General features: G+C 40.8%; 1 protein-coding gene and 1 pseudogene across 2 annotated transcripts; both read left to right on the top strand.

The window, feature by feature from the left end:
- Positions 1-33,223: 33,223 nt before the first annotated feature.
- LOC114277956 (G-type lectin S-receptor-like serine/threonine-protein kinase At1g11330) lies at positions 33,224-68,262 on the top strand (annotated as a pseudogene).
- Positions 68,263-84,986: 16,724 nt separating this feature from the next.
- LOC114302647 (cysteine-rich receptor-like protein kinase 8) lies at positions 84,987-88,682 on the top strand. Of its 2 annotated transcripts, XM_082888126.1 has the most exons (8): positions 84,988-85,471; positions 85,700-85,862; positions 86,249-86,368; positions 86,575-86,765; positions 87,269-87,479; positions 87,588-87,825; positions 87,909-88,059; positions 88,166-88,682. In XM_082888126.1, the coding sequence occupies exons 1-8, from the start codon at positions 85,088-85,090 to the stop codon at positions 88,463-88,465; spliced, it is 1,758 nt and encodes a 585-aa protein (XP_082744252.1). In that variant the 5' UTR covers positions 84,988-85,087; the 3' UTR covers positions 88,466-88,682. The 2 variants fall into 2 exon arrangements, with proteins under 2 accessions (XP_082744251.1, XP_082744252.1); XM_082888125.1 differs by having other exon boundaries at positions 84,987-85,862.
- The last annotated feature ends 55,497 nt before the right edge of the window (positions 88,683-144,179 follow it).

The raw sequence follows: 144,179 nt of genomic DNA, 5'->3' as shown, positions 1-144,179 counted from the left end.
AGTATTCCCATGACTAATAGTCCTAGGACTGCGAATCCGTTGGATTATGTATCCTATCTTAACTAATAGTCAAGTTTAAAATAATTAGTCCGTACTTCAATTGTTTAACCAAACATCGGATTAATAATTTTATTGGACTATTAGTCCAATCCCAAGCTCATGTCCACCTAAACAAACATGACTTCGGGTAACCAATTTGAAGACAATCTCAAATGCCCCCTCATCCGATCTCTTTACAATAATGGCGGTGACTCCATCTTCTCCAATGTTACCCAAGGGGATGATCCTGACAAAGTTTATGGCCTATTCCTCTGCTGAGGTGATGTTCAACCCAGTATCTGCGACAAACAATTGCATCGACACGGCTGGCGTTGTGATTTTAAGAAATTGTTCACCCTGCAAAGAGGCAATTATATGGTATGATGAGTGTTCGATTCGCTACTCGAACAGGTCTTTCTTTCTACCATGGAGACAGACCCACCATTGTTAGGCAATCTTCACTGTATTTAAAAAGATTAAATTCTGTTGTGTACAAAACAACAACAAGAATAAAAGAAATAGAGAAATGGAGAGAATATGTTTGATTACAAAAATCAAACTCGAAATAAAAATAAATAAATAAAACCATAGATTTTATTTTGTTACAAAAACAAAATTAAAATCTGATTAAATAAACAAATAAAAACAGAATAAAATTAAACAACTTACTTGGTTAATTTCTTTGAATAACTTTTCTGATCAAGTCCAGTGTTTGACACTGTGTCCTTAAGACAGATTCGTCCTCTCCACGGTGCTTTCAGAATTTGGACGTCTATCTCCCAGGATGAAATGATCTACCACAAACAATAGCAGCACTACTAATTGTTTGCCTTACGAACACACTAAGTGTTTACACTCTTTCTTTCGGAAATAAAATGCAGCAAGATGAAGAATATAAATAGCAGAAGTGAAATACGAAATTTCTGAATATCGAAAACATCAAATGAAGGTGGTCCTATTTATAGATGTGAAGGTGGCTCTTGGTTTTGAATTGAACAGGTATGTGGCTCTTGGTTTTGAATTGAACAGGTATGATACCTGTTGGATTTTGAATTTCAAACAGATGAAGGGCCTTGTTTGGATGTATAGAAAATCCAAATCAGTTTAATTTGAATTCTGGATTTTATTTATTCAAATGTTTTTGGCCCAAAAAGATTAGAAGCCTAACCCAACCACACACCAGCGCCCAAGCCCAGGCCCAGCCCGCTCGACCGGACGGCGGCGGCGCGCGTGTGTGGTGATTTTTGGGTCCAATGGGTCTAGCCCATTTTGCCCATAACCTCTCCCTCTAAAACACTTGGGTACCCCTTGGGGCACACCCCAAGTATCTCACCCTAAGCCTTATAAACCCTTTCAAAACTTCCCACTAAATCAATGTGGGACAAGCCAATTTACAACCTTAAAGAATTTCCACCAAAACTCCATTTCCATGGAGCACACTTTGGCTTCAATTTCCCATTCACTCGGTAATGGTTTTGAGCAACCAAATATACCACGTGAATCACAACGCGGCATAGAACGCGTTACCACTTTGACCCGAGTAAATCGACACTCGGGGCCCACCTAAAAAATAGACCGAACTTAGAAAAAAATTCTGGTTTTATCCAGAATTTTATAACCATTTCCAACAATTTCATATGTGCGGTGTACGCCTGATTTGTCACCAACGGATTGCCGTACTTCGCTAAATTTTGTTGTCTCTGGACTGCGTAGCCTCTTGGACGGAAAGGGAGGGAGAGGTTTGGCACCAGGCTGTAACATAAGGTATGAATTGTACACCTTCTTGCTGGACCCGCCAGTTACAGCACAACCTCCTGCACCCAACAGGCCTAATAGTGATGGAGGCGGCGGTGGCAACCATGGTGAGTTTTGAATAAAGATAGTAAGTATTTTTTGGAAAATTATTAAAACATCTCTAAATAAGTTTTGGTAGTTAGAGAGTTCTAATAAATGAGCAAGGATCCTCTAAAGTGATTTTTTCCTAAAGTTTCCTAGAGTGCTACATTGTGTGGTTGAGATTTACTGGCAAGTCACATCAATTTTTCTGATGTGACTTGCCAATAAATCTCAACCACACAATGCAGCACTCTAGGAAACTTTAGGGAAATTTCACTCTAGAGGATCCTTGGTGCTAATAAATAGCGGATGAAAGGTCACCCAATCTATTCTAACCGGCGAGCATCCCTAGGTATAAATATCAGCCTGTTTGTACACTAACACTCGTCTATTCTTTCAAAATCACACTGCTAGTCTCTTTATTTTTTGAAATCATACTGCCATCTATATTATTAGTTAACAACATTACTTTAATTGTGCAATTGCTATAATATCGTTATCACTATAATAACCTTCCCTCCATCTGACCTGCCATCATCATCTTTATATATAGACTCATCTTCACTTTTATTATTAGGGAAAAAAAAAATTAAATAAATAAAGACCCATCGTTCTTTACATTTTTATTTAATTACTAGCATTTACTTATCTACTTATCTTTTTCATGAAAAAATATTGGACATGTTTGGTTTGATTCTCTATTTTTTTGAATTTTTTTTCAAAAAAATTAGAAACTAAGTTGACAAAAATAAGCATCAAAAATATTTTTTTGAATTTTTAAAAATTATTTTTGTACTCCAAAAAGATTAAACTACATAAAAAAAATCAGTTTTAAAATTTTTGAATATCTTTTCACCAAATTAATTTTTAGATTTAAAAAAAAAATTTGAAATAACCATCACTGCCATATGAAACCCACTATCCACCAGACAAAATTTAATGATCCCAGCTGAAGGAAAAGTCTACAATGTGCACCTTTTGTTATGGTATGCACTTTATACAAAAAGTACAAATTTTCTTACAAAATGTATAATTTTTGTTACAAAAAATTATAATTTATTTCTTCACAAAAAATATAATTTTTTTTGTTCTCACAAAATGTATAACTTCTATTACAAAAAGTATAACTTTAATTATACATAACTTTTAGGATACACATCATAATTTGAAAATTCATAATTTTCATCACAAAAATCAAAACTTTCATCTTACAAAATGTATAACTTCTTCTTGCAAAAAGTGTTATTTTTTCTACAATGTACAAGTGTACATTGTAACGATTGGATGAATTTAGAGTTCCAACAACAATGAATCCTCTGTGGGGTGGATATTACATTAGTATTGATTAAATCAGTTTGGAGAAGGTGTATTTGTGAGTGATGTGAGGAAAAATCTCCATGGTTTGGTTATGGTGATTTTTTTGGGTGATGATTCTGTTGCTAGATTTGTTAAAAGATGAGGAGAAAAAAAAAAGGGGGGAGGGGGGAGAAAATAGTAGATGTATAGAAGGGCAAAGTTGACATTTAAAGAATTATTTGTGTTGATGTCATGTTTTTCAAATGAATAGACAATTGGCTGATGGTTGGACTAAATTGTTACATATTTTTGTAAAGTAATATGTACAGAGAATAAAAGGAGTAACAGTGATATTTTGAAAACTTATCGGGGGTATCAGTGTAATTTCCGTTGTATCATTGGTGGTGGTGAGCTTTTGATCTTTAATGATGAGATTTTTATTTTTAATCTTAATTCAAGACTAATTTGGTTAGGTTATTAGAGTTCTGGCAGAAACTGAATTGTGTTGGTAGTTGCTTAAACTGTCCAAGAAAATAATTTGAAATCAATGGTGATGATTCACTTGAAATATGGGCTCGCAAAAACAACTTTCATGTGAACCATTGATAAAAAATTCTGGTTTATTTTATGATTATTTTTCTGGGATTGTAGACTTTTTGATAAATTAAATGTTGAAAGCTAGTTTGGCAACAAATTTTTTAGCTAATAAAGTTAAAAAGTCATAAAATAAATAAATTAATTAAAATGTCACATCATATACATTAATTAATTTTTTTTTCTTACAATTATTTATTTAACTAAAAACACCACTTTAAATACGTTAGTTTTTTTTTTTGAAAAAATTATTTATAAGTCATATTAGGGAAACTTATGCTACATATAGTCCTATTAAAAAACTTATGTTCCCATAAGTCTTGTAAAAAGTTTGTTGACACATTTACCCTCAATATTAATTGTTAATATCATAAATAATAGTAAAACCATACATAGCAAATTGAATGTTACCATAGATCATATCTATATAAACGTAACGTAACGTGACACCTATATGTAACGCGACACCTACATAAACGTAACATGACATCTATGATCTATGGTAACATGCAATTTCCTATAGGAAATTGCATGTTACCATAGATCATATCTACATAAATGTAACGTAACGTAACACATACATAAACATAACGTGACACTTATGATCTATAACAACATTCAATTTCCTACCATAGATCATATCTACATAAACGTAACGTAACATGACACCTACATAAACGTAACGTGACACCTATGATCTATAGCAACATTCAATTTCCTATACAGAAAATTATATATTAACATAGATCATATTTGTATGAAACGTAACGTGACACTAACATAAACCAGCAACATTTTCACATTCAATTTAAAAAAATAAAACTCATTAAGTTTGCGAAACGTAACGTGACACGTTACGTTACGTTTATGTAGGTGTCACGTTACATTTATGTAGGTGTCACGTTATGTTGCGTTTATATAGGTGTCACGTTACGTGACGTTTATTTAAGTATCACGTCACGTTACGTTTTTGTAGGATCTTGTGGAATACATTCCTATTTAAATAGGATTTGAGACTCTATAAGAAATTACACAGGATTTAGCCTAGCATAAGTGTCTGAAAAAAAAAAAAAAAAAAAAAAAAAAACTTATAAATAAGTCTCCCCTTTTTTTTTCACTTCATAAAAAAAGTCAAAAAGGTAAAAAGGCACTAAAAAGGCTATGTTCCCAAACTGGAGTTGAGTTTTTTTTCCTTTTTTTTCTTTTTTTCTTTTCAACTAGGCTTATTAATTTTATTTTATTTTTATAGTCGGGACATATTAGTTTTTTGGGGCAAAATTCATTTATCCCTTTTGATTTGAGGCCGGAACACTTTAGCCCCATATAGTTCAAATATAGTCAGAAAATCCTAATGTGATTTTGGAGTAAAACACATCCATTAACACCATTAACTATAGATGTGCATGATGGTGACTCTCAAATTACTAAAAACTAGTTTATTTTCCAACACCTCTTTAAACTTGATTTTTCTATTGATGTCCTGATTTTTGTTTTGCAAATACATCCCTTTTGAGGGCTTAGATTCAATATTTCCATCTCTCTCAGTTGCAACAATTTTCTAGGCAATAGATATGCAAACTTTGATTTTTGATCTTTTTAAAAACACCTTCATATTTTTTTCCCCCCATGTACATGTCATTCAAATAAACACTTATAAATTTTCCTTTCACATTGGCTATAATTTGCCATCCATTCTTGATTTTTTTGTCTCTTGGATTTTGGAATTATTGATTTATTTATTTATTTTTAGAGGATAAAAAAACTCTTCCTTGTTTATTGAACCTCTCACTTAAGCAATTCACTACACTCAAACTTTGCATCCCACTTTAGCACTTTAGGTACCAAGTGAAGCTTAATGCTCAATATCTTAAGAAATATGCATTGCTCTATTGAATTTGCTACAAATACAATGCCAATTTAGTGACCCGTATGAGATTCGAGTTGAGGTTTCATGAAAGCCTCAAAGATGTAATATTTGTAAGACTTTTGATCATACCATTAATTTGTGCTCTCAAAAGCCAAAGATTTTGAACCCTCCCTCTTTCAAACAAGAGTGGAGAGTCAATGAAACTAAAATACAAATTCCGACTAAATGGGAAGTGATGAAGAAAAAGGGAAGAGATGGTGGGAAAGGTTCAACGGTTGTGATAAACACACACACACACACACACACACACACACACACACACTCATACACACATACACAGACGTAGTCTTCCACTCCCTCTACATCTCTGCCTTTGATGTCCTTGAATCGTGTGATATGAGAGAATAAGGGAATGGAGAATTAAGTCAAGAGTTGTTGTGCCAAATGAAGATCCTGAAAAATAGAAGGAATCCATCTCCAAGTGACCCCAGTAATAGGGAGACTACAAAGGTAGATAGCAGAAGAAAACTCAAAGTGAAACTTCATAACTTGACGAATGCTAGAGGGAAATTTTGAATCCTTTTTGTTGTGAATGTTGTGTTTGTGTTCTATAGGCTTTGTTTGTTTCTTTTAAGGGAGTAGTTTGTTTTTGTTTATTTTTGTTCTCCCTACAAAAGATGTGTATTGAACTTCATTACATATCTTTCATTTTTGGTTATAATATATGACTTACTTATCCAAAAATAAATAAATAAATAAAATTGGGATGTTAGTTATTATTAACTGAGTCATATTAAGAAAAATTCAATAATTTTATGACCAAGTTCAGAAAATCTACAGGTTAAAGACCAAAGTTAGAATTTGATAATAATTTAGTGGTGAGTAGTGTAATTTACTCCTTAATTCTTATTATCATCGAGCACTATACACCAAATGGCCATGATATAAATAGTTGTTAAATGAAGATCATTTGCTGTCTGAAGGAATGAAGGGAAAAATAATTACAATCACAAGTCTATCACTATTCCTAGTGGTAACACTGCTTGGTTCTTGTATCTATTACCAAAGGAGAAGTAAAATAACACATCTATAGAAAGGTAATTACAATCTTTTATTGATTTCCACAATTCTATTACAATTGCAACCCATTATTAGTTAATTTTTTGTTCTTTTGTGTAGAAGATGATGGAAATAGCTCAAAAGTTGAATTGCTTGACTTGGCTGGAAGAAGATTTGGCAATGACTACAACAGTGAAAATTTGCAAGTAGAAAAGCACGCGAATTTGCAAGACTTTCCTTCATTTCAATTAGATATTATACTTGCAGCAATAGAACATTTTTCTTAAAAAAATAAGCTCGGAGAAGGTGGATTTGGTCCAATTTACAAGAACTTTACAAAGTTCAAGATGAATCTTTGAATAGTATAAATCATATATAGCTTATTAATTGTATACATTGTGGATCAAGTGATTGACAATGCAATGTTAGGTTCAAAATATCATTATTCAAGCGACTACATGACCTGAAATTTGTTTGCAGGTTACATTACCTGATGGCAGAGAAATTGCAGTTAAAAGGCTCTCAAGAACTTCTTGCCAAGGACTAAGAGAGTTCAAGAATGAAGTCATTTTAATTTCAAGGCTACAACATAGGAATCTTGTCAGACTCTTGGGTTGTTGCTTGAAGCAAAACGAGTCCTTGCTCATCTGCGGGTGCATGCCCAACAAAAGCTTAGATGTCTTCCTCTTTAGTTTGGACTCTTTCTAGTCTAGTCACTTACTATTTGGTAATCAATCCGATTTTAATGAAACCAATACAAAACCAAAGATCAATATAAAGATATATATAGTAATTTTATTTGTTCAATTGTTAGATTTAACTATAGGTGACGCTTTCTCATAATTAATGGAATTGCTTGAGGCATATTATATCTGGATGAGGATTCTCGACTTAGAATTATTCATAGGGACCTTAAATCTAGCAACGTTTTGTTGGATCAAAAATGAATCCCAAGAAATTGGATTTTGGAATGGCAAGGATTTTTGGTGGAAAACAAAGTAAAGCCTACACAAATAGAATTGTTGGATCATAGAAAGCCTTTTACTGTTTCCATACGTTTACATAAATCTATAACTTTTAGCTTAATCATGGTCTATGGTAGTGTAGTATAGGAAAAAAGCATTTAGAATTTGAGAATGAAACTAGGACTTTATCACATATTATCATGGAGTTTCTAAAATGCATGTTGACCTAGCCTGATATTATTTGTTCGATGTTCTATAATATCTACAATAGTGGATATTGTTAGGATTAGGCACATCAAGAAATCGATCACACACATAAAAAGAGACACAAGATATTTACGTGGTTCGGCAATTGCCTACGTCCACGGAGAGAGATTTCACTATAGAATTTCCCAGAGAGAGATTACATAACTCACTCACTTCCTTTCTATAGAACTCTCTCACTCATAGATTATATATACACTTTGTGTTGCCACACTCTTTCTATCTCAATTTATACAAAAAATAGAGGGAAACAAAGTCAAGGGAAAAGTTATTTAGTTTGGTCTATCAGCTGTCGTCTTCTCTCTTCCCTCATACTTCTTGACTCAGAGCCATCCTTCATTAACTCCTCCATGTGGACTAGAGCTAACAATTCTCCCCCTCCACACCCATATGGATAATTGATTTTTGCAAACTTCCAGTTTGTCTCTGGTGACAACCTTGGTCATCATGTCTGAAGGATTCTTATCTGTGTGAATCTTCACCAGCTTTATCCACTGCTTTTCTATCACTTCTCGTATCCAATGATACCGGACATCAATGTGCTTTGCACGTGAATGTACATGGAATTCTTGCTCAGATCAATTGCACTCGGACTATCTCAATGTTCCTTGTATTCTTCCTACTGTAGACCCAATTCTTGGAGAAACCGCTTCAACCACAACATTTCCTTTCCAGCATCTACGGCAACAATGTACTCTTTCTTTTTTGTAGATAAAGCAACACACATTTGTAGTTTGGACTGCCATGAAACAACTTCCTCTACAAAGGTGAACAAAAATCCTGATGTAGATTTTCTACCATCAAGATCACCTGCCATATCGATGTCTGTAAATCCCTTCAAAATCGGTTCAGCTCCTGCAAAACATAGACATATCTTTGAAGTTCCCTTCAAGTATTGAAAAATCCATTTGACCACCTCCCAATGCTCCTTTCCTGTATTAGTGAGGAATCTGCTCACAATGCCAACTGCTTGAGCTATATCTGGCTGGGTACACACCAATGTATACATCAAACTTCCTACTACAGAAGAATAAGGGATTGCTTCCATTTCTTTCCTTTCAGAGCTGGTTGTGAGACATGAACACCTTAAAATGGTTAGCCAGTAGTGTGCTGACTGGCTTGGCATCTTTCATGTTAAACCTTTCAATCACCCATTCCACATATTTCTCATGTGATAGCCATATCTTCTTGGCTTTCCTATCACGAACAATCTTCATGCCCAAAATCTGGTGTGCTGGGCCTAAATTCTTCATGTGAAAATGCTACGACAAGTCCTTTTTCAATTTGTTGATCATAGCACCATCATGTCCGACGATCAGCATATCATCGACATACAATAGTAGGATGATGAAGTTTCTATCTGAAAACCTTCAGAAATATACACACTGATCTACTACTATTCTTGTGCATTCCCTTCTTTTGTCCAAAACCTTTGACACCACCAAGCAAGCTTTATGCTGCAGTAGTTTACCGTTGCCATCTTTCTTCAACTTATACATCCATTTGCTCTTCAAGGCTCTCCTGCCTCTTGGAAGTGAAACAAGCTCATAAGTGTGGTTCTTTTGCAAAGAACTCATCTTCTCCTTCATGGCTTGCATCCAATAGTCTTTCTTTGTATAACTCTTTGCTTCCGAAATTTTTTTGGCTCCCCCTCATCAGTAATCAGAATATACTGAGAAACGGGATATTTGGTTGATGGCATGGCAGCTCTTCTAGATCTCTGTAACTGAGGCCCATTTGCTTCTAGTTGAGGGGATTGCTCCCCCTGCTCAACACCCTCTTCGTCCGAGTCTTCATATCTTTCCTCATGATCCTCAATTTTTGGCATAAGATCCTGCAACTTTGGCACTTCTTGTTGCACATCATCACATCTAGCATTTTGTGATGGCTTGGAAGATAGTAACAAGTTTGGAGTGATGACATCTTTAGACTTTGCAAACTTCTCAAAATCTTCTATTGTCTGGTCTTCCTGGAACACAACATCTCTGTTCCTGAACATCTTCATGTTCATTAGGTCCCACAACTTGTACCTAAATGCTACATCTGAATAGCCCACAAATATGCATGAAGTGGACTTGTCATCAAGCTTTTGTCTGTTTTCCTTGGAGATATGTGCGAACGCCTTACATCCAAAAACTCTCAAGTGAGAATATGATACCTTTCTTCTGGACCAGACTTCCTCAGGTATAGCTAAATTCGACGGGACGAAAGGTGACCTGTTGATGAGATAACAGGCTGTACGGGCAGCTTCAGCCTAGAATGACTTTGGCAACTTTGCCATTCTGAGCATGCATCTGACTCTTTCAACAATAGTGCAGTTCATCCTCTCTACCACTGCATTATGTTGTGGGGTACCGGGAACTATTGTCTCGTGTTGGATACCTCTGTTGGCACAATATGCTTCAAAAGCATTGGAAGTGTACTTGCCACCATTGCCTGTGCGAAGACACTTTAACTTCTACCTGGTCTCTCTTTCCACCATTGCATGGAACTCCTGAAAGTGCTGGAATACCTCATCCTTTGTCTTCAGGAAATACACCCACAACTTCATTGATGCATCAATGAAAGTCAGAAAATACTTATGGTCGCCAAGTGACTCCAATTCGATTGGGCCACAAACATCCGAGTATATCATACTGAGCACTTATGTTTTCCTCTTGCTTGTTGAACTGAATGATACTCAATGTTGCTTGCCATAAAAGCAATGCTCACACGGCTTCAGGGCATTCACTTTGGATAAGGGTATCCTGGATTGCTTTGCCAACAGATGCAATACCTTCTCACTCATGTGAGCCAACCTTCTGCGCCATAAATCCGGTGACTCGTTGTCTTCTGCTGCATTAAGACTTCCCAAACAGATCTTTATTTGAGTCTTGTATAGTGTTAAAGACATCTCTCCTCTGGCGATTGTCAAAGCTCCTCTTGTCAGCTTCCAACGACCATTTCCAAATGTACTTGTATAGCCGTGTCGGTCTAGGGCGCTTCTGAAGATAAGACTGAGGCGTGAATCTGGAACATACCTTATATCTTTGAGAACCAGCTTGTGTCCAACATTAGTCTGAATACTAATGTCTCCAATACCCACAATCTTTAAATACCTAGAATTTTCCATTCGAACAGTGCCAAAATCTCCAACATTATATAAGCTAAAGAGTTCTCTGTGGGAGGTGGCATGGTAGGATGTAGCTGTGTCTACCACCCATTCTATACAACTATGGTCAGCCACATAAAGGCAATCCTCCTCTTCACCAACTGCAAGAAGTATTTCATCAGTCGCTGTTGTGTTCTCATATCCTTTTGACTTATTGCTTTGACCTTTATCTTTTCAGCTTAGGCAGTTCCTCTTTATGTGACCCTCCTAGCCACAATGAAAACAAGCAAAACTAGAGTTTCCTCAACCTTTGTTGTCTCTAGATTTACTCCTGTTGTTCCATCTGCCTCTGCTCTTACTTCTTCCTCTGCTCTTTCCGCTACCTTTCTCTCTGTCTCTACCTCTACCTTCTGTGACAAGAGCATGGGTCTGATTACCTCCCATGTCTTTCCTCCTTGTCTCTTCATTGTACACGGCATCGTGACCATGCTCATGGTCAACTTTCCTTCTGGTATAGAGTTGCTGAAAGAAACCACCAACGTTTCCTAATTGTCCGATAAAGAACTGAGCAGGAGTACGGCTTGCATTTCATCGTCCAAGGGCATCTTAACGGTTGCAAGCTGATTCACCAGATTCTTGAATTCACTAGTGTGCTTGGCAACAGACACATCATTCTTCAACTTCAAATTTACAAGTCTTCTCATCACCAAGGCTTTGTTTCGGGTGGTCTTTGACTGGTACATTCTTTCTAACATTGTCTAGAGGGCATATGCATCTGTCTCTTGGGCGACATGGTGGAACACGCTATGGTCTATCCATTATCTGATCTGCTCGACAGTTTTCCGATTCATCTTTATACAGTCTTTATCTTTCTCTACTTCCGGTTTAACCCCTTTTAGAGCAATAGGGCCAAACAGGTCTCTACAGTAGAGGACATCTTCCATCCGAGGCTTCCAGATTCCATAATGGGAAGCATTTAATTTGATCATCGATCTTGAAGTTGAAGTAGATTCTTCCATCATCTTCTTACTTTTTATAGAAACTCTAATTCAAAAATTTGACCTTGCGGATCTCTCCGGAATATTCCAAATAGTTGGAAACCACTATTGGATCGTCAAAATCGGATTTCAAATGGCTCAGATCTTGCCAAAATATGTTGAATAGTTCAGATCTGCGGATATACCGTAGCCGTGTAGCACCAGATAACTCCCCCGCCTCTGGGTCAGTTTGAATGGTAAACCAGTGTGATGATGTGGCAGCCACTTAGCACTAGCGACATGTGTCGATGACGTGTCTGACAAGTGGCGTCTGTCGTGGCGCTGACTTGGCAGACACGTGGCATTGAAGATTTTGACGTGGTGTTGACAGGTGTGCTTACGTCGAAACTGCGTGGCGATGACGTGGCTGCATGTGGCGTCTGCCGTGGTGATGACTGGCTGATGATCTAGCAGTGAGTGGCGCTGACGTCAACTATACCCAAAAAAGAAATAAATTTCTCTGAATGCTACATGTGGGACTTAAACTCTAGACCAAGGGGTTTAGGGCCTTAAGCTTTAACCACTGAGCCAAGTGGAACCTTGTGATGTTATCTCCCCATACAAATATTTAAAGTATCTGGATTGGGTACAAACTAGTTCTCTTCAACCTCTAGTCGTGCATGGGTTTCTGGCTCAAAGTTGACCTTATGCGCAAAACTTTGACCGATACGTGCGGGCCACCCCGACCTCCATTTTGCCTATTTTTTCTAGGTTTGGACTTCTCTCGTCGATATTTTCCTCTAGTATGCTCAAAAGTGTATTTCGAGCAACTTGATTTCTAGGCAATTCTAAAAAACAGGACCACCATGTTTTTTTGAAAAAATTAACTGACGAGGCTCTAATACCACTTGTTAGGATTAGACACACATAGAAAAGAGACACAAGATATTTACATGGTTCGGCAATTGCCTACGTCCACAGAGAGAGATTTCACTATAGAATTTCCCGGAGGGAGATTACAGAACTCACTCACTTCCTCTCTATAGAACTCTCTCACTCATAGATTACATACACACTCTGTGTTGTCTCACTCTGTCTGTGTTGTTGTTATTCCCTTTCTCCTTACCATAATTTATACAGAAAAGTGAGGGAAACAAAGTCAATAGAAAAGTTATTGAGTTTGGTCTATTACATGCCCTCTTCCCTCTTCCCTTTTTCCTCATACTTCTTGACTTGGAGCCATCCTTCATTAACTCCTTCATGTGGGCTGAAGCTAACAGATATATGACTCCAGAGTATGTTATAGAATCATTATTTTTTGTTAAATCAGATGTTTTTAGTTTTGGGGTTATTTTGCTCAAGATACGAAGTGGAAAGAAGAATAGCGGGTTTCATCTTTCTAAGCACGGTCACAGTCTCCTGACTTTGTATGTTTTATCTCTCTACCTGTTGTTAAATGAAGAATCATAATGAAAAAATATATATTTATTTTTACTTGAATACTATCATAGACATGGAAGTTATGGTCCGAAGGTCATGGATTGGGGTAGATTGACCTAATACTATTGTAGTTATGCGTGGTAAGTGAAGTGTTGAAGTGCATCCATATTGGATTGTTGTGCATCCAAGAAGATGCAGCGGATAGACCCTCTATGTCTTTTGTAGTTGTTATGTTGGGAAGTGACACAGTGACACTTCCTTAACCAAAAGAACCTGCATTCTCTGTTGGGTGACAACTTTTAGAATTAGCTCAATGGTCACAAAATCCTAGCGTATTCTCTATTAATGAAATAACTATTTCAGATGCATCACCTCGGTAACTTATAGTATTAAATTATATTCTTCTTTTTCAGGTTCTGTTAAATGATTCATGGACATCTATGGAGCATGGGTACTTCGAAAAACATGTAGTATCCGTACCGGGTATTTACCGACATATGGTACCTCGTATGGTGCTTCTGCATACGTACCGGGTATACGAAACACGTACTCAAACTTTTTCCTCTCAATTTTTTGGCGTACCCAGACGTAACTAGTATATAGTCAAGTTGTACCATACCTCAGTTCAAACAATATTTTCTTTTACTATAGAGATAAAACTCCTTTCACTAGATTTCTTTTTTATTTTTAGTTTTATGCTTAGCATGACTATAAAATTAAATTACGGTTTGTAAGTTGTTTAATATATTGACATTTAATTTTAATTTATACTTTTACTTTTGGCATTAAATGTTAATTATAAGTTGGATCCCAACAAATTAAACCATTTAATTAATTTTTGCACTACTCTAAATTAAAAATAACTATTATTTTACAAGCTTACCAAACCGTACCTGTACCCTACTTTTTTTAGATTTTACTGTATCGGCGTACCCCGTATCGTACAAATACCAATACTCGTATCCGTACCCGTGCTTCATAGATGGACATTCACATGTTGTATTGTTCAAATATTTTTGAGAGATGTACAGTATGCCGAATAATTCACTTCTATAATAGTGTGCCAGTCAAGAATATTTACATATTAGAAGGTGTCGGGTATACCTCCTTATTTGAGTATGGGACCCAATTGGCTTCTTAAATTTAATTTGGTTTGGTATTGGTTATAATATATTTTTAATATATTATATCTAACTTTTGGAGGTCCAACTAGAACATTGATAAAAGTTCAAGAATTACACTATATATATATATATATTTCTGAGCGTACAGCGGCTATAGAAGACTTGCAAATTCAATTCGATGGAATCAAGAATTTGGGTGAGTGACAGTGCTGCCGTTTGGTTTTGTGTGGCAGTGCTTGATGGAATTTAACTCGGTGGATTTGTTTCGACAGTCACTGTGTGTTTGATTTGGGTCTATTATTTTGGGTCTTCTACAACTCTGTTTTGAAGACTTTTGTTCATCTATTTGGTGAGGTCTTTCTTCTTATTTATTTGTGATTATTTAGAATTCACCAAAGGGTGGTTTGTGAGACCATTCATGTCCTGTTTGTAATCATTTGGAAACTCTTTGGTTGACAGTGAAATCGGATTTCAATCCCGTGGACGTACCTTACATTGAGGGAACCACGTAAAAATTTTTGTGTCGCTGTTAATTTAATTTTTCTATATTAGTTTTTATTTCCATTAATTGATTTACTTGTGGGAAATCATATACTTTCCCAAACAACAAGTATCAAAGCTTATGGTTAATTTGGATTTATTTTTTTGTGTAAATCAATGGAGGGGAATGTGGGTCGTATGTCTAGCTTCAATGGAAGCAATTAGGTAATTTGGAAAAATAAAATGGAGGACCTATTATTTTGTAAAGATTTGAATAGACCTATTGAGGGCGATAATGGAAAACCTGAGGATATGAAAGATGATGAATGGAAGAGGCTTAATCGACAAGCCGTTGGTGTTATTTGTCAATGGATTGATGACACTGTGTTTTATCATGTTGCTACTGAAACTTTAGCACATGATTTATGGAAAAAAAATTAGGTCTTTATGACAGAAAATTAGCCACAAATAAAGTTTTTTTTTTCCGAAAGTTTGTTAATTTAAAATATAAAGATGGCAGCCGTATTTCGGAACATTTGAGCGAAATAAAGAATATTGTTAACCAACTTGCTTCTATGAAAATTGTTTTTGATTATGAATTGCAGGCTTTGATGCTACTTAGTTCTTTGCCCGAAAGTTGAGAGACTTTGGTTGTGACAGATAGTAATTCGGCACTCGATGGAGTTGTCACAATGAGCCAAGTCACTAGTAGCTTGTTGAATGAAGACACTAAAAGAAAATCAGTGGGTTCTTCTCATTTAGAAGCACTTGTTGTGAGAGGCCGAAGCAAAACAAGGGAGGGAGTAAGACTCCTCATGGTTGTGATCAAAGCCATGACAAATCAAGAGATGGTTCTTTTTCAAAGAAAGACATTGAGTGTCATTATTGCCATGAGAAAGGGCATATGAAGCGGGAATGCCGAATGCTCAAGAGCAAAGAGAAAATGCGTGACAAAAGTGTGGATAAGAAGCAAGAAGACAAAACAACAGTTACTATCGATGATCTCATGGTCGTTTGTGAAGATGATTGTATCAATTTTGTGGGCCAAAAGAATAATTGGGTGATTGATTCTGATGTTTCTTTTCATGTGACTTCTCGAGTTGATTTCTTCACTACCTACACCAAAGGAGATTATGGCTGTGTTCGAATGGGTAATGAAGGCTTGTCCAAGATTATTGGCATGAGTGATGTTTGCTTGGAAACAAATTTGGGTTACAAGTTATTGCTTAAAAATGTGAGACATGTTCCCAACATTCGCCTTAATTTGATCTCTACCGGGAAGCTAGATGATGAAGGCTACACTAACAAATTTGATGATGGAATATGGAAGCTTACAAAGGGTTCATTGGTGGTGGCTAAGTGCAAGAAGACTCATATACTTTATTCAATGCTAGGAAAAATTTGTAAACATGTTGTCAATGTACTTGAAGATGATACTTCTACCGAATTGTGGCACAAGGGGCTTGGGCACATGAGTGAAAATGGGCTACAAGTTTTGTTCAAGAAAGAGCTTCTACCCTGTTTGAAAGGTACACATCTTAAAACTTGTGTTCATCGTTTGGCAAGTAAACAACATAGAGTTTCTTTTCATAAAAATGCTACTTCTAGAAAAGAAAATAGTTTGGAGTTGATTCATCTAGATGTTTGTGGTCCATTAAAAATTAGAACACATAGTGGTGCACTTTATTTTATTACTTTCATTGATGATTATTCAAGGAAAGTTTGGGCTTTTATACTAAAAACTAAAGATCAAGTTCTAAATATATTTAAGCATTTTCAGGCCATGGTTGAAAGAGAAATAGGGCATAAATTGAAGTGCATCCGAACAGACAATGGTGGTGAATACATTGGGCCATTTGATGAGTATTGTCGCAGCCAAGATATTCGGCATCAAAAGACAATTAAGAAGACTCTTCAACAAAAATGGCATTGCTGAGAGGATGAACTGCACCATTGTAGAAAAAACAAGGTGTCTGCTTTCACATGCTAAATTGCCAAGATCCTTTTGGGGTGAGGTAATGAGGACAACGGTTGACGTGATCCATTTGTCTCCTTTCTATCCTTTAAATGGTGATGTCCTGAAAGAGTTTGGACTGAAAAAGATGTGTCTTATGAGCACTTGAGAGTGTTTGGTTGCCGAGCTTTTGTTTACATTCCAAAAGATGAAAGGTCCAAGCTTGATAGTTAGTCAAGACAATGTATTTTTCTTGGCCATGGGCGAGATGAATTTGGTTATAGGTTATGCGATCCAGTCGACAAGAAAGTTATTCAAAGCAGTGATGTTGTGTTTCGTGAAGACCAAACAATTGATGACTTTGGAAAAGGTGATCAACCGGAGCCAAAAACTAGTGATCTCATTGACATGGATAGATCTCCTTCATCTTCAGTTGATGATGAAAATAGGGGAAATGTGCAGCCACCTATTAAAGATGTGGATGATTATGCTACTCCAAATGAAGTTGAGCCAGAAATTGAGGAAGAGCATCCAACTCAAGAACCACCACCACAACTTGAGTTGAGGAAATCTACAAGGGATCGGCAACGTTCGAGAAAGTATCCTCCCAATGAATTTGTGTTGATTCCAATCAAGGGGAGCCCGAGAGCTACCAGGATGCAATTGAGCATTCAAACAAACATGATTGGAAAAAGGCCATGGAAGAGGAATTGAATTCCTTGCTTGAAATTCACACTTATGATTTAGTGAAGTTGCCTAAGGGGAGGAAAATTCTGAAAAATAAGTGGATTTTTAAATTGAAGAATGATGGCAAGAATCTGAAGTACAAAGCACGTCTTGTTGTGAAAGGCTTTTGGAAAAAGAAATGTATTGACTTTGATGAGATTTTCTCGCCAGTTGTAAAGATGTCTTTGTAGCTCCACTTCTTCGCCGCCCCCTTTTGGAGAGCTCGAATTGGTTCTATAGTTCGAACTCCCGTCACGGTTTTGAATCTAATCTCACAAAGTGCAATGCGAGACTGATAAACACCAAAGAGTCCAATCCGGCAAATCATTTTGGAAAATCGATTTTGAAATAAAATAATGCCAAAACTGGACTACTTTGCCAGATTACAGAGTTGCCACCTAAATATTTTATTTTTGAAAAATTTAGGAAACCCTGACTCGTGCCAAAGGCCACGTCCCTACTCACCCGATCAAAGATCGGCCTCTACTATCATCATATGATGTTTTATAAATACGTGTTCTTATTCCGGTTATTAGCTAACTTTACTATGTGACGCATACAAGCAAGTATAGACTAAATTGTAAGAATTGGAACAAATCAACTCATGCTTGTTTTCGAAAATGGTTTGAAATTGCCACCCTCAAATGGGCTAAAGCGCGGATTTTCCACCCTTAAGTGGGCTTAAAATATGATGATTTGCCACTTCGCAAAGTGGGCTTAAAACGCACATTCATCGAATTGTTCCAATTCAAGTGACAAAGCCTTCATCCAAAGGCATTCATGCAGTTAATTACTTAAGCAAATAGCCTCATGGCAAGCATGCTAAACATGGCGTTACTCACACTCATGCAAGTATGCTAAAGCATAAAAATTTATAGTGTGCTCCAAGCCAAAGAAAAAGCCAGTTAGAAATATGCATGATCCTAACTATACAAGATGCCTAATGCAACACATGCAATAATGCAACTAAAATAGGCTCGGCTATCTAAGATGGCATATGAAGCAACTTGACAACATGCTTTGAAACACTTATTCAAGTAAGTATTGAAATACGATGCATTGAATGATGCGCCAAGCCTCGGTGCATGCAAGACAAATCATAAGATATGTTAATCAAACCATGATCCCTAAACTAACCATCAAAAGCGGTTAAGTAAAAGGGAGAAATACGTGGGGTTGGAAGACATGAACACACACATGCACGCACACTTATTACAACAATATGCCTTCTCGAAGGAGGGTCCGATGATTAAGCTAAGCTAACTATTACAAAACGAATTAATTAACTATACTAGTTAACTAATTATTACAACACAATTAAATAACTAGCTATGCTAAGCTAATTAAAATATTACAAAATAGATTAAACTAATTAATTACAACACATGTATTAATTAGCTACAACTAGCAAATAAAGCAATTAAGTGGCCTCGCTGGCGAGGGAGACATGCATGCTCGGTTGCTTCCTCTTGAAAATCCATTGCCTTGCCATCAGTTGCCTCTATTTGCACTTGCTGTGATCTCTGAACATTGTGCCAACTTCCAGATTGCCTCTGCTCTAACACAGGAACACATTTGCACAAAAATTGACTGGTGGCCGGTCGGCTACAAAAAGTGGCTGTCGGCCACCTTAACTGGCCGGTCGGCTACTTCAGGTGGCTGGTCGGCCACCCCTTTTTCCAGACTTCTGTTTTTGCTGCAACAGAGAGCAATAGCGGAAAAGTAATGTATTTTTCAAGGAATGTGTGTACTGCCACCCTTCTTATCATTTCTCAAGCTCAAAGGAGTATGGCACTTGGCTCTCATGCCATCAACCAAGCATTTTTAATGTATGATGGCTAAAAAACCAAGCTCATACAAAGTCAATAAATGCACAAACAGGACTCAAATGACCATCACCCTATCATGCATGATCAAGGGTGACGGTGACCAAGAAACGTGACACGTTTCATCACTTTGAGTATGAAACGTCCCGCATTTCTTGTGTTTGAATTAACGTTCGATCCAAATTGTAGACTGCCCAAACTCCGCTCCACGTGTGAGGGCGTGAATCGTAGTTCATAGCTACTATAGTTCGGACTCAATGTCATGGTTTTGAATCTAATCTCGCAAAGTGCAATGCAAGACCGATAAATCACCAAAGAGTCCAAATCCGGCAAATCGTTTTGGAAAACTAATTTTTATAAAGAAGTGCCAAAAATGGACTGCTTTTCCAGATACAAAGTCGCCACCTAAATGTTTTATTTTGGGAAATTTAGGAAACCCTGACTCGTGCCTAAGGCCACGTGTCCATCATCACCAAAGTTGCCTCGGCTCAGGAACTTGGGTACGAGAGGGGAAGGTCATGCAATGAGCAGCCCCGCTCGCCCGATCAAAGATCGGCCTTTACTATCATGATATGTTGTTTTTGAAAACACATGTGTTCTTATTCTGGTTATTAACCTAGAATTACTATGTGATGCACACAGAGAACAAATATAGACTAAATCACTCAATTTGGAACAAAACATCTCATGTTTATTTTTGAAAGTGATTTGAAGGTGCTACTTGCAAGTAGGCTAAGACGTGGATTTGCCACCCACAGGTGTGCTTAGAAAACAACATGATTTTGCCACCTCAAGTGGGCTTAAAACTTGCATTTCGATGAATTATTCCAATTCAAGCAATCCAACCTTCACCCACAGGTATTCATGGAATTAAACACTTAAGCAGTTAGCCTCATGGCAAGCATGCTTTCATGGCAACACTCACACTCATGCAAGATGCTAAAACGTAAACACTTACAGTGTACTCCGAGCCAAAACAGGGAACTAGTTAGAAATCATGCGTGATCCTAGTTCATGTTAAGATGGCTAATGCAACACATGCAAAATTCAACTAGAAATAGGCTCGGCTATTCTAAGATGGCATATGAGATACAACTTGATAACATGCTATTGAACACGTATTCAAGTAAATGTATTGAAATACAATGCGGTTTGTGTGATGCGCCGAGCCCAGTGCATGCAAGACAGATGAATGATGCATGTATGCGAAGCATAAGGATGCATGTATGAGAAAGAAATGGGGGTTGGAAGACATGCATCACACACATGCACGCTTATTACAAAATTTGCCCTCTTTACGGAGGGTCCGAATGAATATGCTACACTAAGCTATGCTACTTAGTTACAAATCGAAACTAATTAACTAATCAAGCTAATTAATTATTACAAAACTTTAACTAATTAATCAAATTGATTAATTTACAAAACCAGCTAAGTAAGCAATTGAAATGGGCTGCCATAGCTCTGCCTCGGAATAATGAATGATGCATGCTCGGTTGCGTCCTCCCGGAAATCCACTACCATGCCTCATATTGCCTCTGTTTGCACTGTTTTTTAGACTTCTGAAAATTGTGCCAATCCCCAAAACACTTCTGATTCACCTCATGGACATTGCTTAAAGGTCATCGGCCATGAGGGGTGGCCATCGGCCAAAGGATAATGGTCATTGACCAACTTCAAGGCTATCGGCCAATTGTTGATAGGTGATCGGCAGACCAAGTGGTCGATCGGCCACTGCTTCCTGCAGACTCTCCTTTTTGCTGCAACAGAGCACAAACAGAGGCACGACAATGTATTTGCAAGAAAATGTGTGTGCAACTACACCCCTTATCATGTCTAAGGCTCAAAGGTATGTAGTGCTCGGCTCTCGAGCCATCAATCACTCATTCCAATGCATGATGGCCAAAGAGGCCGAGTTGCACAAATCAATGTCACATGAATGCACAAAAACACATAAATTCCTTAACCTCTATCATGCTTGATCCAAAGGGTCGGCGGCCGAGATTTGAGGCGCGTTTCATCACTTCAAGTATGAAACGCCCCTTGTTTCTCGTGTTTGGCTTAACACCCAAACCAAACACAATACAATGCATGCACAACTTAACAAAGCTAATGGCATGCAAACAATGTAATGCAACATGAACATGCAAGCACCATGCAATGAAATGCAAGCATGCAACAACAATACAATGGAACAAGCATGTAACAACATGCTATATATCAAGCATGCAACAACATGCAACAACATGCAAATTATAATGTCATGCAATGCGACTAGCATGCAACAACATGCAAAATGGACTTAAACTAAAATGGGCAGACCTCAATCACGCCCAAATCAGTGGCCAAAATGTTGAAGTGAAGACATGAAATGTAAGGCAAGCATGCATGCCAAATGGCTCAAGAATTAAGGCATAAGAGGACAACCCTCAAGAGCACTTAAAGAGTGACAAGCATGGATGTGTGATAGCACTATAAGCTCTGAAATCATGTATTGAATGGTGCCCAACCACTCGAACAACACAAGTATTACATCCAAGAGGGCTCAAAGCTTGAAGCTAGCAAGGGGACTTGCACCATGGCTATACAAAGCAAGCCCCAAGGGGCCAAGGACAACCAAAACAGTCCTAGATCATGCCAAAATGAGACTAAAACATGCATGGACCAAAGCTAAAACATGCTAGCATGGCAAGCACAAGACATGACGCATATAGGCCAACAAAGAGGATTACAATACACCCCCTAAAACCAAGCATGAGATGCTTATACCAACACAAATCAGAGCTAGAGCATGGTAAAACAACACCAAAAATGCACTGATATGGCAGCCTAAAAGCCTAGGCAACATGGCATGCATATAGACCAACACTTAAGGCATAAAGCATGACTCACCGAAAGCATTGAAATAGTGAAGCATGAGAGAGTATGGCCACACTATACGCACTGAAATCATATACCAAGTGATGCCAAATCATGCAAATAGTCCAAGTAATGCATGCTAATGGACTCAATACACAAGGCTAGCAAGCTAGAGTGAACCATGGCTATACAAGATAGTGCATGCATGACTAAAACAACACAAATCAGAGCTAGAGCATGGTAAAACATGAACAAAAGCTTCTTGAAGTTAAGCCAAAAGCATGCTAGAATGATGTCTAAAGGCATGATGCATGTTAGGCTAATGAATGGAATTGCACTAGAAGTGAGATGAGCATGCAAGATGTTATCAAACCAACCTTAGACAGAGGCATAACATGGCAAAACAACACCAAAAACATGCTGAGATATGGCCAACATATGCTAGATAAACATGCTACTTTGATGAGCCATCTATACAAGTATGCAAGACACAAGGAGAGGGGATGACCCTCTCCTATTTGGGACCTTAAAACACCATTTCCACCACTGAAATTCCTCTGAGTTTCAGTGGTGTGAAGGCCAAAACAAGGTGATCCCAATGGCTTAAAAAGAAGGCACAAGAACAAGGCCAAACAAGGCCTAAGAGGGGGTAGACTACCCCCAACACAAAAGTGACATTAAACAAACATCTTAAGGACTGACAAACCGAACTTTTTTCAGTTTAAAGTCAAGCCAAAAACAGCATGCAAATAGGTCTAAAAGCTTAATCAAAACAAAGGGTTAAAGGGTTAGTTGACTCACCCTTGTAGAACCTCTTTAAGGCTACCACTCCAGCAGCTTTGTTGGATCAAAACTAGTCCAAAAGCACCAAAACCAACCTCAAAGTACCTTAGCAACAAAAGGATGGTGTTTCACTAGGTGTTTATGTGCAATAGTGTGAAGAAATTACATTTTTGAGCACAAACAAGGGCAATTATAGAGAGAGAGAGAGAGAGAGAGAGAGAGAGAGAGGAAATATAGAAAGAAAGTGATATATAACTTGTATATCCAGATTTTAGAACCTCTGGAAAGGGAGAGGGGTCTCCCTTCTTATAGAAAATCAAATCTCAAGCTTGTTGAACAAGTTTGAGTCTTGATTCCATCCCTCCATACACGTGTATGGAGGATGAAAACTGTGCTTACCAGCTGGCATAATTGGCACAAAAATATCTGAAAAAGTAGATAGAAAGGCCTTGGCCAAAAAATATGGCCTATCGACCAAAAAAAGTGCCGATCGGCCAAAAAAGAGTGCCGATCGGCCACCACTTATGGCCGATGGCAAGAAAACAAGGCCGATGGCACAATACCTTCGCCGATGGGTTGTAGGGATGGCCAACAAGCCACCTCCTTCCCTCAGAAGCAAAACCACATGTCCTTGGTCCACAACCAAGAACAAAACAGACAAGTTGAGAGATCCTAAGGCAAGGCGCGCAGCCGAGAACTTCGGGAACTGAAAACGAACACGAGCATGGATAATCATCGCGTGTTCAAACGATGACGTTCGAGTCTTGAGGACGGTCAAAAATGGGGTGTCTACACAAACACATGTAATGCAACACAACATGCTTAACTTGCTCAAGTTTTACTTGTCATGTTTTATTTACACATTTTACATTACCAATTAGTCCTTTAACCGATTAAGTCTAAAGTCAAAGTTCTTTAATTGGAAAGAGGTCCTAAGCCACAAGTGCCTTGAGCATGAAAGAGGCCTCATGCTGTTGGTTAGTAGAAACCCTCAAGGGAGGATTAAAACCATTAGGCATGAGAGCCTCAATTCCACACTCAAGCCAACAAGGGGTTCATGGCCACTTTCGAAACAAAGTAAAAGTTGAAGAATAGAGGAAGGTTGCAGACATTTTAGTGCTAATATGGCATGTAAAATGACATTAAATCATGCAAGCAACACATGCAAGACATGCTAAAAGCCAAAAACTCTAAAGCTGGTGAAGAGCACTACACTAGAGGCATGTAATATCAAACTCAAATGACCAAACCAGCTCAAAATAGAGTTGAAATATGCCAAAACAGTGGCTAAAACATGCTGAGATTAAAGCATAAAAAGCTAGAAAAATATGCTCGCATGTTGGTTTACAAAGAAGGCTCAAAGCACAACTCTTAAAAGCAATGGAAGAGTGAAGTACATGCGCACATGACAGAGGTTATGATATTGAAATTACATGCAAAATGAGGCTACAACATGCAAACAACTCAAATACTTCATGCTCAAAGCCTTAAAACAATGGACTAGTGAAGACCATTACACTATAGCCATGCAAACCAAGCCTCGAAGGACTTAACCGACCCAAAATAGATTTAAAGCATGTCAAAACAGTAGCTAAAATGTGCTGGAGTCAAGCTAACACAAACTAGAATGATGGGCTAACTCATTAGGCATGCTAGACTAGTAAGCCCAATTGCACTACAAGTGTAAGAAGCAAGCAACAAGTGCTCCAACCAACCAAAAACAGAGTTGAGACATTTCAAAATAGAGCGGAAAACATGCTTGAAATAAGCTAACACAAGCCACAAAAACATGCTACGTACTTTGTAATGCTTACTAGGCATGGAAGAGAGAGACAAGGAGGGGAGGCCACCCCCCTTCATTTTTGGACTTCAAAACACACTTTTTACCACTAAAATAACTCTGAATTTCAGTGGTTTAAAAGCCCAAAAGTTTGACTTTTACATGCTAAGAGATGATGCAAAGTCACATACAAATAGGCAACAAGAAGGGGGATACAACCCCTTAGCACAAAAGGGCTTTAAACCTACATGTTTAGGCCCAAAAATTAGAACTTTTTGTAGTTGAAAACTAGGCTCAAAACAGCACAAAAAGATGGCAAAAGAAGTCTTCATCTGGACTCCTTTTCAGGTCATTCTTGAGCCTAAACTGAAGCCCCAGAAGTCTTCATTCCAATTATGGAAGCCTCACATTCCAAGTGTGCTAAGACATATCCCTCTTTTAGTAAAGACTGCTCAGTTTTGGTCCAACCGGGTTGATGCCAAACTTCAATCAGCCATATCTCCCTTATTCAGACACGACTTTAAGAGATTCTTGAGTGAAAAATGAAGCCCCAGAAGTCCACTTTCCAACGGTGGTGGCCTCATAGCTGAAATCCAAGTGTACAAATGGATAGGCCTAATTTAGTGAAGGGCTGCTCGACTCTTTCTTAATGGTTCATGCCCAACTTCTCTCTCAACTAATTTTCTTCTCTCTCCTCCAATTTTTTTCAACTCCAAACCTCTAACCAAGGTGTTTTGGAAGATTTTTCGAAGAGTTCACCTCGCTTTCATTTATTCCCACTTTGTCCTTGCTCGGTTTACCGAAAAGCGCAACATTTAACGAAATGCGAGCCTCGAAACATCGTAGGAACTTTGTTTCAAATATATTTTGAAAGAGAGGGTTTTAAGGTCTAAAATCTTTAGTAAAAATAGTTTTAGTCCGAAAATGGGGTGTAAGGTTGGGATTGACTCTCTCTCTCCTTACCGAAGAAATCAAACCTTTACATAGCATAGCCTGCACCATCGAATGATCCAATCAATGGCGCCCAAGTCTTAAGGATGGTCTAAAATGAGGTGTCTACAGTCTTCTGTTTGGGTTGTACTTGGCATGGCCACAAGTATGAACCTTGAAGTTGAGCAACTTGATGTGAAGACCGCATTTCTTCATGGTGACCTTGAAGAAGAAATTTACATCAAGCAACCGAAGGGTTTTGTGGAGAAAGGGAAAAAGAAATTTGTTTGCAAATTCAAGAAAAGTTTGTATAGCCTCAAGCAAGCCCCGCAACAATTGTACAAAAAAGTTGACTCTTTCATGATGAATAATGGTTTTTCTAAAACCACTTTGGACTATTGTGTGCTTATGAAAAATTTTTCGGATGGTAAATTTATTTTTCTTTTGCTTTATGTTGATAACATGTTAATTGTGGGTCAAGGTTATGCCATGATTAACAAGTTGAAGTTAGAGTTGCGTAAGTCTTTTGCTAAGAAAGATTTGGAGCCAGCAAAGCAAATACTTGGTATGAAAATTGTTCGTGATCGCAAAAAGGAACTAATTTGGTTGTCTCAAGAAAGTTACATTGAAAAAGTTCTTGAGCGGTTCAACATGGATAAAGCAAAGTCGGTTGGTTGTCCTCTTATGGGTCACTTCAAGCTTAGTTCAAATTAATGTCCTACAAGTGAGAAAGACAAGGAAGAGATGCAAAAAATTCTTTATGCTTCAGCGTTTGTTCTTTGATGTACGCCATGGTTTGTACAAGGCCGGATATTGCTTACTCTGTTGGTGTGGTGAGTCGTTTTCTCACTAATCCGGGTAAAGAACATTGGGTAGTGGTAAAATGGATTCTAAGGTATCTTTGAGGGACTTCGAAGGTGTGTTTGTGTTTTGGGAATGGTAAGCCGATGCTTGATGGGTTCACAAATTCTGACATGGCTGGTGATGTTGATTCTTGGAAATCTACTTCGGGGTATGTACTGACTTTTGTAGGGAGAGCTGTGGCATGGCAATCTAAATTACAAAAGTGTGTTGCTCTCTCAACTACCGAAGCTAAGTTTATTGCAATTACGGACGCTTGCAAAGAAGAGTTATGGTTGAAGAAATTTTTACAAGAGTTGGGTTTTAAGCAAGAGAGGTATATGCTTTATTGTGATAGTTCAAGTGCTATTCATTTGAGTAAAAATTCTACTTTTCATTTGAGATCAAAACACATTGATGTGAGAATACCATTGGACCCGTGATGTGTTAGATTTGAAATTGTTACAACTTGGAAAGGTTCACACAGAGGATAATATTTCAGATATGTTAACGAAGACTTTGTCGAGGGACAAACATTTGAAGTGTCGAATTTTGGTGAGTATGGTTGATGTCTCCACCTAAGTCTGTAGGGAGAGAATCGCTGGGTATACCTCCTTATTGGGGTATGAGACCCAATTGGTTTCTTAAAATATTTAATTTGGTTTGATGTTGGTTATAATATATTTTTAATATATTATATCTAATTTTTTGAGGCCCAATGGATTTTTAATATTCAATTTAGTAGCAGTTAGGGTTTTGATAAAAGTTCAAAAATCACACTATATTTATATATATATATATATATTTCCGAACGTGTAGCGGCCGTAGAAGACTTGCAAATTCAATTCGGTGGAATCAAGAATTTGGGTGAGTGATAGTGCTGCTGTTTGGTTTTGTGTGGCAGTGCTTGGTGGAATTTAACTCGGAGGATTTGTTTCGGCATTTATTGTGTGTTTGATTTGGATCTATTATTTTGGGTCTCTACAACTCTGTTTCGAAGACTTTTGTTCATCTATTTGCTGAGGTCTTTCCTCTTATTTATTTGTGATTATTTCGAATTCACCTAAGGGTGGTTTATGAGACCATTGGTGTCTCGTTTGTAATCGTTTGGAAACCCTTTGGTTGGTAGTGAAATCAGATTTCGATCCCGTGAACGTACCTCATATTGAGGGAACTATGTAAAAATTCTTGTGTCGCTGTTGATTTAATTTTTCCTCGTTAGTTTTTATTCCCATTGATTGATTTACTTGTGGAAAATTATATATTTTCCCAAACAGAAAGAACAGAATAAACATATTCTGCTTATGCAGAGTGGTGAAGCCACTGCTTGTACAATTTGATTTTCGACTCTATATATATATATATAAGTACGTAAATGTTACTCTTCTTTTTCGAAGTGGAAAGTTCAAGCCTGAAAATGGAAATCCAGAGAAGCAAAATGATTCTTGGATTGCATGAAATAAATAAAAACAAACAGTTGTATTTCTGGATTCAATGTTTTTTTTTTTTTTTTTTTTTTTTGATAGGGAATGTAAGAATTGTTAGAAAATTAAATTGAAATAGTATATACGCACCTTACATAAACGTCTCTATCAAATTTAGTTCATATGATAATGATTAGACTTTTGGTGTGTTTCTGTTAAATAAAGTATGTATTTATGTTGATGCCGATGTGATTTTGTCTACTATTTATGAGATTCAAGAGCTCTCTGTTCTAGTGATTTTCTGAGTCTTAAGCAATTGCTACTTAGAGGGTAATTTATGAAGAATTTGGGCCGAGCTAGGACGAGTGTTCTTTGGAAATTAGACTGCACAATGGGCCAAGGAGGCATTTTGTATTTCGACTTTGGACCGAGGTAGGTATCAGGACGGTTGGATGTGTTGCTGGAATTGAGACCTATCTCCCTCCTGACCGAGATGATAGCAAGGTAATAGGCCGAGCTAGGTATAGCTCGACATGATGCCGACCAGTGGCAGGGTTATCATGGCTCGCCCATGTTGAGCACGAAGTCGAAGTAACCTGGTTGACCGCAGTGTCAGCCGAGGTAAAGGGTTCAGCCATCTCGCTTGGTTTGCAGTGATGAGGGTGTCATCTTGGGGAGCATGATTCCTAGGAGGACTCTTACAAGGAGAATTAGAGTCCTGCTAGGATTGTGCCGGGTGAAATCTATAAAAGCTTATTACAAGACCTATGTACAAGTATCATAATTTTCTACTCACAAATACACAAAGCTTTTGTCTATTATCTGTTTGCTGACTTAGGCATTGGAGAGGTATCCGGCACACACCCGCCGGCTAGCTTACGTTTGTATTTTCAGGTAGTAAAGTGACGACGTTTGGAGGAGTGCAAACTTGATCAACAGGATTATACGAGAAGATTATTTCGTGCTTGTACAATTGGCGCCGTGTAGCACGTCTGCGAGGGACCTCGCTACTACAGTTCGGACTCGATTTGTGTCACGGTTCTTAATCTGAACCAAAGAGTCCAAATCCGGCAAATCGTTTTGAGAAAACAGATTTTTGAAAAGAAGTGCCAAGCATGGACTGCTTTGCCAGATACAGAGTCGCTACCTAAATATTTTAAAATGGGAATTTAGGAAACCCTGACTCGGTGCCGAAAGCCACATGTCCGTCATCACCAGAGTTGCCTTGGCTTGGGAGCTAGGGTACGATTGGGGAAGGTCAGCTATGAGCACCCCCTCTCGCCCGATCCGAAGATTGGCCTCTACTAACCGTGATATCCGTTTTTTGAAAACGTTATGTGTTCTTATTCCATTTATTAACCTAGAATTACTATGTTATGCGCACAGCAAACAAGTATAGACTAGATTGCCTAATTTGGAAATAAGCATTACATATCCGTTTATCTTGGAAAAATGTTTTGGAATTTGCTACTCGCAAGTAGGCTAAAACACGGATTTCAACGAGCTATTCCAACTCAAGCAATCCAACCTTGACCCACAGGCATTCAAACAGTTTAACACATAAGCATCTAGCCACATGGTAAGCATGCTATCATGTTAACATTCACACACATGCAAGATGCTAAAGCATAAATACTTACAATGTACTCCAAGCCAAAACAATAAACTAGTTAGCAAACATGCGTGATCCTAGTTCATGTCAAATTGACTAATGCAACACATGCAAGGTGTAATTAGAGTAGGCTCGGCTAACCTAAACATGGCATGTGAAATGCAACCAATTGATGTACGTATTCAATTTGGATTTGAAATACAAGTGCAGTTAGCGTGATGTACCGAGCCCGGTGCATGCAAGACAAATGTATGGATGCACGCATGCATAGCATAAGGTATGCTAATTTAAACATGCCCTAATCTACCATCATAAGCAGGTAAATAAGAGGGAAGAAAGAAGTGGGGTTGGAAGACATGCACACACACTCACCCACACTTATTACAGATTTGCCCTCACTCGGAGGGACCAAATAAATAATACAATTTGAATAACGAATTAACTAACCTAGCTAATTAATTATTACAAATTACCTAATTAGCTAACAAACTAACTAAGCTAGAAAAAAAAAAGTAAACCGCCTCGGGAAGGGAGCTCAATGCACGCGTACTCGGGTCTTGCTCGGAAGTGCACCGCCATGCATAGGCTGCCTCTGTTTTCCTTTCTTTACTCCTCTGGAGGCTGCCAAAACCTCAGGATTGCTTCTCTGGATACTGGGGAATGCCATCGGCTGGGTAGAATGCCATCGGCTGGGTAGAATGCCCACCGGCAGTGGCATGTGATCACCGGCCATTGGTGAAGCTATCGGCAGAGGGAGGATTGTCGGTCGGCACTTAGCACTGCCGGTCGGCAGAAAGCTCCTGCAGAATCTGCAATTGACAGCAACAGAGGGCAAGGCAGAGCATGGCAATACAATTCAAGGCATGTATGCACCAATCATGTCCCTTATCATGTTAGTGACTCAAAGGGACATGCTCCTTGGTTCTCGGACCATCAATTGCGTATTTCCATGCGTGATGGCCCAAAGGACCAAGTGTGCACATTTTGATGTCAAATGCAATGCAAATCAACAAACCAAAGTCCAATTTCTATCACTAGATCAAGGAACAAGACATGCATGCTAGATGCAATGCAACATGGAAGTGCAAGATGTACATGCAAGCATGCAAACAACATGCAAGCAAACAAATAATGGACTTAAACATGATTTGGGCAGCTCTAATAAGGCCCAAAACAGTGGCCAAAGTGACCAAAATAAAAGACTAAATACACATACACACATGCACAAGTTAAAGGGCCAACACTTAGGCACAAATGGGTCAACTCTCAAGCACATTTGAAAGAGGCATAACGTGGACTAATGGCATGCAAGATAAGCATTGGAAATCATGTTAAGATGGTGTCAAACCAAGCAAACAAAATAGACTAAGCATGCAATAAATGGCCCAAGTATTTGAAGCAAGTCAAAGGGGCTTGAACCATGACCAAGTCAACCAAGCCTCACAAGGCTAAGAGGACTTAAAATAGGTTCAAGGTAGACCTAGACCATGCAAAGGGGGCCCCCTAGATGGCATCTAAGTGGCTCAAATTCAAAGACATGTACAATGGTCAAAACATAGAGCATATAACACATGCTCATAAGGCATCAAAGAGACATCCAAGGCAAGCACACAAGCATGCTAAGGGGACTGAAATGATGCTATAAATGATGCCAAACCATTAAAACAAGACAAGTAATGCATGCTACATACTCACACACTTAAGGCCAACAAGCCAAAAAATGCAAAGGGGCTATACAATGCATGCCATGGCCGACCCAAACAACTATGGACAGACCTTATACATGGCAAAATATGCACAAAAGCTTCACAAAGCCAAACCTAAAACATGCTAGAACAAGGGTTTACAACCTAAGACATGTTAAGGCCTAAACATGGCATTACAAGGTAGGTATGCTAAGCATGCATGGTGTACCAAAACCAACAAAAAACAGAGGCATATTATGACATAATAGGCACAAAAAACAGCCAAGGCATGGTCAACATGAAGCTTAGCTAGGTGCTCCCTTAAGAGGCCAAAAATGGTCCATTTCAAGGACAACAAGAAGAGGGGGTGGCCCTCTCCTTCTTGGGACCTCAAGGCACCATCCTCACCTCTGAAATCCCTCAAGATTTCAGTGGTGAGGAGGCCCAAACACCAAGGTCTCGGAGCTCACTCAAAATAGCACAAAATGGAGCCTTACAAGGCTTAGGAAGGGTCAAACAACCTCAAACAACAAAACACCCTAAATAAACTATTTAGAGGGCCTAAAAACAGAACTTTTTTGTATTATATGCAAAGCCAAAAAACAATTTCAAGATAGGTAAAAATACAATGTAAAAATGGGGTAAAATGAGACTAGTTTCTTACCCTTGTTGACTTTCTTCAAAGATGAAGCTCCAACAGCTTCTTTGAGCTCAAAACAGCTCAAGAACCTCAAGAACAACCTCTGGTCCTTCAAGAAATCAAGCAAAGGTGTAACACTATGTGTTTGTGTGCAATAGTAAGACACAAACACACTTAAACACACACAAAGGCTAAATGAGAGAGAGGTATAGAGATAGAATATATATCAAACCCTAAACCTAAAACCAGAGCTCTCACACCAATTTTCTCTCCAAAATTTCTAACCTAGAGCCAAGAGGGAAGGGCTCCTCTTATAGAGGAGCCAATCTTGTAAAGCTTACAAGGTAAGCTAACAAGGGGTCCATCCCTCCATACACGTGTATGGAGGGGAACAAAATGACATACAGCTGTCTTAAAATATCTGCAAAAGCAGATGAACAGTAATCGGCTGCTCAAAATTGCCATTTTGTAAAAAAGGAGTGCCGACCGGCAACAAACAGTGCCGACCGACAATATATATTGCCGATGGGAACAAAACACCAGCCGGTGGCCTCTGGCCATGGCCGGTGATGTGTGGGGATGTCTCACAAGGCATTCCCTGCCCCTCCAAGGCAAAACACAAGTGTTTGGTGCAAAACCAGACACTAAACAGTCGAGTTCGAAGATCCTGAGGCAAGGCGCGTAGCCGAGACCCTCGGGAACTCCAAACGAACACAAACATGGATGATCACCAGGTGTTCAAACGGTGATGTCCAAGTCTTGAGGACGGTCAAAAATGGGGTGTCTACACGCCGTCTGTGGGAAGACACAAAGAACAAAATCTTTTGATCGAGTTTTCCTCTTTAGTTAAAACCAATTGCATACAATGAAGATTTGCCGCAATCTGCTATTCATGGGCAAACCCCGGAGGGGGGGCGGGAGACACGAAGGATTACCTTTTATCCCACCCATGGCAGAGTTAAACCCCCAGTAACAAAACTCCCGGAGGGACACACGGGAGAGATGGGGCTCCAGTCTTCGTTGCTCCCAAAGTTCTGAAAGACAGAGGAGAAGGTTGGATCCTCAGGTTCTAGAGGATCGTGTGAGGGAGCAAGATGAATTAATAAGGAGGATAGTGGTGGACATAGAGACTATGAAGTACCAGATAAAGCGCAAAGGAGTGGCAATGGAAAAGGGGCGCAAAGGCAACACACTCTCTCACCACTTAGAAGATCGTGACAGACAAGTCACACCATCACAAGCTAAAAGTAGGAGCCTCAGGACAGGTGATACACGATCAAGGACTTCCAGGACTCGTTACTCCAGGTCTGAGAGAACGAGCATTGAGAGGTCCTACACAGAAGGAAGCAGTTACAGGCCCTCGCACTCACACCAAACGACGTTTAGGCACACAGAGTTGCCATGGTTGGCAGACCTACAGATAGTACTTGAGGAAAGGGCTCGAAAGAGAGAAGACACTTGGGCACGCGACCCCCGCAGAGTCTCTATGCTACAACAATTGTCACCTAGGACGCATAGGAGTATCGAGGTAGGGATGCCAATGTCGCGCCTTGCTTACGAACCAGCAAATAAAGTGTTAGCAAGGTTATAGAGCTCGCCGTTCGTTTCAAAAATTGAGAACGCACCGCTACCCTCAGGTTTCCACTAGCCCAAATTCACTACTTATGAGGGAAAGTCGGACCCCTACATGCACTTAAGCCACTTTCACCAGGTTATGGCTGTGTATCGACGAAACGAGGCCCTAATGTGTATCTTGTTTCTTCCAGCCTTGGTGACCTGGGTTTAACATGGTTTGAAAGGTTGCCAGAAGGTAGCATAGCCTCATAGGCGCAGTTGGCGGAGGCATTTGTGACCAGATTCAGAACAAAATCCAAGACACCAGTAGAGATTGACCAACTACTCTCCATTGACATAGGCGAGAAGGAAACGTTGAGGTCTTACAACAGTCGATATTGGGAGACTTTCAATCAGATTAGGGATTGCCCTATAAACCTCGCCATCGCACAATACAAACGGAGTTTACTGGCTGGTAACAAGTTGAGGGATTCAATGGCGATAATGCCACCCCTCACAATGGAGGCCCTACTGGAGAGAGTGCATCAGCACATCCGGGTAAAAGAAGATAGTGCCCGCGCCAAAACAAAATCTAGCACAACAGCGATGCCAAATAGAAAGACCAGGAAAAAGTCAACATGGTAGAACAACCAAGCAAGAATTGGCGAGGCAGACGTGCCAACAGAGAGGACCCCCAAACAAGGAAGTTGAGAGTCCGCACTTCCATTACACAATTTTCAAGAAATCTATATACTAGATTCTTAGCGAGATATGCGATGAACCCTTCGCTCGGTGGCCGACTAAGTTGGGAGAAGCACAAAGAGGTTACGATAAGAGGTACCATTGTACCTTCCATGATGAAAAGGGGCACCAAATTGAAAATTGTACACTATTGAGGCAACACCTAGAGGAGTTAGTGGCCGCGGGTCACCTAGACCAGTATATAGAAGGGGAAACACAGCCAGCCCCCCAGGACCACAGCAGGCCAATCAGGATTCCGATCGACGATCCACCCCAAGGCATAATCAATGTGATATATAGGATCGTCGAACCTGAGCGGGTATGTGAGCTCAGAGGGATGATCAAAAAGGCTGAGCAATTGAAGGAGGTACTAAGTGCACAACTTACCATCAAAAGGGGAAAAATTGAGGCAATGAACATCATCTCCTTCTCTGATAGGGATCTAACAAGGCTACATTGCCCTTACAATGACGTGTTGGTGGTCACTTTGCGCGTTAAGCATTTTGACATCAAGCAGATTCTGATTGACCAAGGAAGCTCGTGCAACATAATGTACTACAAGACCTTCAAGCAACTAAAATTGGTGGACAAAGACTTGGCACCTACAACATCTCCCCTTGTCGGTTTCAACTCAATGCCAGAATGGCCAGTTGGCAAGATAATTCTGCCAGTCAAGGCAGGAACAATGACGAAACATGTGGAATTTTGGGTATCGAAGGTCTCTTCCACCTACAACATAATCTTGGGAAAAGCATGGTTGTATGCCATGCATTAGGTGGCATCAACCTACCATTAGGCATTACGGTTCCCCAACGAAATCGAAGTGATTGAAGAAGTCTTAGGAGACCAAATCATGTCGAAACAATGCTTCGTTACGATAAATGGCAGTCGGGCTGCAAAAGGGTTTGTGCAGATGGTGGAGGAGCCAAAAAACAATGAACTCTTTGCAGACGTCGGCAAGATAGCCGAACAGAAGGCGGTAAAAGAATTTGTAGAGGTAAGACTGGATGAAAAGAACCCATAAAAGTTCTTTTTACTCAGCTCGTCTCTGTCCAGCACCGAGAGAATAGAGATCATGGAATTTTTGACCTTTAACATCGAGGTGTTCGCTTGGACACCGTATGACATGCCTGGCATTGACCTTAACTTCATCTGCCATCAACTTAATATCTACCCAACTACCAGACTAGTGATACAGGGAAGTCACCGATCGGCACTCCACCACGCAGAGATAGTGGCGGAGGAAGTGGAAACCTACTGGAGGTAGGAGCAATCAGAGAAGTATACTATCGCCAGTAGATTTCCAACACTGTAGTGGTACCGAAAAAGAATGGAAAATGGCGCATTTGCATAGACTACAAAACAATCAACAAAGCATGCCCAAAGGGCAGCTTCCCCCTACCACGAATAGACTAACTAGTGGACCTAACAGCAGGGCACAACCGACTTAGCTTTCTCGATGCATATCGCGGTTACCATCAGATCGCTCTATATGAATTGGATCAGGAGGTCAGGTCACATCATTTACAACACCCAGAGGACTATACTGTTACAAGGTCATGCCCTTTGGCCCAAAGAATGCATGGGCTACATTCTAACGGATGGTCACCAAAATGTTTGAACCATTGTTAGGTAGAACAATAACAATGGAGGCCTACATAGATGACATTGTGGTCAAAAGCAGAGATAAGAAGGACCATCTCAGGGACCTAGATGAAATGTTTCAAATTTTGAAGTCCCACAAGTTGCATTTGAACGCATCTAAGTGCGCATTCGGTGTGGGGTTAGGAAAATTCTTGGGCTTTCTAGTTACCAACCGGGGTATAGAGGCTGATCCCTCTCAAATCAAAGACATCCAAGATCTAGAGAGGCCCAACACAATCAAAGAAGAACAACACCTCACTGGCCTAGCAGTCGCGCTCAACTGTTCATAAGTCGGTCGTCAGACAGATGTCGACCATTCTTCCAGGCACTGAAGGCCAAATTTGAGTGGGACCGCGCCCTGGAAATCTTGAAAAACTACATGACCTCTCCTCCATTTTTAGTAACCCCAGTATCAGAAGAAGAGCTCTTTGCGCACGTAGCAGTTTCACAGCATGCATTTAGCGTAGTGTTGGTCAGAGCGGAGGGAATACAACACCAGCCTATCTTTTATGTTAGCAAGACATTGTTAGGCACTGAAACAAGGTACCTGCCGTTGGAAAAGCTAGCCTTAGCTTTGGTGATAGCTTTAAGAAAGTTGTCACACTATTTCCATGCCCACACCGTGATTGTCTTAACGGCTTTCCCCTTAAAAGCCTTGTTTGAGAGGGCGGATTTTTTTGGACAAATCTTGAAATGGGCAGTGGAGTTGGGGCAGTTCGATATTAAGTTTTAATCAAGAACCGTAATAAAAGCCCAAGCTTTGGCAAACTTTATGGCCGAGTTCACACCAGGAAGTCATCATGTTTGCCTGATTGACTTGACTGGGGCAACCGAAAGAAATGGGGAAAGTGCCGCAGGAATTGTACGGCCCCCAAAGCTGGACGCCCGACTACATGGCAAGCCATTCAGGCTTGAGAAAAGGGAAGAATGAACAAACCACAACACTGCCACCCATAAAGATTTGAGACAATCAGACAATGAAGATCAAAATCCAATCGCAGACATCAACCTAGAAGAAGACATCAGCAACACCACTGATACCAAGACATTATCCGATCCCTCAACTTGCTGGAAGCTATTTGTCAGAGAGATGTGGAAACTCTTCGTGGACGGAGCATCCAACAGGCACGATGCAGGACTTGGCATAGTCCTTATCTCACCGGATGGCCTAACAATTGAACAGGCAGACAACCTTGGCATCCCTGCATCCAACAACGAGGCGGAGTATGAAGCATTGCTAGCAGGATTAAAATCAGCACTTCACGTGAAGGCCACCGAGCTGATGGTATACAGTGACTCCCAGCAGGTAGTCAACCAGATTTCAGACGACTACGAGGCAAAGAATGATAGGATGGCTAACTATCAAGATTTGGTCAGAAAGGAGATCATGAAGTTTGAAGTAGTTCGGATAGAGCAAATCAGCCGAGAGGAAAACAGTAGAGCGGATGAGCTGGCCAGTTTTGCATTAATGGCTGATACATCTATCCTACACCCGTTGCTGATTGACTTCCTACCCAGACCATGTATTGAAGAACCTGAAGCAATCGAAGCATGTTGTGCAGAGCTAGGCCCTTCCTGGATGGACCCCATCATAATATTCTTAAAAGATGGCATCTTACCTGAAGAAAAGAAAGAAGCCAACAAAATTCGAGCAAAGTCACAGTGATTTTGGCTCTCCCTATCACTATCATTGTATAAAAGGTCCTTCACAGGGCCTTACTTGAAGTGTGTCCATCCCAGCAAGGTTGAGGCATTTTTGTTTGAGATACACGAAGGCATTTGTGGAAGCCACCAAGGGGGAAGGTCACTGGCTTACCGAGCAATTTCTCAAGGGTATTGGTGGCCATACATGCAAGCAGATTCAAAGAAATATGTCAAGAAGTGCGAGAAATGTCAGAAGTTCGCACACCAAATACACTAACCAGCCAGAGAACTCCTACCTTTGACCAGCCCATGGCCCTTTGCGATGTGGGGCCTTGATATAGTGGGACCACTCCTAACGGTGCCTGGCAAGAGAAAGTTCTCTCTCGCTGTGACGGACTATTTCACAAAGTGGGTAGAGGCAGAAGCACTCACATCCATAAAAGAAAAAGATGTCAAGAAGTTCATCTGGAAAAACATCATAACTCAGTTTGGAATACCCAAGGCATTAATATCCAACAACCGCACTCAGTTCGATGGAAAGATCTTCAGGGGTTTTTGTGAAGACTACAAGATTGAATTCTACAACTCTACGCCAGCATACCCCCAAGCCAATGGCCAGGCCAAAGCTTCCAACAAAGTAGTCTTAGATGGCCTAAAAAAGAGGCTGGAAAGAGCAAAAGGCAAGTGGGCTGCAGAGCTTCCCCATGTCTTATGGGCTTACCGTACTACACCTCGACAGTCAACAGGCGAAACACCTTTCTCTTTGGCCTATGGCATAGAGGCAGTAATCCCCCTGGAAGTAGGCCTCCTTACTATAAGGAGTGAAAATTTTGATCCAGACTTGAATGGGGAGGCCATAACCCTAGAGCTCGACCTTGCAAAAGAAAGAAGAGAAAGGGCATTGGTACACATTGCCTCATACCAACAAGAGTTGTCTAGAAAATATAACAAAACAGTGCACCCAAAGCAATTTAAGATTGGAGATTGGGTATTGCGCAAGGTAATGGGCAACACTTTGGTACCTAGAGATGGCAAGTTAGGACCTAACTGGGAGGGACCATTCAAAGTCATTGGTTTAGCGGAAAAGAGGCATATCATTTAGAAGATATGGACAGCAAAGCTTTTACCAGGCCATGGAACACGGCCAATCTCAAATTATTTTATTTTTAGCTTTTTCTTAAAAAAAAAACACTTGTAATTTTTTCTTTTTTAATAAAACAAGTAGGCTTTTTTTTATCTGGCAAAATTCTTTCTTCTGTTTGTAAGAATCGTTCTTATTTATTGCCGATTGGGGGCAATCAAGAAAGTTGGCAGGTTTGACCAAACTTTGTTCTTCAGCCAAGATAAGGATCTAGGCTCAAGATTTTTTTCTTCAGCCGAGATAAGGATCTAGGCTGAAGAAGGTTGGCAAGTTTGACCAACACATTTTGTTCTTCAGCTGAGATAAGGATCTAGGCTAAAGAAGGTTGGCAGGTCTAACCAACACACTTTGTTCTTCAGTCGAGATAAGGATCTAAGCTCAAGAAGGTTGGCAGGTTTAACGAACACTTTGTTCTTCAGCCGAGATAAGGATTTAGGCTGAAGAAGGTTCATAGGTTTGACATACACCTTTTGTTCTGTAGCCGAGATAAGAATCTAGGCTGAAAAAGGTTGGCAGGTTTGACCAACACCGTTTGTTCTTCAGCCGAGATAAGGATCTAGGCTCAAGAAAGTTGGCAGTTTGACCAACACATTTTGTTTTTCAACCGAGATAAGGACCTAGGCTGAAGAAGGTTGGCAAGTTTGACCAACAGATTTTGTTCTTCAGCCGATATAAGGATCTAAACTAAAGAAGGTTGACAGGTCTGGCCAACACACTTTGTTCTTCGGCCTAGATAAGGATCTAGGCTCAAGAAGGTTGGCAGGTTTATCTAACACTTTGTTCTTCAGCCAAGATAAGGATCTAGGCTAAAGAAGGTTGGTAGGTTTGACCAACACCTTTTGTTCTTCAGCCGAGATGAGAATCTAGGCTAAAGAAGGTTGGCAGGTTTGACCAACACCTTTCATTCTTCAGCCGAGATAAGGATCTAAGCTTAAGAAGGGTTTATTCTTACCAAGACAAAAGGTAATAGTTATCTCTGTTACAAAGTTTCATTTTTACCAAGTTGTTCTTCCATCGAGATAAGTATTTCAGCAGCAAGAAGGGGAAGGGTAAGGTTAGGCTAGTTAAGCCGGCTATTCTAGTAGTAAGTTATTCTGAAGCAAAGTGGTGACCAAACAAAATGATGCAAAAGAATTCAAAACCAAAGATACTTCTATCTATTAGAAATTCAGCACAGGATGAGGGGCTTGTAGCTCGGTTACATTTTCATTAAAGCAAATGAAATCAGATAACTCGGCATCAAAATCGACCCGGACTTCACCCATTTCGCCCTCACGTGTTTGATCGGTCTCGATCGCTTCGTCAAGATTCAGCACGGCCTGGTTAGGAACTTTAGACCAGCCAGGCAACAAAGATTGGCGACTGGCGTCAGAGTTGGCAGGTAAAGCATGGGTTGGGTCTGGGACCTTTTTCTCCTCCTCAGCTTCCACTTGAAGGAATTTTTGCTAGATGGCATGTGCGTAGTCCATCATGTAGACCAGAATGAAATGTGTAGGAGGATTGAGAAACACTTCAGAGTCGTGTGACTGACCGAGCTTTGCGACCGTAGCCTTCCAACCGCACTTGAAAAAAATGTCTTTTGCAGCCTCACACTGCTGGACATAGGTTTCTTCGCTGTAGCCACGGTCCTCTGCACCCTCCATCTCTTTCTGTCGCGCCTTTATTGGCGTCCTTCTTCTTCTCAAGCTAAGCGAGTTCATGCAAGTACCTATCCTTTTTCTCAGCTAAGGCCTTTTGTCTATCAGCCTCAACCGTGTTGAGTTTCTTGGTGAGTTTTTCGTTCACAGCGCTTAGCTCGGCCAGAGAAGCCTTCAGGGTTTTTAGCTCGGCCTCTTTTGTCTTGACCTCAGCGACAACCGCCTTGGCCGTTTTTTACAGTTCGATCACACGCTGGTGGGCAGTGTGATTTTTCTAGATGGCCTGCAAAGTGTTGTAGACACCCCATTTTTTACCGTCCTCAAGACTTGGACGTCACCGTTTGAACACTCGGTGATCACCCTTGTTTGTGTTCATTTGGAGTTTCCGGAGGTCTCGGCTACGCGCCCTCCCTCAGGATCTCCGAACTTGACCGTTTTGTGTCTAGTTTTGCACCAAACACTTGTGTTTTGCCTTGGAGGGGCAGGGAATGCCTTGTGAGGCATCCCCACACACCACCGGCAGTGGCTAGAGGTCACCGGCTGGTTTTTTATGCCATCGGCAGTCTATTTTGCCGGTCGGCACATTTTGTTGCCGGTCGGCACTCCCTTTTGCCAAAATGGCATCTTTGGCCGGCCGACTACTGTGCATCTACTTTTGCAGATATTTTATCACAGTTGTCTTGCTTTTGGCTCCCCTTACAAGACAAAAGGCTCTATAAGAGAGAGTCTTCTCTCTTGGCTTTAGGGTTAGACACTAGAGACACCTTAGATATTTTTAGACAGCCATTTTTAGGGTTTTGAGTTCTAGGGTTAGAATCCATACACTTTCTATCTCTATATCTCCCTCTTGTGTGTGTTTAAGTGTGTTTGTGTCTTACTATTGCACACAAACACATAGTGTTTCACCTTTACTTAGCTACTGAGGTTCTAAGAGGTTGGTTTTGAAGTTTTGGAGCTGTTTTCAACCTAAAAGGAGCTGTTGGAGCATCATTGTTGAAGGGGTCTTCAAGGGTAACAATCTTGCCTTTATATTCCCCATTTTTGCATTGTATTTTTACCTATCTTAAAATCATTTTTGAGCTTGGTGTATAATACAAAAAAGTTCTGTTTTTTAACCCTCTTGATTGTTTATTAAGAGTGTTTTGTGGTTTGGAGGTGTTTGACCCCTCTTAGGCCTTGAAAGGCCCCATTTTGAGCCATTTTGAGTGAGTTTCGAGACTTTGTTGTTTGGGCCTCTTCACCACTGAAATCTTGAGGGATTTCAGTGGTGGAGATGGTGCCTTGAAGTCTCCAAAAGGGGAGGGCCACCTCCTCTCCTTGTTGTCCTTGAAAGGGACCCTTTTTGGCCTCTTGAGAGAGCATCATGTTAGAGTGTGTATTGATCATGTCTTGGCTGTTTTCCATGCTTATTATGCCATGATATAACCTTGTTGTGTGCTGGTTTTGGTACACCATGCATGCTTAGCATACCTACCATGTAATGCCATGTTATTGCCTTAATATGCCTTAGGTTGTTAGCCTTTGTTCTAGCATGTTTTAGGCTTAGCCTTGTGAAGGTTTTGTGCTCATTTTGCCATGTTTAAGGTCTGTCTTAGGTTGTTTGGGTTGGATTTCGCACGCTTGGTATAGCTCCTTTGCATTCCGGCTTGTTGGCCCTAAGTGTATGAATGTATAGCATGACATTCTTGCATTGAATTAGTGGTTTGGAATTATCCACCATGTCATTTCAGTCCCCTTTGCATGCCTATATGTTTGCCTTGGATGTCTCCTTGATGCCTTATGAGCTTGTGTAGCATGTTCCATGTTTTGGCCATTGTATATGCTTTTGAATTTAAGGCACTTAGATGCCATCTAAGAGTCCCCTTTGCATGGTCTAGGTCTATCTTGAACCTATTTTAAGTCCTCTTAGCCTTGTGAGGCTTGGTTGACTTGGTCATGGTTCAAGCCCCTTTGACTTGCTTCAAGTACTTAGGCCATTTATTGCATGCTTAGTCTACTTTGTTTGCTTGGTTTGGCACCATCCTTACATGATTTTCAATGCTTACCTTGCATGCCATATATCCACATTATGCCTCTTTTGAGTGTGCTTGAGAGTCCCCCTTTTGTGCCTAAGTGTTGGCTCCTTTAACATGTACATGTGTGTATGTGTTTAGTCCTTTATTTTGGTCACTTTGGCCCCTGTTTTAGGCCTATTATGAGTTGCCTAAATCATGTATAAGTCCACCTTTTCATCGGTTTGCATTGCCTCATGTTTGCTTGTATGCTTGCATAAGTGTCTTGCCATGCCATGTTGAATCCTTAGCTTGCATGCCTAGGTTGCATTGCATCTTGTATGCATGTCTTGTTCCTTGACTTGGTGATAGGAATTGGGCCTTGGTTCATTTGTTTGGTTTGCATTTCATTTGACATGAAAGTTGCACACTTGATTCTTTAGGCCATCATGCATGGAAATGCGTGATTGGTGGTCCGAGAATCGAGACACATGCCCTTTTGAGTCGCAAACATGATAGGGGACATGATTGGTGCATACATTGCTTGAATTGTATTGCCATGCAAGTTCTATCCTCTGCTGCTGTGAGTTGTAGGTTCTGCAGGCATTCTTTGCCGACCGACAGTATACATTACCGACCGGCAGTAAATCACCAGCCGATGGATTCATTTTGTGCCGGTGATCACATGACACTGCCGGTGGGCATTCTACCCAGCCGATGGTGATTCCTAGTATCCAGAGAGGCATCCTTGAGACTTTGGCAGTCTTCAGAGAGGCAGAGCAGGGAAAACAGAGGCAGACTATGCATGGCCGTGCACTCCCGAGCAGGACCCGAGCATGCGCCGCATCTGGCTCTCCTCCCGAGGCGATTTACTGCTTCTCTAGCTTAGTTAGTTTGTTAGCTAATTAGGCAATTTGTAATATTTAATTAGCTTGCATAGTTAATTAATTTGTGTTATTTATTTGGTCCCTCCGGGCGAGGGCAAATCTGTAATAAGTGTGGGTGAGTGTGTGATTGTCTTCCAACCCCCACTTCTTTCTTCCCTTTTATTTACCTGCTTATGATGGTAGATTAGGGCACGTTTAGATTAGCATACCTTATGCTATGCATGCGTGCATCCATACATTTGTTTTGCATGCACCGGGCTCGGTACATCATTCTAACCGCATTTGTATTTCAATCCCAAATTGAATACGTGCATTAATTGGTTGCATTTCACATGCCATGTTTAGGTTAGCCGAGCCTACTCTAATTGCATCTTGCATGTGCTGCATTAGTCAACTTGACATGAACTAGGATCACGCATGTTTGCTAAACTAGTTTATTGTTTTGGCACGGAGTACGATGTAAGTATTTATGCTTTAGCATCTCGCATGCGTGTGAATGTTAACATGATAGCATGCTTACCATGTGGCTAAGTGCTTATGTAAGAGAAACTGTTTGAATGCCTGTGGGTGAAGGTTGGATTGTTTGAGTCGGAAAAACTCGTTGAAATCCGTGTTTTAGCCTACTTGAGAGTAGCAAATCCCAAAGCGCTTTTCAAAACAAACGGATATGCAATGCTTGTTTCCAAATTAGGCAATCTAGTCTATACTTGTTTGCTGTGCGCATAACATAGTAATTCTAGGCTAACAACAATTGGTTTAAGAACACATAACGTTTTCAAAATCGGATATCATGGTTAGTAGAGGCCGGTCTTCGGACCGGGCGAAGGGGGTGCTCATAGCTGACCTTCCCCGATCGTACCCAAGCTCCCTAGCCGAGACAACTCCAGTGATGACGGACATGTGGCCTTCGGCACCGAGTCAGGGTTTCCTAAATTCCCCCATAAAAAATATTTAGGTGGCGACTCTGTATCTGGCAAAGCAGTCCATGTTTGGCACTTCTTTCCTAAAATCTGTTTTCTCAAAACGATTTGCCAGATTTGGACTATTTGGTTCAAGATTAAGAACCGCGACACAAATCGAGTCCGAACTGTAGTAGCGGGGTCCCTCGCGGACGCGTCTACGAGTGTACAAAAGGATAAGTTTTAAACCGCACAAAGAAATGACTAAAAATAGCAGTTTTACTGAGTAAACCAGAATTTACCAAGACCATCGACTTTGTGGCAGACCGAATCGCCTTCAGCTCGGTTAGGCTTTCGTGCCTTTCCATATCAGCTGGAAGGCACAGACTTTTGGATAAACTGAAGGCGAGTAGGTGATCTTTCTCGGCGGTAACATAGTCGGTCGCAGTAACTGTGCAGCCTTTGAAAGTTATGGCCAGTGCCTACGCCAAAAACGAGAGAGCACGGCCGATGGTGTCAGCCCCTTGCTTCAGTTGGGTTATAGGTGGCTTGGTTTCTGGTGGTTCGGTGTCCTCTTCATCTATTGGCCGTTGCGGTTAAGAGGCTGTGGTGCGCGGCCTCTTGCCAGGCCGAGATGAGGTAGCTCGGGAGGAGGGCAATGCAACGATCATTTCTAGTGTTTGACCGGTTGTAGTCTACGCAGTCTGGACCTCGGTGTTGGATTAGGATGCCTGTTCTGTGATCAAAGCCCGTATGGCTCTCTTCTTGTCCATCTCTTGCTCTTCAGTTAAAGGGATAAGGTTGATCTAGGGCAAGGTAGGATCCGGTTCGGGTGATGATTAAAGAAAGAAATCAGTGACCCTCGTTTTTCTCTTTCCACTATACCGGTACGTCGGCTCGAAGTTTAGGAGCTCGGCCCAATCTCGATGGCGGTGTCGAAGGGCGGCACGAAAGGCATGTTGATTGGCGTAGGCGTAATGTGTTTTAAGTTGGTTTAAATTTGCAGAAAAGAAAGGCAAGGAACGTAATGGGTTAGCACGATGATTAATTAAAACAACAAAGAAAAATTGAACCGAAGTGTTCTTACCAATGGTCACTTTATCCCAGTTTATGTTATAGCCCGATATCTGGGCTTCCGGGTCTTCAAAATTGCCAAAAACCCAGAAGAAATCGTCATCGTTCAAGTCTTTGTCCGGTGTGTTTTTTATTATTTTTTCTCGGCCTCTTCTTACTCTGAGATAGTACACCCAACTGTCATCATTTTGGCCGACTGAATATTGATAAAATAGCTCCGTCAATCCGAGGTTGAGGCTCAGCCGACAGTTTAGCTCGGCAATGCCATTTATTATCCTATAAGTGTTTGTGGAGAGTTGGGTTGGGCACAATCTTGTTTGCCTAAGGAATTCGCAGATGAGAGGTTGAACGGGAAACCGAAGACCGGCTTCAACGATCGATATCACTGTAAAAGGAACGAAGCCCGGTTTGACCTAGGGTGTTGTTTCTAGCTCGGCTAAGGAGAGGTGGACGTCATCAGGAATTTGGTAGTCCCTTCGAAATTCAGCCATGGCCCCGGGAGAGTCCACTAGAAACTGATATTTTCCCATTTTAACTTAAAAATTGTTAATGTGACCACGGTGGCCTTAGATCGGCACAATTGAGTCTTTGGTTGGCTTGGTTGAGTGATGCCGCCAGGGGCAGAGTGCAAAGGTGTGCCTGGCCAACCTAGTCAAGCCTGCAAAGTGGAAATAAAGAGTGTTATGCCCAGATAACTGGACCGGGCTAACTAAATAAGCAAAGTAAAATAAGCCTAGCTCGGCTACATCTCAGCTATGATCAGTTTTTAGTTTGGCCATAAAACGGGACCGACTCAAGGTTTATAGCTCGGTCAGGAACAAGCTTAAAAAGTCGCTAACAAGTACCTAGTTCGGCTACAGCACGACTTTGGATCAAATATCATATTTTTCAAATCCAGTTGGTGAGCCTTTAAGCTTGAGTATGAGGTTTTTGGTTTATTGTATTTGTTCAACACTCTAATGCATATAAACACACATATATGGAGATTAAACGCTAAAGGTATAGAAATAAATACAAAGGAACATCAGAAAGAGGTATTAAACAACTTACGGGTTTAAGTGTGAAAGCAAAATCCAACCAGCAAGAGAGCAAGTGAAGCAAAAGTGAATGGAGCACAGGAGGCACAGAAGCAGGTCTCAGAAGTAAAAAAAGGAAGAAGATGAACAGTGAGGGTTGGATTCAAAAAATGGGTTTTGAATAGGCACGAAAACGGCAGAACTTTTCAAACGTTTTTTGATAAATGTGGGACGGCTGTCACAGTATGAAAAAGCAATAGACACGTGCCACATGTCACAGACAGGACATGATGTCAGGTACGTGAAACGACGGGTTGTGATAGGCACAGTACTGAAGACCGAGCTAACCTAGCTTGTTGGGGTTGAATATTTTAATCTCGGTGGTGTTGCTTATTTTAGTTCAGTTGGTTTGAATATTTTAGCACGGCTTGAAGATAATAATCCCAATCATGCTACGCAGATGGAATTAAGGGTCAATTGAGAGGGTAATTTATAAACAAATTGGGCCGAGCTAGGACGAGTGTTCTTTGGAAGTTGGACCATATAATGGGCCAAAAAGGTATTTTGTATTTCGACTTTAGGCCGAGGTACGTACCAGGACAGTTGGATGTGTTGCTAGAATTGGGACCTATTTACCTTCTGACCGAGATGATAGCAGGGCGTTAGGCCAAGCTGGGTATAGCTCGGCATGATGCCGACCAATGGCAGGGTATCATGGCTCGCCCATGTTGTGTACGGAGCCAAAGTAACTTGGTTGACCATAGTGTCAGCCGAGGTAAAGGGTTTAGCCATCTCACTTGATTTGCAGTGATGTGGGTGTTATCTTTGGGAGTGTGATTCCTAGGAGGACTCTTATAAGAAGAATTGGAGTCCTACTAGGATTGTGCCAAGTGAAATCTATAAAAGCTCATGACAGAACCTATGTACAGGTATCACAATTTTCTACTCACAAATACACAGAGCTTTTGTCTATTGTCTGTTTGTTGACTTAGGCATCGGAGAGGTATCCAGCACATACCCGCCCGGCTAGCTCACGTTTGTCTTTTCAGGTAGTAAAGCGACGACGTTTGGAGGAGTGCAAACTTGATCAATAGGATTATACGAGAAGATTATTTCATGCTCATACATCTACTAACCCATCATAAATGATTTTAGAATAGGTATTGATATTAGCACGATTATATGTCCATGAATATTGATACCGGAAGTCTAAAATCTCCATATATATCAGCTGATATTTAAAAATTAAAAAAATAAATAAAAATTAGAGATATACCATTTTGTATCGTATACCTCAGTTCTTCCCCACTACTTCTTCACACCAGCCTCCTCCATCACTCTCTGCCCTCCAAAACCCAACTAAAAATTATCATTTCATACACTTGTTCCCTACTTTCTCATTCTTGATTCAGCCCCAACGCAAATGCCAACAAAACTGAGACCTTCCAAAACTATGGATCAATAACCATCTATCAATACCCATGTGTCCCAAAACAATGACTTTGGCAATACCCAACCCATCAAAACCCACTTCAAATCTAATATTCTCTGTCCAAATCACTATAACAAGGAACCCAGCAGTTCCTATTTTTTTGGTGTATCTAAGAAATTGGGGCAAATTATCGGTGATCCTTACATTTTACTTATTATATTATTTTGGTTCCAACAATTTTAATTGGTTGGATTTTGATCCTTAATTTTTAAAATTTTGTACCGATTTAGTCCAATTGATAACGTTATTAGTATTTTTTTTACAGAAAATTATCACTAAATTGATTGAGGTTTTTTTTTTTGGCAAAAACTTCAATTACAAAGGAATTGAAATCAAGGCACCCAACAAGAGCCAAAAGAGGCTGGGAAACCCAATCCAATGGTAACATATCGTCTAGTCAAGCACGAGCGGTTCAATGGGTAGCCCCATTAGCTACTCTAGGGCACCACTTAAAGGACAAATTCCCCATCTAGGACACAACTTAATTGATTGAGTTTAACTTGTCATTAAAAATATGACACATAACACTTATATGCATATTTTCTATAAAAAAAAAATGCCAAGAGTTGTAATCTATTAGACCAAATTGAGACGAAATCATAAATATATGGTCAAAATCGAGTCAATTGGAATTATAGGGACCGAAAATGATACAAAGACCAAAGTAGGGACTATCATTGTAATTTTTCATTATTATTGTTATTTATTTTTGTTTTTTGGGTGAACACTACATAGGATCTGAACTCAAAAATTCGAGATGGAAATTAATTTATTATCCATTCTTCTTCATCTGTACTACAAGAAAATACACTTTCAGCTACTAAAAAATTAGTCACTAAAGTCTCTTTTTTTGTAGCCGAAAGTCAATGGCAACTAAAATTTTTAGTTGCCCAGTTAGTTGCCAAAGGCTTGTTGGCAATAGTAGTTGGTGATTAAATTTATGTTGGTCACTAATTCTCTTCACTTTGGCTACTAAAACTAACTTACTCCCTAATTGACACCTTTTGGCAACTAAAATCATAGTCGCCAAAAGTTATCAAATAAAAATAAATTTCGTTTTCAATGACTAATATGTTTTTGTTGCAAATACTCCTACATTTAGCGATTAGATATTTTAGTCACCGTTTTATGTCACATTTAGCCACCAGATAGTTTAGTCATTGTTGTTGTCTACGCCTAAACATTTTAGTCGCCACAAAATAAATATTTTCTTCCCATTGTATTTTACAACAAAACATTTTAGTCACCGGAGGATGCCATGTTTTTTTCGTGACTAAAATATTTAGTCGCCAAAAGTAAAATTCCTTATCTTGATTTGTTTTGGCTACTAACTATTTGGTCGGCAAAAATCTTTTTTCTTTTTTTGCTACTAAATATTTAGTCACCAAAAACCTTTGCTTGCTTTTTTGATTGCCAAATATTTAGTCGCCAAAAATTTCACTTCTTTTTTCGCTACTAAACGTTTTGTCGCCAAAAACTTTATTTAGTAGTTTTTAATTAATTTCTCAACTAACTAGATTTATTCCATTATTAGTGCAACATGTATCTTATATATAAACAAAACAATACATATACCGATTATATTATCAACCATTGCACAACTTACACACATTTTACTTCAACCATCTAAAAAATTCATATTTAACTAAGTATAATCCAACCCGAAAAATGTAATTCCATACAAAATAGAGGATTATACAAAAGTCATGTACTCTATACACAAAAAAGTAATATCTACAATAGCATGCCAAAAGGTAATCCATATCACGCCAAAAAAGTAATCTGTACCACACCAAAAAAAGTAATATGTACCACGCCAAGAAGGTAATTTGTACCAGGCAAATAGTTATCTATACAAACAATAGTAAACCATAAACAAAAAACAATGCCCCCTATGTACAAAAAAAAAAAAAAAAAAAAAGCAGTGTCCACAATTTCACGCCAAAAACCATCTGTAAAAATAAAATTAATCATTAGTATTGACTGAATATTAACATATTTAAAATTATAAAAAAAAAATCATATAAAAATTGAATGTAATTAATCTTTTCAAATTAATCATTAGTTTTGCATACTCAAATCTGTATAAAAGAAAATTATGTAAAACTCGAACACATATATAAAGCCACCAATAATCTTTTGAAAGTAATCATTGTAGATAATTAATCATTAGTTTCGCATCTTTTAAAAGTAATCATTGTAGATAATTATTCATAATTAATCATGTAAAGTAATTGAAGATAGGGTAAATTACACTTTACCTCTTTTATGTTTGGCTACTTTCTCACTTTGGGCATTAAGATTTATTTTTCTCACTTTGGCCTTTCATATTTCAAGTTTCTCCCTATTTACTCTTTCTGTTAAAAATTAGACAGAAAAGACACATTAATGGCCACGCGGCATAAAAATATTATATTATATAACTCATACCTTTGACACAAACTCAAATCACAATATTACAACATATTTTTTATCCTATAGGACAGTTATTGTGGCATTTTCTATCTAATTTTGAACATAAATTAGCTTTAAGAGTAAATTAGGAATATTTTAAACATGAAACGTCAAAGTGAAAAAAAAAAAAAAAAAAAAAAAAAAAAAAAAACAAACAAACTTTAAAGGTCAAGGTGAAAAAATGATCCAACAAAAAGGAAGCATATCTATACTATATATTAAGCAAAAGGGGTTTTTAACTCCCAAGGCTCGTGGGAGCTTCAATATCCCAATATGAATTTTCTAAATTTTTTATTTAAACAAAAAAGAAACTCAGCGTTTATTGATTTGGTCAAAATCTCCCGATCAGCATTTATTAACTTTTTTCAATTCACATGTCTTTCCACATGTCTGCATTTATTGATTTGGTCAAAATCACATGATCAGCATTAAAATCCCCTCAAACAAATAATTATAGATACAATCCATATATAGTTACTGCAATACCCTTTTCAACTTCTCCTATACACTATGGTTAGTGATAAAATTGTTAAATTATTTTAATAAAAAAATCTTAAAAAACATAATTTATATATTAAAAAAAATCTAAAACAAATATAAATATCTATAATTATTCCGTGCATAGCACGGGTGATAGGCTAGTATAGTGTATACAAAACCATGCATAGATTTATATTTTAAAAAATAATTTATAATTTGAATTCAACTTTGATATATTAGAGCATGTACCTTTTAATTTCTGTGCATGAAGTCTTGTCTATTGCATTATTGCTTGGCCTGAGCCCATTTCGACGAAAAAAATCTTGTAATTGAAAATCCATGACAGCTTTATTTGTTTTCTCCTCAAGCCTAAGCATTAGACTTTGATTGTCTTCAAAGTTCATGTCACAGTGCATTCACGAAGAGGAGTCAGTCATGTTTCCATTTCCATAAAGTGAAAATACTTTTGCTTTATTCATTCTTTTCTGCTCTTCATCATTTTGTTCATTCCATTGCCCCTTCCTACAAACTTTGTTCAAACACAACCATTTCTACAACTAATAGTATAATTCATAATAATCCCGAAAAGCTTCTTGATTCTCTGTCCTCAAATGCCTCTATCTCCAAGTTCTACACCACCAAGATCCGAAATGACCAAGACAGACTTTTCGGTCTGTTTCTCTGCTATGACTTTATCGCAACACATCACTGTGAGAACTGCATATCAAGTGCAATACAAGACATCAAAAACCGTTGCGAAAACAGAAACGAAGCGGTTATGGGAGGAAATTTCCAGTTGCACTACACCTATGAATCGTTCTCTGGCACCGTGGATGTGACGGGAAACATTTGGCAATACAACGCAAAAAATGTTTCAGGTGATGAACTACGCTGATTCATTTCTTTTATGAACGACACAAGGTTTTAAAAAGCGGTCGCAACCATTACATAACGCCGTTACGTAACGGTTTTGGCGGTTACCGCCACCCGTTATGGCCGCTTTTGCAGTGTGACTGAGATTCACAGGTGTCTCGGCTGTAGCGGCTACCGTAGCAGTCGTAACGGTGCCCTAACAGCCATAACGGCCTGTTACGTACCGTTATGTAACGGTTCCAAACTGTTTCTTTCAAAAAAACACAAAAAAAAAAGTTAAAAATAGGGGAAGAGGGATAGAGAGAAGAGGAAAGATAAAAGAGAGAAAATGGATGAGTAACAGATAGAGAGAGAGAAGAGAGAAGATGAAGAACATATTATTGATTTGTTGAAACGGTAAGACCTATACTATTCTATCCAGCTGCTATCACTAAATCATTTTGTTTGTGTGTGTCTATCTATATATTGTTTGAAAATAATAATAATAATAAGTGTGGTCATTATCTATTTGGCTTGGTTAAAATATGTATATATATATATTTAGGCTTTTATTTATTCTCTTACTTTTGTCATTGTTTATCTTATATATAATAGTTAGTGATTGATTTTTTGCATAATATAAAGTCATTAATTATTAAAATAAAATGTAAAAAACTCAGTTTATAGTGATTTAGAAATATGAAATATATTGGATTATACTTAAAAATTTACAAAAATTGATCAATATTTATTTTTAACCCAATAAATATGATCATGGAAAAAAAATATGCGTATCGGTAAGTTTTTTTCAAATTGTTCGAAAAATAAAAAAAATCACGGTTTCGATTACCGCAACCGTTACACTACGGCCTTTACACCCCGCAACCGCAACCGCTTTTCAAAACCTTGGAACGACATGCTGCATAAGCTTAGCAGGCTAGCAGCATTCAATCCTTCATGTGGTATGTATGCCACTGGAGTGGTAAACTTCAGACTCTAAAACAAATACGCTCTCATGCAGTGCACTATAGACTTGTCTTCTGATGACTGTAACACGTGCCTTGAAACGGCAATAGCAAACATTTCAACTTGCTGCTCTAAGTCTCGTGGTGTTAGACTTTTTAGTCATAGTTGCTTCTTAAGGTATGAGTTCTATGGGTTTTATGAGGATGCGAGTTAAAATTCAACAGAAAATCAGTGGAAATTTGCAAGCGTGAACAAATTGTCTATCAATATTCGAATGTATTGGATGATTGTTGGCCTTGCAATTGAATCAACAATTCTAGTTGTAGCACTTGTGGGATTTTGTGTCTACTGTCTTGCTATAAGGAATCAAACTAAGACAAGTAATGATGCTATCTAGTAGAAGATTCTTTTTTTCCTTTCACTAACAATTATATCCTTTTCTTTCATAACTCTAAAATTAAACCTGCTCTTTTTTCTTTTTCTTCTTTTTTTTTTCTTCTCCCAATTTTGGAGGGAAAGCAAGTTTATGGCCAAGAAGTTTAATTACATGAAATTGGGGACCCCAATAAGAGAGATGTACATCATCAGAATTTGCAGGCAAGGGACAACTGCAATTCTCAGACTTTCCTGTTCATTGATTTGGGGACACTAAGTGCAGCTACAGATAACTTCTCGGCTTCAAATAAGCTTGGTCCTGTTTACAAGGTGATGACATTTTTTTTTTCTTTTGTGCTTTTTTCTTTTTTCTTGGTTCCTAGTTTTAATTGCCTGATACATTTTTTTTTCCCACGGTCGATTACCTGATGGGAGGGAAGTTGTAGTGAAGAGGCTCTCAAGTTGTTCAGAGCAAGGTTTAGACGAATTCACCAATGAAGTTTTATTAATATTGACACTTCAACACAAAAATCTTTTAAGGCTTTTGGGGTTTTGCATAGATGGAGAAGAAAAGCTGCTCATCTATGAATACATGCCCAATGGCAGCCTTGATGTCTTCCTATTTGGTTCGTATCCTTCTTTCTTTTGTTTGTTTGTTTGTTTTTTGTTTTCCCTCAATATCTCAGTTTTTTAATACAAATTTAGTATATAAAAATGGGTAGGTTTCATTGTAGTTAATCAGAAGTTCATTTTCCTAATCTATAATTTTTTTTTCCCTATTCTTTTATGGTTAGATCCTAGGAAGCGTGCACAAATGAATTGGAGTAGGCGTCTAAATATGATCAATGGAATTGAAAGGGAAATGTTATATCTTCATGAGGATTCTTGGCTCGAAATCATTCATAGGGACCTAAAACCAAGCAATGTGTTACTAGACAGTCAATTGAACCCAAAGATCTCAGATTTCGGAATGGCAAAAATCTGCGAAGGAAGTAATGGTGTAACTAACACTGCTAAGATTGTTTGAACATAGTGAGTTCACTGTTTGTTTTTCTATCAAACTTCTTTTTCTTTTCTTTATTTATTTTTTTTCAAAACTAATCTATGTCTAAAACAATTAAGTAGGTAGCTTCATCAATCCTATGAGTTCGCTTATTAAATTTTTTTCCAATTCCTTCTCTTGTCGGATAGTGGTTAGATGGCTCCAGAGTTTTCAATGAAAGGACTATATTCAGTCAAGTCTGATGTTTTTCAGTTTTGGTGTCCTTTTGATTGAGATTATAACTGGGAGGAGAAATGCTAATTGCCATCTCACTAAGCGCGCCCCTAGTCTTATAGCATATGTAAGTTTATTCGGCTTGAGTAAGACTATACTTATCAAAATTGATCGTCTTGTTGCAAGTTTTGCTCAAATAAGTATATCTGGCTCGGTGATGCTACAGGTGTGGCAATTATGAAATGAAGGGAAATGGTTGGAAATGATTTATCCATTATTGAGAGTCTTGTATCCTTGATGAGTTCTTAAGGTACATGCATACTGGTTTATTGTGTGTTCAAGAAGATGCATATGACAAGCCTGTGAGAATATATTGTATATATTTTCTATTTTCCAAAATTGTGGTTGTACATATTAGAGTCCTATTAGAGGCATGATTGTGTTAGAGTCCTATTAGAGGCATAATTGTATTTTCCTTTTTGGTTTAAGGTTTAGGGCTATATAATTTAAGGTCTGATTGTAATCATCTATACAATTGAATATACAGAAAAGCTTTCAGGAATCTTACATGGTATCAAAGCTGACTAATAAATAATAAACTGACATATAACTGAGGAACATATAAGGTAGATGGAATAGAGACTGCAGACATAGCAGACGATAGGACACACCCAACAGATATTGTGATATCCATATTCCATAATATGTTAATTGGTCTTTAATATGAGTATGATTATGTGTTTAATATAATTTTGTGTGCCATTATGTGAAAATATGTGGTTTTGAATTTCTATCTGTTCACCGTAGGAATATCTGTTTGATTATCTACCACGGAATTCAAATTGAAGGTATCGGCCACAGAAACTGAAATTGATTATGCCATTGTGATTGGCATAATCTTTAGAGCCTACGGTGGAATTTAATTGAAAATTGATTCGGATCAAATTAAATGGGTTAAATTAATTGAAAGGTGCCCAATTATTTTATATTACAATAATGTATTTGAGAGGGGCATTACACACACACTCAACTCCTCTTTCTTGTTCATTTGAGCCGAAATTGCTCTAAGGAAGGAGTGTGAGGGTCAGCTAAAGAGAGAGAGAGAGAGACAGAGAGAGAGAGTTGAAGTTTGACCTTGAAGCTTGGTAATTTTGAAGCTACACTAAAAAATTAATCATAATTTGGAGGGTTAAAGCTCCTAGGTGAGTAAATTCATGAGTTTGAACTTGTAATTTTGTGATTTAAAGATTAATTGATGATCAAGAACATGAATTTAATTGAGCATGACGTAATTGAATTGGTCTTGTTGAATTGAGGGCCAATATGTGCATGCATGTAAGAAATTGTCTTGAATTTGCATATTTGAGCTTGAATTACATGACTCATGTTGAATTTTGGTTGAAATCCATGTATTTGACCATCTTTTCATCATATGGGATGAGAATGGGGGTTATATGTCACATGCATGTACAATCCATGGGAGTAGAAGCTTTGAATGCATGAAGTTGTTATGTTAGTAATGAATTTGGTGGAAAATGAGCCATGCATGGTTTGATTTATGAAATTGAGATTCAAAATGTTGTAATTTAGTGTTGTACCATGTTAGTACACATATATATATATGAGGTTTGAGTCAAAATCATGCATTTGGAGCCTTTGAATATGAAGTTGAAGCTTAAGAACGTGTTCTGGATTTTCTAGAAATTTGATGTCCGCTCGAGCGGGGAAACCACCGCTCGAGCGTGAATTTCGTACTACCAGCATTTTTTTTGCACGCATGGCGTCTACTCGAGCGGGGAAGTTCACGCTCGAGCGGGGAGCTATGTAGACAGACCTTCAGCTTGAGCGCCAGACTTCATGCTCGAGCGTAATTTTGATGTATCCAGCACTTTTGCAGACCTCATGGGTCCACTCGAGCGGGGAAGTCCACGCTCGAGTGGGGACCCTGCTTTTTGAAATTTTGTTTATGCATCCTGTGTTTCGTTTTTCGTCCTCTTTCAGTTCTAAGTACTCTTAGGCATGCATTGAGCATTGTAATTAAGTTAAAGAGATAAGAATGAAGCCTAAAGAGGAATATGTGATTTTAGAACGGATCAAATTGTTTATGACCCTTTTGTGTTCATGGAATGTGTAGGGTCGAGCTCCAGATATATCGATATTTGAAACTTGTCATTTGTCCAATTGCTTATTTTCTCATAAGCCTTATGAGTTTGCCAGTTCGAATTATGGACAAGAGTTTGATATGAATGAATGAATGAATGGGCCAGAGGCCGTTTTGACATGAATGAATGGGCCAGAGGCTATTTTGACATGAATGAATGGGCCGGAGGTTGTTTTGACAAGAATGAATGGGCGGAGGCCGTTTTGACATGAATGAATGGGTTGGAGGCCGTTTTGACAATAATGAATGGGCCGGAGGCCGTTTTGACAAGAATGAATGGGCCGGAGGCCATTTTGACATGAATGGATTGGCCGGAGGCCGTTTTGACACGAACGAATGAATGGGCCAAAGGTCAAGTTGTTATCTGAATGGGCCAAAGGCCGTTCTGACGCAAATGAAAGTTTAAATGGGCCGAAGGCCAGTTTGTTTGAAACTATAGTCATTCGACCAAAATTGTGTATATATGTTAAATAGAAATACGAATTGGGCCCAAGGCCATTTGAATCATGTTGTTCTACATATCGCTTGTATAACTTCTGTATTTGATATTATTCACTGAGCTATTGCTCACGCTCTTTCATGTGTTTTTAGGTGAGCCAAGAGAGGTCCAGACCCAGCCTCAGTGAAGTCTGTGTGGAACAACCGAGCTTTGGAGAGTTAGGGCTTGTGTCTTACGCACGAGACTCGTCTTCGCCTTTTTGTCATACTACCTTATTTTTGTCTTGTTGGCGAGGACTTTGAATATGTCTGTATATAGTTCTCATGGGTTAACTTAGCTTTGGATGATCCTGTCTGTACAAGACTTGATGGTACTGTATATTTGTTGTGAGTTATTAATATGCATATGTATGCATTATTTTGATGTGCCATGTAAGCACAGCTCTATGGATAAAGTTTTAAATTGCTTCCGTTTGGCCCCCATTAACTCTGTTAAAATACGTTTAGTTTGGTTTGAGGCCGTAGGTAATCTTATGATTACTGGCCGGTTATGTCCTTAACCCACGGGGACGGGTTCGAGTCCTGACAGAGTGGTATCAGAGGCAGGTTTTAATAACTCACACACTTGTCCAAAAGAGCAATAAGCATCTAGAAAAGATCTAGAATGCATTCATGTGATAAGTATGAATTTGGAAGCATCGAGAATGTGCTTAAATGTTTTTATATGAATAGTTATGTGCCATAAGTTTGCGATTTGCTTGCATTGCAAATTGTTTGAATATGTATACTCCTTAGTATATGTATACTTGTGTATCTTTTGTATAAAGTATAATGCAAGTTTAATCAGATGGTGAGGACAAGAGATGATGAAATAGAAGAGTCCTCTACTGCCAGAATGGATAGAATGGAAAGGTTGATTCAGGAAATGGCAGAGACATTGAGGCAACAAGAAGAATGCCAACAACAGTGGCAGCAACCACATCCTCCACCACCACCTCCGGCACCACCTGTGCCAGATAATTAGAATGATGATCAGATAATAGTGCTCACCAAAGAATTCAAGAAAATGAAACCACTACAGTTCCATGGTGGATTAGACCCATTAAAAGCCGAAGCATGGGTTCTCAACATTGAGAAACTATTTGAAGTGTTCCCTTGCTTGGAGACACAGAAGGTGCTTCTAGCCACTTTTATGGTAGAAGACGAGGCAAGAAGATAGTAGATGTTAATGCGTGAGAATCATAGGGATGTTGATTGGGCAAAATTTTTGGAAATTTTCTACGACAAGTACTTCCCGCAGTGTGTTCGGGATAGGAAAGTAGTAGAGTTCATGGAACTTAAGCAAGACAGTATGACTGTAGCTGAGTATGAGGCTAAATTTACTGAATTGGCCAAGTTTGCACCACACATGATTAACACTGACTATAAGAAGGCGAGACACTTTGAAGGTGGGCTCTGAAGTGACATTTTAGAAAGAGTGAATGTCTTGAAGCTGGAGACTTACATTGGGGTGCTAGACAGGGCCATCATATCAGAGGCTAACATAGCTAGACAGGCTAAGCCAACGACAGAATGGAAAGGCAACAAGAGGCAAGGCTTCTTTTCAAAGAAGAAATTTCTGAAAAAGCAAAACACGGGCTCTTCAAATACTTTGAATTCATCCCGAGACACAGCTCTCATGTGTAACATTTGTAGCAAAAGGCACCGTGGAGTTTGTTACTGTGCATCAGGAGCCTGTTTCAAATGTGGGAAACAAGGGCATATGGCCCGAGATTGTAATCAGAATGGTGGAAAGATAGCTGCTAGTTCCACTACATCGATCCCAAAGCCGGGAAATACCTTGAGATCTGCTACTACCTGGGATACCGTGAGACAGGGGAGAGTTTTTGCGCTTGTTCTGGGCGATACACGGAATGCCAACGCAGTTGTCTCAGGTACCATTTCTACATGTAATCAGGATGCTTTTGTGTTAATTGACTCCGGATCCACACACTCTTTTATGACATGTGCATTTGCATCTAGACTGAATCGACCCTTAGAATTACTGCCATATCTACTATGTATGTCTGCTCCATCTGGGGAATCTGTATTGTGTGAATTTATACACTAGTTTTGTGATATGCGTGTTGAGGATGCTATCATATATGTAGACTTGTTGCCCTTGAATTTTAGACATTTTGATGTAATTTTGGGCATGGATTGGTTGACCAAATATTGTGTCACCATTGATTGTGTGACAAAACGGGTTGTGTTTAAACCACCAGAACATAAGGAAATTGTGTTTGTAGGCAATGGGGTAGTACCTCCACCTTATTTGATATCTGCAATGAAAGCATGTAAACTGATCAGGAAAGGGTGCCAAGGGTTATTTGTGCTATGTGTTGACTAAACACACTGTGAATGTTGAATTGAATGATATCCCTATTGTTAGAGAATTTTCGGATGTGTTTCCAAATGAATTGCCATGGGAATTGGTAGACAGGGAGATAGAGTTTACAATTGAGAATATACCAGGCACCCAACCTATTTCTAAAGCTCCCTACAGAATGGCCACTACCGAAATGAAAGAATTGAAAGAACAACTGCAAGACTTGCTTAACAAGGGGTTTATCCGACCTAGCACTTCGCCATGGGGTGCACCAGTGCTGTTTGTGAAAAAGAAGGATGGAACTTTGCATTTGTGCATCGATTATCAGGAATTGAACAAGGTAACAATAAAGAACAAATATCCCCTACCCCGTATTGATGACTTATTTGACTAGTTGCAGGGATCACGGGTGTTTTCTAAAATTGATTTGTGATCCAGGTATCATCAGCTGGAAGTTAAGGCAGAAGATGTTGAGAAAACTGCATTCAAAACGAGGTATGGACATTTTGAGTTTCTTGTTATGCCATTTGGAATGACTAATGCTCCGGCAGCATTTATGGACTTAATGAACCGAATTTTTAAAACCTACCTTGATGAATTTGTTGTGGTTTTTATCGATGATATTTTGATATATTCTAAAGATAGACTTGAACATGAACATCATTTAAGAACTGTTCTACAAATACTTCGGCAAAGGAAATTATTTGCTAAACTAAAGAAATGTGAGTTTTGGTTGGATGAAGTTGTTTTCTTAGGGCACGTAATCAACAAGGAAGGGATTTCAGTGGACCCGCAGAAAATAGAGGCGATTGTGAGTTGGCCTACACCAACCAATGTGACAGAAGTCTGTAGTTTCATGGGCTTAGCTAGGTACTGCAGGAGGTTTGTGAAGGACTTTTCGAAATTAGCTGTGCCTCTTACCCAACTGACACGCAAGGGGCAACCTTTTGAGTGGAACGATGAAAGAGAATCAGTCTTTCATGAATTGAAAACGAGAATGACCACTGCACCGATTTTGACACTACCTTCAGGTATGGAGAATTTTGTAATTTTCAGTGATGCGTCTTATAAAGGTTTGTGATGTGTGTTAATGTAGAACGGAAAGGTTATTGCTTACGCCTCCCGACAGTTGAGGCCATACGAGAAGAACTATCCAACACATGACCTAGAATTGGCCGCAGTTATTTTTGCTTTGAAAATCTAGCGGCATTATCTATATGGAGCAAAGTGTGAAGTCTACACGAATCACAAAAGTCTGAAATACTTTTTCACGCAGAAAGAGTTGAATATGCGACAGAGGAGATGACTCGAATTAATAAAGGATTATGATTTAGAGATTCAGTATCACCCCAGGAAAGCTAACACAGTTACTGATGCCATGAGCAGAAAATCAACGAGGAGTAGGGCTTGTTTACTTACTAAACAGAAAGAAATCTTGTAAATTTTTGAGAAGTCTGAAATTGAAGTGGTAGTGTGTGAACAGGGCGGATTGATAGCCGTTATTACAGCTGAGCCGGCAATCATTGATGAAATCAAGCAGAAACAGAAAAAGGATGAATTCCTCAAGAAAGTGGTTGATGAATTTGAGACAAGTCCGAAAGCAGAGTTTGGCATTGAGAATGAAGTGTTGAGATTTCAAAACAGAATGTGTGTCCCAGATATTCTGGAGCTGAAGAAGAGGGTTTTAGATGAAGCCCACAGATCCGTATTTGCTAGGCATCCGGGTAATAATAAAATGTACCGGACTTGAAACAAACCTACTGGTGGCCTAAAATGAAGAAGGAGATTGCAGAATATATGTCCAAGTGTCTTCAATGTCAGCAAGTCAAAGCTGAACATCAGAAACCAGGTGGTCTACTTCAACCTCTCCTTATTCCTGAATGGAAGTGGGAACATGTGACTATGGATTTCGTTGTTGGCCTATCTCAGACTTCTCGAGGTATGGATTCTATTTGGGTTGTAGTTGATAGACTGACTAAATCTACACATTTTCTGCCTGTCAAGACTGCATTTAATGCTTATAGATTGGCTACTATTTATGTTGATGAGATTATCCGTTTACACGGAGTTCCGGTATCCATTGTGTCGGATAGAGATCCGAAATTTGTATCCAGATTGTGGAAGAGTTTACAGGAAGCTATGGGAACAGAACTAAGGTTCAGTACTGTGTTCCACCCACAGACAAATGGGCAATCAGAACGAACGATACAGACTTTGGAAGATATGCTTCGGATGTGTGCTTTGGATTTTCAGGGGAGTTGGGAAGACTATTTGCTACTTGCGGAATTTGCTTATAATAACAGCTTCCATTCCAGCATCGGTATGGCACCATACGAGGCTTTGTATGGTAGAAGGTGTAGATCACCAAATTGTTGGACAGAAGTCGAGGATAGAGCTTTACTTGGGCCTGAAATTGTGCAAGACACTTCTGAGAAAATCAAAACTATTCGGCAAAGGCTCAAAACAGTTCAAGACCGACAAAAGAACTATGCAGACGTTCGAAGAAGACCTCTTGAGTATGAGGTCGGTGACCATGTGTTCATCCGTGTGTCCCCAATGAAAGGCCAAGTCAGGTTTGGAAAGAAGGGCAAGTTGTCGCCACGTTACGTTGGGCCGTTTCAGATTTTGGAAAGGCTTGGTCCAGTTGCCTATAAAGTTGCTTTGCCACTGGGATTCGAACAAATCCATAACGTGTTTCATGTGTCGATGTTGAGGGGTTACCTCCGAGACTCGTTTCATGTGATTGATTATCATCGAGTAGCTATAGATGAAAATATGGAATACGCTGAATGAACGGAACGAATTATTGATCGGCAAGTGAAACAATTGAGAAGCAAGTCCATCCCAATGGTGAAAGTGGAATGGAAGGAACACTATGGGATGGATGCTACATGGGAAAAAGAGAAGGAAATGCGACTACGCTATCCACATTTGTTTCCCAACGAAGGTAAATTAAGTTTGGAGGACCAGACTTCCTAAAGGGGGAAAGACTGTGATATCCCTATTCCGTAATATATTAATTGGTCCTTAATATGAGTATAATTATGTGTTTAATATGATTTTGTGTGCCATTATGTGAAAATATGTGGTTTTGAATTTCTATCTATTCACCCTAGGAATATCTATTTGATTATCTACTTCGGAATTCAAATTGAAGGCCTTATCGGCCACAGAAACTGAAATTGATTATGCCATTGTGATTGGCATACTCTTTAGAGCCTACGGTGGAATTTAATTGGAAATTGATTCGGATCAAATTACATGGGTTAATTTAATGAAAGGTGCCCAATTATTTTATATTAGAATAATGTATTTGAGAGGGGCACTACACACACACTCAACTCCTCTTTCTTGTTCATTTGAGCCGAAATTGCTCTAAGAAAGGAGAGTGAGGGTCGGCTAGAGAGAGAGAGAGAGACAGAGAGAGAGAGTTGAAGTTTGACCTTGAAGCTTGGTAATTTTGAAGCTACACTCAAGGATTAATCATAATTTGGTGGATTAAAGCTCCTAGGTGAGTAAATTCATGAGTTTGAACTTGTAATTTTGTGATTTAAAGATTAATTGGTGATCAAGAACATGAATTTAATTGAGCATGACGTAATTGAATTGGTCTTGTTGAATTGAGGGCCAATATGTACATGCATGTAAGAAATTGTCTTGAATTTGCATATTTAAGCTTGAATTACATGACTCATGTTGAATTTTGGTTGAAATCCATGTGTTTGACCATCTTTTCATCATATGGGATGAGAATAAGGGTTATATGTCACGTGCATGTACAATCCATGGGAGTAGAAGCTTTGAATGCGTGAAGTTGTTATGTCAGTAATGAATTTGGTGGAAAATGAGCCATGCATGGGTTTGATTTATGAAATTGAGCTTCAAAATGTTGTAATTTAGTGTTTGTACCATGTTAGTACACATATATATGAAGTTTGAGTCAAAATCATGCATTTGGAGCCTTTGAATTTGAAGTTGAAGCTCAAGAACATGTTCTGGATTTTCCAGAAATTTGATGTCCACTCGAGCGAGGAAACCACCGCTCGAGCGTGAATTTCGTGCTCCCAGCATTTTTTTGCAAGCATGGCGTCCGCTTGAGCGGGGAAGTTCACGCTCGAGTGGGGAGCTATGTAGATAGACCTTCAGCTCGAGCGCCAGACTTCACGCTCGAGCATAATTTTGATGCATCCAGCACTTTTGTAGACCTCATGGGTCTGCTCGAGTGGGGAAATGCACCCTCGAGCGGGGACCCTGTTTTCTGAAATTTTGTTTATGCATTCTGTGTTTCGTTTTCTGTCCTCTTTCACTTCTAAGTACTCTTAGGCATGCATTGAGCATTGTAATTGAGTTAAAGAGATAAGAATGAAGCCTAAAGAGGAATATGTGAATTTAGAACGGATCGAATTGTTTATGACCCTTTTGTGTTCATGGAATGTGTAGGGTCGAGCTCCTGGGCAAACCAACCAACCGATCACTGTGAGTAATATCGACATTTGAAACTTGTCATTTGTCCAATTGCTTATTTCCTCAAAAGCCTTATGAGTTTGCCAGTTCGAATTATGGACAAAAGTTTGATATGAATGAATGAATGGCCCAGAGGCCGTTTTGACATGAATGAATGGGCCAAAGGCCGTTTTGACAAGAATAAATGGGTCAGAGGCCATTTTGACAAGAATGAATGGGCCGGAGGCCGTTTTGACATGAATGAATGGGCTGGAGGCCGTTTTTGACAAGAATGAATGGGCCGGAGGCTGTTTTGACATGAATAAGTGGGTCAGAGGCCGTTTTGACAAGAATGAATGGGCCGGAGACCGTTTTGACAAGAATGAATGGGCCGGAAGCCGTTTTGACATGAATGAATGGGCCAAAGGCCGTTTTGACAAGAATGAATGGGCCGGAGCCCGTTTTGACATGAATGGATGGGCCGGAGCCCGTTTTGACACGAACGAAAGAATGGGCCAAAGGCCAGTTTGTTATCTGAATGGGCCAAAGGCCGTTCTGACGCAAATGAAAGTTTGAATGGGCCAAAGGCCAGTTGGTTTGAAATTGTAGTCACTCGACCTAAATTGTGTGTATATGTTAAATAGAAATATGAATTGGGCCCAAGGCCATTTGAATCATGTTATTCTACATATCGCTTGTATAACTCATGCATTTGATATTATTCACTGGGCTATCGCTCACGCTCATTCATATGTTTGTAGGTGAGCCAAGAGAGATCCAGACCCAGCCTCAGTGAAGTCTGTGTGGAACAACCGAGTTTTGGAGAGTCAACCCTTGTGTCTCACGCACGATACTCGTCTTCGCCTTTTTGTCATACTATCTTATTTTTATCTTGTTGGCGAGGACTTTGAATATGTCTGTATATAGTTCTCATGGGTTGACTTAGCTTTGGATGATCCTGTCTGTACAGAACTTGATGGTATTGTATATTTGTTGTTAGTTATTAATGTGCATATGTATGCGTTATTTTGATGTGCCATGTAAGCACAGATCTATGGACAAAGTTTTAAATTGCTTCCGTTTGGCCCCCATTAACTCTGTTAGAATACTTTTGGTTTGTTTTGAGGCCGTAGGTAATCTTATGATTACTGGCCGGTTATGTCCTTAACCCACGGGGGCGGGTTCGGGTCATGACAGATATAACTGACATACCAGACCCATTAACAGTAATAGGAAATGGAGGGGGAGTACAATTTTAAAGTAAAGAGAGATGAGAAGTCATATGATGAGAGGCACCAAAGTCAAAAAGCGACACAGACGAAAAGATACCTGAAGAAAACCCAAGCAAACCTGAATGAAAATATGAAACAACGGAGTTATCTTTTCTTCTTCTATCTGTTCTGTGCAGGATCGGATGTCCAAGTAGCAGATTGGGGCTGGCCGTAGAGTTGGAGACCTCTATGTGGTGGAGAGTTTGCATCTGCCTATGACTAACTCTCCGACTGCCTTTTCTTCTTTCCAGTTAGATTCTCAGTCCTGTCTTTTCTATTTGTGGTATTCCAGATTAGGGCATTTGTCTGCTGATTGCTTACGGTCTTTAGCTCAGTCAGGTATATTGGGTAAAGTTTCTCCTAGTCAACTTACCGAGTGTCGAGGGTGTAAACTTGCCAAAATGACAGCCTTATCTTTCCGTAACAGTACTTTTATATCTGCTACACCGTTTTCTTTAGTTCATACTGATGTCTGGGGCCTTTCTCATGTTCTCACCAAGAGAGGTTCTGCATACTATGTGTCATTTGTTGATGATTGCACCCGTTACACTTGGGTTTATTTTATGACTCATAAGTTTGACTTCTACTAGATATATTGTACCTTTCAGTCTATGATTACTACACAATTTGGGGCCACAATTAAAATACTCCGGTCTGACTTGGGTGGGGAATACTTTAAAACTAAATTCTGTGAATATTTGGCCAAATTGGGCACCATTCACCAAACCTCTTGTACTGATACCCTTGCCCAAAATGGTCGGGTTGAGCATAAACATCTCCTTGAGACAGCTCGATTCCCTCTGCCTCTCTTCCGGCACCATTCTGGGGTAAGGCAATTCTTACCAATGCTTTCCTTCTTAATCGTATGCCGACTCCCTTACTCTCCGGTCAATCCCCTTATAAGGCTCTATATTCCCAACCTCCCAATTATTCCCTCTTGCATGTCTTTGGGTCTGCTTGTTTTGTCTTCCTTCCCCTCAAAGATAGGACCAAACTCAGTGCCCGTTCTGTCTTGTGTGAATTTTTGGGTTACAGTCTTACTCAGAAAGGCTACCGTTGTTACGATCCTATCTCCCGTCGCCTTTATGTCTCCCGTCATGTTGCCTTTCTCGAACGTCTGTCTTACTTTCAGCTTCTCCCTCTCACTGCTTCAATTTCCAAAGAGGATTTGGTTCACATTAACCCATTTCCTTCTGAGGTCTCGTCTGATGAGTACATCTCCACTGTTCTCCCTAAGCTTGTTCCATCTTCTCCTCCTACACCTCTGGCTGCTTCTCCTCCTTCGGCTTCTTCTCCTCCTTCGTTGTTAGTTTATTCTCATCACAAGGCTCCTCATTCACCGGTTGTCTCTGCCCCTGCTGATGCTCCCCCTGCTTCTGACGACTCTGATCCTACTGCACACCGATATCCTCCTTGAGCACGTCATCCTCCAAACAGGTTGGATTGGTCTAATACTTGTTTTTCTGCTTACTATCGTACCTTTTTTTCTGCTATTCACTCTTTTGTAGAACTTCAGTCTTACAAGGAGGTTTGTCAGGATTCTCATTGGGTTCAAGCTATAGATGATGAGTTGTCTGCTTTACAGAAAACTAATACTTGGGAGTTGGTTCCTTTGCCTACTAGTAAGAACTTGGTTGGTTGCAAATGGGTCTACAAAGTCAAGACTCATTCTGATGGTTCTCTTGAGCGTTACAAAGCTCATCTGGTTGCCAAAGGTTTCTCTCAGGAGTATGGTATTGATTATGAGGAGACATTTGCTCCTGTTGCCAAAATGGCTGATGTCCGTACTTTAATCTCTGTCGCTGCTGTTCGTTCTTGGCCTCTTTGTCAGATGGATATTAAGAATGTTTTTCTTAATGGTCATCTCACTGAGGAGGTTTACATGCGTCCTTTCACTGGCCTTCCCCATCCCTCGGGTCAGGTTTGTCGTCTTCGCGCGTGCTCTGTATGGTCTAAAGCAGTCTCCTCGTGCTTGGTATGATCGATTTCAGACTGCTGTTATCGAGCTTGAGTTTCATTCTTCTGCTTCTGACTCTGCTTTATTTCTGCGACATACCTCGACTGGTTTTGTTGCTCTCTTACTCTATGTGGATGACATGATCATTACTGGCTCAGACTCTTCTGCTATCTCTGAGGTCAAGTAGCATCTCTTCCGTACCTTCGAAATGAAGGATCTGGGTCCATTACGGTATTTTCTTGGTATTGAGGTTGCTTCTTCTCCCAAGGGCTATTTTCTGTCTTAGGCTAAGTATGCTAATGAAGTCATTCATCGTGATGGTCTTACTGATACTAAGGTTTTTGATACACCTATTGAGCTTAATGTGAAGCTTAACTCTACTAATGGTGTCCCTCTGAATGATCCCACTTTATATCGTGAGCTTGTGGGTTGTTTAGTTTATTTGATTGTCACTCGCCCTGATCTTGCTTATGCTGTTCATATGGATAATCAACTTGTTTCTGCTCCTCGCTCTACCCATTGGGCTGCTTTGGTTCGCGTTCTTCGCTACCTCAGGGGTACCATCTTTCAGGGCTTATTGTTGTCCACTACTTCTTCTTTGGACTTGGTGGGCTATGCTAACTCTGATTGGGCTGGTGATGTTACTGATCATAAGTCTAAGTCTGGTTTCTGTATGTTTCTTGGAGATTCCTTGATCTCTTGGAAAAGCAAGAAACAATTAGTCGTTGCTCGCTCTACTACCGAAGCTGAGTATCGTGCTATGGCCCTTGCCACTGCTGAAATTGTTTGGCATTGTTGTCTCTTGTCTGAGTTGGGTGCCTCTCAATCTTCTCCGACCTCTCTCTATTGTGACAACCGCAGTGCAGTTCAGATTGCCCACAATACTGTCTTTTATGAGTGGACGAAACATATTGAGATTGATTGTCACTTTGTTCGCCAACATCTGCAATCTGCCACTATCTTGCTTCCTTTCATTCCTTCGGCTTTGCAATTTGCAAACTTCTTAATCAAGACTTACACTACCGCTCGATTTCAGTTTCTTCTTAGCAAATTCTCCATGCTTTCTATTAAAACACCTTGAGTTTGAGCGGGAGTATGAGAATATATTGTTTATATTTTCTATTTTCCAAAATTGTGGTTGTACAAATTAGAGTCCTATTAGAGGCATGATTGTGTTAGAGTCCTATTAGAGGCATAATTGTATTTTCCTTTTTGGTTTAGGGTTGAGGGATATACAATCTAAGGTCTGATTGTAATCATATATACAATTGAATATACAGAAAAGCTTTCAGAAATCTTACAAAGCCTACTATTTCATCGGTTGTGGTTATGTTGAAAAGTGAAGTTGTAACTCTTAACCAACCCGAAAGACCTACCTTCTCTGCGGGGAGATTCACCGATCATTATGAATCAAATGATGAAGATTAGTATATTAATGAATCAACAATTTCTGATATTATGCCTCAATGATCAATTAAGCCAATTTTAGTAATGGTTTCTATTAGGGTAAATTACACAATTAGGCCACGTTTGTTTGGCAGATTAGGTTGGATGTGATTATTAGTGAGATGATTGTTAGTAAAGAGATTGTTAATGTGTGGATTATTAGTGAGGGGAATAAGTAAAAATGTGTTTGTTTTAATGATAGTATGATAGATGATTAGTGATGGGATTATTAAATTATTTTTATAAATAAATAAATTATTTCTATATTAAAAAAAAAACTAAAACAAATATTAAAAAAAAAAAAGGTGCACTTGGTAAAAAAAAATTAAAAATTAAAAAAATAATTTTTTTATATAAAATAGACTTAATCCTCTCACTATTTTTTTAATCCCACCTAAAATTTATCCAAGCTAATCCCCCTACAGAGGGGGATTACTAAGCCCCTTTCATTACTAATCCTATGACATTTTGTTGCATTCAAATAAGGGTTCGGTGGGTCCCACGGATTGGTAATCCAATTCACCCTCCCAAACCCCCAATTAAACACGGCCTTAGTCTCTGCAATTGAAGTACAGTATCACTTTAGTTTATGTAATTTTAATTGGAACAATTTAAATCTATACTTTCAATTCTGTTGCAATGTGATCCTCTGTCACTTACTGTTAAACTTTCAAACGGAAAAAACCATGTGCAAAACTAGAGCATCAAAGTGAAATTTTGTTTTGAATTTTACTATGGTCCCTCTAATTTTCCACACGATGCTTTTTCATTCAAAATGTTAACAATATATGACAGAAAGATCACATTACAATAAAATTAAAAACATACATACTAAACTGTTTAAATTAAAATTACAAAAATCAAAATGAAATTTTACTCAAACTAAAGGGACTCGTCCTATAATTTACCCTAATAAAAATTGGGTGATTATTGGATACTCTGGGAGCGCGGTTACATGGTGTTCTATGGTATTATGATTGGTGGAGAAAGTGAGGTATTATGATTTTGTGTTGAATGATTGACAAATTTAAGGATATAGTGAATGATAATTGATAAAAGAGTATGAACACATGATATTTTAAGAGTACCTAATAATTTCTCGGGAGGTTGTCATTACCATGGTCTTTTTCTTGCCTTTCACATCCCTCTATCTCTTTATGACGGGTCATTTATCATGAAAGGCAACCGCGGAATTATAATTGGATGTGGAAGGAATAATATTGTATTCCAATTATTATATGAAATTTTCAAAGGTGTACTTGTCATTAAAATGTCGAATGATTTTCTAACTTATTCCAATTCTTATCTGGAATTTTCGAAATGTACTTGTCATTAAATTGTCTTAGATTTCATTAAAATGTCTAAAATGTCTTATATTGCTCACACCATCAATTTTATTAGCACTTAGCTATTCAAATGAGTACATTAAAATTTGATACAAAGCGTAAAATGTTGACTTGTTACAATTGAAAAATAAGAAACTAAAGTGAAAATTGATGTAAAATGTAAGGGTTCAAAGTATATTTCTCATTTGATTAATGTCACATATAGATGGTTTCAATTTTGGGTTAAATTCATTTGACTCCCATGTAGTTTTGGGTGGTTAACTAAGATGATTAAAAACTTAATGGGGCCAAGTGAAACTAAGTGTAAAGTATAAGGGTATAAATTGTAATTTTCCCTAGTATTATTAATTACACTTAGCATCTCTATATTTTTGTTAAAATTTCATTTAGACCTATTCACTTTCAATTATGATAATTGATCTTTTATGTTTTTAGTCAAGATATAATATCACACTCTTATACATTTGATGTTAATAGTGCTGAGGTATCTTATCATGTAAGCTATATGTAATATTTTTCTAGTGTCATTAGCACAATACAAGTTCACTAAAATTTCACTTTAGTAGTTGCACTTTCACTAAAATCTTGTTTTGATTGCACCACTTTTAATTTTTGCCAAACCTCATTAACGATAAATGGACGAAAGAGTGACATTACAACTAGGTAAATTACAATAAACCCCTTAAACAATAACTCATTGGCATTTTGCCCCTTGAAATTCAAAACTCAATAGCTAACACTTTTTGTTAGGATTCTAGAAATTTACAGAAAATTAGATCATGTGTAAAACACATGACATGTATATTGAATTTTTAAGACGACAATACCCATTAATGATTGTTTTAGGGTATTGTGATTTCATTCCTACTTTTTTTTTTCTTTTTTTTTTTTATATCAGGATTTCATTTGTACTTTGTTTCACTTATCTCAGTGACAAAATGCAACCGAGATCACCATTTTTAGGACATTATTGCTCTAAAAATTTAATAAATATGTCATGAGTATTATACATGATCTAATTTTTTGTACATTCCTAACAGAACCTTAACAAAATGGGTTAACGATAATAAGATAATATTTTTAGGGAATTAACTATTGATTTTGAAATTTAGGGAGCAAAATGTAATGGATCATAGTTCAAGGGTTTTTGTAATTTACCCAAAAATTTAAAGCATTTTATAAAACCAAGCTAGCTTGACTTAGTGAAAAACTCATTTCAGATAGACTTGTTATGTAAACAAATTAATCTTAAACATGTTTTGAAACTTATAAAATTTTTATACTTTTAACTTCTCCGAATTTACTTCGAATGAAATTGTATGGTTGTGATTGAATTTGTGTGGTGTGGGATCCATGTGTAAAATAAATCTGAATCATAAAATAAAAATTTTGAATAATTTTTGAATTAATAAGGATGAATTCATTTATTACGCAATTTTTGAACCAAACTTAACTAACGTACTCCTCGATTTGAATTGACTCGTTCAAACCTCAAGATGCTGACGCCTTCTTTGTGGTTGGAAGTCCAACACCATGTCTTGAAAATTATATACTTCCCCTTTCAAATTGTATGGTCATAAACGAACCATTTTTCTCTTCTTCATATGTAATTTCTGATATTTAAAAAACCAAAATAAATATTGAGTTTTTTGGAAACTTAGGGCTTGTTTGGTTTGTGTTTGTAGAGTAATTTTTGGAAACTTATTTTTTTGTAAACTTAAAAAACAAAAAAACAAAAACAAACTTTAGGATTTGATATTTGTGACAAAATAAATATTGAGTTTTTTTATTTTGTTAATTTAAACTTTAATGTATTGATTCGTTTTCAATTTAAATTATTTGCCTATTTTTGTTAAGAAATATTGATGAAAAAAATAGTATTTTAGCCATTAAACGTTTAAAAAAATATATTTTAAACATTTTATGCACGTTTACATTGAGTTTAATGGCTAAAATACTCTCTCTCTTTCTCTCTCTCTCTCTCTGGTTGATTTTACTTAATGGAAATATGTAAATCAAAAGATTAGAGTACGGGGAGCAAATATTCATCGATGTCCGTACTCCTCATGTCTAAGCTTAGCTTCACTCCGAATAATCTACGAACACAACGACGGTGAGCTGCCCGGCGAGTGTGATGCCGAAAAGCCCCTCCGACGATCAAATTAGCACTCTTTTAGAGAGAGAAAGAGAGAGAAGACAAAAGAGAGATAGAGCTTTGGGTAGCCAGAGTTCAGACCTGTTGTATGGAGGCACTGCTCAGTCTATATAGCCTCTGCGTGCGCCACTTTGCTCGTCCTTTCCTGGACGCGTGGCTATATTGCCCTCTCTATTCTTCACACGCGTACCCGTCAATACTGCCACACAACATTTGGCCGAAATACCAAACGGTATTGACGCACAACATTAGTAGATTCCTCTTCTTGTATTCTAATTGGGCCACGTAGCAAATCCTGCCGAGTTACTTCTTGCAGGGCACTACAATCCACCCTTTGGAACCGACCAAAAATCTGAGGTGTATAGCCGACTTCTTTAGCTGTACCCATTCATCGTCGCTGACCTTGCTCGGCCTTGGTGTGCAACAGGTGCGTCTAGTCCAGTTGGAAACACCATCACTTCACCTAGCTTGGCAAAGGATTCATGCCGAACGACTAGTCTGGTCCAACTTTTGGACCTTAGTCTAACTCAGCCGCGTGATTTAGAACCTTGGCCAAACTGCCCTCGGTTATGCTAACTCGGTCATGTAACCCATTGACAAAGACCCAGCCACAGCTAGCTCGGCCCGTTTTCTTGACACAAACTCCCCTCTCAATTGCCCCTTAATTCCGTCTGCATTTGCGTGATCGGAATTACATTACTAGGATGGGCTAGACTCTTTGCTCGGCGGTTCGCTTTAAATCCCTTCTGTTGTAACATGATTGCGATTACTCAACTTCAGCTTGGCAAAACATCAAAGTTTGTGAAGCCTCTGAAAAATGTATTCTCTTTAAAAACCCTATTGTTTGAACTATTTTCTTAAAGCCCCTCAGTTTCTTGAATTATTTCAAATCTTGTCGATTAGCATTTTTTTTTTTTATCGAAACAGGAATATCCTAGTTGAATTAGGTTCCTTAGTCTAATTTAATTTAATCCTACATAAATAAGGCTCCAAAACATAAGTTTCATTCCAAGCTCTCACTTCTTTTATTAATTTCAAGATTTGCCCCAAAACTAGTACATGTGCTTTTATATTATAGGTACCATCAATCAATTTGAAATCTATATATATATATACATTGGGGGATGTGTCCCTAGTACCTAAATTGAATAAAAAAAATAAGCCCTATCACCCTTCCCAATGCCCGGCCACCCTAGGAAGATGTGAGGAACCTATTTTCAAGAATTGTAATCATGGTATTCTAGAAACCCTAACACCTAGTACCCCTAGACCTAGGGTTTTGTTTCCAATACTAGTTTCATTTCAACTAGGGACCAACTAGATAGTGCCTAATCGCATGATTAAGCCCCCTAATCACTCCTATTCCATCAGACTCCAAGTAAATCCTAACTTTTCCCTCCAATTCCAACTAGTGGGCCTTTATGTCTTTTTACACCAAAATTTGCCTATAAATACCACCACTCCCTAGCTTGGAAAAAACAAACAACCTACTCACACACACATTCGGCCTAGAGGAGAGAAAGGAGAGCAAGAGAGAAGTCTTGAGAGGGAGAGGAAGGAAGAGGAGAGCACTCTTGTTCAAGCTTAGCAAGTAAGCCACAACATAACCTTCTCTTTCATTTTCCTTTTTCAAATACATGTTCTTAGGAGTTCTAAACATTGTTTTCAAATGTGTTATTGATGAGTTACTTGTGTTAAAAATGATAAGGGTTGAGCCATGATTCTACCTCTCTTGTAGTTTCCCTCATTTCGGTACATAACTATCTTTTTCATACCAATCTCTCAAACTTTCCAAAGGCGCACCTTCAATCAAATTTTTTGAGTTTAATATATGTTAGTTAGCATGTTTTCATCACAAAAGAAATGAAAAATTTCCCATAGTGGATCTCTTTTCTCCCAAATCTTCTTGTTTTGGGTATTGTGCCTTAGAATCCATTTTCTCAGCCAACTTTCAAAATTTTTATAAAAATGTAGAAAATTATTCTGGACCTATATTTTATGTCAAAATCTTCCTTAAGGAGTTATCTTTCAAATAAAATTGGTTTCATTGAAAAATAGTGAGCGGTTTGTAAAAAAATCAAATTTTCGTAATGGTCGACGAATCTGGACAGCGCTGGAGTGTTTCTTAAATAACTAAAAATCTAGAAAAGCTATCCCATTTCCAAAATATGTTCTGGAAACTAGATTAAATTATCTACAAACCATACGAAGGCCGAGCCCGGTAAAAATTCTAAGATAGCCCTTTTCATTCTAATCCTTATGTGATATTAAATCTGGAAATTCTGTTGTGCATGGATGTTTTATGCTCTTCTGTTCATGAAAATGTTTTTTAGCTTATGATCATATCTTGGCATGATATTATATGTGTTATGGTTATGTTATTTATCTTCTTCATCTTAATGATGCATGCTTATGTGAATATTATTATCTTGTTAAGTTAGTCTAACCTTGAATTAAAACATTTAATTCCACGGAAAACGTAAATGGGGATGGTATTGGGTTTTTGATCTTTTGAGTTGTGAAAAGATGATAATGTGTGATGTATGGATTGTTGGGATGCGTTCCCTATTCGGAAGTTATAGTCTTGCGCAAGTGGTTTTCGGAACCCTTGAACGGAGCGGTTGTATTCGGACCCTAGGTGGTTTGGTGTGAGGAGAGATTTGGGCAAGGCCCATTATTATCATCTCTTTTGAGGCCCTGCGGTTGGCGCTACGCAGTATATAACCGTTGGTAGGCATTCGAGGTTAATTCTGCAACAAAGCAGCAAAAGAAGGGGCATACCGAATAATCTGCGTCCGATTCTTGTGGTTGGGAGGGCGAAATCTCTTTCGGGGAATTCTAGATTACTAACATCTAACTTGTAACCCTTTATTTATTTATTTAAGTAGCATGCTTTACTACTTGATGTTATACTTGTGATTGTGTATTTGGACTAGGGAAAAAGGGGCGGGGTGTGTGTATGTTTACTGGGCATTCAAAGCTCATGGCGTATCATGCCAGGTGCCGAAGAGGAACTTATAGCTGGAGACGACGAGCCTGAAACCTTTGAAGACTTTTGGTTGTCTTAAGAAAGTTAGAAATTTCTTTGATATTTTTGTAAGACTCATATGAAGATTTAAATTTTCTTTTCCGATGTAATGTAATGGAACAAGCTTTTGAAATTAAGGATATTCGTGGTTGTTATGTACTTATATTCTATATATTTATGTACGAATCTTATCGTTGCTTATGAGATCTTGTGTCAATACCTTTTAAGATCTGTCAAAAGGGTAGTGCGCTGCCTAAGAAAGCCAGACTTAGAAGGGAGGCTAATTTGACTCCTCCGGTGATCTGGGATCTTACTTGGTTATTGGCCATAGGACTCATTAGTGACTCTCCCTTGACTGCAACCAATAGTGTAGATTCGGGGCGTCACAGTATGGTATCAGAGCCTAGATTCAACCCTTACCCACGCGTTTCGACCTGTGGTTAGAGACTACCTTGCCCCGACTATGTTGGAATCTTTCTTGGCCTATCTTAGGGAATTTCTTAGAATTTCGGGCATGCCAACATCAACTCATGAGGACCTACTTTAGGATTGCGAAATGGCTTTAACTTTGAGTGCGGCCTCACATCGCGCAGTATGGGGTACTATTAGTTCTACGCGTCTTCTATCGATTGTCGTATCCTCATCTTGTATTTGTAACCTTTATTCAGTGACATCCTTTTCCAAGATTAACTCTTGTCCATCTGGTCCTATTTTATATACTACTATTTGTAAATTTGACCTCTTTTGACCCTTGATTATTTTATTTAGCCCAAAACTTCTAGTAAATAATTTCATTTTCTTTACTAGGTGATGAATCTTGGATATTCAGTTTGAAACGCGGATGGCCAACGCAGTTTTAAGTTAAATATTGAGTTTAGTCACTACATCTATAACCTTGATCACGTTGAAGTTCAAAACCATAACATCATACCATTCATCCATATTTCAGTTAATCCTGATGTTATCACCATAACTACTTCGTATTCTTCGTCTCCACTTCAATCCAATTTTAAGAATCTTGTAATTATTATTATGTATACATGAAGTTGTGCTGCGTGAACACCCTAGGATAATTAAACTCTAACTTAAGATTACTCGCTTACCCATAAGGAATTGCCTTTGTAGTTAGAATTTGACTTACGCCTCACCCCATTCAAAGAAAAACAAATGGTGGACCATACTTCGACACAAGTAATAACATGAGCTTGCAAGCAACAATAGAAATGTGGTACCAGGAAATTGAAACCTTAAGAATGGACTAATAACCGTGGCTAAAATCCCAATCCCTATCAAGAATCAGATTTTGGAGGTCTCACCATCTTTGTGGAAATAATCGGCACAACATTGACTTCAGAATGGAAGGAGGTAGAATCCAAGAGGATTTGGAGCTTGTGGAAAGGAAACTCAACTTCATGAAGATACCCTACTCCGACCTCATCTTACAAATAGATTCATTACTCGTACCTTAGCAATTATCGATAGTTACCAAAAGAAGAAGATGACTTACCCATCCAACGATGCACGTTTCCAGTTTAAGGGGGATAGACAAGACTCCATAGCTTCAACGAAATGTAGGACGCAGTGGCGCGATCAACTTGCAGGTAGGATAGCAAGTCTGATTTTAAATGAGGAGGGCCAAGGAGAATTAGAACTTCCTCGCGTAGTATACGAATATGCAGATGTATTTCCTACGGAATTACCGGGATTGCCACCAACCCAGGAAGTAGACTTTAGTATCAAGCTACAACCTGGAACTACCCCAATATCCATGGCCCCGTATCGCATGGCACCAGCAGAACTACGAGAATTGAAGACACAACTACAAGAATTGCTCGAGAGAGGATTCATTAGGCCAAGTACTTCGCCATGGGGAGCACCCGTGTTGTTTGCTAAAAAAAAGGATGGGTCGTTGAGGCTATGCATCGATTATCGTCAACTCAATCGAGTCACGATTAAGAACCGATACCACTCCCAAGGATTGATGACCTTTTTGACCAACTTAGAGGCTCAAGGTGCTATTCAAAGATCGATCTCAGGTCAGGTTACCATCAACTACGAGTCCAGGAGGAGGATATACCAAAAACTGCCTTTCATACTAGATATGGCCACTATGAGTTTGTAGTAATGCCCTTCGAATTAACCAATGCACCGACAATATTCATGAGCCTAATGAATAAGATTTTTAGACCATATCTTGACCAATTTGTAGTGGTGTTCATTGATGACATCTTGGTGTATTCAAGGTCTGAAGAAGAACATGAGCAACATTTAAGGATTGTCCTTCAAGTTCTTAGGGATAATCGGTTATATGCCAAGGCAAGCAAATGTGAGTTCTAGTTGAATGAAGTGAAATTCTTAGGGCATGTAGTATCGGAGAATGGGATTGCGGTGGATCCAACCAAGGTGGAGGCAGTATTAGATTGGAGACAACCGAAAACCGTATCAGAAATCCGCAGTTTCTTAGGATTGGCCAGTTATTACCGGAGGTTCATCCAAGATTTCTCCAAACTAGCTAAACCAATGACTCGTTTGACGCAAAAAGGAGTAAAGTATGAGTGGGACGAGGCTTGCGAAAAATCCTTCCAAGAGCTAAAGATGAGGTTAACTAGTGCGCCAATTTTGACCATCCCAGAATGGGAAATGGGGTACACTGTGTATTGCGATGCGTCTAAAGAAGGATTAGGTTGTGTGCTCATGCAAAATGGAAAGGTAATCGCGTATGGATCCAGGCAGTTGAAATCACATGAGCGCAATTACCCCACACATGACTCGAAGATTAGCGGCCGTAGTTTTTTCCCTAAAGCAATGGTGACATTACCTGTATGGGGAACAATTTGAGATTTGCACAGACCACAAGAGTTTAAAGTATCTATTTACACAGAAGGACCTTAACTTAAGACAGAGACGATGGATGGAGTATCTTGAGGATTTCTGGTTCACTCTCTCATATCATCCCGGTAAAGCCAATATAGTAGCGAATGCTCTAAGTCGCAAGAGCAGAGGAGTGATGGCTAAAATTTCCATCAAAGAATAGGATATGGTTAAGACACTCAATGAATTCAGGATCCAAGTAGAATCTCAAGATACAAAAGCATATCTTAGTGCACAAAAGGTGATGCCTAAGTTGATGAATGAGATCATGGAGGCCCAAAAGCACGATCAAGAGGTAGCCTATATCAAGGGACGTTTGGAATTAGGGGAACCAATGCCCAACTGGATAATTCACCCCGATGGGAGTTTAAGATACCAAGGTAGATTGTTTGTAACAAGTGACGAGTTACTTAGAGAAAAGGTACTTAAGGAATGTCATCATTCTGCATTGCAGTACATCCAAGAGGGACTAAAATGTACCAAGATTTGAAGAGGCAATATTGGTGGAATGGAATGAAGAAGGAAGTGGCTAAATTTGTAGCAAAATGTCTGACATGCCAACAAGTGAAGGCAGAACACCAGAAACCAGGGGGAATGTTGCAACCCCTACCAATAGCCGAATGGAAGTGGGAGTATGTGACGATGGACTTTGTGACAGGGTTGCCTAAGACACCTAGAGGGCGTGATGCTATATGGGTAATAATGGATCGCCTCATTAAGTCAACACATTTCTTACCCTATAAGATGACCAACACTTTAGAGTCTATGTGCAGGCTCTACATTGGGGAGGTCATTCAACTACATGGGATTCCGGTATCTATTGTGTCATATCGTGATCCATGGTTCACCTCTCGATTTTGGGGAAGCATACAGGAAGCTCTTGGTACTGAGTTATGTTTTAGCACTGCCTTTCACCCGCAAACAGATGGACAATCTGAACGCACCATCCAGACACTCGAAGATATGTTGAGAGCTTGCGCAATGGATTTTCAAGGAAGTTGGGAACGTCACCTATCCTTAATTGAATTCGCCTATAACAACAGCTTTCAAACTAGCATCGGTATGGCGCCTTTTGAAGCATTATATGGACGACCTTGTAGATCGCTGATTTTTTGAACTGAAGTGGGTGATGCAAATCTGATAGGACCCGAACTTCTTCTAGAAACTACTGAGAAGGTCAAATTGATCCGACAATGGTTAAAGGCTGCTCAAGATCGTCAAAAGAATTATGCAGATACAAGGAGAAGGCCATTGATGTTTGAAGTAGGCAGCCACATGTTCCTAAAGGTGCAGCCTAAGCGTGGAATCGTACGTTTTGGAATAAAGGGGAAGCTATCACCACGATATATTGGACCTTTTGAGGTATTGTAAAGAGTGGGCGACGTAGCATACAGACTAGCTCTACCCCCGCAGTTAGCAGAGATACACAACGTCTTCCACGTATCTATGTTGAGAAAATACATCGCCAACCCGTCACACATCTTCAAATGGAAAGAAATCAGTCTTGACAAAGATGTTACATTTAAAGAAGGACCAATAGCAATACAAGATAGTCGAGAGAAGAATCTTAGAGGCAAAACGGTTCACTTGGTAAAAGTGCGGTGGCATCATCGGGGAATTGAGGAATCTAATTGGGAACGCCAGGATTGGGTGAAGGCAAACTACCCCGAACTTTTCGAAGGCAGTATGTAGTTGAATTTCAGGGACGAAATTGTTTTAAGGGGAATAGGTTGTGAAGCCCCTGAAAATTGTATTCTCTTTAAAAACCCTAATGTTTGAACTATTTTCTTAAAGCCCCTTAGTTTCTTGAATTATTTCAAATCTTGTCGGTTAGCATTTTTTTTTTATCGAAACAGGAATATCCTAGCCGAATTAGGTTCCTTAGTCTAATTTAATTTAATCCTACATAAATAAGGTTCCAAAACATAAGTTTTATTCCAAGCCCTCACTTCTTTTATTAATTTCAAGATTTGCCCCAAAACTAGTACATGTGCTTTTATATTATAGGTACCATCAACCAATTTGAAATCTATATATATATACATTGGGGGATGTGTCCCTAGTACCTAAATTCAATAAAAAAAATAATCCCCATCACCCTTCCCAATGCCCGGCCACCCTAAGAAGATGTGAGGAACCTATTTTCAAGAATTGTAATCATGGTATTCTAGAAACCCTAACACCTAGTACCCCTAGACCTAGGGTTTTGTTTCCAATACTAGTTTCATTTCAACTAGGGACTAACTAGATAGTGCCTAATCCCATGATTAAGCCCCCTAATCACTCCTATTCCATCAGACTCCAAGTAAATCCTAACTTTTCCCTCCAATTCCAACTAGTGGGCCTTTATGTCTTTTTACACCAAAATTTGCCTATAAATACCACCACTCCCCAGCTTGGCAAACACAAACAACACACTCACACACACATTCAGCCTAGAGGAGAGAAAGGAGAGCAAGAGAGAAGTCTTGAGAGGGAGAGGAAGGAAGATGAGAGCACTCTTATTCAAGCTTAGCAAATAAGCCACAACACAACCTTCTCTTTCATTTTTCTTTTTCATATACATGTTCTTAAGAGTTCTAAACATTGTTTTCAGATGTGTTATTGATGAGTTACTTGTGTTAAAAATGATAAGGGTTGAGCCATGATTCTACCTCTCTTGTAGTTTCCCTCATTTCGGTACATAACTATCTTTTTCATAACAATCTCTCAAACTTTCCAAAGGCACACCTTCAAGAAAATTTTTTGATTTCAATATATGTTAGTTAGCATGTTTTCATCACAAAAGAAATGAAAATTTTCCCATAGTGGATCTCTTTTCTCCCAAATCTTCTTGTTTTGGGTATTGTGCCTTAGAATCTGTTTTCTCAGCCAACTTTCAAAATTCTTATAAAAATGTAGAAAATTATTCTGGACCTCTATTTTATGTCAAAATCTTCCTTAAGGAGTTATGTTTCAACTAAAATTTGTTTCATTGAAAAATAGTGACCAGTTTGTAAAAAAATCAAATTTTTGTAACAGTCAACGAATCTGGACAACGCTGGAGTGTTTCTTAAATAACTAAAAATCTAGAAAAGCTATCCCATTTATGAAATATGTTTTGGAAACTAGATTAAATTCTCTATCAGCCATAAGAAGGCCGAGCCCGGTAAAAATTCTAAGATAGCCCTTTTCATTCTAATCCTTATGTGATATTGAATCTGGAAATTCTGTTGTGCATGGATGTTTTATGCTCTTCTGTTCATGAAAATGTTTTTTAGCTTATGATCATATCTTGGCATGATATTATATGTGTTATGGTTATGTTATTTATCTTCTTCATCTTAATGATGCATGCTTATGTGGATATTATTATCTTGTTAAGTTAGTCTAACCTTGAATTAAAACATTTAACTCTACGGAAAACGTAAATGGGGGTGGTATTGGGTTTTTGATCTTTTGAGTTGTGAAAAGATGATAATGTGTGATGTATGGATTGTTGGGATGCGTTCCCTATTCGGAAGTTATAGTCTTGCGCAAATGGTTTTCGGAACCCTTGAACGGAGCGGTTGTATTCGGACCCTAGGTGGTTTGGTGTGAGGAGAGATTTGGGCAAGGCCCATTATTATCGTCTCTTTTGAGGCCCTGCGGTTGGCGCTACGCAGTATATAACCGTTGGTAGGCATTCGAGGTTAATTCTGCAACAAAGCAGCAAAAGAAGGGGCATACCGAATAATCTGCGTCCGATTCTTGTGGTTGGGAGGGCGAAATCTCTTTCGAGGAATTCTAGATTACTAACATCTAACTTGTAACCCTTTATTTATTTATTTGAGTAGCATGCTTTACTACTTGATGTTATACTTGTGATTGTGTATTTGGACTAGGGAAAAAGGGGCGGGGTGTGTGTATGTTTACTGGGCATTCAAAGCTCATGGCGTATCATGCCAGGTGCCGAAGAGGAACTTATAGCTGGAGACGACGAGCCTGAAACCTTTGAAGACTTTTGGTTGTCTTAAGAAAGTTAGAAATTTCTTTGATATTTTTGTAAGACTCATATGAAGATTTAAATTTTCTTTTCCGATGTAATGTAATGGAACAAGCTTTTGAAATTAAGGATATTCGTGGTTGTTATGTACTTATATTCTATATATTTATGTACGAACCTTATCGTTGCTTATGAGATCTTGTGTCAATACCTTTTAAGATCTATCAAAAGGGTAGTGCGCTGCCTAAGAAAGCCAGACTTAGAAGGGAGGCTAATTTGACTCCTCCGGTGATCTGGGATCTTACTTGGTTATTGGCCATAGGACTCATTAGTGACTCTCCCTTGACTGCAACCAATAGTGTAGATTCGGGGCGTCACAAAGTTGGTGAGGAAAATCGGCTCAACAACTTGCTTCTTGGCGAGCAAAATCATCTCGGCAAGAAACTTCAAAGTTGGTGAGCGAGGTCAGCGGCAAATTGCTTCTGGACGAGCAAAATCAACTCGGCAAGGAACTCCAAAGTTGGCGAACGAGGTCAGCTCGACAACTTGTTTCTTGGCAAGCAAAACCAGCTCGGCAAGGAACTCCTAGGTCGGTGGGCAAAGTAAGCTCAGCAACTTGCTTCTTGGCGAGCAAAGTCAGCTCAGCAACTTGCTTCTTGGTGAGCAAAATTAGCTCGACATGGAACTTCAAAGTTGGCGAGTGAAGTCAACTCGGCAACTTGCTTCTTCGCGAGCAAAATCAGCTCAGCAAGGAACTCCAACGTTGGAGAGCAACGTCATCTCGGTAACTTGTTTCTTGGCAAGCAAAATCAGCTCGGCAAGGGATTCGAAGGTCGACGAGCAAGGTCAGCTCGGCCACTTGTTTCTTGGCGAGCAAAATTTGCTTGGCAAAGAAATTCAAGGTTGGGGAGCAAGATCGACTCGGTAACTTGCTTCTTAGCAAGCAAAGTCAGCTTGGCAACTTGCTTCTTAGCGAGCAAAATTCGCTCAACAAGGAACTTCAAAGTTGGTGAGCAAAGTCAACTCGGCAACTTGCTTCTTGGCGAGCAAAATCAACTCAGCATGGAACTTCAAAGGTGGCAAGCAAAGTCAGCTTGGCAACTTGCTTCTTCGCGAGTAAAATCATCTCGGCAAGGAACTCAAAGTTGGCAAGCAACATCAGCTCGGCAACTTGTTTCTTGGCGAGCAAAATTAGCTCGGCAATGAACTCCAAGGTCGGTGAGCAAGGTCGGCTCGGCCACTTGCTTCTTAAAGAGAAAAATCCGCTCGGCAAAGAACTTCAAGGTTGGCGAGTAAGGTCAGCTCGGTAACTTGCTTCTTGGCAAGCAAAATCTGCTTGGCAAGGAACTTCAAAGTTGGCGAGCAAAGTCAGCTCGGCAACTTACTTCTTGGCGAGCAAAATCCACTCGGCAAGGAACTTCAAAGTTGGCGAACAAAGTCAGCTCGGCAACTTGCTTCTTGGTGAGCAAAATTCGCTCGGCAAGGAATTTCAAGGTTGGCAAGCAAAGTCAACTCGACAACTTGATTCTTGGTGAGCAAAATCAGCTCCGCAAGAACTTCAAGGTTGGTGAGCAACGTCAGCTTGGCAACTTGTTTCTTAGCGAGCAAAATCAGCTCGGCAAGGAACTCCAAGGTCGGCGAGCAAGGTCAGCTCGGTCATTTGCTTCATGGCGAGCAAAATCCGCTCAGCAAGGAACTTCAACATTGGGAAGCAAAGTTAGCTCGGCAACTTCCTTCTTGGTGATCCCGCTCAGCAAGGAAATTAACTTGCTTCTTGGAAAGAAAAATCTGCTCGGTAAGGAACCCCAAGGTTGGCGAGCAAGGTCAACTCGGCCACTTGCTTCTTGGCGAGCAAAATCTCCTCAGCAAGAAACTTCAACATTGGCGAGCAAAGTCAGCGCGACAACTTTCTTCTTGGTGATCCCGCTCGGCAAGGAAATTAGCTTGCTTCTTGCCGAGCAAAATCCGTTCGGCAAGGAACTTCAAAGTTGGCAAGCAAAGTCAACTCAGCAACTTGCTTCTTGGCAAGCAAAATCCACTCAGTAAGGAACTTCAAAGTTGGCAAGCAAAGTCAGCTATATAAAGGCGCTAGTTAATCTATATAGCCTTTGCGCGTGCCACTCTGCTCGTCCTTTCCTGGACGCATGGCTGCACTGCCCTCTCTATTCTTCACACGCATACTCGTCAATACCGCCAAACAACATTTGGCCAAACTGTCAAACGGTATTGATGTGCAACTTTAATGGATTCCTCTTCTTCCATTCTAATTGCGCCACGTAGCAAATCCTACCAAGTTACTTCTTGCAGGGCGCTACAATCTGCCCTTTGGAACCGTGTTACTCTTGACCAGCCAAAAATCTGAGGCGTATAGCTGACTTCTTCAGCCATACCCATTCGTCGTTGCTAACCTTGCTCGGCCTTGGTGTGTAACAGGTGCGTCTAGTTCGGTCGGAAGCACCATCACTTCACCTAGCTTGGCAAAGGATCCATGCCGAACAACTAGCCTGGTCCAACTTCCGGACCTTGGTCTAACTCAGTCGGGTGATTCAGAACCTCGACCAAACTACCCTTGGTTATACTAACTCGGTCGTGTAACCCAACGATAAGGACCCAACCCCAACTAGCTCAGCCCGTTTGTTTGGCGCAAACTCCCCTCTCAATTAGGATTTAAATTGATAAAATAAAAAATTTAGGGTTTATTTTGTTACTAGAGTCAAATTTTTTTTTTTTTTTGTCGTAATTTCTTTTTCTTTTTCTTTTTCTTTTTCTTTTTTTTGAGTAAATTACAAATATATTCATTCAAATTTTCTTAAAATATGAATTGCCTCCAATAAATTTGGAAATCATATCCTGCCCCCTTCAAATTTTTAATCGCATAACAAAAGAGCCCTTCTATTTTTGGGGTACATCAGAATAAAAATGACCCCTTCCATTAATAAATCATTATTTAATAATTTTTAATAATATCAAAAATATTTCAATTAACAATTTTGGTAATTTTATTCTTGCATAGGAGAGTAGTTAGGAATTTTAATTTTTGTGTTAATTCTGTAAAATAATTTTTTTTTGAAAATGGATATTTGTAATTTTCAAAATCTCAAGAGACAATTTATATTTAAAACAAATCTCAATGCATTTCTAATTTACCTTTTTTAAAAATTTTATTTTACAATTTTTTTTTTTTAAATTTTAATAATTGGGTATCTGCGTTAATCGTCTAATCTCGAGAAGCGCCCCCTCCACGCTGGTCCAACAAATCTTAGTCTATCGCTATGGTTGTGGCGCCAAAGAAATTGATAGCAATCAATGGAGCCAAGCCATGTAGGGCCAAGTGACTGACTATTGAGTCAAGCCAACAACACCTTGGGTTCAATAAAAACTTGTTGATGGACCTTTTGTAAAGAAGAATGTAGAGCATATCTCTTTCCTATTGTTACCCGATTTCTATTCTTATCTGTCAAGCATTTCGGCTAAAATTAGCACAAATGTGCTCTCATATTAGGCAGATTAACAAAGATGCACTTTCAGCTATGATTTTCCTAATGTTGTCCCTGTTCTTGCTCTGCGACTCTGTTTCTGCAGATCCTAAATCCATATCTTGTGACCCAAGTCCAACTAATTACACGCCAAATAGCCGATTTGGGAACAGCCTCAAGATCCTTCTTGAGTCCCTATCATCGAACACTCCATTAAATCAAGGCTTCAACAGCACTGCAATCGGAAACAATACTGATCAAGTTTATGGGCAAGCTCTTTGCAGAGGGGATGTCACTTCTGAAGTGTGTCGGGATTGCATAAAGAATGCAAGCCAGGAGATCATGACAGTGTGTCCAACCCAAAATGCAATTATATGGCACGAATTCTGTCAAGTACGATACTCACACCTGCCTTTCTTTTCCTCGATGGTATATAATGGATTGTATCCTGACTCAAACAAACAGGAGAAAAGTATATCAGACCGTGTTAGTTTTATTAAAGTTTTGAAGGATTTTATGAATAAAATCTCGGATGAAGCCATTCTCAATCCTTCTAACCTCATGTTTGTTACTGGTAAAACCAAATTTTCAAGGAATGAATCAATCTATGGGCTTGTACAGTGCACAAGAGACATCTCTCATAGCGATTGTAGAGGATGTTTGAATGATGAATTTGGAGACCTTGAAGCGTGCTGCGGTTATCGCCAAGGTGGTACAATTTTCAGCAGAAACTGCAACATGAGGTTTCAGCTATACCAGTTTTACAACGAACCTACTATCAATGGTAAGAAAATTGAACGTAAATTAGTTACTTTGTCTATGCTAACGCCTGTTTGCCACATGTTTGAAGAAAGCAAGAAAACCATATTGCTTGTCTAAGCATCTATTAACAGGTAAAAGCTAGTTGGTTTTAGTCTGAAACCATTTTTGAAGTTTAGTTAGCCAAAATATAGTATACTGTAATGTCATCTTTTAAATTTTGGGCAAAAATCGTTTATGAAAATTCATAAACAACTTTAAAGTGTTTGCTAATATGAGTGTTTTCAATAATTATCCTGAAAACAATTTGCCAAACAAGTCTATTGTCAATAGAATTTTATTGTTTTAATAGACAAGTGTATACAATATGAACTGAAATTGAAAACAAATTGATTTTTCCTAAACAAACAGGGCAAAGAAAGAAGATTACGGTGGCTATGCTCATTACCGGTGCAACAACATTCGTGCTCGCAGGTCTTGCTGCTGGCTGCTATGTTATTCGGCGTCAGCGAAGCAATGGAACACAAAAGGGTAAATTTACAAAATAGTAAGTTTAAGAACATATAAACCAAACACAAAATCGGACATAGAACAAGCGTTTTCTGTGTCCCATTTTGTATTTTGTTTTTGTATTTCAAGGCTTATTGTTGACCAAATGCTAAAGTAACCAACAAACCACATTCCCATACATATCAATGTAATAACTACCATTAACAGAAGAGTCTCCTCCCCTGCAGATGAGGAAAGAAGCCAAAGTGCATTGTTACATGAATTGGCAAACCCACCTAGTGTTGCCATTAATCAAGAAGGTGAATTTGTCAGTTCTCAGGAACTGCCTTTCATGGAGTTGGCTACTATAATGGCAGCCACAGACAACTTCTCTGATTCAAATAAGCTCGGACAAGGTGGGTTCGGCACTGTTTACAAGGTAACAGTTTCTTCTCTGTTTAATGTGATCAATCAGGCAGTGCTTAATATTGTTTTAAATGACTATCTGGATACATATCGATATCATTGGCGATATTTGATACTGGCTGATATATCTATGAATATCAAAAGTCCAAAATATCGGCCAATTTTTGGACCGTAAAATTGGTAGGCCTTTATCCTTTTTTATCAGTAAATATTCAACTGAAACTATTCTGTTTTTGCTAGCACAATTACTCTGTTGCTTTGTTTTATTTTTCGATTATTCTGCTTTTGTTTTGTCTGTTTTTTTTGGGTTCACACCAGCTCGGTGTTGTGGTAGCAAATGATTGGGCTTGTTTTTCGGTGCCAACCTAGTTGGGATCGTTTGGTTTTGCTTTGATGTTTTTTGCACTCTCATTTTTTGTTGATGTTTGTCATTTGCTTTGTAATTTGATTTTCATCAATAAAGCCCTCTTTTTTGCTGATTAAAAAAATATATATATATTCAACTGAAATTTGTAGGGTGTCTTGTCTGATGGCAAGGAAATAGCAGTTAAAAGACTATCGAGGAAATCATGGCAAGGATTAGAGGAGTTCATGAATGAAGTCAAAGTAATTGCAAAACTTCAACACAGAAACCTTGTCAGACTTTTGGGTTGTGGCATACAGGGAGAAGAAAAGCTGCTCATATATGAATACATGCCTAACAAAAGCCTTGATCTCTTCCTATTTGGTTTGTTTTTGTATTTTCCATCTATAGACTTTACTTATAGCTCAATGTAGCTAAGAAAATAGACAAAACATTACCTAGAGAGCTTTAATTTTTTTTCTACGATTTCAGATTTAGAGAAGTGTGTAGAACTTCACTGGGATATACGCTTTAATATTATTCATGGCATTGCTCGAGGACTACTTTATTTGCATGAAGACTCAAGGCTTAAAATCATACACAGGGATCTAAAGCCTAATAATATTTTACTGGACCAAGAAATGGTCGCAAAGATTTCAGACTTTGGAATGGCAAGGATTTTTGGCGAAGACCAAAACACTGCTAACACCAAAAGAGTTGTAGGAACATAGTAAGTGTTTCCCATAATTTTAAATATCAGTCAATATGTATCTTCCAACACACCTTAATATGTAACTATCATATTTGATGCAGCGGATACATGGCTCCAGAATATGCAATGGGAGGATTATTCTCTATGAAATCTGACGTCTTTAGTTTCGGAGTAATTTTGCTGGAGATCATTAGTGGGAAAAGAAACAGTGGCTTTTACCTTACCAAACATGCTCCGACACTCCTTGCTTATGTGTGTTTTCTCACCCCCTTGAATTACAATACTGGGATAACTAGATGTTAACTACTTTTTTTTCCCTTCTAAATTAGATGTACTTCCAAACAACTCGATTTTACAGGCATGGCGACTATGGAATGAAGGAAAAGAATTGGAATTTTTGGATCCATTATTGGCGGGATCATGCCCCGCGACAGAAGGTGTACGATGCATTCATATCGGGCTTTTGTGTGTCCAAGAAGATCCAGCAGATAGGCCCAATATGTCATCTGTGGTTGTTTTGTTGGGAAGTGAATCAGCAACACTTCCTCAACCAAGACAACCTGCAGTTTCTGTTGGCAGAATTGCTCATATGAAGTCATCTTCGACCACAGATCCTTCTGTAAATCAGGACACTATTTCTAGCATATCACCGCGATAACTATCGAAAGGTTGTCTGTTGCTATGCTTATCGTGGCATGCTTTAACTGTAGATTGAAGTACTCTTTGTACAAGTGGCTGTAGATTAATAATAAGGGGATTAACAATAGAAGAGATTTGTGTAGGATTAATAATCCAACTAGATTACTGGGATATGTAATTTCTTCTTGTCCACATTTGTTTCGCAATATATAAAACCATACTTGTCATTGACACAATTGTGATTTGATCAAATGGTTATTAATATTCGATCAACATGATTTTTTGCAGAAATGATGTAGTCGATGAGCCATACACATTAAAAAGTTAGATTATTGAGATGGACACAGAGCAAGGCAAGCATATGGGCCGATAGCACCCTTTGGTCTGATATCAGACTGGAAAAGAAGCCTCCCCATTAGTTGTAGGATTAAAAATTTACTAATTTTATTGGATAAAATGTCAATTAAAATCTAATCTGAATAAGAAAAGTTATAATCAAATAAACCGAATCAAACCAATCAAACTAAACCTTAAATCCCATCAAAAAAGTTATAATAAAATAATGAAATATAAATCCTTTAAAGTTATACTTCTAATGGTATTATATAATCCACCACGGCTTCATCAAGATCATGCTTGAGTTTATTCATGTGAAATCCGAGTTTTGGTTATATAATAATTAAAATAATAAGACATTAGCTATCAGTGATTTTGTAATTTTGCGCCTTAGATGGGTAACATTTTAATTTTGGAGAATTAGATTACTAAAGTGAATTTGTGCCTATTCTATCTTGCGGCAGTGAGAGTGCATTCAAAAGAAACAAAAATAAAAAAGGTTCGGAAATATTCAAGTGAGAGGCTGCGGTAGGAATTGAGGGCTCAGCATCTTGGAAATATTCTGATACACCCATTGATTGAGGTAAGACTCTTCTTGTATCACTAGTTATTAAATTTTTATTGAGAAATAAAACACTCAATGCTTTTAGGGATTTTAGAAAATCTGTATGTGCCTACCTAGGTTTTGAGATTTTGGTGAATGGTGCAACGTGTAGAGTGTAGTCTAGGTGGATAGTAGAAACAGTGGAGCAGTGTGTGTAGGTGTGGTTTGACAATAGAGTTTTGTATATAGGTAAGGTGTGTTTGGCTATTAAATTGGGTGGATTGATTTGGTATCTCTTGAATATTAAAGCACTGTATATATTTAGTGGGTTCTCGTGGATGTGTGAAAAACATAAAAATATTAATTTATTTGAGCTTATATTTATTAGGTTCGTGTGATTAAAGTGCTAGAGTTGGGTATTTAGAGTTAGTTTTGGGGTATTATTTTAGCTGTTGAGGTAAGTAACCTTCTATCATTGTCGGCTAATTTTATTTTTATCCAATCATTTTAAATTATAAATATTTATTTATAGCTTTTTTTTTCTCTTAAAATAAAAATATGGGTCAAGTATAATCGAATATTATTCTAAAAATTATTTTAATATTTTGTGAAACTATTCTGAAAGCTTGTACCAAATATTTATTCTGAAAATGTTGAACACTTAATTTAAAGGAAGTTTATTATTTGAATTCTAAATATCACTCTAGTTTGACTATGATTGGACCAGGGACAGAGCCAGGATAGTACCAAGGGGGGGGGGGCATGCCCCCTAAAGTTTTGATAATTATATTAGTAACACTATATATATAGATTATATTATATATATCCTCTATAAAATTACAATAATATCCCTTCATAAATTTGTAATAGTCCCTCTATTACAATTTTTCCTTCTAATTACAAGGAACCTACTAAAATGGATCATTCTATTATACACCTCTAAAAGGGGTGTACCAAGTTATGACTTTATAGTATTGATATTATAAATTTTCATAACCAAATTATTTTCATTTATAACTAAAATGTCCACTATATAAATTATAACCAAGCAATACATCTTCAATTATAACAAAAATAAATAAATAAATAAAGAAAACACAATAGGCCATAATTAACATCAGATTGAGTTATAACTAACCATTACTTGATGTATAACACCTGTTCAGTCATAACCAAAATAACAACCATAAGAAGTTATAACTAAATTTTATCCAGCACTACAATGTGTTAACTAAAGACCATGAAGATCATAACTATGACATATGATAGACACTTTTTTAGCGGTGTGTTTTATAGAATTTCTCTACTAAACTATATCATTTCTATCTCAACTTATCTTCCTTTTTAATTTTCCAATCCACCTAAATTAGCTACTCTGCAATATTTGTATAAATTTAACCTCAAATATTTAAATTTTACATTTATCCAAATGGACTCTTAATATTTAAGTTTAGTAATATCTCGTTGTTGTTTATTATTAGCAAAAAACAAAATCAATGTTGTCACTAATTTGTGCCCTCTCTTCACTGAATTTATGGCTCCTAATTTGGACCCTAGCCAATACAGGTTATTTATTGGCACATCAACCAGGTTCTTTTGCGGCTTCACCATTGGCCTATGTGTGGTTTTGGGCCTTGTCACGAGCTAAGTGACCATAGTCACCAAGACTTGAGTTTTGTGAATCGAATCATTGAACCATCTAAATATTGAACCATTAATTTGAAAATGGAATTACTTTGAATTATCTTATTGTCTTCTTAATTAAAATGTATTGCTACACTGTTTATTTTTAGCTATGCAACTATCTTACAAAATAATTGTTATATTCATTTAGGTTTTTTATAATTGACAATTCCGTTTGACAAAACTCTTTTCAGTTATAATTTTATTTGCTCTTTTGTTTTAGTGAGAATGTGAATGTTTAGATGAGAATTCAACCCAAATTATGCCTATTCAGAGGAGTTTGTGATCTTGAGACTTTCATGTTTACCACATCGCTGACTATGTACGAGGATTGAGCTGCCTAAAGTTGTTTGACCGCTCGAGTGATCACTTGTGCACTCGAGCAGTAAATGACATCATCTAGTATTTTTGTAGAGCAGATTGAACTTATGAGAGAATTCTTTATTCACTCGAGAGTTGGAGTCTTGGCTCGAGCGATGGGCACGCGTTTTAGTGAGTTTGCTCAAGCGATGAAGTGGTTGCTAAAGCGATCTTCACGATCCTATTTTCTATAAAGTGCATCGTTCACTGTTTTTAGGGTTTAGGCCGCCCAAATTTTGGGAGAGCAAAGCTACCGAGGTTTTCTATATTAGAGGGTATTTTTTGAGTGTTTCCTTGATGATTTGAGAGTGATCAATGGATATATGAACTTCATATTAACATTATCAAGAGGTTTGTTTGTTTTCTTTATTCACAAAAAAAGAGTGGTGTTCTTTGGTGGATTTTGGAAAATTTGGGCCCAAAGCTTCGGCGGATTTCGAAGTGGCTCATTGTCATGAATTCAACATTGGACAAGACAATTCTGTGGTGAAGACGATGGTGGAAGTGGCACATTGGAGTCAGTTCAATTCAGGCGTAAATTTGCTAGGTAATTGAGAGTACTCATATGTAATTCCTTTTTATCTTTTTAGTAGATTGTTTTGTGACTTTGGCCCGTGGTTTTTTTTTTTTTTATGGAGGTGCTCTAATTGTGATTTTTTCCACGTTAAATCGTTGTGCCGATTTGTCTTGACCGTTTGATTGAGATTGTTATTTATTGTTTTAAATTGAAACATAATCACGAATCAATATCTTGGGGATTTTAGATTTTTCAGTTCATTATATTGAATTGTAGCAAAAATACATTTATTGATTATCAACTATTTTCATTGTATACTTAATCTAGCTAGCAGAAATGGATGATTATTTACTGGGCTATCTAATTTACCCCTTCTTTTATTTTTTACTTTTTATTTTTATCATATTTTGAGGAGTAGAGTGGCGTGAGTTTTTACTTATGAGAGTGTTGAGAGTAGGAATATGATTTTGAATTACTTTGGAGTACTATTTTGTTAGTGATTACATTAGTAGAGGTCTTTTTTTTTTTTTTTGGATCGGTAGAAGAATCCATTAAGGAAGTCCAAACGGCACTTGTAAGAGTCCATCCAATCCAAAACTTACACCAAAGGAAAGATATAGCAAGAAATACAAAGGAAAACACCTATAAAAATATTCAGACGTACATGTTGTGTTCATGCTTGTACTGCGAAGCAGAACCGATCATAAAAGTCAGCAATAGAGCATGTCTGGAATAAATTATAGACACCAACCACAAAGAGGGTAAGTTAAACATCACCACTAATGGACTCACACACAAACACAAACACACACACACACAAAATAGCAAGAACAAACCCACAAGACCATAGAAAACCAGAAGAATAAAACAAACCCACAAAACAAACCATAAAATAGCCACCAACAGCAAGGCAAACCCAAAGAAAAACCAGAAGAAAAAAAACAAAAAACAAAAACAAAAGGCAGAACAACCCATAGACCAAAGCATCAGCAACGACGACAGAGAATCTAGCAAGAAAGGAGGTGGCAGAGTAGAGGAAAGGATACGGCGTCCGACAGGCTTGGATAAGGCAGTAGAGATGATGATTAAAAAATCTAAAATCCTCGGGATATTGATTTATGATTATGTATCAATTTTAAATAGTAAATAACAATCCCAATCAAACAGTCAAATACGAATTGACACCACGATTTAACGTGGGAAAACCACAATTGGAGCGCCTACAATTGTGAAAAAAAAAAAAAACAACCACGAGCCAAAACCACAAAACAATCCACTAAGAAGACAAAAAGGAATTACATAAGTGTACTCTCAATTACCGAACGAATCCATGCCAAAATAGAACTAACCCCTATGTGCCTCTTCCAGCCTCGTTTTCACCTCGGAATTGTCTTGCCCAACATTGAATCCACAACGTCGATGTCGAATCACAACGATGAGCCACTCCAGAATCTACCAAAGCTTCTGACCCAAATTCCCCAGAATTCACCGAAGAACGAAGCTCTCTTTTGTATTGAATAAAACAAAACAAACAAATCCACTCAATTTAGGATATAAACTCTCACAGATATCAAAGGAAACAAGCAACGAAGCTTCAGATGAAAACCCTAATACCCAAAAAAAAGATCTAAAAGCCATACTCTAGAAATTGAATTAATCGCAGATTTATAGAAAACAGAATCGCGATCCCCGCTCGAGTACAAAAATGGTCGCTCCAGCGGTCTGACTAAAACGCATGTTTAAGAACACAAATCTACGCTCGAGCGCAAAAACACAACTCCTAGTACTTTTGCAGATAGTTCAAACTTGTGAAACCAAAGATTCTTCACTCGAGCACACAAATATGGCCGATCGATCCCCGACATAGTCAGCGAAGTGGCAAACATGATATAATTAAGATCACAAACTCTCTTACATAGGCACAATTCCGTTTGAATTTGCATCTAAATACTCATAGCCTCACTGAAATAAAATAACGAATAAAATTACAACTAAAAGGAGTTTTGTTAAACGGGATTGCCATTAACAAAAACTTAACAACGATGAAGGGCGGCAAAATTGGCCATGATGGATGATGCCGGAAGAAGGCGAGACAGAGGAGAGAGGGAAGATTCGATGAAAGCCACGGCCGAAGTTGAGGCGAAGGGAAACAAACACCTCACAAAGGAGGGAAAGGATGGAAAACCAAAGCTTCCAAGTTATTGGACAAAACCAAGGAAATCATAGAAAAGAGAGAGGTAGGAAGAGGGAAGAAGAGGCCGGAGGCTGCCAGAAGCTCCTCTCCCACCTTGAGGGCCACTACATGCTTGAACCCTAAAAGGAGAACAGTTTAGGGAGAAAAGCTCTCAACTAGAGAGAAGAATTTGTTTATGAAGAAATTCAATCAACACCTTTTTACATTAGTAGAGTTGGTGGACAATTTCATATGATAAGGATTGTTTATGACTTGTGGATTTTGGCATTATGACAATTAAAGATTTATTTTGAATATTTTATTTTGGTGATTTATTTCATTAAACTCTTAGCCTTGCATGCTCAGTTAGATGAGTGTGGGGCATTGTCACGGGATTTGAGACGTGACAATTTATTTATTATTTTTTAGGAAAAATAGCAATATAATAGTTATTAGAAAAATTTAATTATAAAAAAGTGATAAACATTATACATATTAATAATTATAATTATAATTATAATTTCTTTTATTAATGTGTTATAATTTTTAAAAATTACTACTGAAAAATAATTTTTCCTATTTTTTAAATAGGTCATGATTGAGGTTATAAAGGGGCAAATTGGTTGACCGGATTGTTTATCAAGTAGGCCCATGTTTATATAAGCAAGGTTTCGGGAGAAATTCGATGGTGCGCACCCACCATCTATAGTTAATATTTTTGTGATATTTGGTTATAATTTAGGGAGTTTTTTTGATAAATTATCTTTCTAAGATTTTTATTCCATCCAACTCATATTGTTTTTGACCATTCTATTAGGTCCTATTTGAGGTAAGAAGACTAAAACACCCTCAATCTCTCATACCCCTATTAATGTTGATTACCATTATGTTTTAGTAGTACCCATGCATCAAGATGTTGATTATCATTATATTCATATTAATTTGAATTGAATTTTTGTCATTGTGTTGTCAATTACATGATGTGAATATTCACATCATGCAATTGAAATGAATATTCACATCATTATATTCACATTAATTTGAAATGAATTTTTGTCATTGTGTTGTTAATTACATGATGTGAATATTCACATTAAAACATACAAATGTGAACGTTCACATCACTATGTTAGATGAGAGAGAATATTTACATGTTGTGAATGTTCACACCACTACAAGTTGTGAATAAGAATGTGTTGTTAATTAAAAATATAATGAATATTATTTTAATATGTTGTCAATTAAAAATAAAAAGGCTCACATGTTGTGAACGTTCATATCACTACATTAGATGAGAGAGAATTTTTCGGAAATGTGTTGTGAACGCTCACATTAGATGAGAGAGAATGTTCATATTATTTTTAATGTGTTGTCAATTAAAAATATATTCGCATTAGACAATAATACAAAATAATAACATTAATATTATTTAATTTGTGTATGAAATTTCCTATGCCTTGATCCTTTCCTTTCTCTCTCCTCCTCCAACATTAAATATCAATATTAAATATAAGAGTATAAGAGTCTAGAAAAATAATGTAAATCAAGAAAAAAGACTTTATGGAATAAAAATATAAATACATGGGACTAAGTGGGTTAAAAAATTCATTTATGGACTTATTGGATTATAACACTTCTAAATGGGATTTATTAATAAAAAGCCCTATAATTTATTATGATAGATATTTAGTTATAAAATATTGTGATATTAGTAATGATCTATTGTGATATTGGTTATAACATTATTTTAGCAGCAATGATTCATCCCACTAAAAACATCACCACTAATAGCACTAATGCATTAAAAAAGTAAAAAAAAATAAAAAAAAATACAACTCCAAGACCAAAACATCACATCATTAATGACGGGACCCACTGCCACCTAATTAGTGGGAGCACTAATTAGTGCTCCCAAACATTTTTCTTATTTTAGTTATGATTTAAAGGTTGTTTGGTTATACCTTATGTGATGTTTAGCTATGACTCAAAAAAAAAAAAAAAAAAAATCCTTAATGACTCCCATAATATTGGGTTATGTCATTTGTAATAATTTAACTCATAAATAGTATAACTTACATATGGTACACACCTTTCGAAGGTGTGTACTATAGCATTACCCGTATGGGTCTCACCCATTGTGAGAAATTTATGTCCTATTTTAGTGTTTGTTTCTCTGTATGCTTTTAGACTTATTAAGGATATGTAAGGGAGTATATTCGTTTTAGTTCACAATGTGGATTAGACAATATTGTTTAGATTTGTAAAACCCACTACGAGTCCCAAATTGATCATATGAATTGCTTATTTTTTATACCACAATGTGTAGATTAAAAAATCACGTTGATCCGATAAATATAACTACGTTAGTTTATTACATTTGTCTTCCAAAAAATGAATAATTTAGTTTTCAAATAATATTTGTCATTCATTTTTTTGCAAATAAATGTCATTAATTAACATGGCTATGATTATTGGATCAATATAACTTTTTCCATAAATGATATAAACATTATGGGCTAAAAATTAAACAGTTCGAATTATTGAAATAGTATTAATGGTTAGCCCCAAATGGCATTGCATATCACTACTAGTGATATAGCACAACTTTTCTCATCACAAATAAAAAAAATAGTCTATTACTAACCACAAAGTGTATAATTTTTACCCTTATTTGTAACTTTTATCTCAAATTGTCATAACACACTGTAAATATAGATAACTTTTATCCTAAAATATCAAAACTTTCTTACAGTTTGCCCCTTTTAGGGTGCAAAATATAGATTTCTCCCCCTTATATCATACTCTAACCAAACATGTAAAAACCAACTAATATTATATATAATTCATCTTATATTCTCAACAAATTATATGACATCCTATATTGCTAGGAGCAAATATTCTCCCCATCCCCTTACATCCAATCCAAACAATCAAACCTGGCCAAAAAACATACAACAACTTTTCCTGTAGCACCTTCTAGGAAAATGCATATCAACTAACAAAGAAATTTTGACCTCCCAGAAAAAAATTTAATTACGCTAAGAACCCTGACCTATTAAGTGAATATCACTATTATTTCCTTCATCTATGAAGTCACAGTTATTGACCCTATCAACTACAAAAATATATCACTTTCTCCCCTCTAAACCTCCTTTAGAAGGGGAGCCTTTGTACAATTTTCAGAATTAAGGGGTCAATATGTGCCTTTTTAAGGAGAGTAGGGTAAAATTCCCTAATAGTTGAAAGAGTTTTGGTAATAACTTTGTTGGTTTTCTCTCTAAAATTTCATCACCATTACAAAATGGTACAAAGTCAGTTTGCTACTATCTTCCCTTTCAGAAGAATTGACTAATCAACATTGAATACAAGCAGCTTGACCACAATACCATCGTCATGAAAATTATTTTATCATCCGTTATAGTCATGTAAAGTAATTCAATTGGTCTGGTATTTGCCTAATCCTTACCAGGAAAAGTTCCTTTTAACTCAAATTGTATTTTATTTAAAACTCCATGACAGCATAAATTGTAGACAATTGATTGACTTCATATCACAGTGCACCCAAGAAGAGGAGAGAGTCATGTTTCCGTTTCCAGAAACAATCAAATTGCTTTTGCTTTATCATTTCTTTTTTCCTCTTCATGATCTTGTTCGTGCCGATGCCCCTCCCTATCAATTTTGTTCAAACACAACTATTTCTAGAAATAATAATCTATTTCAATCTAATCTCAAAAACCTTCTTTATTCTTTGTCCTTAAATTCTTCTATCTCCAATTTCTACAACACCACCACAGGAAATGACCAAGACAGAGTTTTCGGTCTCTTTCTCTGCTACAACTTTGTATCGAAAGATGACCACAAGGGGTGATGCTATGGTACATTTAGATGTACCACACATTTAGTTATGAACTTGTATGGTTTTATGTCATAACCAACGCCATATTAGTCATAACTACTATCATATTAATTTATAACTTAATTATATTCAGTTATTTATTTATACTATATTACCTCATAACTAGGTCATAATTAAATTATTTAAATAATTTAAGGCAACCGGTCTAGCTGGTTACAAGGGAAACAAAATTGAATCAGTCATGTTTGGCCCTCTTGTTGGCTCTTCTCCTCCCTCTTCTCTTCCCTCTTCTCTTCCGCCATAGCCGAAGCTTCCGAGGACCACCAGCCTCGTCGGCGATCCGGGCTTCAGCCACATCGACATCTTCTTCACAAGCTCTCACTCTCTGGACGTCTCCACCATGGGTTTGTGAGCAAAGACCTAGTCATCGTCTTTTCCCTTTCCTTCCAGTCGAATAGAATTTTTCCGAGAACTCTTTTCCGTAGTTCAGGTTTGTTGCTAACTCTAAGCTTCATCTAAATGTACCATTGGTGCTTTGATTTCAAAACCCTAACCCTTATTGAATATCTGTTATTAATTTTTTTTATCAGTCAAAGCTGAAAGTAGAATTCTACTGTTTTCTTATCTTCAGTTTTCAATTTGATTTTTTTGGTTTGCTTTGCTTTTGATTGTTTAATATATATATATATATATATTTTAATGAATTTCCGTATTGCAACTATTGTAAATTTTAGGATTTTTTTGTGTATTTGTATTTGTATATATATTTTTTTTCTATATTGAGGAAAAATCATGCTTTGAAAATTTCTGTTCTCTCCCTCATTTTGAGTTTCTTGAGTAAAACATATTGGGATGATACAAACTTATTTTTTTTCTAATTTGTGCTTTGGAATATATTTGACGCATATTGGTTTCTCTTTATGTTTGACAATGCCTTTACCAAAGAGAAGTTCCCACAGGATATTGTAGAAAAAAAAAAAGTTAGCAAAGAACCATGACCAACTGCATACACTACAAAATGCAGGGCATTGAATTTCAATCCATCTTAATGCACCCATGACCATCAAGCATTGTTCTGTATGTGTTGTCAAACTTTTGTTTGTCTCGTGGTCATATTATATTGAACAAGATTTCTATTTGTGCAATTCAACTTATTGCTCATAATGCCTTTTCTTCGTGGGTAGCTCTACTAGCAAGTCGAAATTGTAGGATATCGTGTCACTGGAGCAGCTTTTTTACTGTGTCAAGTTTTCTTCATATGATGTTGTAGACACCCCATTTTTGACCGACCTTAAGACTCAGACGTCACCGATTGAGTGCTTGGTGATGTTGCATAATGTGCTCGTTCAGAAGTTTCAGAGTCGCGGCCGTGAGCCCTGCCTCCGGACTTCCGAACCCTCTTTTGTACCTTGCCTCGGTTTGCGAACCAGACTCGGTTTTCTCTGTTTCTTTTCCTGAGGGAAGGGAGGGGTCCCGTAGACCATCTCTCAATGTCCGTAGGCCACATTTGGTGGCCGCAGGCCATTTTTCCCATTTCGGAGACCGGTTTCCGATTTTCGGAGCCGTCAGGCCGTGTGCCTCGGTTCGGGACCGCTTAACCATCTCCTATTGCTCTGATTTTTGGCATACTTCCTATTTACTCCCTTTTGAGGGACACTGGGGTCTGAGAGACCCACTTCGTGGCCGAATGCCACTTTCGGTGCTTAACAGCCTATTTTCGGGACCCCGAACTGCGTGTTTTGGCTCCGGAACATTCGTTTTGCAACGGTTTTCGTTCATTTTTGGCAGGTACCTCTGTTTTATCACCGGGGAGGTCACTGAAGGGTGGGAGGCCAGCAATTGTTGCAGCAACCAGTTATACATCCTCAGACGCCCTCCGGCGCCCGTTTTTCGCACTTCCGGGCTAATGTTGAACCCCTTGGACCCTTTTTCTCCAACTTTGAACCACATATCTGTGATGTACACACCTGGGAGGCCCCTAAAAGTTCATGGCCGGCCATTAATTCAACTTGACCCTTTTGACCCCCTCCTTCCGGGCTAATGTTGAACCCCTTGGACCCTTTTTCTTGAACTTTGAACCACATATCTGTGATGTACACACTTGGGAGGCCCCTAAAAGTTCATGGCCGGCCAGTAATTCAACTTGACCCTTTTGAACCCCTCTTTCCGAGCTAATGTTGAACCCCTTGGACCCACTTTCTTGGACTTTTAACCACATGGTTGTGTTGTACACACATAGGAGTACCCCACCAGTTGGTGGCCGGCCAGAAAATATGATTGAACCTTTTGACCCCTAGCCGGCCGGCTAGGGGGTGTGGCCGGCCGGCCACCTACAACAAAAGTACCAGGCCGGCCTGCTTCCTTGCACTGTACACTTTACAGCTGTGGAGCTGTTTCCCCCAGACAAGATCTTTATCTGGGGGATATTTCGTGGGGGAATTTTACTCTCTTTTTCCCCCACCTTTACACCCCTTCTTTGGCCTATATAGCAAGCAAGCCTTGTAGTATTTTGGGGTTAGAGAAATTCTCCTTCAAGCTTCCATAGCCAACTCCATCTTCATCCTTCTCAATTCTTGAAAAAACCCTAAGTCCCTAACCATCATTCCTTCTACACCACCATGCTCTACCACCACCACCTCATTTCCAGAAACAAGGAAGGTTTCTCAAAGGCTAAAGAAGCTGCAAATTCATCCAAGAAGCAACAAAAGTTTGAGTCTTCAAGGGTGAGTAACACTTTTACCCTTTTGACCCTTTTTCTTGATCTATTTGTAAGTCTTCTATGCTTTTTGTTTCAAGCTCCGGCCCTAACTGAAAAGGGCCCTATTTTGAGCTCATCTTCACTTTTCATTAAGGGCTCAACCCTGTTTGAGCCCTCCATAATACACTTGCTTCATTGATCCTCTTATATGTCATGACTTTGCATGCTATTTTTGGCCCATGAGAAATCTGTTTTTGAGCATGTTGTAAACTGATATTAGGCTTATTTTGAGGCACTCTTCAACATTGGAGAAGGGCTCAACATTGTTTGGTGCCTCCATGTGTCACTTGTAGTTATATCCCTTATTTGGCTCCATTTTTGCATAAATTGGCAACCCCCTTTACTTCTGTTTTTGGACCTTGGTCCGAACTGAAAGTTGCCTTATTTTGGTCTATACTTCATGTTTCATTAACATGTTTTTTCTTTTTGGTGATTATTTTGTATACTTCATGTTATAGCCATTTTTGAGCCTTATTTTGCATCACATTTCTATCATGTTTGTATACTGATTTTGAGGCTGCCATGTACTGTAAATATTCATATTTTTGGTCCCTCTTCAGTGTTGTAGAAGGAAATTTTTCAGTTTGGGTTTTTCTTATATCACTTGCTTCATTACCCCTATTTTGGCCCCTATTCTTGCATGCCATTTTTGCCATACCTATGCTTGCTGTTTGGCCATGTTTATAACTGTGAAAGTGCATTTTTGGGACTTTCTAGCTTCTGTCTTTGCATTGCATGTCCATGTTGTGCATGTTTGGCATAGCTATAGGCCATTTCGGGTGCCTAAATTCGCATTTCGGGCCAATTCCTTGCATTTCATGTCATTTCGCCTCATTTCGGGACTGTTTTCCCCCATATTTTAGTGCTGGTATTCCATTAGAATGTTTTCCATCCATTTCCATGTCATTTCATCACATTTTATCATCGCCTCGGTTTGCGTGCCCGTGTGCACACATTTCGAGGCACTCCATTTTTATCTACCGGCATCCTATGTGAGTGTGGCTGAGGCTCACTCATGTTGGTATAAGCCCATTTGTCATTTCCATGTCATTTCATCACATTTTATCATCGCCTCGGTTTGCGTGCCCGTGTGCACGCATTTCGAGGTATCTCATTTTCATCTACCGACATCCTATGTGAGTGTGGCTGAGGCTCACTCATGTTGGTATAAGCCCATTTGTCATTTCCATGTCATTTCATCACATTTTATCATCGCCTCGGTTTGCGTGCCCGTGTGCACGCATTTCGAGGCACTCCATTTTTATCTACCGGCATCCTATGTGAGTGTGGCTGAGGCTCACTCATGTTGGTATAAGCCCATTTGTCATTTCCATGTCATTTCATCACATTTTATCATTGCCTCGGTTTGCGTGCCCGTGTGCACGCATTTCGAGGCACTCTATTTTTATCTACCGGCATCCTATGTGAGTGTGGCTGAGGCTCACTCATGTTGGTATATGCCCATTTGTCATTTCCATGTCATTTCATCACATTTTTTATCATCGCCTCGGTTTGCGTGCCCGTGTGCACGCATTTCGAGGTATCTCATTTTTATTGCATCTGTCATCGCCTCGGTTTGCGTACCCGTGTGTACGCATTTCGAGACATCTCATTTTCATTGCATCTGTCATCGCCTCGGTTTGCGTGCCCGTGTGCACGCATTTCGAGGCATCTCATTTTCATTGCATCTGTCATCGCCTCGGTTTGCGTGCCCGTGTGCACGCATTTCGAGGCATCTCATTTTCATTGCATCTGTCGTCGCCTCGGTTTGCGTGCCTGTGTGCACTCACTTCGAGGCATCTCATTTTCATAGCATAGTTCATACTAGGTTGTATCTTAGATTGCATTCTGTCATTTTCTCGATTTGCGTGCCCGTGTGCACGCATTCCAAGGCATCTCATTTTCATAGCATTGTGTATGTTAGGATTGTATCTTAGTTGCATTTCATGCATATCGTGCATATTGCATCGTGTCCGGAATAGGAGTTAGCCCGGGCACGGGAAACGAGGTACATTTCGTACTCCGAGTGACGGAATGTGTCTCAATTCCCCAGTCACCGACACTCCGGATTATCCATGATGGAGTTAGGTTTTAGCTGTAGTTTCATGTGCATTCATCCTATATTGAGTTGCGCATTTTGACTCCTCGGCCATCATGCCTCGGTATGCGTGATTGGTGGCACGAGGATCGAGACATGCATATATCTGTGCAAATACATTGCTATGCCCCTTTCCTGCTCTCTGTTGCAGCAAAACGAAGAATCAGCAACTTTTGGGGCTTGGCACGCATTTCAAGAACAGGTGTAAACAGAGGCTAATCGGGGCATTCTGGTGGATTTTCGCGCAAGACAACCCGGACATGCATCATCCATCAGAAGCAAGGCAGTCCCTGGCTTGCACGCCAGTTTTATTTGCTTTCTTAGTTAATTCTTTAATTAATTAGAATCTTGTAATATTTTGGACTGTAATATTCTTTTATTCGGGACTGTAATATTTGGACTGTATATTTATTCGGACCCTCTGCGCGAGGGCACAACTGTAATAAGTGTGGGTGAGTGTGATGTATGTCTTCCAAGCCCACGTCTTTCTCCCTTTTATTTATCCACTTATGATGGTTAGATTAGGGCATGTTTAAATTAGCATACAGTATGACAGCATGTTTGCATTCATTCATCTGTATTGCATGCACCGGGCTCGGCGCACCATACTAACTGCATCGTACTTTCAATTCCAAATTGAATACATGGTAGTTGTAGCATTTCATATACCATCTTAGAGTAGCCGAGCCTGCTATAGTTTCATTTTGCATGTGTTGCATTAGACATTTCTGTATACTTAGGATTCATGCATGATTTCTAATAAGTGTCTATTTTGGCTTGGAGTACTCGGTATGTTTTTATGCTTTAGCATCCTTGCATGCGTGTGAGTGCTGCCATGAATAGCATGTTTACCATGAGGCTATGTGCTTATCTGATATAACTGCCTGAATGCCTGTGGGTGAAGGTCGGGTTATCTGAATTGGAATAAATCATCAAATGTTTCAAGCCTATCTGCGGGTAGCAAATCATTTTCAAACAAACAAACATGAAATGTTTCGTTCCAATTCAGGCGACCCAGTCTATACTTGTATGCTGTGCGCATCACATAGTAACCTAGGCTAATAACCAGAATAAGAACTCACAATATTTTCAAAAATTGATATCATGGTTAGTAGAGGCCGGTCTATGACCGGGCGAGCGGGGGTGCTCACGAAGTGACCTTCCCCAATCGTACCCAAGTTCCCGAGCCGAGGCAACTTTGGTGATGACGGACACGTGGCCTTTTGGCACCGAGTCAGGGTTTCCTAAATTTCCCAAAATAAAATATTTAGGTGGCGACTCTGTATCTGGCAAAGCAGTCCATGTGCGGCACTACTTTTTCAAAAAATCAGTTTCTTAAAACGATTTTGCCGGATTTGGACTCTTTGGTTCAGATTAGGAACCGTGACATTTTAAAGAGTCCGAGCTGTAGTGACCCCAAATGAACAGAACGGGACTTAACCCTCCCGGGGCGTTCGGGGACGTCTACAGTTTCTGGCGACTCTGCTGGGGATTTAGAGAGCTTGACTCGAACTCATGATATCTTTTTTTGATTACATTTGTGTGTTTCTTTGCATTGCATTTGCATTGGTGCGCCTAGGACACCGTGTTTGCCATCTGCTATTCCTGAACGGTTTGCCGGAGGCTTGTCTTGTCAAGGCATGACCATAAGGCTGACCGGTTGTGGGCTCTGCCAGTATGGGAACACAAACCCCGGTTTTACCGGGGCACCCTCTTTGACCATTCGACCTAGTGCATATTCGGATCCATAATGACCATTCCAAATTAGGACAGGTTGCTTACCCGTTTATAGGTTGTTTGAAACCGCTGCGTGTGTAGTGAAACCCTAGCTCCTGACACAATAAGACAGGAAACCCTACCCCAACATAGGGGTGTTTTGGCTCTCACTTATCTGTTATGTGCTTTAGAGTGCGTCTCTACAGGAATGCATGTATCAGTATATGAGTTTGGGCATCAAGACTGCGGGCATCAGTTCAGTATTGACAGCATCAGGCCTGCGGGCATCAGTTCAGTACATGAGTTTGAGTATCAGGCCTGCGGGCATCAGTTCAGTATCATCAAGCATCAAGCCTGCGGGCATCAGTTCAGTATTGACAGCATCAGGCCTGCGGGCATCAGTTCAGTACATGAGTTTGAGTATCAGGCCTGCGGGCACCAGCCAGTATTTGAGATTAGTTATCTGCGGATATCAAATTCTGTTTTAGGGAACAGTGATACAGGGATAATAATCAGTGTTTGAGGACAGTGTGTATTCAGCATTTTGACTGTGTGTTAATTATGCCCGACTATGTGTCATGCATTTTATTTTAAGCTGTTGTGCTGTCCATTTATCTGTTTATTTATTTCCTTTTCGCTTTATTTATCTTTTGCTAGGGTCAGTTTTAGCACGATTGCTTCCAACCCAGTAGGCATTCCCCAAGCACCTTGGACACGAGGTCGTCGACTCCATCGATCTGAGGATCTAATCGACGGACAGCCAGTGTTCCATTCTCTACCCCCTGTTACAAGAAGGAAGCAGAAAAAGCGCAGTACATCTGAACAGAGAGCACCAGAACAGTGGTATCCCCCCATCAGTGGACAGTTGGATTGAGACCCCCATTGAGACAGATCTGCCAATAGTTCAGACAAACCGAAACAGTATGACGGCACCAACAGGAGTTGAGGAGATGATACGCCAAATGCAGGAAACCATGCGAGCCATGCAACAGGATGCCGTTCGCCGAGATGAGCTCGCTAAACAGCAGGCCGAAATTATGACCCAGCAGGCTGAGCTGATTACCAGACTGCAACAACAGAGTACAGCATCTGCTTCACACCAAATTCCTCCTCCGGTAGGGGCCCCATTACCTGAGAAGGCTCCTGCTATTCAGGACGTTCCTCCGAACACCCAGAATACTATACCGACTATCCAAAATCTGCAAGAGGACACAAATCTTCCAACGGGGCCAGCCCCGCCCCCGCTTCCACCACAACTGTCCAAGGTCCATACACCCAATCACCCGGACTCTCCATCCGAGGTCGAGGTTGATCATACAGCTCTGAAATTGAGCAAACTAGAGAAGCACTTCAAGAAATCCCAAGGGGTCAAGGCTATGCCGGATATCGGAGATGGATATACCGAGGAGGCCGTAACACTCCCCGATAGGTTCAAAATGCCACAAATCGACCGCTTTGATGGGACCGGCGACCCCATGGTCCATATCCGACTGTTTGCAGACGTCTTACGGCCAATGGGCCTAACGCGACCACAGAAGCTCTCACTATTCGGCCGAACCCTGTCGGGTGTGGCCTCTCATTGGTAGGCAAGATTACAAGATGAAGTGAAGAAGAATTGGGATGAGATGGCTGAGGCCTTTGTCACACAATATTCGTATAACACTCAGATCGAGATCACAACCCGTGATCTTGAAACGACAAGGCAAGAGCCCAAGGAATCTTTCTCGGACTTTGTGATCCGACGGAGGGCAAAGGCGTCAACGATGACTCTAAGGCCCACCGACAAAGATCAAATCCGGATGATTGTGCGCAATCTCCACCCGAAGCTGATGCAAAGAATGATTGTAGTCCCCTTCCCTACTTTCGCAGATTTACATGATATGGGGGTGCAAATCGAAGATGCAATGAGACAAGGTCTGTTTGACCACGACAGAGAACAACCGAGGAGGACCTTCAACCGTAACAACAATGCAGGCCCGAGTGGCGCTGCAAATACGAGAGCCTCGGAAGTCAGTATGGTCACCACCACTCCCCCTCCCCCTCCAAGGCCCATGACTGCCACACCATTCTCCGGCGCGTCCGGAAGCAACACACAAAACAACCGGTTCCAACCGCGAGGCCAAAGAACCTTTACCCCACTATATATGCCTCTGACCAAGGTTCTGGGAATATTGATCAGAAAAAATCATTTAAAACCCCTGGAGCCAAAGCCATTACCGAATCCACTTCCCCCCTCTTATGACTCGTCAAAGTACTGCGCATATCACCAACAACACGGTCATGACACCGACCGTTGTTACAGATTGCGTCATGAGATCCAAGATCTTATTGACAAACAGGTGATCGCGCCTCCTGATAAACCCAATGTCACAACCAACCCTCTCCCACCACACAACCAAGCCCCTCCTCCCAAAAGAATTAACTTTATCCAGACTGGGGTCGCATCTTACGATCCTAGCATCTATATTACCCCCACCCACCTACCCAAGCCAGAGGTGCTCCTTCTCGATTGCACTGATTTCTTGTGCATGGTGGACATCTCCAAAACCCAACCAGAACCAATGGTGGTGACCGTCGAAGACAGGGCAGGGCAGATTTTGGGAGAGGATGAGTCTGTTGAATCTGGGACTGGACAGAGTTTTGCTGAGGGAGCCTATGATCCAAGCAAGTACATCCTATCAACGAGCCGAATTGGGCTAAGCGTAGAATTGCCAGAGACAGGAGAGCTATGCATGATCCGAGGGGATAGATCCGGGCTATGGGCAGATGATCTGACAGCCGTAGAGGAGGACTTCGCTAACCTGCAATTTTTAGATGACCAGGAACTGGAGGATACGTCAATCAACTGGTATGATTATGAGGAATCGGAGGAGGCCACTGGATGGCTCGAGAATCAACCAGATGCAGTGGGGGAAGCCCAACCAGAACAGAGCCCGGCAAGGGCGGAAGTATCAGTTGTGGCCGGAATGGCTGAAAGTCAAGTTGAATCGCCGGAGAGCGCCGGTGCTAAGAATTCCGCTCAAGACATGGGCATTGTAGATACAGGAATTGTTAAACAACCAGCTGTACCGATGCAGTTGGAACAGGAAAAGTTTGAGGCTACTGAGAGAGCCAGGAAGGCAAAGGGCCCTGAGGGGACTGAAAGTACTGTGTGCACGAAGACAGACAATGCTGCAAGCATATGGACAGAGAGCACTGAGAGTGCGAGTGGACCGGAGCCAGACAGGTGTCTGTTGGCTGCCAGCGGAATGTGGTGGGAAGATGACGACCTGTGTCTTGCCCACACTGATGAAGACTGGGGAAATGGCCAGCCGGATGATACTTGGTATCTTGATGAAGTGGATCACATGACAAGAAGTGGGCGGTACTTCAAGCCCCCACACCTAGACCAACCCGAGGCATCCGGGAAGGACAGAGAAGCGGAGAGACAGAAGGAGAAGCAGATTGAAGATGAAGCTATGCTGAAACAGTTAAAAAAGATACAAGCAGACATCTCCATCTGGGGACTGCTAATGGCATCACGAGTACACAGAGAAGCTGTCCTATCTACTATGGACAAGTCCAAACTCTCCATAGACACCACGCCTGAACAGCTGGTTGGGCTGGTTTTTCCGGGAGGAGGTTCCCCGGCATTAACCTTTTCGGACAAGGAGCTACCGCCTGAGGGCACAAGTCATAACAAACCTCTCTATATCTCTGTGGAATGTAGAGATAAGTGGATACCGGTGGTACTTGTTGATACCGGGTCTGCGATTAATGTCTGCCCGACCAGAACGGCATATGCAATTGGGTTGAAACCCGTGGACTTCATCCCAACCACCCAAGTAATCAGAGCATACGACAATACCAGCAGAGAAGTGATGAGGACTGTTAAAATTCAAACCAAGGTTGGTCCAGGACAACACAACATTGAATTTCATATCTTGGACGTTCCCGTAACCTTTAACCTACTTTTGGGGCGACCGTGGTTGCACCAGGTCAAAGCAGTCTCTTCCACTCTACATCAGATGCTAAAGTACCCTCACGGGAAGGGGGTAGCGATCGTTTTTGGAAATTCATCAATCCATCCGCCGCCGGAAGTATCCACACCCGTCTTGGAGATCGAGCACGGCACGGAGGATGTGTTTTTGTCGGGGTTCACTTTGGCCGAGGCTCAAGTGGTGCAGAATGTCATGGCTGCGAATGAGGGTATGTACGTTAGTGCTCAATCTATTTACCTCATGAACAAGCTAAAACATACCCCTGGGATGGGATTAGGGAGAAGCGGCCGGAAAGGCGTCTCAGTATTAGCCGAAGTGCCACACAACCCCCACGCCTTTGGACTGGGTTATCTGCCCACCAAGGAGGATTGGGTGAGGAAAGGAAAAGAGATGGCCGGAAGGGCCAGAGCAAAGAAGGCCGGGAAGCCATTTGAGTTAATGCACAGGCCCATCTGGGGTACCCTAAACGGACGTTTCGTCCGGGAGGGGGAAGATTTTCCATTCTGCGGCTTCCCGGAGCCATGGCTAAACGCAGAGGGGACGCGCGTGCCTGGTTTTGAAATCTTCTTCGACATACAATTATCTGGGGATGACGTTGCCGAAACGCAGACAGACCCACCAACTGAGGTTGAGCAATGTGAAGCAGTGGATCCCGAAAGCACAGAGCTTGAAATGGGGGTAGCACTGGCGAGTCTACTATCAGATCCTCCGATCGGCCAAGAGTGCTTGGGGGATAACTCTTCGGTTTCTGTGATTGGAGATGAAATAGCTGCGGGCTTTCCAGCGCCGATCTTGGATGCATCTATCGCACCTTCTCTCATCTGGCAATATGAAGAAGGCTTTTTATCTAGCAGTTCCGGGTCAGGTAGTGAACCGGAGTCTGATTCTACCGAATCTTGTGAGTCAGAATCAGATTCCAGCTCGACTGAGTCTGAGTCCGGTATTCCTGGGGGTGATAACCCGGATGCCACAGTCCTGTCTAGGTCGTCTTTTTCATTTTCTTTTGAGTCTGTTGTAACAGAGAAATCTGACGGCTTAGAAGTATTTAATGAGAATGATGTGGATGTGGTTTCCGAGTATTTTTCTGTGCCTTTGATTTATTGCTTAAATCAGGATTTTCAAAATTTTGATAAAAACAGCGAGGAAGAAATTCCCCCAGTTTTGCAACGATTAATTGATCAAGAGCAGGAAAGATTTGTTAAACCTTTAATGGATGAAATCACTACTGTGAATGTTGGTACTGAGAAGGACCCGCGGCTGGTCCAGATCGGGTCCACGTTGTCTTCAGAGGAGCGCGAGCGCTTAGTCGCTTTATTAAAATATTTCAAAGATGTTTTCGCGTGGTCCTATGAAGACATGCCTGGAATCGATCCTGAGATTGTACAGCACCGGATCCCTCTTGATCCCGAGGCCCGCCCTGTCAAACAGAAACTCAGAAGGATTCGCCCGGATTGGGCCCTCAAGATTAAGGAAGAGGTCACCAAGCAAATTGACGCAGGGTTCCTGCTGGTATCTGAATATCCAACTTGGTTGGCCAACATTGTTCCGGTGCCAAAGAAGGACGGCAGAATTCGGGTCTGTGTAGACTTCAGAGATTTGAACAGGGCCAGTCCGAAGGATGACTTTCCCTTGCCACACATTGACGAATTGGTGGATTTCACGGCAGGACACGCCTTGCTTTCGTTTATGGATGGTTTCTCAGGCTATAATCAGATAGTAATGGCACCCGAAGACCGGGAGAAGACTGCGTTCACTACCCCGTGGGGTACATATTGTTATAGAGTGATGCCATTCGGGTTGAAAAATGCTGGGGCTACGTATCAACGGGCAGCAACTACAATATTGCATGATATGATCCATAAAGAGGTCGAGGTGTACGTGGACGACATGATTGTCAAGTCCAAAGATAGAGAGGGCCACTACACCGCCTTATAAAAATTCTTTCAAAGGATCAAAGAGTTTCGGCTGCGACTGAATCCCCAGAAATGCACGTTTGGTGTTACAGCAGGGAAGATGCTAGGGTTTCTGATCACACAAAGGGGCATCGAGGTCGACCCTTCCAAAATCAAGGCCATCTTAGAAATGCCACCACCAAGGACTGAAAAGGAGGTGCGAGGCTTTCTAGGTAAAGTGCAATTCATAAGACGGTTTATTTCTAAATTAACCTTGACTTGTGAACCACTTTTTGGTCTCCTGAAGAAAGGAAAGAAATTCCAATGGGACAGCCGATGTCAAGCAGCTTTTGAGCAGATCAAAGAGTATCTACAGAACCCACCCGTGTTGTCACCGCCAGAGCCGGGGAGACCGTTGATACTGTACCTTTCGGTAACTGAGACTACCATGGGCTGCATGCTCGCGCAGGAGTCAGAAGACAAAGTGGAAAAAGCCATCTACTATCTGAGCAAAAAGATGCTGGATTACGAGACCCGCTATACACCGCTGGAGAAGGCTTGTCTGGCCTTGGTATGGGCAACCAGGAAGCTGCGGCACTACCTGTTAGCCCACTCTGTAATGTTGGTTTCGCGTTTGGATCCCATTAAATATCTTTTCGAGAAACCAGCACTTACGGGTAGGCTAGCTTGATGGCTGCTGTTGCTCTCCGAATTTGATTTGAAGTATGTAACGCGCAAGTCAGTAAAAGGCAGAGCGGTAGCGGAGTTCCTTGCCGACCACCCGGTTGAGGGGGATGAAGCGGTTGAGTATCTATTCCCAAATGAAGCCATTCTGCACGTCGAAGATGAAACCTGGACGATGTACTTTGACGGAGCGTCAAACCAGTATGGGTATGGGATAGGGGTGTTGCTGATAGCGCCTGATGATTCCCGTATCCCTCTAGCATTCAAGCTCCGGTTCAAAGTTTCCAACAATGAAGCAGAGTATGAGGCATGTATTGCTGGCTTGGAAGCAGCCCTGGAACTAGGGGCAAAACAGTTGGACGTCATTGGGGACTCGAACCTTGTTGTGTCTCAAGCAAAAGGAGATTGGAAGGTCAAGGAGGAAAGGATGATAATCTACCACCAAACCTTGGATCTGCTAATTCCTCGGTTTGAGAAGCTAAATTTCACCCACCTCATAAGAGAGAACAACAGGTTTGCAGATTCATTAGCAACTCTATCTTCTATGATAGACATCCCGTCTGGAGTCCGGATGCGTCTAGTCATTATTGATCAGAAGTTCGTGCCAGCATACGAGTCAATTTCCGCCATAGATGAAGTTCAAGACGACAACCCCTGGTATTACGACATCTGGAACTTCTTGGAAAAGGAGACATATCCACTAGGGGCAAATGCCAAAGATAAGAGGGCTGTCAGAAGAATGGCTGCTCAGTTTATCATCTGCGGGGGTAAGCTGTACAAAAGGGGTCATCTCGGAATGCATAAGCTCTGTGTAGAAACTGAAGAGTCGAGACGCCTGATGGAAGCCATCCATGGGGGGGAGTGCGGTGCACACATGAATGGAGTAATGCTGGCCAGAAAGATCCTGAGACAGGGCTACTACTGGTCAACCATGGAGGAGGATTGTATTAGCTTTGTTCGGCGATGCCACAAGTGTCAAATCCATGCAAATCGCATGAACATACCGCCGTCAAAACTGTACAACATGACTTCGCCGTGGCCTTTTTCAGTCTAGGGAATTGATGTGATCGGAGCTGTTACCCCGAAGGGGTCAAACGGGCATGAGTTTATCCTAGTAGCGATAGATTATTTTACAAAGTGGGTCGAGGCCCAATCATACGCGGTGTTGAAGGCGTCGCACGTCGCAAAGTTCATTAGAAACAACATCATCTGTCGCTACGGGGTGCCAAACGAGATAATTTCAGATAGTGGTTCCCACTTCAAGAAAGAAGTGATAGACTTGTTGGAGAAATACAATGTGGCTTTCCATAAGTCATCTACGTACAGGCCGCAGACCAACGGAGCAGTTGAGGCCGCCAACAAGAATATCAAGCATATACTACAGAAGATGGTGGGAACCTATCGGGATTGGCCAGACAAGCTGCCATTTGCTCTGTGGGGCTACAGGACTTCAATCAGAACTTCTACTGGAGCAACTCCATATTCATTGGTCTATGGAATGGAGGCTGTTCTACCCATTGAGATTGAGGTTCCGTCGTTACGAATATTGGCTGAATGCTAGATAGCCGAAGCAGATTGGCAGCAAAGCAGATTCGAAGAACTCATGCTCTTTGATGAAAGAAGACTGAAAGCACTGTACCACATCCAAGGCTATCAACGCAGAATCGCCCGGGCTTTCAACAAGAAAGTTAAGTCCAGGAATCTGAAAGAAGGAGATTTGGTGCTCAAAGACAACCGAGCTCCCATCCACGACCCAAGGGGCAAGTTCAAACCCAATTGGACTGGTCCTTACATCATCAAAGCTATCTGGTCAGGTGGGGCTGTGGTTCTGATGGATCTAGATGGCTTGGAGTTCTCACAACCGATCAATATGGACAAGTTGAAGAAATACTATCCTTGAGAGGCTCGCTAGGCCGAAAACCCGAAAGGGCGACCTAGGCAAAAGTCAGAGCACAAAAAAATTAGAAAATATAAAAACTGAGCTCGCAAGGTTGAAAACCCGTAAAGGGCGGCCTTGGCAAAAGTTAGAGCGCAAAAGGAGAGTGAAAATACTCGAGTGAACCTCAGCCTGAACTACGTAAGGCTTGATTCCCATCTTTGGGATACGCAGGCAACTTCACCTTGAAGTTCAGCCATAAACTTTTCCCCGATCAACTCTGTCCATTTTTGATCATCTCAGTCATCTTTATCCATCAGCATTTATCGCGATCTTCGGTACAGTGCTGTTCAGACTAGGGGCAACTTTCCGTTGCCGCGACGGTGCAAAGTTACTCAAACTAGGGGCAACTTTCCGTTGCCGTGCAGTGCCGCATTGTTCTTCAGACTAGGGGCAACTTTCCGGTTGCAGGGATCTGGGGTTGTGCGTCTCAGTGACAGATTTTCGGCGTGTCCAATTCTGATCCACATCGAAAATGATTTTGAAAAGTTTTAATAAAAGTTGACTTTGTTCAAATTAATCTTTTTACGACTAAGACCATTTTTAGACCAGAAGCGGAAAATTTTCAGTACCATAACTTTCAATTTCATTGATTTCAAAACTGAGTTCTCCTGCTCTTGCATTACAATCGAGGTTGCTTTTTTTAGTACATTCATAAAGAAAACTTGAAAATGCTAAATAAGCAATAAATTTGGGGCATAGTTAAATCAAGTATCTCTGCGTCCCCTCCCAGAGCTGGACGAAGCATCTGATGCCAAGCTAGGCCCAACCTGTGCCTCCTCATTGAGCCAATCCAAGCACTCATCGGACAAAGTGCAACTGAAAGAGGAAGCAGGGGCCAGGAGCTCTCTCGTCCTCCATGCTGTGGCATACCGGGCAAGCTGTGCACCCCGGATCGGGAAAGCGGCTGGATACTCAATCCCCTCCGGTGGACAGGTCTAATGATGACCGAACTGACGCAGAAACCGGAATGGAAAATAGAATACGCAGTGGGTTAGACCAATCAGTTGGATCCCAATCAGCCGAGACATACTATAACTCATTGCCGGGAGGTTGAGCCAAGGGCAACGCCAAGCAATGCCGTCTGCGGACATATTGCACATCCAATCGAACCACCACCTTTCGTCAAGAGCATTGACTAGGCGCTGCCGAAAGAAGTAGCCTCGAGCTGAATAGGCCGGGCAAGAGTCCACAACCTGCAACTTGTCCATTAACCATACCTGGGGGAGGGATGGAAAATGAGAGAATAAATAACAGAGAGATGTACGATGAGAGAAAAGTAAGACAAGGGTTTTGTGAGAAAAATCGAGCCTGAGGGTCGAGTGATATGAGCAAATATATATGTAAGGTTGGGTGGGAAACATTACCTGCAGTAGCAGTGGACTCCCAGCAAACCTAGTCGCCTCCCGGTGATAGACAGAATCTAAGCCCATCAGTGTCTCGGCCAAGGTCATGGCAATACAGCTCTTTCCTTCTCTCAAACCTTGGGCGACTTCAATCAGGTGAATGCTAGCCCCGCCGAAGCCCGAGGAAAGCAGAAAGTAAGACAACATACATAAGCAGAGGGCGTGTTGCCGGAAACCCTGCCAATAATGGTTGCTGCGGTCACCGGCGTCGGAAAAACGATGAATCAAGCCGAGGATGTCCAATTCCCCACTGCAGATCAGAAATCGAGCATCATGCGCCGTGAGCCCACACATCCGCCCTAAAGCCTGGGCGTGACCAAAACGGAGCTGGGGCAAGATCACTTCAGAGCACTCAGACTCCATGAAAACCTGAAAATCTTCGAAAGTGGGGCACATCTCTTGGCCGCCAAAGCTAAAAACATGCGTCACTGGATTCCAGAACCTTGTCGCGGCATGGAGAAAAGGGAAATGTAGCGGAGTACGGCTCAGCGTGAATAGTGCATTCAAGCCGAAACCCCGGAAATTCAGCTTTTCCGAGCCATCTAGAGAAGAGATCCAAGATGTGATATTTTCTGCGAGAAACGCCTCCATCTTTGTCTAAAACTAAGATGAAATGAATGTTCCCGAAGTTGAGGCTTTTATAGAGGGAAAAACACTATTCACAGGGACACGTGTCAAAAATCTGGTGCCTGCAGGACAGAATGGCCGGCCAGCCACCTTTTCTGGCTGGCCAGCCATTTACTTTTTACAAAACTGGCCGGCCAGCTGTCTCTCTCCACAAAAATGGCCGGCCGGCTCCCAGTGATGACCAGCAACGCTGCAGTGTATCTCCTTGGCCCTGTTTTTACTCTTTGAGGGAAGTTCCAAACGTTTCCATGCGACGGGAGAGTCAAAGGCCTTCACCTCCCTCTGTTTCGGATGCGTTCCGATGCTCAGATCGTCAGAAATACATTTTGCTGTTGCTGAGTTTTGTTTATCGAGTTGTTGTTTTTGCTTATCGAGTTGTTCGTCGAGCGGACGTGTTTCGTGTTTTTGAGTCATTGCTCTCTGTTTAAGCAATTTTTTTTAAAGTCTTGTTTATTTACGTTGTTGCATTTTGTTTATCGAGTTGTAAACTTGCTAAAGATTCTGTTATATCTTAGTAAGTTGAGTTGCTTAGTTTGTTGCGTCGGTTCACTACCTGACTTGGTGATTACACAATGCGCATTCTCATTCAATTTCATTTTTGTGCGAAATAAATTGATGCGATACGATGCTAAAAGTTTAAATACAAACACCTTTTCAAAAGCTATTTCATTTCATCATGCTTTACAACGAACAAAGGTACAAGTTTTACAAAAAATAAAACTGCCTAACAATGTGCAAAGTGCTACAAACTACTAGCAAAAAGAAAAATAAAGCCGGAAATAGCAACATCAGAGTCCTCGGGAGCGGGAACGAGAAGCACGCCTCATCCTCTTTTGCGGGACAACCTCCGCACCATCATCATCATCTGAGTCGGAGCTGTCATCCTCAGGATCCCCCTCAGCCTCGCCTCTATTCCCCGAGCCAAAACCGGAGCCCCCCTCCTCAGCAGATGTCTCTGACTGACGATCGGTAGCCTCCTCCTCCTCCTCATCAGGCTCCACCTCCACAACATGAGCCCTGCGTCTGCGGACAGGCCCTCCTCGAGCTCCTCGAAAAGGCCTAGATGGCCTGGCTCCTCGGGAAGGCCGAGATGACCCCGCCCCCTGAAAAGGCCCAGATGGCCCAGCTCCCCAATGAGGCCCAGGTGGCCTAGTCTGCGGCTGACCGGACCATGAAGGCATCTGAAAGCAAAGAGATCAATTCAAATACATCAGTCCAAATATATACATCAAACGCAGATACAAGCAAAGGCTACATGAAGTGGGTGCATGTAAATACAGTGTATAAGTGGGGTGTGTGTCAGATGTGTTCTACACAAGTAGTCTATCGATGCAGTAGAAATCAGCATGTCATCAGAAGTATGATAAATGCCAGAAAACTGAAGGGTACCAAAATGCCCGCGACAGACAACTGTGCCTCCCTACGCAGGACCATGCCCTCGAGTGTAGCCACCAGTCCAACCACCTCCTCCATGTACCCTCGCGATGGCTGTAAAAATGAGCTCATAATCATCAGTGAACAGAAGAGTGTCTAAACATCTGAATGATGAACGAAAAAAGTGGAGCATATCGGCGGTGAGTCCGGATCGATGGCGTATCGATCACTGGGCATCGGAGGCTCTAGCGGGATCGGGGTCGGAGAGATAGCCCCATACTGCCACGCTATCAACTCAGTCGGCATATCCGGCCATCCGGGATGAGGATGAATCGACGGAGCTGGAGGAACCGGTCTACTCCCGCCTCTAGATGTACCAGCCCTGCTAGTAGAAGGGGCATCTGCAGCCCGAGCCTGAGCCTGGCCCGAGGATGACATACTGGCAGGCCTCATCATCGAGATATGAGCTCCTGTCAATGGAGGCATCAAATATATGTGATGGTAAGTGGCGTAGTCCCCCTCCTCAATATATAGTAGAGCATCACTGCCCAGCATGGCGCCGACTACCTCCGAGTAAGAGAGCCTGTCAGCGGTCCGCATACCGGCTGGGGGTACTGCGGGAATATCCTGGGAAAGATACCCCCATACCTGGCGCAGAAAGCGTTCCCCCAGGAACCAGGCCCTGCCAACCGGCCCTTCGAGCAGGACCCTATATTGGGAGATGTCCGACGCTCCGGTGTACTGAAGTCGGAGACCATCACCCAAACACACCCAGGGCTGCCATGTGATCTGCGGATGACAAATGCATAAACCAATCAGAAATCGAGGATATACAGAGCAAATCAAAGATGAGAATGAAAGGAACTGAAAGTTCTGAGGTACTTCTGAATGTCGCACAGTGTCGAAGTACTGTCGCAGGCGAAGGAGGGTCTCTCGAGGTCTCGGCCGGTGCGGGCCCTCGAACATCAATGAATATGGGGTCATGGGAATCCCTACCACCTCCAGCTCCGGGGCTAATGATGGGAAGTATACATAGACCCATAGCTGAGAAAAACAGTGCAGAATGTAAGTACGAAATGCTGAGAGCAAAATACAGACTGTAAAAGTGCGCTGTGTGTGCAATGTGCAAATGATGAAAAGCAGAAATGTAAATCAAGGGGACAGAAAAGTACCTCCCAGGCTCTCCAATAGCCGCCAAGTAAATCGCCCCGCCCGCTGGAGGTCGCGCTCATATAAAAGTAAAGGGTAGCCAGGCCGGCGCCACCCCAGTCATACCGATGGACCTGTGATAGGTCAACCAGAGCGCTCAGCAGGTATAGGCCAACTGTGTTCCCTCTGTCGGCGAATAGGGTAGTCCCGAAGAGGAACATCAGGAAACCACGGGCATACTGCTCCGTCTCCTCGGGACTCTCAGGCACCATCTCCGCCCGCCGGAAATGGGAAGAGAACCAAGTGTATCGGACTCTCCTAGAGACCCTGTCAACAGGTGGGCGAGCCCCCAGTAGATACATCCAGGCGGCCTCCCACTCGCCCATATCCTCATCGTAGGGAATGGGCCAACCTCCGACATCCAAGCCAGTCAATACAGCAAAGTCAAAAGGGGTCATGGTCATGTCCCCGGTAGCAGAGAAATGAAAGGAATTGGTGGTGTCCCACCATCTCTCTACCAAGGCTGCCATCAGTGTCCTCCTGGCAGGACAACGTGACAACCCGACGCAGAAAGGCCCGAATCCTGCCAAATCTACCAAATCCCGGACACCCTCCGGGAGCTCGGCATACCAGTCCCGCGCTATGGTGGAACCATACCCCCGCACACTGCGGGAACAAACCTGCATTCAGAATGAATACATGTGTCAATAATGAAATGAATGGGCTGTGTGCCAGTGAGATGAATGGGCTGTGTGCCAATGAGATGAAATGGGCTGTATGCCGATGAAGTGAAATAAGCTACATGCAAAATTTTCTACCTGGGCTGCGTGTTCAGAAAATTTGAAATTTGGGTTGCGTGTTCAACTTTCAGTTAAATTGTGGGCTGCGTGTTCACTATCTACCTGGGCTGCGTGTTCAGAAAATTTGAAATTTGGGCTGCGTGTTCAACTTTCAGTTAAATTGTGGGCTGCGTGTTCACTATCTACCTGGGCTGCGTGTTCAGAAAATTTGAAATTTGGGCTGCGTGTTCAACTTTCAGTTAAATTGTGGGCTGCGTGCTCACTATCTACCTGGGCTGCGTGTTCAGAAAATTTGAAATTTGGGCTGCGTGTTCAACTTTCAGTTAAATTGTGGGCTGCGTGTTCACTATCTACCTGGGCTGCGTGTTCAGAAAATTTGAAATTTGGGCTGCGTGTTCAACTTTCAGTTAAATTGTGGGCTGCGTGTTCACTATCTACCTGGGCTGCGTGTTCAGAAAATTTGAAATTTGGGCTGCGTGTTCAACTTTCAGTTAAATTGTGGGCTGCGTGTTCACTATCTACCTAGGCTGCGTGTTCAGAAAATTTGAAATTTGGGCTGCGTGTTCAACTTTCAGTTAAATTGTGGGCTGCGTATTCACTATCTACCTGGGCTGCGTGTTCAGAAAATTTGAAATTTGGGCTGCGTGTTCAACTTTCAGTTAAATTGTGGGCTGCGTGTTCACTATCTACCTGGGCTGCGTGTTCAGAAAATTTGAAATTTGGGCTGCGTGTTCAACTTTCAGTTAAATTGTGGGCTGCGTGTTCACTATCTACCTGGGCTGCGTGTTCAGAAAATTTGAAATTTGGGCTGCGTGTTCAACTTTCAGTTAAATTGTGGGCTGCGTGTTCACTATCTACCTGGGCTGCGTGTTCAGAAAATGTAAAGTGTGGGCTGTGTGTTCACTTTCGAATTCGGGCTGCGTGTTCGATAAATCAGTGTTTGAGCCGTGTGTCCGCCTCTTAACTAATGTGTACTGTGCATTCGCAATTAATTGGTGAGCCAAGTGTTCAGAAATTCAAGTGTTGAAACTACATGTTCAAGATGTAAGCAAAGTACTATGTCATAAGCTAAACTGCATGTTCAAGCATGGCAAAGGTGCGAAATGTAAAATATAGAAGATGAGGTAAATACCTCTCGGGCCTCGTGAGAGAGATGCTGCTCCGGCTCTCTGAGAAGCAGATCCCCGGGTGCTCGCTCGTCAAAGCTGGTAAAGTGACGGAAGACAGCACGCGGGAGGACATGCGCTGACGGACGGTACCTCCCAAGAATAAAAGGTCGGGTCCTCGGGGGGAGGGTCATAGGATCGAAATCGTCTCCGGCACCTGGAAAACCTCCGCCGTGAGGAGAATTGCCCGCCATTTTCAGAGGATCTGCAAAAGGGAACAAAAATGAGCAAAATGGGCCAAAATTGGAAAAAGTCAACAAAAGTCAACTCTCGGGAAATAAAAAGTCAACAAAAGTCAACTCCCGAGAAAATCTTCCAAATATTAAGACAAACTTACCTCAAGTGGCGAAAATGCAAAAAGAAGTTCCCAAGCCGGAATTTAATCGCTTCAAAGTGCTTGAAACTGAGTGTTTTTGCGAAAACAATTTGCACGGGGCGTTGGAAAATGCGCGTGAAGCTCAGATCTGGAGAGGAAAGTGTTGTAGAAGGCAAGAAAGGAAGGGGGCTCGGCTACCTTTTATAGGCCTCAAGCCTTGGTTGAAGAAGCATGCAAAAAGGAGGGAAAAAGACCAAAATACCCCCGGATTAAAGCACATGGCCGGCCGACCCCTATTTCTAGCCGGCCAGCTATCTGCTTTTTGCAGAAATGGCCGGCCAGCCATTAGCTTTATTGGAAACCGGTTGGCCACCTCCCCTTGGGAAGATGAACGGCCGGCCATGTTCCCCACCTGCCCACCTAGCTCTCTGCAAATTTTGAGGAAGATCGGAGTTCCCGGGACTTGAAAAAGTTCAAGAAAAGTACACTTCCGGTCGCGAAATTGCTCCGTCGGGACTTCGGCTTCAAGTTCTGACATGTGTCTCATCATCATTCATCGAAATCAAAGTATATCCTTTTTGAATGAGTTGTAACCTTTCAGGGAAGCGGATCGGAGGCCGTGATCGAGTTACCTTCGCAGAAACACGCGTTTCCGTACTCGTTGTTTCATAACAAATGAACACCCTGATTAATGCTTATTTTGTACTGTCGTGCACATAATTTGCATTCTCATGAGCATACCTGCATTAACGTGCACGTTTCTTGATATTGGCATACTTCTATGTTTGAGCATGCGTTGTCACGCATGTTCCACTCTTGCATTACGATGCATTCACTCACCGGCACTGCGTATATCGAACTTTCGAAATCACATTAAATATATGTTGGTAGCATGTTGTACTTTTTGCAATTTCTCTCTTTTGCAGGCACGATATTGTATGTACGGTTCAATTGAGGCTGGTGCGACCAAACGAATCGCGCAGGTATCGTATCTTCTCCGTGCGAGACGTGGCGGGGATTGAATAATCCTCCGCATTCTTAACTGCATGAAATGTAGTTGTTGCTTTGCATTCTTGCTTAAAATTGTTGCATCTATTTGCGAATACTTGCTTCATTACAGCTTGCTGCATTTGCATGATCATTGGGTTACCTTCGGCTTCTTGCATATCATTTGCATTTTGCCCCCTGCCTGCGGGCATGCCTGCGGGCGCATCTCTGTTTATCCTGTCTGTTTGTCTAAGTCTTCGGCCTTGTCAAAAATGGGTCGTCTCTGGGCTTTGACATTCACCCCCGTCACTTATGACTTCCGAGTTCTGTCAAAGAGGGGCAACTGTAGACACCCCATTTTTGACCGACCTTAAGACTCAGACGTCACCGATTGAGCGCTTGGTGATGTTGCATAATGTGCTCGTTCAGAAGTTTTAGAGTCGCGGCCGTGAGCCCTGCCTCCGGACTTCCGAACCCTCTTTTGTACCTTGCCTCGGTTTGCGAACCAGACTCGATTTTCTCTGTTTCTTTTCCTAAGGGAAGGGAGGGGTCCCGTAGACCATCTCTCAATGTCCGTAGGCTACATTTGGTGGCCGCAGGCCATTTTTCCCATTTCGGAGACCGGTTTCCAGTTTTCGGAGCCGTCAGGCCGTGTGCCTCGGTTCGGGACCGCTTAACCATCTCATATTACTCTGATTTTTGGCATACTTCCTATTTACTCCCTTTTGAGGGACACTGGGGTCTGAGAGACCCACTTCGTGGCCGAATGCCACTTTCGGTGCTTAACAGCCTATTTTCGGGACCCCGAACTGCGTGTTTTGGCTCCGGAACATTCGTTTTGCAACGGTTTTCGTTCATTTTTGGCAGGTACCTCTGTTTTATCACCGGGGAGGTCACTGAAGGGTGGGAGGCCAGCAATTGTTGCAGCAACCAGTTATACATCCTCCGACGCCCTCCGGCGCCCGTTTTTCGCACTTCCGGGCTAATGTTGAACCCCTTGGACCCTTTTTCTCCAACTTTGAACCACATATCTGTGATGTACACACCTGGGAGGCCCCTAAAAGTTCATGGCCGGCCATTAATTCAACTTGACCCTTTTGACCCCCTCCTTCCGGGCTAATGTTGAACCCCTTGGACCCTTTTTCTTGAACTTTGAACCACATATCTGTGATGTACACACTTGGGAGGCCCCTAAAAGTTCATGGCCGGCCAGTAATTCAACTTGACCCTTTTGAACCCCTCTTTCCGAGCTAATGTTGAACCCCTTGGACCCACTTTCTTGGACTTTTAACCACATGGTTGTGTTGTACACACATAGGAGTACCCCACCAGTTGGTGGCCGGCCAGAAAATATGATTGAACCTTTTGACCCCTAGCCGGCCGGCTAGGGGGTGTGGCCGGCCGGCCACCTGCAACAAAAGTACCAGGCCGGCCTGCTTCCTTGCACTGTACACTTTACAGCTGTGGAGCTGTTTCCCCCAGACAAGATCTTTATCTGGGGGATATTTCGTGGGGGAATTTTACTCTCGTTTTCCCCCACCTTTACACCCCTTCTTTGGCCTATATAGCAAGCAAGCCTTGTAGTATTTTGGGGTTAGAGAAATTCTCCTTCAAGCTTCCATAGCCAACTCCATCTTCATCCTTCTCAATTCTTGAAAAAACCCTAAGTCCCTAACCATCATTCCTTCTACACCACCAAGCTCTACCACCACCACCTCATTTCCAGCAACAAGGAAGGTTTATCAAAGGCTAAAGAAGCTGCAAATTCATCCAAGAAGCAACAAAAGTTTGAGTCTTCAAGGGTGAGTAACACTTTTACCCTTTTGACCCTTTTTCTTGATCTATTTGTAAGTCTTCTATGCTTTTTGTTTCAAGCTCCGGCCCTAACTGAAAAGGGCCCTATTTTGAGCTCATCTTCACTTTTCATTAAGGGCTCAACCCTGTTTGAGCCCTCCATAATACACTTGCTTCATTGATCCTCTTATATGTCATGATTTTGCATGCTATTTTTGGCCCATGAGAAATCTTTTTCTGAGCATGTTGTAAACTGATATTAGGCTTATTTTGAGCCCCTATTCAACATTAGAGAAGGGCTCAACATTGTTTGGTGCCTCCATGTGTCACTTGTAGTTATATCCCTTATTTGGCTCCATTTTTGCATAAATTGGCAACCCCCTTTACTTCTGTTTTTGGACCTTGGTCCGAACTGAAAGTGGCCTTATTTTGGCCTATACTTCATGTTTGATTAACATTTTTTTTCTGTTTAGTGATTATTTTGTATACTTCATGTTATAGCCATTTTTTAGCCTTATTTTGCATCACATTTCTATCATGTTTGTATACTGATTTTGAGGCTTCCATGTACTGTAAATATTCATATTTTTGGTCCCTCTTCAGTGTTGTAGAAGGAAATGTTTCAGTTTGGGTTTTTCTTATATCACTTGCTTCATTACGCCTCTTTTGGCCCCTATTCTTGCATGCCATTTTTGCCATACCTATGCTTGCTGTTTGGCCATGTTTATAACTGTGAAAGTGCATTTATGGGACTGTCTAGCTTCTGTCTTTGCATTGCATGTCCATGTTGTGCATGTTTGGCATAGCTATAGGCCATTTCGGGTGCCTAAATTCGTATTTCGGGCCAATTCCTTACATTTCATGTCATTTCGCCTCATTTCGGGACTGTTTTCCCCCATATTTTAGTGCTGGAATTCCATTAGAATGTTTGCCATCCATTTCCATGTCATTTCATCACATTTTATCATCGCCTCGGTTTGCGTGCCCGTGTGCACACATTTCGAGGCACTCCATTTTTATCTACCGGCATCCTATGTGAGTGTGGCTGAGGCTCACTCATGTTGGTATAAGCCCATTTGTCATTTCCATGTCATTTCATCACATTTTATCATCGCCTCGGTTTGCGCGCCCGTGTGCACGCATTTCGAGGCACTCCATTTTTATCTACCGGCATCCTATGTGAGTGTGGCTGAGGCTCACTCATGTTGGTATAAGCCCATTTGTCATTTCCATGTCATTTCATCACATTTTATCATCGCCTCGGTTTGCGTGCCCGTGTGCACGCATTTCGAGGCACTCCATTTTTATCTACCGGCATCCTATGTGAGTGTGGCTGAGGCTCACTCATGTTGGTATAAGCCCATTTGTCATTTTCATGTCATTTCATCACATTTTTTATCATCGCCTCGGTTTGCGTGCCCGTGTGCACGCATTTCGAGGCATCTCATTTTCATTTCATCTGTCATCGCCTCGGTTTACGTACCAGTGTGCACGCATTTCGAGGCATCTCATTTTCATTGCATCTGTCATTGCCTCGGTTTGCGTGCTCGTGTGCACGCATTTCGAGACATCTTATTTTCATTGCATCTGTCGTCGCCTCGGTTTGCGTGCCCGTGTGCACGCATTTCGAGGCATCTCATTTTCATTGCATCTGTCGTCGCCTCAGTTTGCGTGCCTGTGTGCACGTACTTCGAGGCATCTCATTTTCATAGCATAGTGCATACTAGGTTGTATCTTAGATTGCATTCTGTCATTTTCTCGGTTTGCGTGCCCGTGTGCACGCATTCCAAGGCATCTCATTTTCATAGCATTGTGTATGTTAGGATTGTATCTTAGTTGCATTTCATGCATATCGTGCATATTGCATCGTGTCCGGAATAGGAATTAGCCCGGGCACGGGAAACGAGGTACATTTCGTACTCCGAGTGACGGAATGTGTCTCAATTCCCCAGTCACCGACACTCCGGATTATCCATGATGGAGTTAGGTTTTAGCTGTAGTTTCATGTGCATTCATCCTATATTGAGTTGTGCATTTTGACTCCTCGGCCATCATGCCTCGGTATGCGTGATTGGTGGCACGAGGATCGAGACATGCATATATCTGTGCAAATACATTGCTATGCCCCTTTCCTGCTCTCTGTTGCAGCAAAACGAAGAATCAGCAACTTTTGGGGCTTGGCACGCATTTCAAGAACAGGTGTAAACAGAGGCTAATCGGGGCATTCCGGTGGATTTCCGCGCAAGACAACCCGGACATGCATCATCCATCAGAAGCAAGGCAGTCCCTGGCTTGCACGCCAGTTTTATTTGCTTTCTTAGTTAATTCTTTAATTAATTAGAATCTTATAATATTTTGGACTGTAATATTCTTTTATTCGGGACTGTAATATTTGGACTGTATATTTATTCGGACCCTCTGCGCGAGGGCACAACTGTAATAAGTGTGGGTGAGTGTGATGTATGTCTTCCAACCCCACGTCTTTCTCCCTTTTATTTATCCGCTTATGATGGTTAGATTAGGGCATGTTTAAATTAGCATATAGTATGACAGCATGTTTGCATTCATTCATCTGTATTGCATGCACCGGGCTCGGCGCACCATACTAACTGCATCGTACTTTCAATTCCAAATTGAATACATGGTAGTTGTAGCATTTCATATACCATCTTAGAGTAGCCGAGCCTGCTATAGTTGCATTTTGCATGTGTTGCATTAGACATTTCTGTATACTTAGGATTCATGCATGATTTCTAATAAGTGTCTATTTTGGCTTGGAGTACTCGGTAAGTTTTTATGCTTTAGCATCCTTGCATGCGTGTGAGTGCTGCCATGAATAGCATGTTTACCATGAGGCTATGTGCTTATCTGATATAACTGCCTGAATGCCTGTGGGTGAAGGTCGGGTTATCTGAATTGGAATAAATCATCAAATGTTTCAAGCCTATCTGCGGGTAGCAAATCATTTTCAAACAAACAAACATGAAATGTTTCGTTCCAATTCAGGCGACCCAGTCTATACTTGTATGCTGTGCACATCACATAGTAACCTAGGCTAATAACCGGAATAAGAACTCACAATATTTTCAAAAATTGATATCATGGTTAGTAGAGGCCGGTCTATGACTGGGCGAGCGGGGGTGCTCACGAAGTGACCTTCCCCAATCGTACCCAAGTTCCCGAGCCGAGGCAACTTTGGTGATGACGGACACGTGGCCTTTTGGCACCGAGTCAAGGTTTCCTAAATTTCCCAAAATAAAATATTTAGGTGGCGACTCTGTATCTGGCAAAGCAGTCCATGTGCGGCACTACTTTTTCAAAAAATCAGTTTCTCAAAACGATTTTGCCGGATTTGGACTCTTTGGTTCAGATTAGGAACCGTGACATTTTAAAGAGTCCGAGCTGTAGTGACCCCAAATGAACAGAACGGGACTTAACCCTCCCGGGGCGTTCGGGGACGTCTACAGATGTACATTCTTAGCGCAAGATCATAAATGAGGTATCATAACTTACTTAAATCCAACCATGGCATGCACATTTGTTAATCCTTCTAGAAGTTTTGCACTGTTGCCTTGGGTTCAAGATGGATTTTATGAGGAATTGGTATTATGGTTAAAATGTTTTTCTTTTTATCTATTTTCATTCATTTTTAAATTTTATTTATTTATATTTTGCCTTAAAAAGTGTGGATATTTATCTCAAATTTTGGATTCAAACTTTTTACGCATCACATACTCCACAAAATTGTTAGGTGCATATCACATAGTGTATCTATTTCTTTTGAACTATTCGGGTTTTTTTTTTTCTTTTTCGGTGTTTAAATTTTTGGATTTTAGGTTTATTTGTATGAAAATTTTGGTTATATTATCCTGATGTTTTACATATTTAGTTACTAATTTTTGCTGCTTTGAAAATTGTTGTTGGTTAATTGATGCTTTTACGTTTGTCTTGGTGTGTAGACTTGATAATTGAAATTAGTTTATGCAATAAATTATGGATGATGCAGACACTGAATAGAATTTTGATCAGGATTTTCAAACCTTTGGTTACCTGACCTTGGATTTGGATGATTAGTGATTGGATGATTATGTGGTGTTATATTTTTTTAGTAATTAGTGTTTTGAAACCTTTAGTTGCAACTTACATCTCCTGTTTGGGTGATTACTTTTATAGCTGATCATCCTAATTGTTCTTTTTGACTATGATATTTATTCTAGCTTCTTTGGTTTGATCTACACTAACCAAAAAGTTAGCAAAGAACCATGACCAACTGCATACACTAAAAAATGCAGGGCATTGAATCTTCAATCCATCTTAATGCACTCATGACCATCAAGCATTGGTGGCTGTTATATCTGTAAAGTTCTGTATGTGCTGTCAAACTTTTGTTTGTCTCTTGGTCATATTATATTGAACAAGATTTCTATTTGTGTAATTTAACATATTGCTCATAATTTCTTTTCTTCGTAGGTAGCTCTACTAACTGATCGAAATAGTACAATATCGTGTTACTGGAGCAGCTTCTTACGGTGTCTACTTTTCTTCATATGAAGTGTTTTTTTAGCATAGGATGATTATGTGGTAGATCTTCCTGGGATTGCAAAGTTACGATTCCCATCATTTATATTTTTTCATTAATTGGTGTTTTGAAACTATTCACCATTTTGGGTGATTATATGGACTGTTGTCGCCTGCGATGTAACATATTATTCCACTGATGGTAAATGTTTAATCTATAATTTCAATATTTAATTTTGATTAAATTTTTAATTCAAATGTTAAGACTCATGCCATTAATCATGGGTCACTGGCACCACCGCTGGCAGCCGATTGGCGACCACAGTTGCCGAACCCAAATGATCTTCAACTCTTTGCAATGTCAGTGTTTCGAACCTCAAACCATTTCTCCTTTTTGCTATCTGTAGACACCCCATTTTTGACTGTCCTCAAGACTTGGACGTCACCGTTTGAACACCCGGTGATCATCCATGTTTGTGTTCGTTTGGAGTTCCCGGAGGTCTCGGCTACGCGCCTTGCCTCAGGATCTCTGAACTCGACTGTTTAGTGTCTGGTTTTGCACCAAACACTTGTGCTTTGCCTTGGAGGGGCAGAGAATGCCTTGTGAGACATCCCCACACATCACCAGCCATGGCCAGAGGCCATCGGCTGGTGTTTTGGTCCCATCGGCAATATATATTGCCGGTCGGCATTGTTTGTTGCCGGTCAGCACTCCTTTTTTACAAAATGGCAATTTTGAGTAGCCGATTACTGTTCATCTGCTTTTACAGATATTTTAAGACAGCTGTATGTCATTTTGTTCCCCTCTATACAATGGACCCCTTGTTAGCTTACCTTGTAAGCTTTACAAGATTGGCTCCTCTATAAGAGGAGCCCTCCCCTCTTGGCCCTAGGTTAGACATTTTGGAGAGAAAACATTGTGAGAGCTCTGGTTTTAGGTTTAGGGTTTGATATATATCCTATCTCTATACCTCTCTCTCATTTAGCCTTAGTGTGTGTGTTTTGTCTCACTTTTGCTCACAAGCACCCACCATTACACCATCTCTTGGAGCTGAGACCTCTTGAGGGTTGTTCTTGAGGTTCTTGAGCTGTTTTGAGCTCAAAGAAGCTGTTGGAGCTTCATCTTTGAAGAAAGTCAACAAGGGTAAGAAACTAGTCCTATTTTATCCCATTTTTGCATTGTATTTTTACCTATCTTGAAATTGTTTTTTGGCTTAGCATATAATACAAAAAAGTTCTATTTTTAGGCCCTCTAAATAGTTTATTTAGGGTGTTTTGTTCTTTGAGGTTGTTTGACCCCTCCTAAGCCTTGTAAGGCTCCATTTTGTGCTATTTTGAGTGAGCTCCGAGACCTTGGTGTTTGGGCCTCCTCACCACTGAAATCTTGAGGGATTTTAGAGGTGAGGATGGTGCCTTGAGGTCCCAAGAAGGAGAGGGCCACCCCCTTTCCTTGTTGTCCTTGAAATGGACCATTTTTGGCCTCTTGAGGGAGCACCTAGCTAAGCTTCATGTTGACCATGCCTTAGTTTTTTTTTTGTGCTTATTATGTCATAATATGCCTCTGTTTTTAATTGGTTTTGGTACACCATACATGCTTAGCATACCTACCTTGTAATGCCACTTTGTTGCCTTAACATGCCTTAGGTTGTAAACCCTTGTTCTAGCATGTTTTAGGCTTAGCTTTATGAAGCTTTTGTGCATATTTTGCCATGTTTAAGGTCTGTCCTAGGTTGTTTGGGTCGGATTTGGCATGCTTAGTATAGCCCCTTTGCATTCCGGCTTGTTGGCCTTAAGTGTGTGAATGTATAGCATGACATTCTTGCATTGATTTAGTGATTTGGAACTATCCACCATGTCATTTCAGTCCCCTTTGCATGCCTATATGCTTGCCTTGGATGTCTCTTTGATGCCTTATGAGCTTGTGTTATATGCTCCATGTTTTGGCCATTGTACATGCCTTTGAATTTGAGCCACTTAGATGCCATCTAAGAGTCCCCTTTGCATGGTCTGGGTCTGCCTTGAATCTATTTTATGTCCTCTTAGCCTTGTGAGGCTTGGTTGACTTGGTCATGGTTCAAGCCCCTTTGACTTGCTTCAAGTACTTGGGCCATTCATTGCATGCTTGGTCTATTTCGTTTGCTTGGTTTGACACCATCTTAACATGAGTTCCAATGCTTACCTTGCATGCCATATGTCCATGATTGCCTCTTTCAAATGTGCTTGAGAGTTGCCTCATTTGTGCCTAAGTGTTGGCCCTTTAACATGTGCATGTGTGTATGTGTATTTAGTCCTTTATTTTGGTCACTTTGGCCACTGTTTTGGGCCTAATTAGAGCTGTCCAAATCATGTTTAAGTCCATCCCTTTGCTAGCTTGCATGCTTACCTTGCATGTTTGTTTGCATGCTTGCATGTGCATCTTGCATCTCCATGTTGCATCCCTAGCTAACATGCCTAGGTTGCATTGAACATGCATATCTTGTCCCTTGATTTAGTGATAGGGATCGGACCCCTTTGGTTTCTTGGTTTGCATTGCACTTAACATCAAAATGTGCATACTCGGTCACTTGGGCCATCACGCATGGAAATGCGCGATTGATGGTCCGAGAACCAAGGACCATGTCCCTTTGAGTCACTAATATGATAAGGGACATGATTGGTGCATATATGCTTTGAATTGTATTGCCATGCTCTGCCTTGCCCTCTGTTGCTGTCAATTGCAGATTCTGCAGGAACTTTCTGCCGGCCGGCAGTGTCTAGTGTCGACTGGTAATCCTTCCTCTGCCGATAGCTTCGACAATGGCCGGTGATCATACAACACTGTCGGTGGCCATTCTACTCAGCCGGTGGGTTCTCCTAATGTCCAGAGAAGCAACTCTGAGACTTTGACAGTCTTCAGAGGAGTAGAGCAAGGAAAACAGAGGCGACCTATGCATGGCAGTGCACTTCCGAGCAAGACCCGAGTGTGCGTGCACCGAGCTCTCCTCCCGAGGCGGTTTACTATTTTTCCTTGCATTAGTTAGTTTGTTAACTAATTAGGCAATTTGTAATAATTAATTAGCTAGGTTAGTTAATTCGTTATTCAAATTGTAATATTTATTCGGTCCCTCCGAGCGAGGGTAAATTTGTAATAAGTGTAGGTGAGTGTGTGCATGTCTTCCAACCCCCACTTCTTTCTTCCCTTTTATTTACCTGCTTATGATGGTAGATTAGGGCATGTTTAAATTAGCATACCTTATGCTATGCATGCGTGCATCCATACATTTGTCTCACATGCACCGGGCTCGGTACATCATGCTAACTGCATTTGTATTTCGATTCCAAATTGAATACGTGCATCAATTGATCGCATTTCACATCCCATGTTTAGGTTAGCCGAGCCTACTCTAATTGCATCCTGTATGTGTTGCATTAGACATTTAAACATGGACTTGGATCATGCATGTTTGCTAACGAGTTCTTTGTTTTTGGCGCGGAGTACTATGTAAGTATTTTAATGCTTTAGCATATCGCATGCGTGTGAATGCTACCATGACAGTATGCTTACCATGTGGCTAGATGCTTATGTGATAAACTGTTTGGATGCCTGTGGGTGAAGGTTGGATTGCCTGAGTTGGAATAGCTCATTGAAATCCATTTTTTTTAGCATACTTGCGAGTAGCAAATTTCAAAATGTTTTTTAAGACAAACAGATATGCAGTGTTTATTTTCGAATTAGGCAATCTAGTCTACATTTGTTTTCTACACGCATAACATAGTAATTCTAGGCTAATAAATGGAATAAGAACACATAACGTTTTCAAAAACGGATATCATGGTTAGTAGAGACCGATCTTCGGATCGGGCGAAAGGGGGTGCTCATAGCTGACCTTCCCCAATCGTACCCTAGCTCCCGAGCCGAGGCAACTCTGGTGATGACGGACATGTGGCCTTCGGCACCGAGTCAGGGTTTCCTAAATTCCCCAATAAAAAATATTTAGGTGGCGACTCTGTATCTGGAAAAGCAGTCCATGTTTGGCACTTCTTTTCAAAAATCTGTTTCTCAAAACGATTTGCTGGATTTGGACTCTTTGGTTCAGATTAAGAACCGTGACACAAATCGAGTCCGAACTGTAGCGAGGGCCCCCCGCACGGGCGCGTCTACAGTTTCTGGCGACTCTGCTGGGGAGTTTAGAGAGCTTGAATCGAACTCCTGATATCCTATTTTGATTCCATTTATGTGTCTCTTTGCATTACATGTGCATTGGTGCGCCTAGGAACACAGTGTTTGCCATCTGCCATTCCTGAACGGTTTGCCGAAGGCTTGTCTTGTCAAGGCATGACCGTAAGGCTGACCAGTTATGGGCTCTGACAGTATGGGAACACAAACCCTGGTTTTACCGGGGCACCCTTTTCGACCATTCGACCTAGTGCATATTTGGATCCATAGTGACCATTCCAAATTAGGACAGGCTGCTTACCCGATGTTAGGTTGTTTGAAAACTGTTGCATGCATAGTGGAACCCTAGCTCCTGACAAAATAGGACAGGGAAACCCTACCCCAACATAGGGGTGTTTTGGTTCTCTTTACTTGCTATGTGCTTTTAGAGTGTATCTCTACAGGGAAAATACATATCAGTTTGCAAGTTTGAGTATCAGACCCGAGGGCATCAGTGTCAGTTTATGACAATCAGTTATCCGCAGGTATCAGGTTCAGTTTTGGGGACAGTGATTTCTGGGGAACAGTGATCAGTAGTAGAGTGCAGTTGTTCAGCTACGCCCGTGTTTGATCTGCTTGGGCTGAAATGCTGTTTGTTGTCTCTTTCAGTTCGAACAGCTGGTACAGAATAGCTAGTGTTCCCCTTTGCTGAGGCAGGACTTATGATGACGCGGAATTCAGAAGAGATCGTGGTTATGACAGCTGCATTAGAGCAAGGGATCACTCTGCAAGGTGAGACCAATACTGATATGCCACATCCACCTAGGTCACCTGTTGCGCATCCAGTTTGGGCCCCCCAGCTATACCAGGCTCGCGAGCCTACTACATTTGAACTAATGGGGATGATAGGTGATCTTTAGAGGTCTGTGGCGGATCTCGCCTACGGAATGTCAGCTTCACCGCCAGCCGCACCATATGCCGGGAGTTTTGTACCCCAGGAGCCCCCGCTGTTGGGGCGAATTGTGATTGAACTTAGCCAACCGGAGATGGCCTCCAGCTATGGCAATGACATGCCGACATCAATCCAAACCCTCGATCAGGCTGAGGCCAGAGGAAAAGACAAAATGAAGGCAGATGCCGATCCCATTGAACAACTGCTGCGGGCAGTCGAGGCTTTGAAAGCCGCGGGGATGAACAAGCAACAGATATCCGCAGTTGTGGCAAAAACTGTGGAGGATGCCTTCCCCACTCCACCTGAGGGTAGGCCCCGTCATGCCAGAACAGTTCCTCCTGTTCCCGCCCCTGCACCTGGGAAAGATCAGAAAGCTAAGGTGGCGCCTGCCGACCCTTTCGCTTGTGCGGCTAGTAAGAGCGCTCAGACTCCAAAGTACCTGCCCCGGGGGCGCAGGACCTTTCATGCTCTCTACATGCCTCTATCTAAGGCACTTCAGATCCTTGCCGAGAGGGCGCACCTTAAACCCTTGGAGCCTCGGCCTCTCCCAAAGAATCTCCCTGCTACGAATGTCACTGCTCAGTACTGCCCGTACCACCAGCAGACAGGCCATGCTACCGACAATTGTTTCCGCCTCCGTCATGAGGTGCAAGATTTAATTGACAACGAGGTTATCCTCCCGCCCACCTCAGCCAAGTCTGTTACCACCCAGTTATTGGATTTTGAGGACACAGATACTGCAAGTATGTGATCAGAAAGTGAACCAGCTGCGGGCGGCTTTCGGTATATTTTGAATGTGGCGTCTGGCACGCATTTTTGAGCGTCTGCGAACGCTAGCTTTGTAAATTCTGGCTCGGCTATCGAGTCAGCCTTTTTGTTTTGAGTCTGTCCCTTTGTTTTGAGTCAGTCTTTTTGCTTAAGGGTCTGTCTTGTTGTATCGAGTCAGTCCCCTTTGTATAGAATACCAGGTGATTCTGGGGTTGTTGCCTCGAACGCCGTTTTGTCTTGTAATTACCCGTTTTTGTTTTTGAGTCTGTTTCTGCCAAGGGGCCAGTTATACCAACAAATCTGAATGAAACAGCTGTGGCTACCTCATTTTCATGCTTGCTTTTAGTATAAGTTATTTGTGCCAGAGGACTTGAACAGGCTGACAGTACATCTCGCTTGCTCTCCTACGCGCCAAACTCATTGCATTAACCCAAGTTTTTCAAAAATCCCTTTTGCATACTACGGTGATAAAAACGAAGAGGAAGGAATTCCTCGGGTTTTGCAAAATTTTGATCATCTTAAAAGAAAGAGAGACGTGCTAAGCTCTTAATGAATGAAATCATGCTTGTCAGCATGAGTACTGGGAAGGACCCTGGCTTGATCCGGATTGGTTCCACACTATCTTCGGCACAAGCGATTCGTCGCTTTCTTAAAAACTTTCAAAAACAAATGTTTTACATGGCCCTGTGAAGACCTGTGTGGAATCGCTCTTGAGATCGCGCAACCTAGGATCGCTCTTAGCCTCAAGATTCGACCTGTTATCTTGAACCTCGAACTCATTCGGAACGTTCAATAGTCAACTGTCAGAGGAGGCCCGTGTGACCAGTTTTGAAGCAGCCTTCGAGCGAGAGGCACTAAAGCCGAATCAGAAGATTAGATCTCACCAAAAGAAGCTCGTGGAGCAGCCATGATGGATTCTTCTGCAAATCATTGCAACAGCCATTCTCCTAGATACAGAGAGGCTTCAACTTCAAAAACCATTTGGCATGGACTTGTTACACTTTTACCCTTTGAGAGGCTCGCTGGGCCGAAAACCCGGAAGGGCGACCCAAGCAAAAGTTGCAAGCAAAAAATACAAAGAAAGCAAAAAAAAAACAAAAAAGAAAAGAAAAGAAAAGAAAAATGCAAAAAAGAAAGAAAAAGAAATGAAAAATTGAAAAGAAAATAAGAACAAAGCTCGCAAGGTCGAAAACCCACATCGGGCACTTTGGCAAAAGTTAGAGCCTGAAAAGTGAAGGTTAAAATACCCGAGTGTACCTTAACCGGAACTACGTAAGGCTTGATTCCCATGTTTGGGATACGTAGGCAATTTCATCATGAAGTCCAGCCCCCAACGCTTTCATAGCGTCTCAGTCCATACAATGGTTTTGATTTCATCCCAAAGTCTAGTCGCCAACACCTTCCAAGGTGATTGTGTCCATATATTTGTTACGACTGTCTTCGTCATCGCTGTGTCCAAGAGTTCGACCATCACCAATGAAGACTGTCTGTGGACTGCTGCGGCACCGTCCAAACAAGGGGCAACTTTCCGTTGCCACGAGTTGCCGTGAGCCGCCATTCAAACCAGGGGCAACTTTCCATTGCCATCCACCCCCTTTAAGCCAGGGGCAATTTTCCATTGCCTCCGATCCGAGGTTGCGCATCTCAAAGAGTAAGTTCCATGCTCGTTGAGCATTGACTGTTTGCGAAATAGTTTTTGAAAATTTTTACTGAGGTTGACTATTTTCTCGAAAACTATTCCATTTTCCAAAACTGGACCATTTTCTTGGACCCAAAAAGGGAAATTTTTAGTGCATGCAGCCTGCCTTGCATGGTTTTCAAATCAAAAATCGAACAAGTATGTTAATCTAACTCTCCTTTTGATCAAAACTGTTTTAGTAGAAAGCAAAAACAAAAAATGGTCAAAATGATGAACCAAGGGCACGGTTGAGTCAGGCGTTCTGTCTTCCCCCCGTCGTTAACATACTTGCCAGAAAGGCATTCTACCCACCAGAAGAAATAGCCGTGAGTTAACGGTGTTGAGCATGAACCCACACCTTCCTATTTATCCATCAATCACCCTGGGGAGGGATGAAAAATGAGAGAATAAAGAATAGAGAGGTGTAAGTTGAGAGAAAAGTGAGGAAAAGGGTTTTGAGAGAAAAAAAAAAAAACCGAGCCTGAGGGCCGAGCGATGTGAGAATCACAAATCAGAAAGGGTGGGAAACAATACCCAGAGAAACTGGCTCCTCGTGATCTGAGGTCCCCCATCTTCGTTGACGCGTTTGTGTGTTGTGTCTTTTTGATTTGTCGGTTTCGTCTTTTGTTTTTAGTCTTTCCCGAGCGTGTCTCGTTGTGTTTAGGTCGTGTACCTTTGTCGAGTCCTTTTCTGCTGTATCCAGTTGTTGGCTCGATACCCTGGTTAAGAAAACCCCTTTTTCAAAAATTAGTCGCTTATGCTCAGAGTGCGGTGCCATTCTCTATATCTGTGTGAAGCAAAAGAACAAAAAATTGGGGCGTTTGGTCGTCTCCAACCCCAGCCGGTTTCACCTTTGAAGGCCATATTGTCAGATTGGGCTGCTTGTTCAGGATTTGCTGTGTGCGAAATGAACCAAATGCTGCGTTATGGGCTGTGTGCAGATTAATCCCCAGTAGAGTAAGGGTTGTGTATCCAGAATCAGGCAGTGGGTTGCTTGGGTTATTTTGCTGCTGGCTATTTAGCTATCTGATTATTACAGTACAAGTATTCAATTTTCAGATAACCAATCAATTTCATTTACATTGAGGTGTAACATGATGCAATGCAGTGGAATATAAAAAAAATGTAACGCTTCTTCAGATAAAAAGTTCGTTTCATTTCATAATCTTTTTCAAGTACAAAGTTTTAAGGAAAACAAAATCTGCCTGTGGCAGTACAAAGTATCCTAACTACCAACAAAAGGGAAAAGTACAAGAAAGAAGAAAAACAACAAAAATCTACATCCATGTCAAGCGGCTCCGAGGGCTATCAGTCTGTCCTAGTCCTTTTCCTGGACGAAGGTCCAGGAGCATCGTCAGCATCGTCATCAGGGCTCGAGCTAGAACCGCCTCCGGTCTCCTCCTCCGATGACTCCGCCTCCGACTCTGCCTCTGCCTCGGACCCGTCATCGTCGTCGTCATCATCATCATCATCAGGGGTCGGCGCCCGAGAACTACTCCCTACATGAGTACGCCCTCTCCTGGTACGGGGAAGTGCAGTGTCTCCACGCCCTCCTCGAGCAGGAATAGAAGGCCCAGCTGAAGCACCGCCCACCGGGGGAATCTGGAAGGGAGGCTGAAAATCACAAAGGGCAAATACATCAGAATAATGTGAGCAGTGTATCAGTGTAGAATGCAGTGTACAGTGTGAGAATGCCGAGGACAGTGCATCAGTGCAGAATGAAGTATACAGTGTGTGAATGCCGTAGGCAGTTTATCAATTGCAGAGTACAGTGTATAAATGCAGTGTATGCAGTGTGTCAGATGCTGTGAGATCAGTGCGTCAGGTGTGGTGTCGTGCATCAGATAATGTGAAGCAGTGTATGAGTGGTTTGAGGCCGTTGTTAGAAGAACATACCAGAATGCTGTATAGGACCAGGAGGTCAAAGGTCCGCTGCAGCATCCCCATCATGGAGGCATTCAGCTCCACGGACTGTCGGGTGTACTCGGAGGACGCCTGCAAGAGTATAAGATACATCAGTATTCTGCGGAATATCAAATAAACTGAAATGAAATGCAGATGCAAGATGCAAAATGAAGTAATACATACCGGAGGCAAGTCAGGGATACCGGCTAACTCATGACCAGCCGGGGGAGGAGCAAAGGGGATCTAATAGGTCGCCCCATCCTGCCCTCTATATGACAGTACAGTGGGCAGGGCGGGCCAGCCAGTCCCTCGTCCCCCCCCGAGCTCCGCTCCTGCCATGCCCTCGAGCCCTCCTCGATGTGCCCGCTCCAGCCCCAACTCCCGCTCCAGCTGCCAGCGCCGCTGGCCTCTCCCCCTCAGCTCGGCCACCATCGCTCAAGGGTCGTGTAATATAGGTCCGGACGTACTCTGCGTAGTCGCCCTCGCCTCTGTGGTGCTCCTCGCTCCAGCCGACGGTGAAGTCCCTCATCTGCTCAAGAGAGAACCTCTCCGTATACCTCATATGCGTAGGAGGCGGACCCGGCACTATCTGCTCTGGTAAACCTAGGGTCTAACGCAAGAAACGCTTACCCAGGTACCAAGCCCGACAGACCGGGCCCTCCAACAGAATCCGACAACGGGCAGTCTCCTCTGCGCGCTCATAGTGATCCCTCACCGCAGCCGGTAACGGAGCCCAGGGCTGCCAGGTGATCTGAAAATGAAATGCAGTTTATTATCTACCGTTATTGAAAATATACGGTGCGAAGCAAAGGCAAAAAATAATAAACTCTAAAAAGTTGAACATACCTCCGCGGCGGTGATGGTATCGAAGTATCGGCAGAAGAAAGTAAGAGACTCTCGTGGTCTCCGCACGCATTGCACATCAAAGCGATGAGAGAAGGGGACGTCAAGTGTGATCTCCTCATCGGGCACTGGGGCAAGCCTAGGAAAGTAGGCATACACCCACAGCTGCAGAACAGATATCAGTACGACTATCAGATAAAGCAGAATACAGAATAAAGCAGAAATAGTAGAACCGTGTGTTGTACAGTGTATTGTGCAGAGTGTGCCGTGTGTGCAGTGTGCAGTCAATGTAAAGCAGAGTATACGTGTGCTAGGTGTGCAGTGCACAGTCAGTGTGGGGCAGTGTACAGTATATGTGCAGTGTACAGAATACAGAAAGCAGGAAGTAGAAATGTAAAAAGGGAAGGGACGTACCTCCCAGGCTCGCCAGTAGCCACCAAGGAGCTGTTCGCTGAGACGGGAAGAAGAGCTCATATAACCGTATAAAGTGGCCAGAGCGGCGCCACCCCAGTCGTAATGGCAGATCTGCCTGACGTCCACCAGCGCGCTCAGCAGGCAAAAGGGCATGGTGTTCGCCCGATCGGCGAAGAGAGTCGTCCCGAAGAGGAACATAATGAAGCCTCGCGCGTACCGGTCCACCTCCTCAGGGGAAATCTGCTCCTCCTCTGCCAAGGCCGGCTGGACCCGAAAGTGGCTCTCAAACCACAAATACCTGATGAACCCCGCTCGAGCGAGGGGAGGCTGCGTACCAAGCAGGTATAGCTGGGCAGCGTCCCACTCATCCATATCCGTGTCGAAGGGGATCGGATCGCCCCCCACCCCAATGCCAGTAAGCATCGAGAAGTCGTAAGGGGTCATCGTCATATCCCCTGTGACGGAGAAGTGAAAGGAGTCGGTGGTATCCCACCACCTCTCCACAAGAGCAGCAAGCAAGGGCCGGCAGGTAGTCAGTCGAGAGAGCCCCCTGCAGAAAATGCCAAAGCCGGCCTCGTCGACGATGTCATGAACCGTATCTGGCAGCTCGAGGTACCACTCCCGGGCGACGATGTTCCCATACCCGCGGATGGTATGGGAATCCCCCTGTAATCAAAACAAAACAACAACAAATGCAAGGCAATATTCAAAATGCAGTTCTAAGAAGCATATAGATGTAGCACGTGTGCATGTTTTCAGATTCAAACAAATACCGGGTGCCGGTGTGCTTACAGTGAACTACAGCGTGTGATGTGTCAGCGTGTTTGGGTGGTTCAGAGCAGATGTAGCACACGTGCATGTTTTCAGATTCAAACAAATACCGAGTGCCGGTGTGCTTGCAGTAAACTACAGCGTGTGATGTGTCAGCGTGTTTGGGTGGTTCAGAGCAGATGTAGCATGCGTGCATATTTTCAGACTCAAAGTCAATACCAGGTACCAGTGTGTATGCAGTGAAATACAATGTGCGCCGTGTGTTTGGGTGATTCGAAGCCAGTGCAGTGTGTGTGCATGTGTCAGTCTTGAACAGATATCAGTTGCACGTATGTTTACAATCAACTACAGTATGCAACATATTAGAATTAAGCAGTTAAAGAGCATAACCAGCTACAGCAGTTTTGCATCCTACATTGCAGAAAGTAAAGCAGAGAAGGAAAGTTACCTCGGAGGTGCCGAAGGATAGGTGGGAGGTAGGCTCACGCAGTAGTAGCTCACGTGGCACGTGCCTCTCAAAGCTCCGGAACTGGCGTAGTCTGTCGGGGAGCATGTCATGAACCACAGGCCTGTAGGTCTCTGGATCAAACGGTCGGACGCGGAGTGGCAAGGGCTCGACCTCAGGGTCCATCTCGTGCTTGGGAGGGGTCCCGCCCTGTGGAAGGTCGTCTGCCATCTCGAAGAGAATGCAAAAATGGCCGGAAGACGAGAAAATGCGCAAAAAGGCAAAAAGTCAACAAAAAGTCAAACCCCGAGAGGGTCGGAAAAGGCCGGAAAAGCCGGAGTGCGGAAAAGGCATGGGTATCGACAAAAACTCGAGGGAAACAAGCCCCGGGTGGTGAAAATCAAGAAAGAGATACCGAAACGAAGTTTCGTTCGGTTGAAAATGTTCGAAACGCGAAGGAGATCGCGAATCGAACGACGAAATGGGAGCTAGAACGCAAGAAAAAGGGAGAATCAAGGGAGGAAAACACTCTAGAGAGAGAGAGAGAGGCGTTTTTTGACCAAGGAGAAGTAAGAAAATAGGGTTAGAAACCCTATTTTAAAAAACCCGTGCCGAAATGACAGAACTGCCCCGATACAGCAATTCTTTGCCGGTCGGCCACACTCTTTGCCGGTCGGCAAAATATTGTACCGATGGAATTGAATAATGGTCGGTGGACGGCCGGTGATGTATTCTGATGGCCGGTGGGCATCCGATGACCTCCTACAGTGATTTTGGAGCCTCCTACACCATTGTTTGAGTTATGTGTGGGGTCCAGGGCCTTTAGTGCTCAAAACAGTGCAAAACAGTGCGCTTCCGACGCTCAACCGGCCTCTATTTTGACATCGGGTCGTGTCTTCTGTGCGTGGCACTCGAGTTCGTGCAAGGTGTATCCTTTTCGTATCCTTTTGGCTTTTACGAAACTCAAAAGTTGCCCCCCTGTGCCTCACATATCTATCGCACTGTTTTGTGCATTGCATATCGATCGCGCTGTTTAGCGTATCGCACTGTTTTGTGCATTGCATTCCATCGCGCTATTTTGCGCATCTCATTGCATTTTGCATAATTGTTCAAATTCATTACCTGCGTAGAACGCATGTTTTGCTTGCGTAGACCGCATAATTGTTCAATTTCATTACCTGCGTAGACCGCATGTTTTGCTTGCGTAGACCGCATCATTGTTCAAATCCATTACCTACGTAGACCGCATGTTTTGCTTGCGTAGACCGCATCATTGTTCAAATTCATTACCTGCGTAAACCGCATGTTTTGCTTGCGTAGACCGCATAATTGTTCAAATTCATTACCGGTGTAGACCGCATGTTTTGCTTGCGTAGACTGCATGATTGTTCAATTTCATTACTTATGTAGACCGCATGTTTTGCTTGCGTAGACCGCATGATTGTTCAATTTCATTACCTGCGTAGACCGCATGTTTTGCTTGCGTAGACCGCATAATTGTTCAAATTCATTACCTGCGTAGACCGCATGTTTTGCTTGCGTAGACCGCATAATTGTTCAAATTCATTACCGGGGTAGATCGCATGTTTTGCTTGCGTAGACCGCATGATTGTTCAAATTCATTACCTGCGTAGACCGCATGTCTTGCTTGCGTAGACCGCATAATTGTTCAAATTCATTACCTGCGTAGACCGCATGTTTTGCTTGCGTAAACCGCATAATTGTTCAATTTCATTACCTGCGTAGACCGCATGTTTTGCTTGTGTAGACCGCATCATTATTCAAATTCATTACCTGCGTAGACCGCATGTTTTGCTTGCGTAGACCGCATAATTGTTCAAATTCATTACCTACGTAGACCGCATGTTTTGCTTGCGTAGACCGCATGATTGTTCAATTTCATTACCTGCGTAGACCGCATGTTTTGCTCGTGTAGACCACATATTTGTTCAAATTCATTACTTGCGTAAACCGCATGTTTTGCTTGCGTAGACCGCATATTTGTCCAATTTCATTACTTGCGTAGACCACATGTTTTACTTGCCTAGACCGCATGTTAATTACGTTACTTGCGTAGACCGCATGTTTGTAATTAATTTCATTACTTGCGTAGACCGCATGTTAATTTCATTACTTGCGTAGACCGCATGCTTTGCTTGCGTAGACAACATGTTTGTTCAATTTCATTACTTGCGTAGACCGCATGTTTTGCTTGTGTAGACCGCACGTCAATTCCATTACTTGCGTAGACCGCATGTTTTGCTCGCGTAGACCGCATATTTGTTCAAATTCATTACTTGCGTAGACCGTATGTTTTGCTCGCGTAGACCGCATATTTGTTCAAATTCATTACTTGCGTAGACCGCATTTTTTGCTTGCGTAGACCGCATATTTGTCCAATTTCATTACTTGCGTAGACCGCATGTTTTGCTCGCATAGACCGCATATTTGTTCAAATTCATTACTTGCGTAGACCGCATATTGGTCCAATTTCATTACTTGCGTAGACCGCATGTTTTGCTTGCGTAGACCGCATGTTAATTACGTTACTTGCGTAGACCGCATATTTGTAATTAATTTCATTACTTGCGTAGATCGCATGTTAATTTCATTACTTGCGTAGACCGCATGTTAATTTCATTACTTGCGTAGACCGCATGCTTTGCTTGCGTAGACCGCATGTTTGTTCAATTTCATTAGTTGCGTAGACCGCATGTTTTGCTTGCGTAGACCGCACGTCAATTCCATTACTTGCGTAGACCGCATGTTTTGCTCACGTACATCGCATATTTGTTCAAATTCATTACTTGCGTAGACCGAATGTTTTGCTCGCGTAGACCACATATTTGTTCAAATTCATTACTTGCGTAGACCGTATGTTTTGCTTGCGTAGACCGCATATTTGTCCAATTTCATTACTTGCGTAGACCGCATGTTTTGCTTGCGTAGACCGCATGTTAATTACGTTACTTGCGTAGACCGCATGTTTGTAATTAATTTCATTACTTGCGTAGACCGCATGTTAATTTCATTACTTGCGTAGACCACATGTTAATTTCATTACTTGCGTAGACCGCATGTTTTGCTTGCGTAGACCGCATATTTATTCAGTTCATTACTTGCGTAGACCGCATGTCGATTTCATTACTTGCGTTGACCGCATGTTTTGCTTGTGTAGACCGCATGTTGATTACGTTACTTGCGTAGACCGCATGTTTGTAATTAATTTCATTACTTGCGTGGACCGCATGTTAATTTGATTATCTTGCGTAGACCGCATGTTTAGCTTGCATAGACCACATGTTTAGCTTGCGTAGACCGCATGTTTGTAATTAATTTCATTACTTGCGTAGATCGCATGTTTTGCTTGCGTAGACCGCATGTTAATAACGTTACTTGCGTAGACCGCATGTTTGTAATTAATTTCATTACTTGCGTAGACCGCATGTTAATTACGTTGCTTGCATAGACCGCATGTTTGTAATCAATTTCGTTACCTGCGTAGACCGCGTGCTCCACTTATATATCTGTGCCTTCACAGCATTGTTATGCTTCCCATTCGCTTTGCGTTGTCACGCATTTCGAGCACAATATTATGCGTGTTGCTAACGATATTGTACCTGTTAAGTTTGTTTTCTTTGCAGGCACGATATTGTATGTACGGTTCATTTGAGGCTGGTAGAACCAGACGAGCCGCTCAGGTATTGTATCCTCCGAGTGAGACGTATCGAGAATTGCATAATTCTCTTACATCCTTTCTGCATTGTAGTGTAGTTCGGTGTATGCTAGCTTAAAATTGTCGCATGTATGCTTCATTACAGTTTTCTTTGCATGACCATAAGTTATGTTTGGCTCTGTGCATTGTCTTACATTTTGCCCCTGCCTTCGGGCGCATGTCTTGATTGTCTTGCATGTTTGTCTGAGTCTTCGGCCTTGTCAAAAATGGGTCGTCTCTGGGCTTTGACATTCACTCCGGTCATTGTTATGACTTTCAAGCTCTGTCAAAGAGGGGCAACTGTAGACACCCCATTTTTGACCGTCCTCAAGACTTGGACGTCACCGTTTGAACACCCGGTGATCATCCATGTTTGTGTTCGTTTGGAGTTCCCGGAGGTCTCGGCTACACGCCTTGCCTCAAGATCTCCGAACTCGACTGTTTAGTGTCTGGTTTTGCACCAAACACTTGTGTTTTGCCTTGGAGGGGCAGGGAATGCCTTGTGAGACATCTCCACACATCACCGGCCATGGCCAGAGGCCACCGGCTGGTGTTTTGGTCCCATCGGCAATATATATTGTCGGTCGGCACTGTTTATTGCCGGTCGGCACTCCTTTTTTACAAAATGACAATTTTGAGCAGCCGATTACTGTTCATTTGCTTTTGCAGATATTTTAAGACAGTTGTATGTCATTTTGTTCCCCTTCATACACGTGTATGGAGGGATGGACCCCTTGTTAGCTTACCTTGTAAGCTTTACAAGATTGGCTCCTCTATAAGAGGAGCCCTCCCCTCTTGGCTCTAGGTTAGAAATTTTGGAGAGAAAACATTGTGTGAGCTCTGGTTTTAGGTTTAGGGTTTGATATATATCATATCTCTATACCTCTCTCTCATTTAGCCTTAGTGTGTGTGTTTTGTCTCACTTTTGCTCACAAGCACCCACCATTACACCATCTCTTGGAGTTGAGACCTCTTGAGGGTTGTTCTTGAGGTTCTTGAGCTGTTTTGAGCTCAAAGAAGCTGTTGGAGCTTCATCTTTGAAGAAAGTCAACAAGGGTAAGAAACTAGTCCTATTTTATCCCATTTTTGCATTGTATTTTTACCTATCTTGAAATTGTTTTTTTGGCTTAGCATATAATACAAAAAAGTTATGTTTTTAGGCCCTCTAAATAGTTTATTTAGGGTGTTTTGTTGTTTGAGGTTGTTTGACCCCTCCTAAGCCTTGTAAGGCTCCATTTTGTGCAATTTTGAGTGAGCTCCAAGACCTTGGTGTTTGGGCCTCCTCACCACTGAAATCTTGATGGATTTCAGAGGTGAGGATGGTGCCTTGAGGTCCCAAGAAGGAGAGGGCCACCCCCTCTCCTTGTTGTCCTTGAAATGGACCATTTTTGGCCTCTTGAGGGAGCAAAGCTAAGCTTCATGTTGACCATGCCTTAG

The sequence above is a fragment of the Camellia sinensis genome, chromosome 9, assembly GCF_055761805.1.
Source record: "Camellia sinensis isolate YWXY chromosome 9, ASM5576180v1, whole genome shotgun sequence".
NCBI classification, from domain to species: Eukaryota; Viridiplantae; Streptophyta; class Magnoliopsida; order Ericales; family Theaceae; genus Camellia; species Camellia sinensis.
The sequence above is the reverse complement of the archived record's forward strand: the minus strand, read 5'-3'. Positions and strand labels throughout refer to the sequence as shown.

Bases quoted from the DNA above. Each gene is read 5' to 3' on its own strand.
- LOC114302647 (XM_082888125.1), top strand. From the start codon at position 85,088: ATGTGCTCTCATATTAGGCAGATTAACAAAGATGCACTTTCAGCTATG. The intron at 86,369-86,574 runs GTAAATTTACAA...CCTCCCCTGCAG, and splicing joins AAGCAATGGAACACAAAAGG to ATGAGGAAAGAAGCCAAAGT. The intron at 88,060-88,165 runs GTGTGTTTTCTC...TCGATTTTACAG, and splicing joins CTCCGACACTCCTTGCTTAT to GCATGGCGACTATGGAATGA.